The sequence below is a fragment of the Lontra canadensis genome, unplaced genomic scaffold (assembly GCF_010015895.1).
Source record: "Lontra canadensis isolate GAN:19392208 unplaced genomic scaffold, GSC_riverotter_1.0 scaffold103, whole genome shotgun sequence".
Classification (NCBI taxonomy): Eukaryota; Metazoa; Chordata; class Mammalia; order Carnivora; family Mustelidae; genus Lontra; species Lontra canadensis.
The window spans coordinates 2,300,411-2,405,526 of NW_022631097.1; the positions used below are offsets into that span (position 1 = coordinate 2,300,411).

The window sequence follows — 105,116 nt, forward strand, 5'->3', positions numbered from 1 at the left end:
TGGGATCATGACCTGAACCAAAGGCAGAAGCTTTAACCCACTGAGCCACCCAGGCGCCCCAGCTTCTCAGTTTCTTAAACATAAAAAATGCCTGTTGTGATCATGAGTTAGGATTGTATTGAATCTACAAATAGATCTGGAGGAGAACTAACATCTTGAAAATGTATTTTTTTTAACATCTTGAAAATATTGAGTCTTCCCCTCCACAAATGTGTTCTCTCTCCATTTATTTAATCTTCTTTGTCTCAGCAATGTTTTGCAGTTTTCAGTGTAGAAAACTTTCATTTCCCTTAATTTATTATAACTATTATATGCCTTTGATACTCATATATATAGGAATACAATTGATTTTTGATATTGACCTTGTATCCTGAGCCCTTGCTAATCTTATTTGTTATAGCAGGTTTTTTTTTTTTTCATTGTTACCAATTTCTTGGAATTTTTTTAAGGAATTGTTATCCCCAAATAGGGACAGTTTTGCTTATTTTATGTTGCTTATGCATTTCATTTATTCTTTTTGCCTTACCAGATGGGACAGAACCTCCAGTGTTACAGTGAATAGAAGTGATGAGAGTGGACATTTTGCCTTGTTTCCTTGTATTCCTGCTTTCCTGAGCATTTTCTATCATTAATGATGCTGAATTTTATAAAATGCTTTTCCTTAATCTACTGATTTGTTTTTTCTCTATTATTCAGGTAATATGCTAGATTATATTGGTTGATTTTGAGATCTCTAACCAATCTAGGGCTTCTGAGATAAAACTCACTTGGTTATGATATATATTATTCTTTTTATATATTGCTGGATTTTATTTGCTTTGTTTGGTTAAGGATTGTTTTGCCTATGTTTATGTAGGAACTTAATTTTTTGTAATCCCTTTGTTAGTTTTGGTATTAGGGTTACACCATATCTAAAATAAGCTGGGAGCTTCCTCCTTTATCTTCTTAAAGATTTATGTAACATTGGTATTATTACTTCTTTAGCTGTTTGATAGAGTTCACCAATGAAACAATCTGAGTTTGGTGTTTTCTTTGTGGTGAAGGGTTTTTTGTTTTTTGGGTTTTTTTTTCTATTTGCTCTTCATCTTTATTTATTCATTACAGTGAAACGTCTATTAATTCCTCCCAGAACACTTTTTTTTTTTTTCCTTGCTAACAAGTCTCTGATTTTCCACTAGGGAATTATCCCTTTTCTCAGTCTTTTGCTGCAGGTGGGGTCTTCCTCCATCTCAAGAACGGGTCCAGTGAGCACATTGTACACCTGTAGTTGTGGCTGGTTCAGGGAATGTTATGTGATCCACTGAGATACATGGGGTGCAATGATGCTTTCTCTTGGAGTACTGGGACAAAGATCCTTCATATTCCTATTGGGTACGAACCTCCAAAGATTAGTAGTTATGGCCACTGCAGCCAGTTTTTCCATCACATGTAACATGGAGCCAACTCTAAGTTGTTGCTCCTTCCATCTTTCTTTCTGATGTTGCAAGAATTCTTATTTTATCATTTCTTTTCTGTGTAGGCATTCTTTTGGGGTAGGTCTGCTGGCAATGAATTCACTTACTTTTTAAAAATTGAAGTATGGGGCGCCTGGGTGGCTCAGTCATTAAGCGCCAAGCTTTCCCAGGTGTCCTGGATCGAGCCCCACATCGGGCACCCTGCTCAGCGGGAAGCCTGCTTTTTCCTCCCCCACTCCCCCTGCTTGTGCTCCCTCTCTCACTGTGTCTTTCTCTGTCAAATAAATAAAATCCCCCAAAAATAAAAAATAAAATTGAAGTATAGTTGACACACAATATTACGTTAGTTTCAGGTACACAACATAGTGATTCAATATCTAATCTATTTGTTATGCTGCACTCACCACAAGTGTAGCTATGATCTGTCACCATGAATTCACTTAGAAAGTGAATTTTATTCCTGACCAGTATTTTCACCAGATGTATGTAGGATTCCGCATTGGTGGTTCTATCTTTCAGTGCTTGAAAAATGTGTCACTTCCTTCCTGCTTCTTATTTTCAGGTAAGGAATCCAAATCCACTGCCATTCAACTTGTTTTTCCCTCTAGGTAAAGGTGTCATTTCTCTTGCTGTTTTTAAGAATTGTTTCCTTTGTCTTTAGTTTTCAGAAGTTTGATTATTATGGGTGTTGGCTTGGATTTTTTTTTATCATTTGGGGTTCACTCAACTTCTTAAATCTGTAGATTTATGTATTTTGTCAAATTTGGGGGCATTTTCAATCATACTTCTACAAATACTTTTTCAGCCCCACACTCTTCTTCCTGTTCTTCTTGACCTCCAATAATAGGAATGTTAGATATTTTGTCATGGTCCCACAGGTCCTTGAGGTTCTGTTCTCCCCTTCTTCCCCGACCCTGAGTTGATTTTCTGTTGTTCAGATTGGGTAATTTCTATAATTCTATTTTCAACTTCACTATATTTTTCTTCTGTTTCCTCCATTCTACTGCTAAGCCCATCCATTATGTTTTCTATTTTATTTATTGTATTTTTTTATTGTATTTATTTTTTTGTTATTGTATTTATTGTATTTATTTATTTTTTGTTATTGTATTTTTCAGTTCAACTGTAACTTCCATTTGTTTCTTCTTTGTATCTTCTATTTCTTTGCTGGGACTTTCTATTTTTCATTTATTTCAAGAATATTTATAATTGTTCACTGAAACATTTTATGTTTCAGATAACTCCAACATCTCAGTGTCAGTGTCTTTATATTTTCTCTCAAGTTGAGGCTGTTCAGGTTCTTGGTATGATTGATTTTTTATTGTATCTTGGACATTTTAGGTATTACGTGACCTTGGGTCTTACTTCAATCTTTTGTAGAGGTGTTATTGCTATTAATTCCTAATTTTATTCTGTCACAGTAATAAGACATTGAAAAATATTTCAGTCTTTCAAAAAATTTTTTTAAATTTTATTTTGTTTATTTAAGAGAGAGAGACAGAGATAGCAACAGAGATAGCAAGAGAGAGCATGATTGGAGAGGGGAGGGAGATGCAGGCTCCCTGCTGAACCCGGAACCTGATGTGGGGCTTGATCCCAGGACTCTAGGATCATGACCTGAGCTGAAGTTAGGCGCTTAGCCAACTGAGCCACCCAGGTGCCCCAATCTTTCAAAATTTGGAAATTTTTTATAGTTCACCATGTGGTCTTAGTGAACATCCCATGTGTTAATGAAGATCAGTGCATTCTATGGATAATGGGTGTACTGTTCTGTAAATATCAGGTCAAGGTGGGTGATAGTGTCACTCAACTCTTTATATTCTTATATTCTGACTTTTGGTATAGACATTTAATCAATTATAAAGAAAGTGATTTAAAATACTCCAGGTTTGTCTATTTTTCCCTTTAGTTGTTTTTACTTCATGTATTTTGAAGCTTTGTAATTAGGCACATATAAATCTGTATTATGCCTTCCTGAAGTATTGATCTTTTATCATTATGAAAGCATATTTTATCTGATGACTAATGTTTGCATGACATGTATATTTATTTCATTCTTTTACTTTCAAGGTTTTTTTGTGTGTGTTTAAAATACATTTCTTAGAGACAGCATATAATCATATAATCGGGTCTTACTTTTTTTTTTTTTTAAGAGAGAGAGGGTGAGAGAGTGCGTGCATAAGTGTGGATTGAGGGGCAGAGAGAAAGGGAGAGAGAGAACCTTAAGCAGGCTGCATGCCCAGCATGGAGCCAGATGCGGGGCTGGAACTCATGACCCTGAGATCATGACCTGAATTGAAATCAAGAGTTAGATGTCCAACCGACTAAGCCACCCAGTTGCCCCTAGGGTCTTGCTTAAAAAAAAAAAAAAAAAAAAAAAATCCAGTTTTGACAATTACTATCTTTGAATTGTAGTATTTAGTATATTTACATTTAAGTTATGATTAAGGTCTGCTTTTTGCTATTTGTTTTCTACTACTCTCATTTGGTTTTTGTGTCAGTTCCTCTCTTGACTTCTTTTGGGTTAACATCTTTTATTATTCCGTTTTGGCTCCTCTGTTCACTTTTAGGCTATATTGCTCTGCAGTAATTTTTAGTGGCATCTCCAGGAATTAGGAACTACATCTTTAAGTTATCAGTCTACTTAGAGTTAATATTACACTATTTTCATTACAACTGTATAGTTTCATTTACCAACCCAATTTTTTGTGCTTTTAATGTTACAAATCTCACAATATAGCATTATAATTTTTTTTTTAGATTTTATTTATTTGACAGAGAGAGATCACAAGCAGGCAGAGAGAGAGAGAGAGAGAGAAGGAAGCAGGCTCCCTGTCAAGCAGAGAGCCTGATGCAGGACTCAATCCCAGGACCCATGACCTGAGCCGAAGGAAGAGACTTAACCCACTGAACCACCCAGGCGCCCCTATAATTTTTGTTTTAAAGAAGAACAGCTTTTAGAGAAATTAATAAAATATAATTTTACATACTTATCTATGAATTTGCCATTACTGGTGATCATTTCCAGGCTATAGATCTGATGCACAAAATTTGTACTATCTCTTCTAAGCTCCAGATTGAAACATCCCATTATTTGATGTCTTTACCTACATGTTACCTCAAAGTTAAGATGTTCAAAACCAACTCTCTCTTCCACCTCAAAGCATCTACCTTCTTACTAGCCTTCTCTATTATGGAAACTCACATTTTCTCATACCAGAAGCCAGAAACTTCAAAGCATTGATTCCTCATTTTATTTTTCTTACTTGCTGCCCTTTTTGTTTTTCTTTAAAAAGGGTGTTGTTAAAAAGGAAGACTTTCTATTCCAGCCATTTTTCTTCCTTCTTTGTACCTTAACTTGAACATGAATAATTTGCCCACATAAGCCGCATGAGCAGCACAATAAAGATCATATATATTGTTTCACATTAACTTTACTTCTAGCCACAATCCTAAATTCCTCTTATACTATGTTCAATAAATTGTCCCTAACTGAAATCAAGAGTTATTTGTGGTGTCAGCGCAGATCCTGAAAGCCTTAGGGCACACGGGTCTGATTCTAGCCAGGTAGCTTTATCTTCACAGTCAAGGTTGTTTCTGTTGACTATACTCTTTATTTATGATGACAACTAAGGTTCATTGAAATTTCTTTTTTAAAAAATTAACATATAATGTATTATTAGCCCCAGGGGTACAGGTCTGTGAATCCCCAGGTTTACACACTTCACAGCACTCAGTATAGCACATACCCTCCCCAATGTCCATAACCCAACCACCTTCTCCCTACCACCCTACCCCCCGGCAACCCTCAGTTTGTTTTGTGAGATTAAGAGTCTCTTATGGTTTGTCTCCCTCCCAATCCCATCTTGTTTCATTTACTCTTTTCCTACCCTCCAAAGCCCCCATGTTGCTTCTTGACTTCCTCATATCAGGGAGATCTTATGATAGCTGTCTTTCTCCAATTGACTTATTTCGCTAAGCATAATACCCTCAAGTTCCATCCACGTCATCGCAAATGGCAAGATTTCATTTCTTTTGATGGCTGCATGGTATTCCATTGTATACATATACCACATCTTCTTTATCCACTCATCTATTGATGGACATCTAGGTTCTTTCCATAGTTTGGCTATTGTGGACATGGCTGCTATAATCATTCGGGTGCACGTGCCCCTTCGGATCACTACGTTTGTGTCTTTAGGGTAAATACCCCGTAGTGCAATTGCTGGGTCATAGGGTAGTTCTATTTTCAACTTTTTGAGGAACCTCCATGCTGTTTTCCAGAGTGGTTGCACCAGCTTGCATTCCTACCAACAGTGTGGGAGGGTTCCCCTTTCTCTGCATCCTCGCCAGCATCTGTCGTTTCCTGACTTGTGAATTTTAGCCATTCTGACTGGTGTGAGGTGGTATCTCATTGTGTTTTTGATTTGTATTTCCCTGATGCCGAGTGATGTGGAGCACTTTTTCATGTGTCTTTTGGCCATCTGGATGTCTTCTTTGCAGAAATGTCTTTTCATGTCTTCTGCCCATTTCTTGATTGGATTCTTTATTCTTTGGATGTTGAGTTTGCTAAGCTCTTTATAGATTTTGGATATTAGCCCTTTATCTGATATGTCATTTGCAAATATCTTCTCCCATTCTGTCAGTTGTCTTTTGGTTTTGTTAACTGTTTCCTTTGCTGTGCAAAAGCTTTTGATTTTGATAAAGTCCCAAGAGTTCATTTTTGCCCTTGCTTCCCTTGCCTCTTTGAAATTTCTAAGAAGCAGATGTTACTTTGTATTTATTTTGATGCTGCGGGAATTTTACTGAGCTGATTCCCATGGTGTTTAGATTTCATTATTTAAAAAGGAAGGTGACAACTTCTTGGCCATTCATACAGCCTTAGTCCTCCTGTTTTAAAGGCACCACTCAAAACATTTCTTATTGGTTACTAAAATAAAAGTATAATATTTCCATTGAGAAAAAAGTCTAAACAGTGTGCAAACATGTGGAGGAAGCAGTGAAGTCTTCCCTCCTCTGTCAGCCCACTCCTGCTTGCCCTTCTCGTCCCCAGGGCTAAGTAGTAGGAACAATTTGCTGTCTACCCTTTAGGTGTTTTCCTATGCATATAAATTTGACATGCTAACACATGTGCATGTGTGTGTATAACATATGTTTATCTTTTTATAGATTTATTTAGTTTTGAGAGAGAGAAGGCAAGCTGGGGGGAGTAGAGGGAGAGAAGATCCTCAAGGAGACTCCCCACTGAGCGTGGAGCTTGACACAGGGCTTAAAGCCACGACCCTGAGATCATGACATGAGCTGGAGTCAAGACGACTGATCCATAACATACTTTAAAAAAGGAATCATACTATACACTTTGTTCTGCAACTTGCTTTTTCCAACTTATTATTTGGAACTAGAGATTCACAGAAAGTTGCAAAAAGTACTAAGGGGCCCTGTGTATCCTTCACTCTGTTGCCCCCAGTGGTAGTATCTTACTTAACTATAGTACAGTACCAAACCAGGAAAGTAACATTGGTACAACCTAGGGCTTACTTCAATTTCATGGTTTTACGTGCACTCACTTGTTAGTGTGTACAGTTTCCTATGAAATTTTGTCACGTGTGGAATTGTGTAACCACCACAATCAAGGTATGGAATTGTGCTATCACCACAGGGCTTCTCACACTCTCCATTTTTAACTCCAGTCTCCACTTCCCAACCTCTGTCAACCACTCATCTATTCTTCACTTCCAGAAGTTTTTTTATTTCAAGAGTGTTATATAAATGGGATTATGTTGGCTTGTTTCACTCAGCGTAATTCCTTGAGAGCCACCGGAGTTGTTGCAGCTACTGATAGTCTGAACTTGCTTGTTCTTCACTCAACAATGTATCATGGGCCTTCTCTGTCAGTCTATATAGATACTTCTTTTTACTTAAAAAAAAAAAAAAGCATAGTATTGTAGAGAATGGATATATCCATTAAGAATTTAATATCTTTCATTATGGATAATTAGTTATTTCTAATTTTTTCCCAATCTCAAATGATGCTGTCATGTGTATCTGTGTGCAGGCATACTCACATAGCTGCATTTCCCAGGCACAGGTCCCACCAAGTGGAACTCTTGTATCAATGCCTGGCACCAGTACTGGAAGATAATCTTCCAGTCAGAAGGTAGTACTGAACGTTTTTTCCTGATTACAAAAATAATGTCCTTCCAGATCTCCATGTCTGCACAGTTATTGTTTTCTTTGTAGGGAATTACACTGAGAAACTACTGAGTGACTACTATGTGACTGGCACTATTTTTAGGTACTGGGAGAATAGTGAAATAAGATAGTGTTACAAATTTTTCTCACAAATACCTTTTTTTCACTTTCTCATCTGGTTTTAATATACATACATTGAAAGATTTACATAGGGATGCCTGGGTGGCTCAGTCAGTTAAGCATCTGACTCTTGATTTTGGCTCTGGTCATCATCTGAGGATTGTGGGATCCAGTCCCGTGATGGCTTCCATGCTCAGTGGGGAGTCTGCTTGGGATCATCTCTCTCCCTCCCCCCTCCCCTGTTCTCTCTCTCTTAATTAAATAAATCTTTAAAAAAGAAAGATTCCTGTAGTATATAACATATAAAGCAAAACACAGAAGATCCCTTCACTACTGCCCTGCTGACCCCTCCCCCTTTTCCCAACTGTTTTGGTGTTTCCTTCTAGTCTCCTTCGATGTTTCTATGTATGTTTTTCTCCACAGATTTAAAAGCAATGTGTTTAGCACAGAAAACTGAAAAATAATTAAATAATAAATCCACTTATTTTTTTAAAGATTTATTTATTTTTTTAAGAGAGGAAGAGTGTGTGAGCCCAGGTGGGGAGAATCTAAAAGCAGACTCCCTGCTGAGCCTGGAGCCTGACTGGGGGTTTAATCCCACCACCCATGAGATCATGACCTGAGCTGAAACTGAGTCAGACACTTAACCGACTGAACCACCCAGGAGTCCCAAAACAAATTCACTTAAAAACCACAATATCAGAGCATGGCATCTAGGCATACACATTTTTTTTAAATAAATTTTATTTATTTATTTGACAGAGAGAGGAATCACAAGTAGGCAGAAGTAGGCAAAGAGGCAGGCAGATCGAGAGGGAGAAGCAGGCTCCCTGCTGAGCAGAGAGCCTAATGCGGGGCTCGATCCCAGGACCCTGGGATTATGATCTGAGCTGAAGGCAGAGGCTTAACCCGCTGAGCCACCCAGGTGACCCTAGGCATACACATTTTTTATATGACTGAGGATCATACACATGGTTTTGTACCTCACTTTTTCATTTGTCATGAATAATGTCCTGTATCAAAGTTTGGAAGCACTAGTTTTTTTTAATCAGTATGAGTGAACATCACCAACTCAGTTAATAAAGAAAGGTAGTCTAGTCCTCGGTAGGAGAATAAAATTTTTCATCTTAGAAGCAGGAAAGAACATCAGGCCCCTATAAATATTTCAATTAGAAGAGTGTCTTCTCTTTTAATAATCAGAATAAGACATTAAACAATAAAGCACAGAATATATAATTGAATGCTTCTAATCAATATTTGACCTATACTACTAGAGTATTAATTAGCAAGAAAGCATGTTTTCCATTTAAGTGTTTAACAATGTATCTATAGAGTATAGCTGTATCAAATGCTGATTGATACAGATCAGTCTGCAGCTATAATCTACATAGAAACACATCTGTAGAACCTCAACCTTGTACTGCCTTTTATCTCACTCACAAACCAATGAACAAGCACCGAATGTGTACTTCCCAAAGTGGTTTAACAATTCTACCTATAAAATAGTTCTCCAGTTTTACATAAAATTAAACAGAAAGATATTTATAAAATGTTATTCCACTAGCTCTATATCATGCGTCATCACCCAAGACATCTAGGTTGTTTCAAAATAAGAAACTTAATTTCTTTTATTTATTTGAGAGAGTACAAGCAGGGGGAGTGGCAGAGGGAGAGAAGCAGGCTCCCCACTGAGCAGGAGCCTGATGTGGGACTTGATCCCAGGACCCTGAAACCATGACCTGAGCTGAAGGCAGATGCTTAACAGACTGAGCCACCCAGGCACCCGAAGAAATTTAACTGTATCCACTACAAACACATATGAATCTTTTGGTTTGGGGTTCTGAGGAGTGTTCTCTTCAGTCAGCCACCTCCACCACGACCCCTAAGTTTGACCCCAGTGAGATCACACTCATGTACCTGAGGTGCTCTGGTGCCACATCTGCCCTGGCACCTACGATCAGCCCCCTGGTCTGTCTCCAGAAAAAATGGCTGGTGATGACATCACTAAGGCAACTGGTGACTGGAAGGGTTTGAGGATGACTATGAGATCTACCATTTGGAACAGGCAGGCCCAGACTGGAAGGGCTACCTTCTGCCTCTGCCCTGATTATCAAAGCCCTCAAGGAACTGCCAAGAGACAGAAAGAAGCAGGAAAACATTAAGCACAGTGGAAATATCACTTTTGATGAGATTGTCAGCAATGCCCGACACATGTGGCACCAATCTTTAGCCAGAGAACTGTCTGAAACCATTAGAGAGGTCCTGGGCACTGCCCAGTCTGTGGGCTGCAATGTTGGTGGTCGCTGCCCTCATGACATCATAGATGACATCAATAATGGTGCAGTGGAATGCCCCGCTAGTTAAGAACTACAAAGAAAAACATTTCAATAAAAGATCATTTAACAATCAAAACCAAAACAAACCCCCCAAGCCCCCCACACATATGGAATCAAGTATAATTTGGAGTGTTTTCTAAAAATGAACAGATGGCATAGGACATTTCCTTTCATACATTCTTTTGTAATTTGTCCAGGAAAGAGTTCATAAATGTGATACAGCTCAAAGAGAGGGAAACGACATCAGTTTCAGAGGACAGTCCTTTTTTTTCTTTTTTTTTTCTTTTAAAATAAACTCCATCACAGGATATTAGGTTTTGAACTTAATAACCAAAAAAAAAAAAAAAAAAAAAGTACCAAAAGCACATCATTTTACTATGTGTAACAAACATCTTCACTTCAAAGTATCTAGAAAGACTAGATGTTAAAATATGGACTTACAATGTTAACTCTATGTATAGCTGTTTGGAATAAAATGCACATGGGGAGGAATGGTTATAATCTGAAAGTGTCTCCAAAATATGACATTTTGGCAAAATCTCTCCTTATTTTTTGTCTTCCCAACCTAACTAAAGGACAAAATACAGGCATGTTGTACTCCAGAGGTAGGTTAAGAATTTCACTTCTAAAAGTACTGTTTAAAAGTCTTCTTACAAATTTAACCAAGAAAGTATACAAAATATTTATCAATCCTCTGTCATATGAAATCAGAGCACACCCTTTTCTATTGTATACACCATGTATACAGCAACATTATAGGAAATGTGTATAATTCACTTCCCAGTCTCCTCCATCTACTCAGTGAAAAGTATAGATGAATTATTTTTCAGAGTGGTTCAGTGTTTCTATTAGAAAGACAATCTAAGAAGAGCAAAATATTAACCCTTTCTATATCTACTGTTAAATAGGATGAGCACCTCTAAACATCTAAAAAAGCAACATACTTTAATTAAGGACTGAAGTTTAATCACTATATATACTACGTACAGGAGTGCTGAGTGATAGCACACATCCAGGGAAATGGCTCCAACACACCAGCTCTGGGGAAACCTTTCCCCGCCTCTCATTGTCTTCTCTCCTTCCCTCCAACCCTGGACAAAATATGTGGATGTGAATCCAAAACGTGATGTAGAGGCTGCATTTCCAAAAGTCATTTCCAGATGAAGTGTCACTTGAGTGAATTTTAACAAAAAGATCACAAAACAAGTCTTTTCTCTAATTGTCCCTTTAACTTTTGTTAATAGCTTCTCTGAATCTAGAAAGGTCACAGGTCGCCGAAAAGGGCTTCAAGTTTAAAAGTTTGTGGGAAAGGCTTACAGAAGCTTATCTACACTATACGCACAGGTTTATAGTTGGTAAATCTTCCAAACAGGTGGTCATCACTTCCAAGCAGCCAAAGGAGGCACCTCATAAGCGGCCATATTTTTTAAATTTTTTATAAACATATATTTTTATCCCCAGGGGTACAGGTCTGTGAATCACCAGGTTTACACACTTCACAGCACTCACCATAGCACATACCCTCCCCAATGTCCATAACCCCCTCCCCCTCTCTCAACCCCCCTCCCCCCATCAACCCTCTGTTTATTTTGTGAGATTAAGTCACTTATGGTTTGTCTCCCTCCCAATCCCATCTTGTTTCATTTACTCTTCTCCTACCCCCTTAACCCCCCATGTTGCATCTCCTCTCCCTCATATCAGGGAGATCATATGATAGTTGTCTTTCTCCGATTGACTTATTTCGCTAAGCATGATACCCTCTAGTTCCATCCACGTCGTCGCAAATGGCAAGATTTCATTTCTTTTGATGGCTGCATAGTATTCCATTATGTATATATACCACATCTTCTTTATGCATTCGTCTATTGATGGACATCTAGGTTCTTTCCATAGTTTGGCTATTGTAGACATTGCTGCTATAATCATTCGGGTGCACGTGCCCCTTCGGATCACTACGTTTGTATCTTTAGGGTAAATACCCAGTAGTGCAATTGCTGGGTCATAGGGTAGTTCTATTTTCAACATTTTGAGGAACCTCCATGCTGTTTTCCAGAGTGGTTGCACAAGCTTGCATTCCCACCAACAGTGTAGGAGGGTTCCCCTTTCTCTGCATCCTCGCCAGCATCTGTTGTTTCCTGACTTGTGAATTTTAGCCATTCTGACTGGTGTGAGGTGGTATCTCATTGTGTTTTTGATTTGTATTTCCCTGATGCCGAGTGATATGGAGCACTTTTTCATGTGTCTTTTGGCCATTTGGATGTCTTCTTTGCAGAAATGTCTGTTCATGTCTTCTGCCCATTTCTTGATTGGATTATTTGTTCTTTGGGTGTTGAGTTTGCTAAGTTCTTTATAGATTTTGGACACTAGCCCTTTATCTGATATGTCGTTTGCGAATATCTTCTCCCATTCTGTCAGTTGTCTTTTGGTTTTGTTAACTGTTTCCTTTGCTGTGCAAAAGCTTTTGATCTTGATAAAATCCCAATAGTTCATTTTTGCCCTTGCTTCCCTTGCCTTTGGCTATGTTCCTAGGAAGATGTTGCTGCAGCTGAGGTCGAAGAGGTTGCTGCCTGTGTTCTCCTCAAGGATTTTGATGGATTCCTTTCTCACATTGAGGTCCTTCATCCATTTAGAGTCTATTTTCGTGTGTGGTGTAAGGAAATGACCCAATTTCATTTTTCTGCATGTGGCTGTCCAATTTTCCCAACACCATTTATTGAAGAGGCTGTCTTTTTTCCATGGGACATTCTTTCCTGCTTTGTCGAAGATTAGTTGACCATAGAGTTGAGGGTTTATTTCTGGGCTCTCTATTCTGTTCCATTGATCTCTGTGTCTGTTTTTGTGCCAGTACCATGCTGTCTTGATGATGACAGCTTTTAATAGAGCTTGAAGTCTGGAATTGTGATGCCACCAACTCTGGCTTTCCTTTTCAATACTCCTTTGGCTATTCGAGGTCTTTTCTGGTTCCATATAAATTTTAGGATTATTTGTTCCATTTCTTTGAAAAAAATGGATGGTACTTTGATAAGAATTGCATTAAATGTGTAGATTATAAGCGGCCATTTTTCATCCCCTGTACCAGAATGCCCAGAGGCCTGCTGATGTCCTGGGCCCTTGCACTGCCTGCTTGGGCCCTGGCGGATTCAGGACTGGGAGCTTCCTTTACCATCTCAGTGTGGAGGTCCTGGGTGCCCATATTCCCCCAGCAGCCAGGAGGGTAGGAGCAGCTGCCCCCCACCCCAAGTCAGCCCTGGAAAGCAGGGCAGGCTGTATCTATGCGTTCTCTCTGGTCCCAGCACTCACCAAACCTCTGGAGCAGATGCTCAACAAATTGGCTGAGTTTGAGCACACAGGTACACATATGTACTTTGAAAGCTCTAGGTGGGATCATACCATGTACGTAGAGTCATGTCTTCGAGATCTTTCCCATGGAGATACTTCAGTTTTTATGTATATAGCTATCCAAAAACTTCTTCAAATGCCTTCACTGTAGTCTCTGGAAAGGAGTAACATAATTTAGCTGATTCCCTATAAATGAACATGTGCTGCTTTTCAAAAATCCTCTCAAAAACCCAGCCTTAGGTGCATATCTCTAAATAAACTCCTAAGAGTACAGTGGCCAGTACCAAGATTATGCACAGTGAAACTTGGACATATATTGCCAAATTACTTTTTTAGTGAAGTTAACTCATTTTACATTCCCATCAAAATTCTTCTTTGCCCATATCCTCAGCAAAACTGGCTACTGGCTGTCTTAGACAAAAATAATCTTATCGGTGTTTTCACTTGTATTTCCTTATTTAATGAAGCCAAGCATCTTTTCATATGCAATTATTGATCCCTATTTCTTTTGTGAATTTCTTGTTCTACCTCTATTTTTTCCTTAGTGCTAGTTTTCCTCTTAAATTTGCATGTGCTCAAATCTGTTTTTCTTCAAGAGCAGCAGTTTCATGCCCACTTAGAAATATCTTTCCAAGCCCATTATAGAATTTGTTGCCCATGCTTTTGCTGTAGCATTTGTTTTCATTTTCTAATGTTTAATTAAGTTCATGAGCCAAGTGGAATATGTTCTGATGTAAGATGTGAAGGATAGAGCAACTTCATTTTTTCCCAAATGGCTGGCACGCTGGTCCAGAATCACATCTCAAACAACTATTTCTCCCTCACTGATCTAGAATGCCTAACCCATTTTTCTTTTTTAAAAGTAACAGGTGCACATAATATAAAAATAGTATGAAAGGGCAAACTGAAATGTAACCTATTCCTGACCCTCAATTCTCTTGTGAATGTTCTGCCACCATAAATAGCAGTGGAACATGCTGTTTCCATTCTTCCCTTGGTTCAAACAGCTCTGCAACTAATATCCTTAGGTACTGTTCACAGTGAAGAAGTAAATCTACAAAATTCCCCAAAGTAGAACTGATAGGTCAGAGAATATGGGCATTTGAAAACTTGGTATTGCCAAACTGCTCTGCAATGATGTGGCACCACAAATTTATATCTCCACTAAAATGTGTCAAGGATTGTTTGACTAATCTTTTTCAAGTTTGGGATAATTTTATAGGCTATGATGCTTTTCTTTGAGAACTTGGGACATGACAGAGTAATGAACATGAAATTCCTTACAATTCTTTTCTGAACTCCAGTGTTCATTTTGTGGGTAGGTAGTATCAAAATAAAGTCCTCAAGGATTTATAATCTAGAACTGTCTTGAAAGCATGAGTGACCAATATATGGCTAAATTAGTAATGGTAGTTCAGTCCTTTGGGCAGCACAGAGCCCTAATAACTTGGTTTGGAGTCATGGGGAAGTGTGATGGAAGCACGCTACTGGATTGGAAATCCTGGATGAAAAGAATTACCTTACTGGTGAATGGGCTGAGAGGTAACATTCTTGCTTGAAGAACAACAGATGGTAGATTAAGGAGTGGAAATGGCACTTAAATCCTCTGTATCAGATGGAAGGCACTGATATGGAAGGGTTAAAGAAAATGAGGTTAACTTCACAGGAGTGTTAAAACATTCATTAAAACCTGTTACACAGAAAATTGTTAGTTCTCATTCCTCTAGATTCTGGGGTGCATGACTGTAAGATAGATAAAAGAGGCCAACATCACTCAATTTTCCAGAATGTTTCTGAAAAGATAGCTTATGAGAAGTGAGAAAAGTAGAGCTAGCATTATGTCATTAGTGCTTTGGGTGTCAAAATGGCCATTTGGCCAGTTAATGGTCTATTTTCCTTCCTACCCCAAACATATCGCTCTAAATTCCCCTCTGCTTACCACCCCCCCCCCAAAAAAAACCATAAAGTTTGCTTCATCTCTACTGGTTCCTGCGAGTGTTTTGAAATTTTGCTAGTCTAAAAACTGGGAATCCTAGCTCTCAGAGCCTTCCTGTTTTATTCAGCAGCCTCAAATATCAAAACTTTGTTGACTGGGAAGGGAATTATAACATAATGTCAAAAAGAATTCTACACAAGATAAAACCCATTATTCAGCATTTTGACAGCCACAATTCAACAATGCTTATAGGGTTTCAAAGGTACTTACAATCCTAAAGTGACTTTTGAATTGAAAATCAACTTATGTTCAGTAAAAGCAAATTTAAAACCTTTTGAATAAAGCAATCTATACCTCAGGCCTATGTAAACTAAAACACTGCTGCACTCAAATAGTCTTAGATGTGCTTCCTCCCAAATTATTAGCTAATTCTCTAAACACTACTTTATCAAATTTGCAACATGACCAAAATAATAGTTATTCTCTCATTTGTAAATACCACTTTGTAACAACAACAACAACAACAACAACAACAACAACAACAACAAACCTGTTCTTTCAGGACTTTATTTTATTAATAAAGTAAATCATTATTATGATTTTTGAAAAAAAAGTTAAAAAATGTTCAGCCTTCATGTTAATGTAGATTAGGACATCCAAAAGGCAAAGCAAAGAGTTAATATTAAGTCATGGTCCAGGATTATACTTATGAGAAACGGATACAGGACTTACAGTACTTGATAAGTAAAGACAACCAAAATAAACTGTATTTCAAATTTGTTTCTATAAAAACATATTAAAGATTACTTTAAAATAGTGTCCATCTTTTCTTTTAAATGGGCATAGCCTCATCTGCAGTCATGTACAAATATAATAAACTGGACTAATAGCTTTCTTAATCTTTTAATACAAATACGATTCCTTGCCTTTATGCAACCCAACAAAATAATATAAAGTGAAGTCATTAGAAAAATATGGACCTTTCTATATTGCATTTTTAATTTAGATTGGAAAATAGAGTTCAGATCATATCAAACACATGGATTTCAGGCTTACATATTACCTATGTCTTACAAATTATCAGATATGGTTCTTTATTTTGGCTGAAATGCAAAAATATGATTAATTTCTTAATAACAGATTAGTTATTTGAAAAATAGTTTCCATTGATAGCAGTGCTAGTCCTAGAACAAAACATAAGCAAAACATATTTGTAAGTCACTGTCTATTTGGTGCCCCAAATACACAGATCCTAACACTAAGCCCTTACTACACATTTGCTTTAAAGATTACTGAATGGACATCTCATGTGTCTGATAATCTTTGACTTGAACAATCCTGTAAACATAGTCAAAATCTTTCAAAAGGAATTAAAATTCAAGTAAACGCTGCATATTTGATTTAAACTAACCTTACAATTAAATTCACCTATGACACATTGGATCAAAACCATTCAATATGTAAAAAGGTTTTTAAAAATCATCCAAATGTAAAGATGGAATTAAACTCTGTAAACATGTTTGTGTTTAATAACTACTGTACTGCAGCTGCTCTTTGGTTTGGCAAAGTGATATTGGTCAGATGCCCCAGGTACTGAATATTCGAGTAAATCTTTACCCAGGTAAAACCAAGACTCCTGTCGACTTTGTCTTTAATGGCAATGGCAAGACCTGAAATTCAACTTTATTTTCCTTAAATATCACACCACAACTATCCAAGTGTTTGACGGATCATAGATAGCACTAATACATTTTGAAGGCTTTCATTTTGACCATTCCCCCCACAAAGAGTTGATAGAACTAATCAATATCAGTTCAAATACCAAAGAGGCAGCCTTGCCCTGACTCCCATGCAGCTTGTAGGCCCTTGCTGAACGACCAGTAATATGTATGAATAAATCAGCCAAATATTTAGAATGTGGCAAAATGTTGGCTATAAATTAAAGCAAAGATAACTAAAGCAAAAGGCTTCAAGTGATAATTTCTGAAAAGGTGTTTGCTATGCTATTAAAGATGATGGTGAAATACAACTTAAAAGAGAAGGATACACCACCGCAAAAGTGCCTGGATAGGTTAAAGGGGAAATTTATGTTTCCTCAATTGTTAATCATGAAAATGCATGAAAATCCTTTGATCTAAATGTAAAAATGCTCACAAAAAGTACCAGAAGAATAATTCTGAAAGTAGTCAAGTAGGTTTAAACATTCACAATTTCCTTATAATACACACAATGCCAAAATGAAGTGATATTTTGTTATCCCTTAACTCTCAGTTCTAGAGTCAAGATTATTGGGACGACAAAGTTGAAATAAAGATAGAAGAATCATAATAATAGTATTCCAAACTATATTTTCAAAGCTAACTCGTTCCTTTGGTTCAAAAGGAAAAAAAAAAAAACACATAACTTCCTTTTAAAATCTAGTATTAGTACGGCCAACAGAATTAGACAAATCCTCTGAACTAATACCTGGAATAGCTGAGTATAAAATATATGCTACATTAGGAAATCATAGCACTATCTCTAGCATATGTTTGGCATACAGAAGATACTCCAAAAATATTTATTGGATGAATGAAATGTAAGGTTAATTTTGCAAAATTAAGAATCAAAGAATGTGAGAGATCACCTAGTCCAACTCATGCATAACACGCTTTCCCCCCAATTCCATGTTACAGATAGGGAAATTGTAACAGTTGATATTTACAGATGCTGGTTAAGATTTATCTCTACCCGATGCTGGAAACAATCCAATCATTTTGGTTTGTGTATATTTGACCAAACAGGATACGTGAGGAGTAATATTTCTACCTGGCTTCTCCTTTATAGGATACAGTATTTGCCTTTAAAATTAATGCAACAATTCCTGTCACTTAGATTGCATTTCAAAAGAAAAAGGAGATCTAGGTCTACCAGGCAGAAAGGGGCTGGTGTTTAGAAAGTCAGATTTAAAATTTTGTGTGTAAGAGTGGAATCCACTGCTCAGACTGGAAGTCTTAAATGACTGCTTAGGTTAGAATTTCTTTCCAGAAAGCAGAATTACACTAAGCAGTTTTACCCTAGTTCAAACTTCCTTTCAGTCACTGTTTAAGCTGTTACTGGAATACTGTAAAAAGTTTCAAAGTAATTTCTAGTAATCACTTAATTGTCATTTGAAAGTCAACAGCATGTTGGGGCCAATACCTTGGGGCCATAAATAATTTTTAACAGCTTACAATACCTGCCTATTTTCCTCTTTACTTTTCTTCTATTAGTCTAATATTGGCCACTATTCTGTGTCCAATATTTCTATAGCACATGTGCCTTTGTGACTCCCTGACCATAAAAATACCCATGAAAGTTCAACAAAAAAGTAATTTAAATGTAGCGAGAACCAAAAATGTTTCCTATGCTGCCAAGTTTCCTTTAAGCCTCAGGCACAACACTACATTACATGGTTATATTAATGCTTAGAACTAAGCCATCAATGAATCATACAAATGTGCTCCATGTTTTAAATAATTATATTTAGATATCTGAATCTTTCTGAGTGTTATCTTATAGCCAACAATAAAAAACTTTATTATAAATGTTGAAAAGTATAAAACAGTAATTATAAATCAGCAACACACAATAAAAAAAAGGTTATTTTCTTTTCCTTACACAGTATAAGCAACAGTAAATAGATATTATTATTCACCTTCAGCCACTATACTGCCCTACATGTACTTAAGATAACTTTTCAGCTTGTGTTTCAGGAGTGAAACTTAATATGGATACTAAGAAACAACACTTAATTATTTAACTCAGATGTCAAAAAAATACATATACTCTGTTAACATGTGACTTGATAGCTCATAGTGTAGCATCTCATAACAGGTGGGTGTTATTTCCAGAGTAAAATTAAGTCACTTTTGTAGCAGTAAGTTGATGTAGCACAAATGGGTGTATTTAAGATTAAGGCATCTTTCTGCGCTGGGGTAGTGCTTCTGTGGATCCGGCGATCTGTACAAAGGCTTCCTTTTTAAAAAATATATCTTCTCTTATACTTCAGTTATTTCATTCCATTGATCATTTTCTTGCAAATAAAACTGAAAATATCAGTCCATAATATGTTTTTATAAACCTATAAAACCAGAAACAATTGAGTTATTGGTTAAAATTTGATTTTATATTTCTGAAAATAAAGGTATACTAAATAGTTCTGTGCACTAAGGTACAAAGCTGCTAAAATAATGAGATGGAATAAATATTTTAAAACTACTAATATTGTAGTAATAACGAAGATTTTTATGAACAGTGAGTGGTATCTCTTTCTTCCTCTGAAGCAATCAAGAGAGCATTTTAAAAGAGGTAGATTTTTACAGTTCTCCCTTAATGTTAACTTGGACATAAGCTGAGGAGATACCTTATTTACCTCTTTGTAAGACTGCTATAGGATATGAGGAATTACCCACAGCAACACTTACAGGTTGTGGAGCATCAGACATTATCCTAGAACCAGGACTACACTGCATTGAGAATCCTAGAACCAGAGCTATACCGCAGCCACAGTTCTGGCTGACATGATCACCACACGATATATCACCACTCATCTTCAGAGTCCAGCCTGACACAAGCCCCCACTGAGAGTTCTGATTCAGTCTAGGTTTTAGCCTCTGGCTGTTACTTTGGACATGGGCTCTGGGTCCTCTGTAGGGAACTAAGCAGGGAAGCAGATGTTCCTCTAATAGAGACTCCAGATGAGAACTCTTTGACAAAAATGAACTCCTGACACAGAGAAACTGAGGTAATAAATGGATGTTGTCTTAAGTTGCTAAGATTGTGGTAATTTGTTATGGAACAAAAGGTAACCAATACACACTATAAAGAAGATTTCAAAAAATCTAATAGCTGCCTAAAATGCTACTGAGTCACTGAGCTAAGCATCAGAAGAGACAGAGATTCACTACATCCCTCAAAATTCAACTTAGTTACATTACTCTCACTGCCGATACTACAGTTTATGTTTAATCTCTGTCTGGAATGTCCTCGATTGCTATTTAAATTAATTTCCTCTGCCTATTGTCTCAGGGCTACCCAGATTGAGAACAGCTCATCAGTGTGGCTGGGTCCAGTAAACTTATCTTTTGTTGAGTCTTTTCCAACTAAGTCCTATAAGTGAACCTCTTCAGTCTTTTCTGCAGCCTAATTAATCACTCTTCTTTCTTAAACTAATTAACAAGACACTGTTTACTGAAAAGATTAGTTGTCCACATATCAACCCAAATTGGCTTTTAATTTCCTCATTAATCTACCAATACATATTTACAAAGATTGCACTAGGAGTGGTTAGAAAAATGGGATTTAAGCAGCTATTACCTTCCAATCTCTTCTGAACTACCTAATTTTGCTGATATAATTAAAAGAGCAAAAAAAAAATGACTTGCGAATTGTTCTGAGATTATAAAATATGCAAATAATTGCATTTGTTCAAGGAAAATTACCTTTATACTGTCTTACCTTGCTCTTATTCAAATGGTTAGTTATGAACAAGTGGTACTCAATTTCCTATTGCCACTGTAACATGGTTATTTGTCCCTGTAAGCACATAATTATATATGACAGGACAAAAAAAAAGAAGTATTAAGTTTCTGGCTAATTGGTAAAATTGATGATTACAATAAAAGCAACTTTTATGTAAGCACTAAATAGGTTTATGGTGTCAAGCATTTATCCTCTTGGAGAACCCAGAAGTAAAGCAGTGCTAAGAGCTGAAAGTCTGGTTTTATGCTTCTATCTGTAAAAATGTCCATTGGCTTTTAAAGATGTTCAGCAGCAATAATTACAAGGCCCATGAAATGAATCTTTCCCTTGACCTACAAGGGTTCTAATGATCCTAATGAAGGTCTTAATGATACCAATTCAAGAGAATAATTTAAGTGCTGCTAAAAGCCAAAAAAGAAAAAAAAAATCAGAAATCTCACAGTAAGTTTTAAAGTTTTAAGGTATTTCCTCGAGTTGGCACCAAATGATCTGAATGTCCAAACATTTTCCCACAGTACAAGATGATGACAATGTTATTATATGTTGAAAACCACCATGCATATATTTGAGGCTATAATGCTTGTTAGGTGGCCAGGCTATGTTATAAACACGATCTGGTTTTAAAGACCACCTCTGACTTATCAACTGTTCTATAATGCATCCACAATTCATTCATGAAAAGATTGAGTCATCAAGAAAAGGTTAAAATATATTTGCTACACTCTTTTTATATTGAAGCAGCAAAGACTACAATACATTTCAAAAGTTATTTTCAAAAAAGTAAAAGTTAAGACACTAAAGAATAATCTGGTTCAAATGTTATTCAGAATAGAGAATGCCAAAAGAACTTTCTATATCTGAGGTAAAGAAGTATGCGGCTGGGTAACAAAAGAAAATACCCAACTCTGAACAGAACAAAACACAGCAAGAGCCACTATACTTCCTCACTCAAACCTCCTTCTCCATAAAAGGTACCAATAAACACTGACACCCCATTTATAAGGTATTTTTTTTTAAATATTTTTATTTATTTGACAGACAGATCACAAGTAGGCAGAGAGGCAGGCAGAGAGAGATGGAGGAAGCAGGCTCCCTGATGAGCAGAGAGCCCAATGTGAGGCTCGATCCCAGGATCCTGGGATCATGACCTGAGCCGAAGGCAGAGGCTTTAACCACTGAGCCACCCAGGCGCCCCTGTAAGGTATTTTATTAAAAAGTGTCACATATCTTAGTATTTTTAAAAAGATTTAATTTATTTATTTGACAGACAGAGATTACAAGTAGGCAGAGAGGCAGGCAGAGAGAGAGGAGGAAACAGGCTCCCCACTGAGCAGAGAGCCCGATGCGGGGCTCGATCCTAGGACCCTGGGATCATGACCTGAGCTGAAGGCAGAGGCTTTAACCCACTGAGCCACCCAGGTGCCCCATATCTTAGTATTTTAAAATATGTTGTTTTGATTTTTACATACTTGTTAAATCTGGTTGATCTTCATTTTAACCAGAAAAAGCACTGTTTTCAAATGACAAGTATTACCTGATCTGACAGTGCCTTCTTCAGATCCATTCTCTATCCATTGAGATTCACTGTCCAACAATCGGTTTTTTGATTCACTAAGTGGTTTGATAGGAAAGGGTTGATTTGAGCCAATACTAAAAAGAGGAAGAAATAATTTAGTAAACAGTTTAATGCTTAATCAAGTATACTTAATTAATAAGCAGCAAATTAGTATTCCTTCTCCTAAATATGTGAGGGCAACTCATGAGATCTCAGCACTCTAAAAAAACTCTATCTTCAAAAGAAAAATATGCCCCCAACCCCCAACTGAATGGCTCTCTAAACCCAAGAATCTATATTCCAGCAGTGCCAATGAAAACAATTAGACAAAAGAAAAAAGCTTCAGAGGCCGGTGTGAAACTTTTAAAACATGTTAATCAAGAGCTGTAAGGTAGCACAAGGTGAGGATCTATATCTGTGGCCAGGACAAAAAAATTACCTGTCATTTCCCAAGTTTTCTGCTTTCTACCTCTGCAGTTTAGATCTAAGGGGAAAAAATGATTTAGTGATTTAGCGTAGACTTACTTTTCTTGCTAAGAGATCCAGGGAGGGAAGGAATGGAGGAACAGAAGAAGGAAAAGGGATCTAGTATTTCCTGTGTACTTACTATGGGCCAGATACTTTGCTAGGTGCTTTAAACACATTATGTCAACACAATAGCCCTTGGAGGTAGGTATGGTTATCCTCATTTTATAGAGCTGGAAACCGAGTGAAACCGAGTCTCACACAGTTTAAGTGACTTGTTCAGATGCATAATAAATGTTAAGAGTTTTAAGGTCCTAAGAAGGTCTATGTTCTGATACTAATAGACTGTCTTGGAATTTATAACCCTTCCTCCCCCCCAAATTTATTTCTGTCCTAAATAAATTTTGACTATTTCACTTTTATCTTTTTGACTTCTTTAAAATTTCACATAAATGAACTATTTCTTTGAATTTTTGAATTGGTTTGCTTACCATGCAAATACTGAAAAAGTATCCTCTAAGATGAATGAATGAGAAAAAATTTTACATTAATATTTTTAAAATCCTCCCTATTATTTTTACACTGCAGTTTAAATTTGTTTATCAAGATATAATGGTGATAGTATGACTAATTTCTTTGAAAAAATATAGCTGATATAAACCAAGAATCATATCTTGAAAGAATGTCTTGGTTTCTAGAAAGATGTAGCATATTTAGGATAGCCGTGTTTCCTGGCTTGCCCAGACATTTCCAGTTACATGTGTTTGTCCTGGTTCAACTATTAAAAAGCAAGCATTCTCTTTCTTATTCTCCAAGTGTTCTGGTTTGGAAGATAATAAGTATGGTTATACTAAGCATATTAGGTACCCACACACATTAGCTCTCAGTTAAAAAAATTTTACATAGAATTTCTCTTTCCCTATCTATGTTGACTTACAAATTACTACTGTATTTACTAGATATGTATGTACAGCACATACACACAGTTTGTTTTATAATGAATAATGAAAAACTTAATGATAAGAAGCACACCTTCTAGGATATTCATTTTGATTTGTAACAGAAGCTTGTTCTGGATCCATCCCCACAAGGCGAGTTGGAAAGCTGCAACCATCACCCAAGCTGCAAAATGAAAAATATCAGTAATAAATTTAAGTCATATTAACTTAAATCAAGGTGATCAAATTCAACAACCATTCTTCTTCAAAAACATAGTATAAGGAAATTATCATAATCTGTCATTTCAGTGAATAATTCTTAAAATTCTCTAGGGTTACTAGCCTCACTGAAGAAATAAGCTGTCTTCTCTTATAATTTACATATATTTAAAAAAATATCTTTCATGACTATTAAGATTATAATACCTGGTGCACCTGAGTGGCTCAGTCAGTTAAGCAGCTGCCTTTGGCTCATGTCATGGTCCCAGGGTCCTGGGATTGAGCCCTGCATCGGGTTCCCTGCTCATCAGGGAGCCTGCTTCTCCATCTCCCTCTGCCATGGTCCCTGCCTGTGCTTTCTCATTTGATCTCTCTCTCTCTCAAATGAATAAATAAAACTCTTAAAAAAAAAGATTATGATGCCTTTTAAAATTATGATACCTCAAACACAGACATTCAAATATCTGGGAAGTTGGCTAATTAAATATTTGGGTGACTGACATTATAATGCTTATTAAGATTATGATTCCCTATTAAGATCATGATATCTCAAACACCGGTAATCAAATATTTGGGTAACTGACCTACTCATCACAATCATTTAAGACACCAAAGAAGCTCAAATTGAAATGCAAGATGTAAGTTCCAAATATTTATTCATTTGACAAATATTTTATTAAATGCCTATGATGCCCTGGGTACTATTATCAGGACTAGGGATATAGCAGTGAACAAAAGAGAAGAAAACCTTTGCCCTCAAGAAGTTTACAATCTAAAAAAAAGTACGGACATATCTTAATTTCACATTTTAAAATTATTAAAATTACGTATAACAGGGACTTTCATCTCCAGCCAAGATGGATTAACTGATAAATGTGACCTTCTGTCATGAACAACCAGAAAACCGAAGAGTATATACAGTAATGTTTTTCCAAACAAACAACACAGAACTGTGGTCTCTGAAAAAAGAGAAACCAACCGAGTCCCAGGTTTCTGCCAGGACTTGAGCACCACTAGGAGAAAAAAGTAGAGTAAGGTAGTCTCAATCAACTGAGGTGACAGAGATGGGTGTTTCAAGAAGTTGCAGTAGCTTGAATCTACTGGACAGAGCTGAGGAAGAGGGAGATATGCAAAGAAAGGGCCACAACAAGTGCACAGCATTTTACTGGAGCATTTTGATGAATGCTAAGCTACACATGTGAATCTAGGCTTAAAACAGCCTCAAAAGGACCAAGCTAAAACACAAGTAACTCCCAAAGGGAGCAAAATTTATTTATTTATTTATTTTTAAAATTTATTTATGACAGAGAGAGATAATGAGAGCGGGAATATAAGCACAGGGGAGCTGGAAAGGGAGAAGGAGGCTCCCTGCTGAGCAGGACGCCTGATATGGGGCTCGATCTAAGGACCCTGGGACCATGACCCGAGCTGAAGGCAGATGCTTAAGAACTGAGCCACCCAGATGCCAAGAGAGCAAAATGTAATACACAGAATTTAAAATGTCTACCATATAATAAAAAATTACTTGTATGGGGGCGCCTGGGTGGCTCAGTGGGTTAAAGCTGCTGCCTTTGGCTCAGGTCATGATCCTAGGGTCCTGGGATTGAGTCCCACATCGGTCTCTCTGCTCAGCAGGGAGCCTGCTTCCCTTCTTCTCTCTCTGCCTACTTGTGATCTCAGTCAAATAAATAAATAAAATCTTTTAAAAAATTACTTGTATGAAAAGTAGCAGGAAAATGTGGTTCACAACTAAGAAAAATATAGTTAATAGAAAAGAATGACTATGAAAATTTGAAGCAAATACCTTTTTTTATTTTTTATTTTTTTTAAAAGATTTTATTTATTTATTTGACAGAGATCACAAGTACGCAGAGAGGCAGGCAGAGAGAGAAAAGGGAAGCAGGCTCCCCGCTGAAGAGAGAGTCTGATGTGGGGCTCGATCCCAGGACCCCAGGATCATGACCTGAGCCAAATGCAGAGAGGCTTTAACCCACTGAGCCATCCAGGCGCCCCAGCAAATACTTTAAAATAGTGACTGTAAATATGTCTGTGAACTAATCGGAAAAAAATGGATATGAGAAGAGAAATGTAAGATATAAAAAAGAACCAAATTGAACTTCTAGAGTTAAAAAATACAATATCTGAAATAAAAATTCACTGGATGAGCTTAACAGCAGAGCAGACATCATAAAAGAAAGGGTCAGTGAACTTATAGACATAGCAACAGAAACTATCCAAACTTAGCAGACAGAGAAGAAAGATGGAGCCTGGGGAGCAAAGAACAGCAATGACCCGTGGATCACAATCAAGCAGTTAAACAAATGTATATTTAAGAGTGCCCCAAAAACCAGTGGAGGGAGAGCATGAAAATTATTCAAATGTGATGAAAACTATAAATTCACAGATCCAAGAAGCCTAATGAACTCTAGAGAGGATAAACACAAAGAAACCATACCAAAAACCATAATTATCAAATGGCTTAATATTGGTGATAAAGATAAAATCTTAAAAGTAGCCAAAGGGCAAAAAAAAAAAAAAGACATATTAATTTACAAACAGTGGAACACAGATAAGAGTGAGGCTGAGTCTTGTCAAAAACAATGCAAGCCAGAAGTTAATGGAACAACACCTTTAAAGAAAAAGGAAAAAAACCAAAACCAAACCAGTCAATATTGAAATCTTGGTTTAGAGAAAATAATTTTAAAAAATACTAGTCTGTATTCTATCTAGTCAGTGTGGAAAAACCTTGTAATACAGGAGATGATAAAGTACACAAAAGAGACTGATGCGCTTAAATGTACAACAATAGGATCTATCAAATGAAACACAGAAAAAAGACTGAACAGAAAAATGGACAGTGTATCAGGGAGCTGTGGTAGAACTTCAAGTGTACTAATATACATGTAACTGGAGTCTCTACAGTAATGGGGAAGGGGGATGGGGATGACAGAATAAGTATTTAAAGAAATAATGGTTAAAATACTTTCCAAATTTGATGAAAGTTATAAAATTGCAGTTCCAAGAAGCTCAATCAATTCCAAGCATAAGAAACATAAAGACAACTATATAGCAAGGCACATCATAATCAAACTGCATGAAACTAGTGCTAAAAAGCACATCTTAAAAGCACCGAGTGAAAATAAGACATATTACATATGGAATAAAAAAAGAATGACTGCAAACTTCTTGTGAGAAAAAATGTAACCCAGAAGACAGTGAAGCAGTATCTAGAATTATATGCTAAGCAAAAATGTCTTTCAAAAGTGAAAGCAAATGTTATTTTCAGACAAAAATATAGGAAATACAGCTAAACAAGAGGGAAAAATCTTGTAACATTTATAAATATGTCACTTGAATTTCAAATATTTTTTACTTTCCTGTAATGACTTTGGATATAGATGGCCTATGATGGCTGGGAATTTGGGAGAAAAGGAAACTGAATCATCTCAAGGATATACTTTCATTTAAATTTGAAGTTAAAAATTGCATTATGTGTTGGGTCTTCTTTTAAGACACAACAGAATACATAATGTGTGATAGAATCTTTGAAGATATAGCTAATAAGTATAAAGTCTTATGATTCTCTATTTCAAACAACTTATTTTCATCCTGAAGGAAAAAGAGTGATTGCTATTTTTAGGAATCATCTTTTTTTTCTACTTTCCATTCAAATATATGCCCAAACTCTTTTTGGGAGAGTTTAATAAAAAACATGAAAAATATTTTATATAATCAAGATGTTCTGAGTTTTCATTCTCAAGGCTCATAAGATGTCATTATATACTGTATTCTCTGAATCTTAAGCCATTTAACCAGAGAGACAGACTATCATAGATTCTGTAATTTCTGAGACCTGCATTTTGTACATTACCTTGAAAATATTGGAAGTAGCCAGTATTTCTTTTCATCACCAAAGACTTGTCTCCAGTTTTTACTGCATCCAAGAGAAAAACCATTTCCATCAGGTCCATATGAAAATGTGGCGGAGCGGAATGATTCTGTTATATGTACATATATTAAAAAAAGAGTTAATCTATTTAAAAATTATATGAGGATGGAAAGTAGCAATTTTCTTGCTTTATATCTTTTTTTAAAAAAGACTGTTTTAATTTATTTGACAGTAAGAGAGAGATCACAAGTAAGCAAAGAGGCAGGCAGAGGGCGGGGCGGGGGGGGGGGAAGCAGGGTCCCTGCTGAGCAGAGAACCTGATGCGGGCCTTGATCCCAGGACCCTGGGATCATGACCTGAGCTGAAGGCAGAGGCTTAACCCACTGAGCCACCCAGGCGCCCTTTATTTTTTTGATAACAAAATTATATAAATATAATTTAAAATAAGATAATCATAATAATTAAAAGATAAATTTCTGAAACTTATTTGGGGGAAAAATACCACCTCTGAGTATTTCATCACCTTTATAAAATGAAAATGTGAAAACAATTATCTAATATTACTAAAAATCTACTGAAGTGTGTTCACTATATCTCACCTTTTTAAAAGATATGCTAGCTCTTGCAACTCACTCATTTATTACTTAATGAAATTCTTACTATGTGCCTAATGGCACAGTACCAGGTGTTTGAGATCCAAAGATAAATGAGATGAAATTCTTACTAAAGAACCCACAATCTAACAAATTCTAATAAAATGACACTGTGATATACATGTGTGAATGGGGGTGGTAGTATGTGAGCATGATCTTGAACAAAAAATAAAAGATAAAGAAGCAGATGGTGATCAGAGACCATTATTTCAAGTTTGGCTATTAAGTGATGCTGAGTGGGGGCTAGAGAAAAATACACATTTCACAAGAAAAAGTTTTTTTTCTTTATTTAAAAATACAATTTATTTTTATCATGTTTTATAAGCTAAGGATAAAAAGCCAGGGAGAGAGGAATTGGAAAAGGTTGATGATATAGAAAAGTAAGGTAAAAATTGATGGAAGAAAATTCTAGAGGAAAGGAGACATCCTCTAGAAGAGTTCTAAAGATTAACCTTAGATACCAGAAAAGACATTTGTCCTCAGAAGTTAGAGACAGAGTGACAGTGATGGGCTTGAAAGAAGAAATGTCTGTGTAAGGTTATAAAGGGGAGAAGATAAGAAATTACTTGTGACAACTTCTTATTTTTTCAGAAACACGTGACATGACTGCCAAATAAAGGACCCAAGTGAGGTCTGACACTTTAAATGTGTAGGTGCACCAGTTGCTATGGGAGTGAGACTGCCTTCCTCAGCTTTCTATACCCCTGACCTACTTGTGGATAGAGTAGAGATTTGGAATAGCTCAGGTCATGGATCAGTAGCTGAATTATAGGAGAAAGCCAGGACATGTATAGTGTGAGAGTGCTGTCAAGAGCTGTTAAAGTCGGGGCACCTGGGTGGCTCAGTGGGTTAAGCCTCTGCCTTCGGCTCAGGTCATGATCTCAGGGTCCTGAGATAGAGCCCCGCATCGAGCCCCACGTCAGGTCTCTGCCAACCTGTTATCCCTCTCTGTCAAATAAATACGTAAAATCTTTTAAAAAGAGTTGTCATTTGTTACAGTATCTAGGATGGGAAAGGTGAGAAATGAGACCAGGAGAATGCAGGCAGTGTAAAAGATGAAATACAGTTGGAGTACAGAAAAAGAGAGCTGCAAGGATGACGAGTGGCCAGAGAATGGAAAGATCAAATTGACAATTTCAGGTGCTCTTCAGTTCCAAGAGATTAAAAGATTCAGTGTTTAATTTATGGTAAAGATTGGCCATGAGCATCAAAGGAAGCAGCTTGCCTGTTTGGGATAATAGCATTTGTTTGAATACAGAAACTCTTTAAACTGGGGAAATGGTCTCAAGGTAGGTAGGGGACAGTTACGGAGAAGGGTGGAGATGACAGAAAGTGTTCTCCAAGGACAGAATCTGAACAGAACTCTGGAAGGAGCAGCAGAGAACCAGCTTAGGTAGGGCCAAGGGTGTGGAAGGTGAGCTGTAAAGGAGGTGGTGTGCCATGGTACTTTTTTCAAAATAAGGGTTAAAACACCTTAAAAGGTGTTTTTCACATCTATTTTTGTGTGTGTGTGTGACCAGCATTTCTTTTTAATAAACTAAAACCGAAAATATTATAGTACATTGCATATGTAGAGATTAATGATGTTCTGAAAATATTTGCCTATTTTATTTATATAATTTTATAAACATGTGTATCCTCTAGGTCACAATATAAATTATGCCTTTCTTACTGTAGTCACTGGCAAAAAAGACTGAAGAATACTGCTTAGAGAGAAGAATACTGCTTAAAGAGAACACTAGGTTTCCCATAAAGTACGCCTCTCTCATAACTAAGGGGTTAGGCAGGAAATGAAGCAGGCTTGGAACTATGGCAAATTAAAGTGTTCAGGCTCCCATTTAAAGCAGTCAGCTACTACTCAGTTCCAACTGAAGAATGCCATATAGGAACATGGGGCCTACTGTTGTTTTTTATTTTTATTTTTATTATTTTTTAAAGATTTTATTTATTTATTTGAGAGACAGAGATCACAATTAGGCAGAGAGGCAGGCAGAGAGAGAGGGGGAAGCAGGCTCCCTGTTGAGCAGAGAGCCCGATGCGGGGCTTGATCCCAGGACTGTGGGATCATGACCTGAGCTGAAGGCAGAGGCTATAACCCACTGAGCCACCCAGGCGCCCCTGTTTTTTATTTTTTTAAAGATTTTATTTATTTATTTGACACAGAGATCACAAGCAGGCAGAGAGGCAGGCAGAGAGAGAGGGGGAAGCAGGCTCCCTGCCGTGCAGAGAGCGGGGCTCAATCCCAGGACCCTGAGATCATAACCTGAGCTGAAGGCAGGGGCTTAACCTACTGAGCCACCCGGGCGCCCCAGAACATGGGCCTACTGTTACCAGACTTAGCAATTTTTGAAAAGAAATCTACTTTTCTATGTGAAATCTCTTCCTTTTTAATTGGCATAGTTCATAAGGGCTAGACTTTGCATGTAAGCTGCTTTTTATCATTGATGAGTAAAGGTAAGGAGATGACAGGGTACTCTGTGAAGAGGATAACAAATTAATTACTAAATACAAGAAAGTTTATTTACATAGAAAAGGGATGAAGGCATGATGGAACTAGAGGAGAATTCCATAATGGAGAGTGAGCTGGAGAAGAAAGGGCACAGAAATCCCTACCCTGGAGCCCATCATGCTTTTATATGACTCAGTAAGACACAAAGTTAAAATAATCCAAATATAAACATATCTGAAAGCTTCCCTAAAATGTCTTCATCTTTCTGTATTATAATCTATCTGCCTCCAATTGCTCTGGTAGACATATGGCTTTAGATGTCAAGGAGTCTTTGACTTTCCTATGAAACAATGTGACAGATTCCTATTTTGTATCTGATTGGCTGATGTATATACATTAGCCAATGCTGAAATATTTCAATTATAGCACAGTGGCCACTTACAGGCTAATAGCTTAGTTTGAGTTAATGTCATACCACCTTTATTTAGGAAATGTTTGTCCAATTATTTTAATACCTTAATGAATTCTCCCCCTCTATTTCACTTTTTTAAAAATGAGCAAAATAAGGAAATAAATGCTGATATTAGTGGTATAGTTGACATAAAGATGGAAATGATTAACCATGTCAAAAATGCTACTCCTTAGCCTCAATCAGGGAACACGCCAGTCACTGTGTAATCACAGGTGAGGAAAAATTAAAGAATACGTTTTAGCTAAAAGATAAGCTGTGGCGGGGGGTGCCTCGATGGCTCAGTCCATTAAGCAACTGACTCTTGGTTTTGGTGCAGGTCATGATCCTCAGGGTCATGAGACTGAGCCCTGCTTCTCTCCTTCTCCCTCTCCCTCTGCTCCTCCCCCTGCTTGCTTATTTGTTCTCATAAATAAATCTTAAAAAAATAAAATTTATATAGTTCTTTTATATATAGTGTACTACTGAAAATACATGCAAATGCCAATCTCACATCCTCAATCTTCAAAATATTGAAACTCTACATTTATTATATACCAATTGTTCTTATCTAGTTACAGTAAACCTTAATACAGAATGATTTTCTATTTCTTTATCATCTGACTATTGTCCTCATGATTTCATAGTCATTTGTGGTCATTTTCCTAAATAATTATGATTTCTTTTAGCCTACTTACCTATTGTTGTTCTATTTTTTCCAACTAGCCAGCAGTGGTAGCTGAAAAGTGATAGAACGCTGATGAAGAACATTGTAGACACGAAGAAAAGGAAAAGTACGTGGAACTTCGCACGTGTATCAGAGAGTTCATTCTGAGGAAGGAAGAAAGAAGAGTTAACTTTAGAATAGTCAGCCCTTAAAGTATATTGTTATTTGATGCTTCCTAAAGACTGCTGAATCTACCAAAAATCTTGCCAGATATGAAGAATAAATTTAGATAATAAATCCAAAAGCAACATCTCCCAAAACAGAAAACGGGCATTATCAAAGGAGCTTGCTTGTATGAAATGTTGAAAGGGTCATTTAAAAAAATTACTCTTAAACATTAAAAAAATTTAGTAATATAGTCAATAAAAAAGATGCATTTTAACTCATTTTTTTCTTTTGTACTTTATGCATATATTCATAAGCTTTCCCTGATATCCAGGATATATGCTAAAGTATTTGCTTATTTTAATTATAAATGTTGCTAACCAGATACTAATTGTGATAAATTTGTGTATTTCTTTAATTTCTATTTTTGGAAGACCCCAGCATATATCCCCATGCCCTCAGCTGTTCAATCCCTACCTTTTTTACCCTTACTCAATCCCTACACTTTTTATTTATTTATTTATTTATTTTGGATAATTAGCAGTTTTGGTAAATACATTTACCACAAGGTATTAGTGAATGAAAACAGCTTTGCTGTTACCCCTTTTCTTATGGCTATATTCATTTTAACAGAAGCAAAATCTTAGTATCTATTAATAGGAGAAAGAGGAAGCCTTTAAGTGTTAAAATAAAACCACATGGGCAAATTACAGACTCTACTAGAACATGAGGTGGTCCTGGATTGATTTAAACATAGTTTACAGGATAAAATGAAGGTTTTTAGCATTAGATTATTCTGACATATATTTTTTACTCTTCTCTCCCAGAGTAACCACAGTGCCTTTTAAACATACCAAGCAATTCTTTTAACTTCCCATCTTGTGAAGCAAATGAATATTATACATATTTACTATAAATTGTCACAAGAATGGCATGGCAATAATGTTATTTTACCTTTGGACAACCCTCTGTAGATTTCCTGCGGCAAAGCTTGTACAAACAGAGATAATGTATTAAGAAACCAAATTTTATACAAAATTATCCTGAACACTAGTTTTATAAATCTTTTGTTTTGAAGGAACACTGAGATGTTGTTTTCTAAAGGTCATTGACAACATTTTTTCCAAAAACACAAAAGTGAAAACAGACAAGAATATTTAGCTCCTAAAACAAACAAACAAACAAAACAAAACAAAACAAAAACAAAGAATATTTAGCTCCTCAAGCACATTTGAGGTACACTTTAAATATATACTTTCCCTCTATTTTTTAAACATTTAAATCTAGGAAAGAAAATTAATTTTTTTAGCAAATAGCTTTTATTTAAAAACTTCTGATTAGCAGTTTCTAAAAACTCTGAAAACTTATCACCTTCACTCACTATGACTGCAAAAGCCTTCTAAGAGGTGCTGTCACTTGACCTGCAGTCTACTTTCAGCTCTGTAATCAGAGTGATCCATTACAATTAAGACCATGTTACTCCTCTGCTCCCGTTTCACTGAGGCACGAAAGACACAGTCCTCCAACACTCTCCAAGGCCCACTGCCTGGACTTCTCATTAATCCCATTCTTGCTCATTCTACTCCAGCCAAACTAGCTAGCCTCCTTGCTGTTAAACAAACATGGAGGGGACGCTCCTACTTTGGGGCCTTTGCTCCAAACTCCAGATGTTTCTTCAAAAATGTTCTTCTCTCAAATGTCCACTAACTCCCTTTAAGTCTCTGCTCAAATCTTACCTTTGAAAATCTACCCTGATCACACTCTTTTTAAAAAATTGAGATACAACTGAACATATAACATTTTATTAGTTTCAGGTGTAAAACATGACTCAGTATATGTACACATTGCAAAAGTCACAATATGTACAATTGCAAAAGTCACAGTAAGTCTAGTTAACACCCATACCACAATTATAAAAATTTTTTTCTAGTGATGAGATCTTTTAAGATGTACTATCTTAGCAACTTTCAAATATACCTAACTATAGTCACCAAATATGGTGCATTATATACCCAAAACTTATTCATGTTACTTTGAGCACCTTCATCCACTTTACCCATCCCCCACCCACTGCCCCAACAATCACCAATCTGTTATCTAGGAGTTCAAAAGAAATTTTTTTAGATTCCACATAAGTGACAAAAACAGTTATCTTTCTCTGACTTGTTTCACTTAGTGTAATGTCTTCCAGGCCCATCCATGTGATCACAAATGGCAGGATTTCCTAAGTTTTTATGGCCAAGTAATATTCCATTGTGTACACGTACACGTACACATACACACACACATGTACACATACACACACACACACACACACACACACACACAGTTTTCTTCACCCACTCATCCACTGATGGGACACTTAGGTTGTCTTCATGTCTTGGCTATTATAAATAAGCTGCACTGCACATAGGGCACGCACATATCTTTTCAAGTTAGTGATTTCATTTCCTTTGGATAAATATCCAGAAGTAGAATTGCTTGGATCATATGGTAGCTCTAATTTTTGGAGGAATCTTCATACTGTTTCCACAGTGGTTAAACCAATTTATATTCCCACCAACAGTACATGGGTTCCTTTTTCTCCACATCCTCGCCAATACTACTTCTTATCTTTTGATAACAGCCATTCTAAGAGGTATGAGTTGGTATCTCACTGTGGTTTTGATTTGCATTTCCCTGATTAGACACTGAGCAATTTTTCGTGTACCTGCTGGCCATCCATGTCTTTGGAAAAATCTCTGTTCAGATCCTCTGCCCAATTTTTTAATTTCCTTTTTTGGGAGGGGGGTCTACTGAGTTGTAGGAGTTCTTTATATATTTTGTCTATTAAGCTCTTCTCAGATATAGGACTTGCAATCTTCTCCCATTCAGTATGCTGCCTTTTGTTTTATTGTTTCCTTTGCTGTATAGAAACTTCTTAGACTAATGTAGTCCCACTTGTTTACTTTTGCTTTTGTTATTTTGGTTTTGCTGTTAAATCTAAAAAATCATCACCAGGACTAATGTGAAGGAGCTTACTGCTAATGTTTTTAAAATCTAGATTTATGGTTTCAGGGCTTAATGTTCAAGTGTTTAATCCATTTGTAATTGATTTTTGTTATGATGTAAGATAGAGATCCAGTTTCATTCTTTTGCATGTGGCTATCCATTTTTCCCAACATTATTTATTACAGAGACTACCCTTACCCACGGTATACTCTTGGCTCCTTTGTTGTAAATTAACTGACCAAAGATTCATTGGTTTATTTCTGGCCTGTCTCTTTTGTTCCATTGGTCTATGTGTCTGTTTTCATGCCAATACCAGGGTTCTGATTACTACAGCTTTGTAATATGGTTTGTAATCAGGAAGTGTGATACTTCCAGCTTTGTTGTTCTTTTTCAAGACTGCCTTGGCTATTTGGGGTCTTTTGTGGTTCCACACAAATTTTAGAACTGTTTGTTCTATTTCTGTAAAAAATGTCTGTGTTGAAAATGTCTAAGTTTTTCTGTGAAAAACTTCGTTAGGGATTACGCTGATTCTGTAAATGGCTTTTGGTAGTATGGACATTTTAACAATATTAATTCTTCACGTTTAACAATGTTAATTCTTCCAGTCCATGAGCACAGATTAACTTTCCATTAATTTGTGCCTTCAATTGCTTTCATCAGTCTCTCATAGTTCTCAGTGTACAGGTCTCTCACCTATCTTTCTTAATTTCTCTTCTTATAGTCTGTTACTACTGTATAGAAATGCAATTGATTTTGAACTCTGCAACTACTCTTAATTGGTTTCTTGGTTCTAATAGTTTTTGGTGGAGACTTCAGGGTATTCTAAATATAATATTATGTATTATGCAAATAGAGACAGCTTTACTTTTTTCCTACTTGAATTTTTTCTTTTTCTTGCCTAATTGCTTTGGCTAGGACTTCCAATACATATTGTGTTGAATAAATAGCAAGAGTGGGAATCCTAGTCTTTTCTTAATCTTAGGGGTAAAGCCTTAAGTCTTTCATCACTGAGTATGATGTTAGCTGTGGGATTGTCATATAAGGTCTTTACTGTGTTGAGATATATTCCCTCCATACCTACTTTGTTAAGAATTTTTACCAAAAATAGATGTTGAATTTTATCTAATGCTTTTCTGTATCTATTGAGATGATCATATTTCTTCCTTCATTTTGTTAATGTGGTATGTCATGCTGATTGTTTTAAGATGCTGAACCATATCTGCATCCCTGGAATAAATCTACATGATCACAGTGTATGATTCTTTCAATGAATTGCTGAATTCAGCTTGCTAATATTGTTTTGAATATTTTTACATCTTTGGCCAACAAGTATATAAAGCCTATAATTTTATTTTCTTATAATGCCCTTGTCCATTTTTGGTATCAGGGTAATACTGGCCTCATAAAATGAATTTGGAAGTGTTCCCTCTTCTATTTTCTTGGAAGATTTTGAGGACTAGCATTAGTTCTTTAAATGTTTGGTAGAGGGGCACCTGGCTCAGTCATTAAGCATCTGCTTTCAGTTCAGGTCATGACCCCAGGGTCCTGGGATGGAGCCCTGAATCGGGCTCCCTGCTCTGTGAGAAGCCTGCTTCTCTCTCTCCCACTCTCCCTGCTTGTGTTCCCTCTCTTGCTGTCTCTCTCTCTGTCAAGTAAATAAATAAAAATCTTTATTTATAAATAAATAAATGTATGTATGTATGTTTGGTAGAATTCACTACCAAACCATCTGGTCCTGGACTTTTGTTTATTGGGAAGTTACTGATTACTGATTTAATCTCCTTACTAGCAATTAATCTCTTCAGATTTTCTACTTCATCATGATTCAGTCTTGGTTGTATTTTCTAGGAAAGTATCCATTTCTGCTAAGTTGTCCATTTTGCTGCTGTATTATTGTTCATAGTAGTCTCTTATGATCCTTTGTATTTCTGTGGCATTAGATATGTTTTCTCTTCCATTTCTGATTTTGAGTCCTCTTTCTTTCTTGTGAGTCTAGGTAAAGGTTTGACTGTTTTATCTTTTTAAGAAAACCAGCTCTTTCACTGATCTTTTCTATTGTCTCTTTAGTGTCTACTTATTTCCATTCTGATTTTGTTTTTCTTTTTAAAAGATTTTATTTATTTATTTGAGAGAGAGAGAATAAGAGAGAAAGCATGAGGAGGAGGAGGGTCAAAGGAAGAAGCAGTCTTCCCTGCTGAGAAGGAGCCCGGGACTTGATCCTGGGACTCCAGCATCATGACCTGAGCCAAAGACTCAACCAACTGAGCCCCCTAGGCACCCACCATTCTGGTATGTTATTTCCCTTCTTGTACTAACTTTGGCTTGTATGTTCTTCTTCTAGTTCCTTGAGATGTGAAGTTAGGTTGCTTTAGATCATTCCGATTTCTGAGTTTTCTAGTTTTCTCTTTTTGTAACTGATTTCTAGTTTTATACCACTGTGTTTTCTTTTTCTTTGGATGGAGTATTCTATATGTCTAGTAAGTCCACTTGGCCTAATGTGTCATTTTAATACCAACTACCTTATTGATTTTCTGTCTGGATGATTTATCCATTGATGAAAGTGGGGTATTAAAGTCCCTACTATTACTGTATTGCTCTCAATTTCTCCCTTGAGGTCTGTTAATATTTGCTTTATTTATCTAGGTGCTCCCATGTGTCCATTAACTTCCTTCATGCCTATGCTCAAATCTGATCATCTTACTGAGGCAGGTCTATTCTTATCACTCTCTTTAGCACTTCTATCTGCCCCTGTCATACTCACCCCTACACACTTGCCACATCCCTTATCCCACTCTACTTTTACTATTTTTCAGTGTTTACTTCCTAATACACAATAGGATTTACTTATTTATTATGCATATATGCCATCCTCTTCTCAAAAGTAAGTTCTATAAAAACAGGACTCTGTTTTGTTCACTGATATATCCAAAGTGCCTTGAACACTGCCTGGCACATAGTAGGTATTAAATACATATTTGTTAACTGAAGAAAAAGATTTAAGTTTATTAGTCTTTCCTTATTATGATAAATCTGAAAAAAGTTTTAAAAATATTCTTTTTTTAGAGACAGAAAGAGCATGCACATGAGTGGGGGAAGGGCAGAAAGAATGGGAGAAAGAATCCTAGGAAGGTTCTGGAAATGCTCAGTGTGGAACCCATATCAGGGCTCAATGTGATGACCCTGAGGATCACGATCTGAGTCGAAATCGAGAGTTAGATGCTTAATCAACTGAGCTACCCAGTCACCCCCAAAATATTTATTCTTTAATTAATAAATCACTATATGCAAACACTGCTGAAGTTTCTGGTAAAGAAATGTGAAATGTTATAGTTTAGACTTTATTCATCTGGCACTGAATCCTCTTCATTTAAATAGGGCCACTGAGTAGGATTAAGTAGGTTGTAAACTGAACAAAGATACTTACAACTAGGGGAAGAGCAGAACCCAAAATTCACTGGGCTGAGACCACACAGAACTGGGTACTCTCTTCTAACATACACAAAGGCACCGTAAGTACTAGCATACCCTGGGTTTTAAATACCCAAAGTTTAAAAACTCAACAATGTGTTAGTGACAGTCCTTAAAAAGTATTAGATATTTCTCGGAAAAATAATTGTGCTTGATGACTTAAGGCTTTAATTATGTAATTCCCAAGTATGACTATGAATAGCAACTCACAGTGAAAAGTAGTTGGATGTTGAAATAGAGATATTTGTGTTCAAATTCTGGCTAGTTTCCTAACTTCTCTAACCTCAGTTTTCAACTTTGGAAATTGGGGTAGTAACAACTCTTTCTGCATTAACTATATTTTCTTATTTTTTGTATTCTTTTTTATTTTTATTTTTGACAGAGTGAGTGAGTGAGTGGGGGCAGGCAGGAAGAGGCACAGGGAAAGGGAGAGAGAGAATCTTAAGGAGATTCCATGCCCAGTGCAGAGTCCAACATCTCACAACCTTGAGATCATGACCTGAGCCAAAATCAAAACTTGGATGCTTAACTGAGCCACCCAGGTCCCCCTTATTTTCTGTATTCTTGATGCTCTGGCATCTGAGGCTGTGCTGACTGGAGAGAGACCGACTTTCCCACAGCTATCCAGTCCTTAAGTGATAGCAAGGAATAAACCTCTCATACAAAAACTAACCAATCCAGAGTTCATATTCCATATCACCTCCTCTATCTGACTATTACACTCCAGGAGGCAAAATTTCCTTGCCCTAACCACTCCAAGGATACATACAGATAACCAGGGACAACCATTATGCCCAGGGACCACAGATACTATGCAAACTGGCTAACCTAAATCTGGTTACCCTGCCGGTGTGGTCCTTCATGGCGTGGTATGACCCTTCCCTCAGAAACTGAGCAACAAACTATCTTTTCAACAGTAATCACTTCACGATCTGCTGGCTTCAGCACACCTGAACAGTTCAATTATAAAACCTACATTTTAAAACTTCTTAACAGGATCGTTAGGAAGAGTAAATACAAAGTACTTTTTGACCACAGTAATGCCTTCTTCAAAATCAAAGATTTAAATGTGAAAACAAAAACAACTAAAATGCCAAAGGAAAACCTGGGTGAATATTGTGTAAATATACAGTGAATAGACTTAAGCCAGAAATCATAAATGAAAAGTACTGCTTTTAAATTTTTAATTTTTAAAAGATTTTATTTATTAATTTGAGGGAGTGCAGAGTGAGAGAGAGAGAGCACACCAGGGCGGGAGGAGCATAGGAAGGGGGAGAGGAAGGCTCCCCACTGAGGTGGGAGCCAGATATAGGGCTTGATCCCAGGACCTTGGGATCATGAACTGAGCCAAAGGCAGACACTTAACCAACTGAGCCACCCAGGTGCCCCTTTGATTTCTGATTTTCTGATTATTTATTTAAAAGCAGTACTTTAGGGGTGCCTGGGTGGCTCAGTTGGTTGAGCATCTGCCTCTTGATTTTGGCTGGGGTCAGACCTTAGGGTCCTAGGGTCATGAGGTTGAGCCCTCTGTAGGGCTGGTGCTCAGCACAGAGTCTGCTTCTCCCTTTCCTCCCCCTCCAACCCCCACCCTGCTCGAGTGCATGCAATGCACACACTCTCTCTACAATGAATAAATAACATCTTAAAAAAAAAGAAATTATAAAAACACTGCTTTAAAAATATAAAACTTTGATTTAATAAAAATCAAAGAAAACAGGGTTATAAGATATAAATTAAAAATGTGGAAAAAAACACAACTTATGATAGAAAAAGGATTAACATCTATAGAGGCAGGAACCGGATTAGTGGTTATTTGGGCTATTTGCAATTTCACTATTATTACTGTAAAACTGCAGTAAGTCTCTTCAACTCAAGTAAAAGCAATTACTTCCTTAAAATTGATAGGTCTATTGTTAGAATATTGCTGAAAATAGTTTGACTCACTAAAAAAAGTTTACTATATCCTATTTAATATCCATTTATTTACAAATAAACATATGAAGGTAAATTGTAATCCCATTTGCTTTCTGATCCATCATAAATTCTACCTAGTAAAATTGAAATAAAGTCTATCTACTTATAATAAGGAATGAATGAATTCTTTATGAATATATCATCATAAAAAGTTTTATGTATATGTTTTAAGACAGAAAAAAGACTTACCGTCCAAAATTTTATAAAGTACTGTAAAACTGTTGTAGCCACGAAAAGGCAATATAACAAGGAATACAATAAAAACAGCAGGAAGAATTTGTAATTAGAAAATCCCACACAGTTATTCACCCTAGAAAAATAAAGAAAATCACACTGTAAAAATAAGATAAATCACAAACTATCAGAAACAAAAAACAAAATGATGTTTGCCAAGGGCTGGGGGTGGCTGTGATGGGTATAGAAATTTATTTTGCAAGACGAAAAATTTCTGAAGATTGTTACACAATATGAACATATTTAATACTACTGAACTGTACACTTAGAAATGGTTAAGACAGTAAGTTTTAATGTTATTTTAAAACTATAATAAATAAAAACAATACATATGGCAGATAAAAAATATTATTACTTAGAAATAGTTCATTTGGGAAGTAGGGAGCAGTATCTTAATTGTGAATATGTGTTTTTAATAAATTCATGAGGGAATCTGGAATTTTAATGTTAATTCTTAATATACACTTACTTGGATTAATAACATCAGAGTATATATTTAAAGGAATACATTTAATATAAACATGTACATACATAAATATGCATATAAATAGGGCCAGATCAATCTTGAGTAATCGAGTAATTAAACTGACCCTCAAAATTTGGGAATGCTGAGATAAATTACTCTCAATTCTCTCCTTCCCACCTCTCCACCCCCAATGTAATTTCCTCTTTTTTTATACATACCAAGGACAGTGATGATCCATCTTAAGAACACATCTAAAAAACAAATAAACATAAGAAAATCCTTGCACAAAAATTCCCCTAATTCTAATTTCTGATAATTTTCTCTTTCTTTGGCTTAAATTTTTACCTTTACAAATAATATCTTAGAAAAACCAACCCAGAGGTGCCTGGGTGGCTCAATGGGTTAAGCATCAGGCTCCATCCTAGGTGTGAAGCCTGCTTAAGATGGTCTCTCTCCCTCCCCTTCTCCTCTCCTCCCCCTGCCTCCTTCTCTAAAAAAAAGTAAAGAAAAACTAACCCAGTAGGTTAGAGAAAAGTTCTGGTATTTCCAGAAGGCCTTTTATAGTTAGATGATTTTTAATACTAGGAATTCAGCTGAGCATAGCCAAATGCCTTGAACCACACCAAACGACATTTTAATATGATGTAGTACACATAGCACTAGGTAAATTAGATAGGTCCAGCTTACAAATTAGCTGAGGAAGATAAAATGAAATACAGAAATCCCTATGCTATTTTAACCACATAAAACACATAAACATAAAACACATAATACTAAAAATATGTAACACATAAAACTTTAGGAGCAAATATGTTAAAATATTAATAATGATAGGCTTATAGATGGTTATTTTTTCCACATAATTTACAAAATTGCATTCCCTGGATAAGCAGTACTGTACTTCTACAATAAAAAAAAAAAAACCTCCAAATTTACCTCTTCACCAATACAAGTAATCTAGATTTGTATGAAGTTAGACCACAGAACATTTCAAATACAGCAGTTCCCCTTATCCATAGTCGCTTCCCCTGGTTTCAGCTACCCACAGTCACCCGTAGTCCAGCAGCAGATAATTCTCCTTCGGACATACTTCAGAAGGTAAACGGTGGCCTAATGCTGTGTTCCAGAGCCTACGTCATTTACCTCCCTTCATCTCATCACAATAAGGATGAGTATAGCAGAAGGCATTTTGAGAGAAAGACCACATTCACATAACTTTTATTATAATATATTGCTATAATTGTTCTATTTTATTATTAGCTATTATTGTTAATCTCTTACTGTGCCTAATTTATAAATTAAACTGTATCATAGTTATGTATGTATAGTATATGTAGGGTTTGGTATTATCCAGTTTTGGGCATCCACTGGGGGTCTTGGAATAGATCCCCAGGCAGATAAGAAGTGACTGCTGAAATATAGGAAATGAATAAACTAATATCCAGAATGTTAAATAGCCTGTCCAACTAAAGTTCAAGGACCAGTAGAGATTCCCAAACTATGAATCTTTCTTTTAACACACTACCCTCTGACAAGGGCACCAAAAAAAAAAAAAAAAAAAAAAAAAAAAAAGAGAGAGAGAGAGAGAGAATTTTCTGGGAACAATGTCACAGACAGTAACTGAAAACAGTATTTTTGCAGATAATTAGGTTTTAATATTAACAATAAAAATGAGAAAAGTGGGGTGCCTGGGTGGCTCAGTGGGTTAAGCCCCTGCCTTCAGCTCGGGTCATGATCTCAGGGTCCTGGAATCGTGCCCCGCATCGGGCTCTCTGCTCAGTGGGAAGCCTGCTTCCCCCTCTTTCTGCCTGCCTCTCTGCCTACTTGTGAGATCTCTCTGTCAAATAAATAAAATCTTTAAAAAAAAAAGAGAAAAGTGTCATGATCGTCTTTTTTTCCATGACCGTCTTTTTAACCTAAGAAATAAAGTTATCTCCCTCAGTGGGGGTTATTACTACTCAAGGGGGTTATTACTTATTTGCTTATCAATATTAAATTAAATGTAAGTGTAAGAAGTATATTCTATCAACCAGTATAGTAACTCTTAACCAAGATTACTTCAAGGTATATTCTAGCTTATATAAATATTTTTGTTAGCCCAGCAAACATAGCAAATAAAGGGAAAGGATACAATGTTCTTGCTAAGTATAAAGCATTCCATTCCCCTTCCATTCTCCTGTCATCAACTTCTGGTGCTAGGGTTAAATAGAAACAAACAAGTAATACTTACACGTCACATGCTGAGCAGTGATGTGCCCGGTCAGGTTTAATCAACTGACATCTTTCACAGTATCTGATGGCTACATTTAAAAATTAAAAGGAAATTGTTGAAGGATGTGCAAGCTTAGTTAATTTGACTGTAAAATTTGTTTTCATTTCTTTTACAAATAATTCTGTGAAATTTACAACTAATAATTTTAAAATAATACCAAAGTGTATTAAAAAGCTTCTGAAATCAAAATGTCAAGAGGTAGAAGGGAACCTCAGAAATAGAATAGTACCCAGCAGTTTTCAGATGAAAAAAGAGAATCTAGAGCAAGTAAGTGACTTCAACAAGGTCAAACACCAGTTAGGTAGCATAACTCAGAGTTACGGAGTCCCAATTCAAGTTCTTTTTCCTACTATAATACAGTGTCTATAATAAAATATAAAAAATGAAGTGTCTAAACGTTTCAAGGCACCCCATGGGATTTTGTTTTAAACATTATAAAATAGCTTTTTCAAGAAAAACAAAAACATAACCTTTTATCTCCCATCCCTATCCCAAATAGCAAAACTGAGACCACATTTTCAAACACAAACCCCAAGGGGTGCCTGGTGGCTCAGTGGGTTAAAGCCTCTGCCTTTGGCTCAGGTCATGATCCCAGTGTCCTGAGATCAAGCCCTGCATAGGGCTCTCTGCTCAGCAGGGAGCCTGCTTCCCCCTCTGTCTCTCTGCCTACTTGTGATCTCTGTCTGTCAAATAAATAAATACACTTGATCTTAGCCAAAAGGCCTAAATAAATAAATCTTTAAAAACAAAACAAAAAATAAAAAAATAAAAACAAACCCTGAACTTTTCCCCACTCAATTCTAACATATGTTATTGCTGCCCAATTTATATGTTCATTCATTCAAAACATGAGCACCTATTTTGTGCCAGATACTGTTCTAGGCTTAAATCCCTGCCTTTGTGGAACTTACATTCTTTTGGAGATCAGGAGTAATAAATAAGTTAACAAAATAAACAGAATATTAATGATAGGTGCTAATAAGAAAAATAAAGCAGGGAAGGGGAATTGGTATACTGTATACTGTAATTTCAAAGACATTTGAGAAAACTGAAATTAAAGGAAGGGGGTTAGTAAGTCACACTGGGGAAAAGAGGATTCTAGGCAGAGGACAGCCCTTGAGGTGGGAGTGTGCTTAGTTTGTTTAAAGAATAGGGAAGGGCCTGGTGTACCTGAACAGGGTGAAAAGGACTCGGGGATGACGTCAGAGATTAACAAGAAATCAGATCAAGTAAGACTTGTTTTCCCAATTCAGCTCAAGTACTCTGATAAAAAAAATTCAAGAGAAGGAGTCCACTGGAATAAGAGTTCCATCAGAGTCTGTATATTGAACAGAACCTTAAGTTTCGGTTTTTGAAATTTAAATAAGTGACAAATAGATCTTTGAGATTCATGAGGGAAATGTCCCAAAACTTCACAAATCAAAAAGTACCTTAAAAACTATTATTATAGATGAATAGAGAACAACATGTTTATAGTTAGACACTAATTGTTCTCTAAAGCAAACTGTACTGGCTTGGCAACAAGGCAAATTACTATTGGCCTTTCACAAATAGTTGAAACATTTATAGATTTAGAGCACTGAAATGGCAAATACTCTACTTGAAATGGCTTCTTTCAGGATATCTGCCTAATCTATAAGTCACTCTCTCCTTCTCTGGGAAGTGAGTGTGTGCATTCCACCCTCCCCGCTTCTAGTTGGCGCTCTCTCTCCTGTGGATTAAGCACTGGGACTGAGAATGAATTATGGCTGCATGCTGCCGTAATTGAGTAATAACATGTGATGGTGATATTTTGCCAGCTGAATTGGAAAAAAATTAAAACTTGTCTGCTGGGTGATAGTGTTAAAAATGAAACAAATATACAGAAATAAGAAGAAACAAGCTGCACAGAGTCCCAGTTTTAGCTTTCCAATTCTGGGTTCCAGTCCCTTCTTGTAATCCTGTCCTTAAGATACAGGAAAATGCACAAATTTCTGATACCGTTTCATATTTTCTGGTAGCTTTTTGGGGTGAAAGGAGTTAAAAAGCTTAAGTTGTTGCCTGTTACTTGTGATCCTAACAACAGAGTAATAGCGTAGAAAATAGGTTCAAATAAAAAATTAAATTAAGCATACCCTCTAAAAAGTACATGAATCATGTCATGTACTACAATCTATTTGGAAGGAAATTTGGCAATATCGATAAAAATTTAAGATGTATGTGTTCTCTGACCCAGGATTTCTACTTCGAGAAAATTCTATAGACATGTTCACTTCAGCACTGTTTTGAATAATATAACACTATTAATAGCTTGAATTATCTAAATGGCTAAGCATTTTGATACACCCATATAGTGGAATGCTATGTAGACATTAACAAGAATTTTTCATACAAAATACACATGTACCCTAAGTTGGAAAAATGCAAATATATCATGTAGAAAAAAGAGCAAGTTGTTGAACATCTGAATATGTAGCATGTTTCACATCTCTAAGGGGAATAAGAATACATATTTTTATCTCTTTACATATCATAATAAGATGCATCCACCTTCTAGATGTGAATTAACAATATAAGAGAAATAAAGTATTATTTTGAAGTCATGTTATAAGTTATGCAATACTCTGACAAGTATAAAAAATTCCTGCAAAGATATGCAGGGTGCCCCTGGAAAACAGTGCGGGTGTGAAGTTAAACTCACTTTTCTTTCTTTTTTTCTTGTAGGTTCCATACTCAGTGTGGAGCCCAAAGCAGGGTTTGAACTCATGACCCTGAGATCAAGACCTGAGCTGAGATCAAGAGTCAAACCCTGAGATCAAGAGTTGGATGCTTAACTGAGCCATCTAGATGCCCCTCACATTTCATTTGGTGTCCTAAAAAAATTTTTTTTTAATCATGGGCAGGTATTACTCCTATAATCTCAACAAAAATATCTTTAAGATGAAGGGAATCTATATAAATAGCCACTTAAATGAATAAGCTATAATCTACTGAGGGTGTGTTCTATAATACCTCACCTGGGTTGCATACTAAGGAGATAAAACCACACAATGTAGAAAAAGTAACTTATATAGGACCGTACAAATCTCCTAGTCGATCTCTCCAGTCTATAGATAAAAAACACCCCAATATCAAGAGAAAGTAATTTGCCCAAGGCTATATACAGCTGAATTAGTGGTAAGATGAGGATCAGGAGTATTGATTTTCTTTTTCCTCTATACTTCCACTCAAAATTATGAGATGAGAATTCTGCTCTGAGAGGAGACCAAACTGAACAGACCTTTGAGGAAGACTTCTGAAGGATTCTGATGATTGAGTAGACAGAAGAACCAAGGAAAAAGGAGTAATCAGCAAACTTCAGTTTCTAGTCTCAGGTGCTGAGATGAACAAGGCTGCTCATGGCAGAAATAAACTCAGTCTGGGAGAAGCAGGGAGAGTGGGGCTGGATGTTTTTCATTTATTCATTCTCTCATTCATTCATTCAAGAAATATTTAGAGAGTTTCTACCATGTGACAAATATCACTTGATGGTATTAAATTTTGAATTGATGAATCCAGTTTTATTTGGGTTTGTAGGTTTGGGTAATAGGACACTCAAGGACAGCTATTCTGGTGGGAGCCAGGTAAGATGATGGAGTAGGAGGACTCCAAGTTTACCTAGTCCCATGGATGTACGTAGAAAATAAACTGATATATCAGTGCAACTATCCCAGAAAATGAACTTCAGCTGGAGATGCTGAATGGGAAGACACATGGCAAGAAGAGTGATGAAGCCTTGAATAATGGCTACTGGGTGCTCTGGGGGACAGGTCTGCAGGTTCTTCCCTCTGAAACATCAGGAAGAGTGCTGCAGCCCTCCTGCAGCTAGACTGTAGGCTTCTAGGTGGACAAGTGATCCCCAGGTGCAGCTGCAACTCCACTCCTTTGTCTGACACACAAGAAAGGGTTTGGAATGCAAGTAACTGCTAGTGTGACAATGTCCTTGAATCTGTTTTAATTCAGATTCAAAAAAGTGAAACGCATTCCTAAAAACTATCAAAGAAAACAAACTGAGAAACAATAAACTAAGGATCACAATATCCTAGTGTTAGAGTTCCAGAGGTGAAAAGAAAAGCTGAAATAATAGTATGAAAAGAATGAAGGCAAGGCAACCTTGTGAGGTTAAGAAATACAAAAATTAAAAAGGGGTGCCTAGGCGGCTCAGTCATTAGGTATCTGCCTTCTGCTCAGGTCATGATCCTGGGGTCCTGGGACTGGGCCCCACATCAGGCTTCCTGCTTGGTGGGGAACCTGATTATTCCTCTCCCACACCCCCTGCTTGTTTTCTTTCTCTAGCTGTAACACTCTCTGTCAAATAAATTAAAAAGTCTTTAAAAAGGGGGTGCACGGGTGGCTCAGTCGTTAGGCATCTGCCTTCAGCTCAGGTCATGATCCCAGCGTTCTGGGATCAGGTCCCACATTGGGCTCCCTGCTTGGCAGGATGCTTGTTTTTCCCTCTCCCGCCTCCCCCCTGCTTGTGTTGCCTCTCTTGCAGTATCTCTCTCTGTCAAACAAATAAATAAAATCTTTAAAAAAAATAGTTTAAAAAAACTTGAAAAAAAAGAAAAAGAAAAATTTTAAAAAATTTAGTAGAAAGAATAATCATTCAAGGATGCAGAAATAGAACTAGAATAGTAAAGCACAACAAAGAAAGCTTTTCAAGAAGCCAGAATGACAAGAGCCACTGAACTTTGGGTAGGGAGAATAGAAGCCAGTTGCCTGGAATTTAGCTGGGAAGGAAAAAGAGGACTTGGGTGCAGAAAGCTTATAAGAGGATCTAACTCAATGGGAAGAGAAAATATAATGGTGGTTAGAACAAAGTCTGAACCAAACTGCTGTTTTTAAGAGACATATACTTTGATGTATACCTGAGAATGAAGGGAAGAAACTGGTTGTGATTTATTAAGTGGAGAAGCAAGCGTTCTAGAAGAAAACTGGGGGAGAAGAGAAGAAAAAGGTCAGTAATCTTTATGTAAATATAAGAAAGGACCAGGGGTGTCTGGGTGGTGCAGCCACCGATTTTGGCTTCAGCTAAGATCGTGACCTCAGGATTTTGGGATGGAGCCCCGTGCTGGGTCTCTCTTTCCCTCTCCCCCTGAGCCCTGCACTTTCCCTCTCAAATAAATAAATAGATCTTTTAAAAAAAAAGAAGGAAAGAAAAGAAACGAAAAAGAAAGGACGTGAACACAGATACCAAGAGGAAACTGATATGCTTTGGAAAAGCCAGTCTGTAAAGGTGCAGTGGCACAACATGGTCCTGAAATCAGCAGGGACTCTGTCACCAGTTAGGCTGGATGCTAGCTCTCCCACTTACTAGCTTGTGACCTTGGGGCAGTAACTTACTTTCCATGAGCCTCAATTTTCTCTTTGGTAAGTGCATATAATACCAAGTGTAAAGGACTATTGCGCAGATTAAATATAAAACTCCTAAAACATATCAGATTCTCAATAAAGCAGGTGTTACTAGGATAATAATAGTAACTATTATTTCTGATAAAATATAAATTCAGACTATGATGGGGAAAACCAGTAAAGGAGAGAAAACAAGGGAGACTTAAAAGTGCATAAACAGTGCTTGCTTTTACAGCACTTATACTAAAATTAGCATAATACAGATAAGATTAGCACTGCCTCTGCTTGAGAATGACACGCAAAAAGTGCATAAACAGCCATTATGGAGAAAACCCAGGAAGAGATTCATTCAACAAACACCTACTGAGGGCCTATGTCTTAAGACACTTTGTTAGAGGCCATGGGAAAAATTCCTGACTGCCAGAGTCTTAGAATAAGGTCGAGGAGGGGAGATAAACAGAAATAACTATGAGGCAGTGATTTGTGACCTACAAGGTAAGAATTAGAGAAGTTCAGAGCAGACTTTAAAAAAAAAAAATCACTTCTTGGGGCACCTGGGTGGCTCACTTAGTGACTGACTCTTGATTTTGGCTCAGGTCATGAGTTCAGGATCCTGGGATGGAGTCCCATGTTGGGCTCCCTGCTCAGTGGCACATCTGCTTGTCTTCCTGTCCCTCTGCACCTCGCCCACCCCCAACTCCACCCTGGCACACACATGAATGCTTGTTCTCTCTCCTTAAAATAAATAAATCTTAAAAAAAAAAAAATCAGCATCGCCTGGGTGGCTCAGTCATTAAGTGTCTGCCTTCAGCTCTGGTCATGATCCCAGGGTTCAGGGATTGAGCCCCACATTGGGCTCCCTGCTCAGTGGGAAGACTGCTTTCCCTCTCCCACTCCTGCTGCTTGTGTTCTTACTCTCGCTGTCTTTCTCTCTGTCAAATAAATAATAAAATCTTTTAAAAATTAAAAACAATAAAAATCACTTCTTGCTCAAGAAGCAGACACTGAATTAAAACTTTAAACTGGATTTAGAGAGGAAAAAATAATTGTCGTAGAGAAAAAGACAATTAAAAAGACGGGGAAAGATAAGAGTGCTTTAGCACAGAACTGATGCAAGGAAACAGTGTGGGACAAAGCTCGAAAGAGGTATTGGTTGGATCCACACCATGGAGGGAGAAGGTCTAGAAAGACTCATTTTGTTTCCTGAATAGATAATAATTAGTCCATATGGTTCAAAAAAGCCCAAAAAGGAACCAGGTGAAAAGCCTCCCTATCCCTGTTTCCCAGCCCCCAATTCCTCCCTGTGAAGACGGCGCCATCATTTTCATTTGTCTCTGGTCTACGAAAGGTCTACTTTCTATAATATGTATTTCTGTAAAATTTTTTTAAAAGAATGAATGGATATTATTTCTATAATAAGAAAAAAGATAAAACTCCCAAAGTTTGGAATTCTAAGCAATAGAAATGCAGTATAAAATGGTGCTCAAGAGCAGGGACTTTGCCTATCGTCAGAAGGTAAGCTATACAGGGCACCTAGGTGGCTCAGTTGGTTAAGCCTATGTCTTCGGCTTGGGTTATGATCTCAGGGTCTTGGGATCCGGCCCTGCATCAGCCTCCTTACTTAGCAGGAAGCCTGCTTCTCCCTCTCCCTCCCTCTCAATAAACAAATAAAATCTTAAAAAAACAAACAAACCCCAAAAAAGACATTCTAGGAATGCCATGTATAGCATGGTGACTATAGTTAGTAACACTGTATTTTAAATAAATAAATAAATAAATAATGAAAATTAAAAAAAAAAAAAAAGGAAGGTAAGCTATAAATCTCAGATCTTATCACTTGGGGACTTTGGAACTTAATTTGTGCCTCATTTCTTCATCTCTAAAATGAAGACAAATGTAGCACCTCCCTCAGAGTTTTTCTGAGGATTAAATAATCACCAGTAAAGTGTTTAGCATAATTCTGGTATAATACTGAATAGATGAAGGGTATTATTCAGATTAGAGGAAAGCCATTATAATTAATGAAAAATAATAAAGCCTTAAGAGTAAAGATTTTACATCAGTGGCTATTAACTCTTTGTGTGTGAGGGGCACACATACTGCTCTGAAAATCAGATTATCTTGGTATGAATTATCTTGGTATAAAAACTACATGTACCCACAACTTTGCATATTATCTCCGAATTCATAAATTCTCTGAAGTCTTGGACTTTGGGTTAAGAACATCTAACCTAAATAACTGTAAGTAGAAATAATTATTATAATTCAGACTTTACATTGTTGAATATAAAAAAGGATTATTTTATATTAGCTATCATTTACTGAAAATTTATTATTATATACCAAGATCTACACTAAATGCATATATCTCATTTAATTAAATTTTTCTACTAACCCAAAGATGCAGATATTATCTTCATTTCAAAATAAGGAAACAAAGGAGCCTCAGTCAGTTAGGCATCTGACTCTTGATTTTGGCTCAGGTCATGATCTCAGGGTTGTGAGATTAAGCCCACATTGAGTTCCATGCCAGGCATGGAGACTGCTTAAGATTCTCTCTCTTGTGGGTGCCTGGTTGGCTCAGATGGTTAAGTGTCTGCCTTTGGCTCAGGTCACGATCCTGGAGTCTTGGGATGGAGTATCACATTGGGTTCCCTGCTCATTGGGGAGACTGCTTCTCCCTCTGCCTCTCTCTCTCTCTCTCTGTCTTTCATGAATAAATAAATAAGATCTTCAAAAAATAGATTCTCTCTCTTGCTCTCCCTCTGCCCTCTACCACGTGCACGCTCTCAATAAAAGCCCCCCCCCCCAAACCCAACAAAATAAGGAAACAAGAACTTAGAAAGTTAGTGACTCTCACTACACTAGTAATGGAAAAGCTAGGGTCTGGCTTGAAATTCATGTTTTTGTTATGTACACCAATGTATTAGTCATGCAAAAAAGAATAGTATTAAGTGCATGAAAAAAATAAAAGTTAGTCAAATACCCCCCTCCTAAAATCTTGTACAAACTTAGTCACATTCCTTAGCTACAACTTGCACCTAAAGGTAAAACTCCTCTTATTTCCCCTTGAAGTTCAGCAGCATAGTGGGTTCTAGAACCAGAGCACCTAGATTTAAATCCATTTTTCCACATATGACTTCGAACAAGTTATAACCTGTGTCTCAGTTTCCTCAACTGTAAAATGAAGACAGTAGTATTTACTTCACAGGGTTGTTATGAAGTTTAAATGAGTATGTGTGGAACACCTAGGTGGCTTAGTGGGTTAAACTTCTGCCTTTTGCTCAGGTCATGATCCCGGGGTCCAGGGATCAAGTCCCACATCAGGCTCCCTGCTCAGCTTCTCCCTCTGCCTCTCCCTCTGCCTGCTTGTGCTCTCTCTCTGACAAATAAACAAATATGTGTAAAACATTCAGAACAGAATAATTTATTAGCTATTATATTATCCCATATTTGAACAAAACTCATGAGATACACAGTATATAACTTAAAACAACTTCCTATACTTAAGTCACTACAATGGCCACTCATAAATTCATTCCTATTGGAAGACTGTCACCCTAAGAAAAGGAAAGTGCTGCAGCAGTCACCTATGTCCAGGTAGGCAGTGGGAGAGTGGAAATACCAACATCTTTGGAACCAGATAAACCTGAGTTCAAATTTTGGCTCTCTGAGTACTGGTCTTAAAACTTGACAGGATTCTTCCCCCTTGAGTCTTTTACTCCTCTCCATTCTAAGTTAGCACATTCTTGTTTTTTAAAAAATGACTCTGTGATGACACACAATATTCAAATTCAGACCAGAATTTCTAAATGATGGTTTGCTAAGAATAACAAGTGACATTTTTAACGATGAGGTTCAATTGGAAAAAAAAAAAAATGCAGAGAAAATAGGCTCACAGTGAGCCTCTTAAAAAAATCTGTATCAATAAATGTACATGTGTGTGTATATCTGAAATAGCACAGAAGATACAGAACACAGATGTTATCTTATTCTTATTCTTGCAGATGTTATCTGTAGCAATCACAATATCATTTAACTGTCAAATCATGCAGATGTATCTTGGAAGGATTAACCATATTTTAAAAATTCCTTGGAAAGGAAAGTTTAAGACTAATTTTTCTTACTCCTTGAAGCTGATGTGGTATAGATAGGTAAGTCCCTTGCTGCTCTTCTCAAAATTTCTTGTTGTCTTTCTTGGCTGAATTCCTTTTCATAACGTTCCTTTTCAGAATTGGACAAGTAGAACTATAAAAGGAGAAAACTATTAATTCTTTTCAATCTCATAAACTATGTTCAGAAAAACACAGTTTCATCCTGAACAGAAAAAAAACAAAAACATTTTCTTCCATGAAGGCAAAAGTTATTTTCAAATTAAAGAAGCGAAATTGAGTATATTTTAAAACTTCATACCTTTCTTTGACAGAGTAAAAAATATTTGCCCTCTATATTAATGATGGGAAAAAATATGAACTAGAAAATTTTGCATCTTTGTATTTTACAGAAAAATTAAATACCCCCCCAAACAAAAAAGGTTTAATACATATATTTTCTATTAGTAAAAATTTTGATGTTTGAAAATTAGTGTCGAGAAATTTTTAATTTTTGGAAGGATGTCCAAGATTCACTTAGTTTGAGTAAGACGTTAAACCACAGGCACAGGGTCCAGCTATCTTCTATTCAAATATATCAATGAGCTCAACAAGTCATTCTTTTACTACTTTGTTTCAGCTTTTAAAAAGCTAACCAATAGGAGTGCTTTCTGTAAAATTATAAAGGCTTGTCAAGGCAAGCAGAGTCTCCTTTTCTCAAAGAGTAATACCTTTATGGAGTTATTTTTTATTTCCATTTCTTAAGTTTTTATTCCCATAGTGTGGCCAGCCTCCAGTTCATTTCTTAAATAGCATTTTCCTTACAAAGAACTTGTTTATAGTTGCTCCTCTTGTCGTCTTCCTAGCATCTCAAGGACCCTCAGTTTTATGTCTCTAATTTCATGTAAACAGAAGCTTTCAGTTTCTTTTAGTCTTTACTTCACAGAATTTCCTTTTAAACTAAAAATGGCTTGAGATTTTTCTTGATCATGTCCTATATTTTAACTGTACTGTTTCTCAATTTTTTTTTTCAATTAAAAGCAAGGTTTTGCTTGAAAAGGCCTAAAGAGTCATGAATGGAGTTTTTATATTCAAGTATTTCGTCCTGCCTGCTAACTCCCTACCAAAGCTTTCCATACTCTTGATGCCTCATCATCAGTATTAGTTTATCAGTGCAACCTATCCTATGCCAAACAAAGCAACAGTTTGGCATAGTAGAAAGAGCTCTGGGCTGAGGAAACTGTGATGCCAAGAGGCTCAGGGAATTTTCTAAGATTGCACAATTATTGGCAGAGCTGATATTAAAATGCAAGTGTTTTGAGTTTTACTCTAGTATGCCTCCCTCCATATTGCTAATGTAAAATAACTGTTCCGGCTTTTTACAGACTGTTACTCTAACCTGACCAAACACCACAGTTTAGGATGTAAAAGAGTCTATTTAGGTTACCTTGTCTGTTTCCCAAAATCAAATCTTGATGGCATAAGAAACCCCCAAATTACTTCTAAGGCATGAGAAGTAACACAGGCAAACAGAACAGAAAGAGGTCAGAAAAGTTTCCCATAATCTTAAGTTGAACAGAAAGAGGTCAGAAAAGTTTCCCATAATCTTAAGTTGAGATCTTGGACATCACCTACGTAACTTCCTAGGGAGGTAGGAACCTTCAGACAACGTTTCTGAGATCCACTCCCTCGTGAATACTTCGAGGACTGAAATACTTCCCTACTTAACAAAATGGCCTATTCTCTTTTAAGAGAATTGTAACTTTAACTTGTTTGAATTAAAAGTTATTCCCTGACATGATGTGTTTCTGAAGCACTCACAGTAGAGTGTAAGAATCATTTGGTATGATGATAAATACATATATGGATAGATGTTCCAATCAAATTTTACAGTTTCCTTGTAAAATCTCAACAGATTTCACATAGGGCTGTCCTATTTCTAGCCTATGGTAGTATCCCAGCCTCCGTATCATTACTTTTCCTTAAGGACTAATGTTATAAATTATGAAAAACTTAAAATGAAAATCTTAAGAGCCACCAGAATTTTAGATGAGGAATGGAACAAAATTTAAAATGGATTAGACTTAGTAAATTATTACTATACATCTAGTTTTCATTAAAAACTACAAAACAGAATTCAAACTATGAAATGCCATCATCTTAAATTCAGTGTTCAGATGGTTCAATTCAAATATATGTTAGCTACCAATTAAGAACTTGGCACTGCTCTGGATAATAGGAATCCATAGAAGAATCAATACAGCCCTGCCTTCAAAAGCACATTTCTTACAGTCCAGTAGGAACGCTGGCTATGTCAATAAAGAAATACATCTTAAAAATAAGCATAGTACAATGTGTTACCAGGTATGATAAAAGCTCCCTTAGGAGGGTAGAGGGACTATCAATGAAAGTCTCTTGGAGAAAGTGATACCTATGCTAGGTTTTGAGAGGTAAACAAGAATCTTCCAGGAAAACAAGGAGGGAAAGAGAATCTTGGTAAAGGGAGCAGCATTCAGAAAGCACAAAGATGTGAATATAATGGTATAGTCAGGGCAAAATATTACGTGACTATCGAGTTCCAGGAAGAAGCAGTGGAGATGAAGTTAGTAAGATTTTAGTTCATGAAGGGTCTTGTGAGCATGACCTTTATCTTAGAGCTGACTGGCAACCTCTGTAGGATTACCAGAGAAGTGATGGGGCCATAATTTCTTTTTGCTGGTGATACTTAGTGATGGAAGATGCCTGCCAGCTCTTCCCATACTGCTTCCTTCTCACCATTCACTCATTCACATATTTAGCAATCTGCCTCTTACATACAAGGTTGGAATCTAGGCAATGGGGATACAGCAATAAACAACAAAGATGCTTCCTTCAAAAAGCTAATACTTTAGTGAAAGAGATACTTTAAAAAGTCTTGGTTTAATAATGCCACTTCCTCAGAGATGTCTTTCACCATACTACCAAAGTAGTTTTTTTTCCCCTGCTTTTATTGTTACTTTATTGTTATTTATTGTTATTTTATTGTTACCACATCATCATGTTCTTATTCTAAAAGTACCTAAACTTATCACAATTTATAATTACTTTGTTTACTTGTCTACCATCTGTCTCTCCTTTTAAAATGTTTAGGATCATTCTTTTTTGTTCTTTTTATTCCCAGAGCCTAGCACAGTCTGACAAACAGTAGGTGCCAAGTACTTGCTGATAAAAGATGAAAAATATAACCATATTTATAACTTATCTTCCCTAAAAATGTAGAGTTTTTGCTATTCAGACTCAACCAGTTTCCCTGGGTCTGATTCCCAAGTGTTGCTCTAACCTCTCAGCTCACAGAGTCCTTTTAATACAGTTACTTTAGGAGCTACCTCACAGCTTTGTAATTACTACAAGGAGCGATCTCAGCACACTGGAAGGTTATTTAGAAAGAGAACCATAAAATACTGCTCTTTCTTGTCAGTGCAGCTTAACTTAGCGGGCCCTTGATGATTTGATAATTAATTCATTCAATAGTGAACATCCACTATGTGCTAAATAGTGGGGAGAGGGATGTAGTACAGGATACCATAAAAATGATCCCTGCCCACAAAAAACTGACAATAAGATGGTGTATACAAGTCAAGAGGCAATTAAGAAACTATATGTTAGGTTCTATGATGGGGAAGGCAAGAGCATGCCATAGCAGGGCCATTGAACATAGGCCTGGAGAATCAGCCGAACTTCTAAGAATAGGGGAGCATGAAGGATGAAGTGGATGTAAAGGCTTAAGCCCTCGGCTGAATGCTGAATGGATGCAATATGACAAACAACAACCAAAATAAATAAATAACATTTAAATGGCACTTCCTAAGTGCAATGTATTCTTCTGGGCACTTTACATATACTATTAAGTGTATATCATTATTATAAATATTACTAACCACATATATTATTATTTTTTTAACCATATATATTATTAACTTAGTCAATACTTCCAACAATCCCATAAGGTATGTACTACTATCATCCTCATTCTACAGGAGAGAGCTGAGGTACAGACATCTAAGGCAAGTCTCCAAGGCCACAAGGCTAGTAAGTAGCAGAGGCAGGAGTTGAACCTGGGCAGTCTGATGTCAGAGTCTGAGTTCTTCACCTCTATACTATACTGCTTCTCAGAAGTATTACCAATTGTTTTTATTATACTTTTTAAAAGTTTATTTATTTAAGTAATCTCTATACCCAACATGGGGCTCAAATCCATGACCCTAAGATCAAGAATTGTATTCTCCTATGACTGAGCCACCAAGGCACCCCTCTTTTTCTATTTTTTATTTCCCATAACAAGAAGTATTTACTTCCATTCATGCTATGTTTTCAATAGCCATCACTAGTAATAAGTAATTAAACAAAATTAGTTCCTTTTCAACTTGGATCTTAAGACATAGATGGCAGTTTGAGGGGCGCCTGGGTGGCTCAGTCAGTTAGGCGAACGACTCTTGGTTTCAGCTCAGGTCATGATCTCACGGTCATGAGATTGAGCCCTGTGCTGGGCGTTTGGCGAGGAGTCTGCTTCTCTCCCTCTGCCCTCTCCTGCCACCATGCATGTGCTCTTTCTCTAAACATAAATCAATCTTAAAAAAAGATAGGGAAGGCAGTTTGTAACATAACTTTAAGAGTTGACTAATTATTACCAAATGTCTGATAAATATATTTTAAGAAATGCAAAGTCTGATTGATAATTTCACTACCCCTTAAAACAAAAGCACCCAATAGAAAAAAAATGGGCAAAAGACTTTTTGGCATTTTCTACTTAATGCTGAATGTACACACAAAATATGATCCAGCATTCCAATTGGAGGCACCTACTATATACATATATATGTATATGTAGCTATATATATATGGATATATAACTATATAACTATATATATCCATATATATACACATTTATGTATGGATGTATATATTTAAGTATATACATAGGTATATGCAATAGAATGTTTATAGCAGCCCTCTTTGTAACAGCCTTACACTAGAAGCCACCCAAATGCCCCTGCCCATCTACAGCAGACCAGTTAAATAAACTAATATTTACTACAACTGAATACCAAACAATAAAGAGAATGAGTGCTCCACAAGTACATGCAACAACATGGATGAACATGCAAACAATGTTAATGAAAGAAGCCAGAGACACAAACACACAGAGTATATGATTCCATTTATGTAAAGGGCAAAACCAGGCAAAACAAACTGATGCTATTAGGAGGCAGGAAAGTGGATTTGTGTGGCTGAAAGGGAGCATGAGGAGGCTTATGAGATGCTGGTAATGTTCTGTTTCTTCAACTTGGTGGTGGTTGCTCAAGGGTGTTAGGTTTGCGAAAATCCATCAGGTGTACACTTACATATACTCTTCTGTATATATGTTTCATAAAAAGTTAAATGGAAGTTGATATTATTTTAAACATATGGTCTATAATTTTTAACAAATTTTGATGAATTTTGCATGAGTAGAAATAATTATCATCATCATCTAATATTTGATTACCAACCATGTGGCAGGTACTGTGTTAAAAGATTTATGTGAATGAATATCACTTAATCCTCACAAACATCTTACAGAAATAGGCACTATTGTTAGCTCCATTTTCCAATAAGAAAATGGAAGCTCAGAGACATTAAGTAATATGTTAGAGCAGAAAATCAAACTCAGATAATCCTAACACCAGAGGGTACATTCTTAGCCATCTAATTATACCAGATTTCATCAGTTATATGAAGGCAAGAGAAACATCCTGGTCTTAAAACTTACTCTACATAAATATTTACATTATTTTCCCAATGGAACCTCAAATTAGAAGAAACATTAGTCATATTAAAGTATAACAAACAGGGCGCCTGGGTGGCTCAGTGGGTTAAAGCCGCTGCCTTCGGCTCAGGTCATGATCCCAGGATCCTGGGATCAAGCCCCGCATCGGGCTCTTTGCTCTGCAGGAAGCCTGCTTCCCCCTCTCTCTCTGCCTGCCTCTCTGCCTACTTGTGATCTGTCAAATAAATAAATAAAATCTTTAAAAAAAAAAAAAAATAAAGTATAACAAACAATAGCCTAGACAATTTGTTTCCCACAATTAAAACTTTCTCTAGTTGCAGCATATTTCTTTAGGCCTGAGAAAATATGTTCAGGTGTTCAAATATACACTCTACTATTCTAACTCAATTCTGTCCCTTAAGATTTTTTAGTCCAGTAAAAAAAGGATGTCTTTAAGACTAAATAGCATGGCAGAAAAATACCAGTACTAAGTAAAGTATGATCGGTCTTTTAGTGTGCTAAGTCAGTGGGTTGTATCTGAGACCAGGCTGATGACTCACATTCACAATGTGGAGTCACCAAGCAAGTTCATGAACGGAAACAGAACAAATGCATTATGTAGTAAAGTTTTAACAAAGGTAACACAGGGCAAATAATTCCATAATTAGCTATAGCATTTGGTAATTTACCAACATTAAATTTACCTCTTTGGAGGGGGAAGCGGGAGATGTGAAAATTGTCATCCAATAGGACCATACAAACATAACAAAGAACAGATGGAAAGCCACAAGGTAAACAACGGCCTTTCCTGGTAAATAAAAACAAATAACATTTCATTGAATCCAGGTGAAAACAGGAAAAAGCATTACATTAAAACACAATATTTAGGGTCAGGAGGCTTAATCCAATAAATACCTTAATTAAAACCTACCAAAGACATCAAATTTATAAACTCCTTTATTTGAATGACCTACCATTACAGATATGAAGAAACATTCAGTTCCTGTATTTAAGGGTTATCAGCCTGGTTTATAAGTAAAGACTATAATCTGGATTTGATATTATTGAACTGCTGAACATTTAAGTTGAAACACCTCCTTCACTCACTAAATTTAAAGCTCTTCCTACCAGTATTTTAAATGACTTAAAAATTATTTAAGACAGTGCTCACTTCAGCAGCATATATACTAAAACTGGAACGATACAGAGAAGATTAGCATGGCCCCTGCTCAAGGATGACACGCAAATTCACGAGGCTTCCATATTTTTTCCAACACCAAAAAAAATTATTTAAGACAGATTCCATCACCATGAATGTTAAATTCAGGGAACTACAAACTGAAAGTAATAAAGGAAGTTCCCACCACTGTGAATAATGAGTAATCTAAAAAACTCAGTTCCTGGATTAACCAGAAACATTATGCCAGATTTCATTCTCCTTTCAACATAGGCTAATGAAAAATTTTTAGCCATTTAAAATTTCTGCAATAACTGTTTCACAAGTGGATTAGTGTAAACATTATAACATCTTTAACTCCAAATATTAACTCATTACTGATATAACTTAGAGCTTTTTGTTGTGTTCTATAGTTTTTCTTTTTGAAAGAAGCAGGACTGGTTTCTATAGGAAGAAAGAACTATCTACCAGGTGCTTAAATTTTTTGTTTGGAATGAGGCACCTACCTACAAATCCACTGAAGAAAACAAGGCAGACACAAGCTTCGAAGTTTGAAATTCTACTCATTTTTTAAGTTCAGATCAAATATTACTTCTTGCACATAACCCTTCTCCATTACTTTTAGAATTCATTACCTCTTTATACTATACTGCCCCTCAATATGCTCAGACTTCAAATAAAGCACTGAATTTGTTTTATTAAAGTTAGTTGCTTAATATTGATGACCTAATACATGCAAAACATTTAAAACAGTGCCTGGCACATAATTAATCCTTAATAAATACTGGCCATTTAAAAAAAGTAATCTCTACACCCAACTGGGGTTCAAACTCACAACGCTGAGATTAAGAGTCACACGCTCTATTGGCTGAGCCAGCCAGGCACCTCAATACTGGCTACTATTATTATTACTATCCAAGAACCTTTCCTCTCAAAACTATCCAAGAACCTTTCCTCTCAAAATCTGGTTCTTTTTGCATGTTCTGTATTACCATGTTTCCCAAGTTTAAGGAATCATAAAAGTTTTCACTGGTTCACAGTGAAATGAGAGACACTAAGAACAAGGTAGTGAAGTTTTTATAAATCTAAGATGTATTCAATTCAAAGTATTATCCTTCCTTTCATCTGAGGTCATTTCTCCTTTCACTTTTGGTTTTAAAAAATGTTCTTTTTAAATAAAATAATGATAAAAAAAAATCAACAACTTGTTGGACCCAGCCTTTTCTTTTACAATTACACTGGGGCACATATGGTCTAAGAGAACAGAACCACAAGTCCCACAGGAAGCCAGGGCCCAGTAACTCTTCACATCACACAGCTGATCATCACAAAGCTCCTCAAATTCTAGTTCCTCTCTCATTATTTTCACTGCCAGTGTAACAGCTCATAAACTGTTGCTTAACTCATTTGATCACTGCAAAGGCAACTGGTCTTCCTCCCTCCAGTCCATCTCAATGGCCAGTATAAATGTGTTGTTCATAGTTTCTACTCCACCTTGGCTGTGATATTCCTGGGAAATAACTCCATGTGTATGACTCATGACTGATGAATACATTATAAAACACTGGGACTTCCTGGTACCATATTTGACCACAGCTAATCAAATCACTACTTCCACCTACTGAAGGCCTATTAGAAGGTATATAATGATGTGGACCTTATTTCTAACCCTCACTGTATTCCTGTAAGATATTCTTTCAGTTTACAAACGTGAAAACTGAGGTGCAGAGAATTTAATATCCTGCCCAATGTCACTTAGTAAACGATAAAGTCAGGATTCAAACCCATATCCGCTTGATAAAAACCCAAGGTTCTTTTCATTATGTCATACCTAGAAGTATCTTTTCCTCCATTTTACTCATCATCTTAGTCGTCACATCTTATTTCAGAGCCAATATCTGATACCAAGACAAAATCCTTACCAAAACTTCCTTCTATCTTCAAATTTGCTTTCTTTTCATGTCCACTAAAGCTGATTATCATCCTCATTGAAAATTTTGGCTTCTCAAAATCTGCATGCTCTACTGTCTCCATTCTCTCCAGGGTGAATCTCATGGTCTACTTAATGGATTCAATATCATTCCTTCATTTGATCTTCCTTTGGACAAGTACACTGGAGCTCAGTCTCCTACTTTTATATGAACACTGAGGTCATTTACCGAGTTTGCAATACTATCCTCACCTAGCTCACTTCACTTTTTAAAATTTTTGCCTGGCCCTCATATTCAATCAAGTTTGTCAATCCTCATCTGTAGTCTATTGCAGAGCTTCAAGATAAATGGTAACCTTGAGGTACTTTAAACTTCTTAATCATTTAGTTATTTACAACTAAGGTCAGCATATTAAATAATATACTTAAAAAATATTTTTTAAGACATTTAAAATATTTTTAGAGTATTTCTGCTCTCCACAGGTCCAAAAACAAAATGGTTGTCTGCTTTAAAAAAATCTTAATCCTCAGTTAAAAAAAAACAACTGATAAATCTCTTAGCATCATGCCTGGAATGTAATAAGTACTTAACCAATGGAAAATATCAAATTATAATGTAAAGAATAACAGGAAATACTGCTTTTACATGAATTTGAAATGTTAATAAGAAAACTTCTGATCACATATATATGCTATAAACCACTGGTTAGAAATAATAGATAAAGGGGTGCCTGCCTGGCACAGTCAGCTGGGAGGACAACTCTTGGTTTCAGCATGGGTTGTTATCTCAGAGTCCTGGGATCAAGCCCCGTGTCAGGTTCTGTGCCGAGCACGGAATCTACTTGAGGTTCTCCCTCCCTCTCTGCCTCTCCCACTCAGGCAATTCTCTCTCTCTCTCTCTAAAATAAGTAAATAAATCTTAAAAAAAGGAAGTAATAAAGTGGATATAGCTAAAAGTGCAGCATAGATTACAAAATAAAAATACTATGATCAACAACAAAAAAAAGAAGTGATAAAAGCTTAGTTAATGAAGCAAATTAAATCAAAGCCAAAAAAACCCTGAATCTACAAATCAAAAAATCTGATTAAAAAATCACCTATGAGGCACCTGGGTGGCTCAGTGGGTTAAAGCCTCTGCTTTCAGCTCGGGTCATGATCCCAGGATCCTGGGATCCAGCCCCGCATTGGGCTCTCTGCTCAGCGGGGAACCTGCTTTCCTTCCTCTCTCTCTCTGCCTGCCTCTCTGCCTACTTGTGATCTCTGTCTGTCAAATAAATTATAAAAAAAAAAAAAATCACCTATAAATGAATTAAAAAAAAAAACAAAAAAGCAAACAACCTTGTCAAAAGACTCTTTGAAAGACATGGGGAAAACAGCTCTAAGAAATAATGAGACAAGTTAGATGTTCCTTCATAAGTACTTCAGAAATTCTCTGCTTTCTGTATATGTGTTTTCACATACAGAAAACAGTTTTGATTTAAAGGGAGAAAATCAATCCTACCAAGATGGAGTCTATATTTATTCCTCCTCAACCCTGGCTAGAATTGAGAAATCAGATTCAAAGGCAACTTGAGATTTACATGCTTAATGCCTAATTATTTCCAATAAGAATAAATATTAATAATTTCTAACTATTCAACTGTTTTAGAAATCCCCTGGATTTTCATATCTCAAGTCAAATTTCATTTTTGAAATTTGATCTCAACAGGCTTAATACTTTCTTTTAGCTTGGTGAAATTCTGAGCAATGAATTTTTCCCTCTAGGCATTATCTCATTACCTAGTCCTTACAAAAAGTAGAATTCCCTTTCAAAATGAACTAGTAATACAGTTTATAAATTTACAGTCTAGTTATTTTGTTAAATATCTGTGAGTAGTAATGTACTATTTTTAACAAATATATAAATAAGAGAACCACTGATAAAATTTAGGCATCATGAAACAAAATCTGCTCCTCAACCCCTAGCTAGAACTGGTATTAAAAACCTTTGAATCACTACTATCAAGCATTCTGAAGAATATACAAGGCATACATATGTACATAAATATATTAGAGAAGTTTGGGTGCTAGATGCCTTACAAAATAACAGCTATTTTAATTTATATAAATAACACAAATGAAAATATATTGAATAAGAATAAACACAATACTAGATCTCCTTTTAATTAACTTTAAAAACATATTTTCTTTCTGAAAACAAAAACACATATAGTCATCACTAAATAAAAAGCATGTGGGTCACAATTAGGACATCATAAGTATTCTACTTAAATTGAGACTTAAAGTGTCTTACCATTTTCTCCATTTCCAGAGAGGGTAACTAGAATAGAAGAAAAATAGTGAATAAATAATATACTTTAGAACATTTTGTACATACATTTTATTTCAGATTGACTACTCTTCTTAGTATCATTTTCACAAAAATGAAATTTAGTTATAAAATGTAAACACTAATGCAAATCCAGGATTGCAGTTAAAAAACCCTAAAAACACTAAAATGCCAAACATAAAATTTTTATCAACACTGCAATCACATTAAAATTTTTTCAGACCCTTGTTAATTTTAAGTCTATCAATACGGTTACAGTTAGGTTTCCTTTAGCTCTTTCCTTATTGCCCTACAGAATGAATAGGACTTTCATCTATGGTGCTCATGTCATCAGTCTGTGATGTACCTCACCAAACTTTGTAAAATCTTATATTCAAGACAAGTTGTGTTTTTCTATAGAAAAAAGTACAGAACCTATCCAGGTAATTTTTAGAGTGTTTTTTATTCCTAGCCCAAGACCCTGGGAATTGCTATTTATCCTTTCTCTCCAGATAGTCCGAATGGCCTCTAGGTCCTGTTAATTCTACCTATGCTCTTCAAATCTGTCATCTACTCTCAATTTGTCTCACTGCCTTATTTCAGGCTCTCCTCAAACGTAATAGCTTAAAGAGACTTTTTTTAAAAATTATTTTTATTAACATATAGTGTATTATTTATCCCAGGGGTACAGGTCTGTGAATCATCTGGCTTGCACATTTCACAGCACTCACCATAGCACACACCCTCCCCAATGTCCATAACCCAACCACCCTCTCCCTACCCCTCCACCCCCAGCAACCCTCAGTTTATTTTGTGAGATTAAGGGTCTTTAAAGAGACTTTCAACTACAAGCTTAATACACCTCATTATAGCAAATCTGATGGCTAAATACACTTCAACACCTCCCAGTCACTTACAGAATAAAGTTCAAAATCTTCAGGGTAGCAACTATAGTCCCCCTATGATCTACAATCTGTCTCTCTCTCCAATCTGTCATTTGCCTACACCTGTGGTTTAATTATCCTGAACAAATGGCAGTTTCCTTAATGCAACAAGCAGTTTCATAGGTGCTATGCCTCCCCTACTCATCCTCCAAGGCCCAGTTTAAATAGTCACCTCTGTAAAACTGTCCTGAGTCCCTCTTTAGGCAAAGTACTCATTTATATCGCCACTGTTCATTCTTCCATCTCTACCATGCCACCTCTTTTTTTTTTTTTTTTTTTTGGTGCAATTACTTGGTAATATGTCTGTCTCACCCTACTGGACTACACAAGTGTGGAATCCTCTCTTAAAATAACAACAACTCTGGGATGCCTGGGTGGCTCAGTGGGTTAAGCCTCTGCCTTCAGCTCAGGTCATGATCTCAGGGTCCTGTGATCGAGCCCCACATAGGGCTCTCTGCTCAGCGGGGAGCCAGCTTCCTCTCTCTCTATGGCTCCTTGTGATCTCTTTGTCAAATAAATAAATAAATATATTTTAAAAAATTTATTTAAAAGAATATTAACAACTCTAACAGTTATTATTAGCTCTACTTGACAGATAAGTAAGCTAAGGCTCAAAATAATTAAATGACTTGCTTAAGGTCACAGAACTAGTACATGCAGTGTAGACAGATATCTGAGCTCAAATCTACCTGGACTTGTGTTCTTTCCTATAGTGTCTCTTACCTTATTCATTGTTTTAGTTCTAAAGCCTGGCATATAGTAGCAATGCTTCAGAAATGTTTGTTAATTCGATAACCGTTTTTGACTAAAATCTGTTGATAAAACAGAGGAGTACCCAGACGCTTCCTTAATAAACTAAAATATATCTACTTCAATCCCCAAACCAGCAAAATTTAATGAGAAACACTCAGAAAGTAGTCCCACTAATGGTTAAGAAATAAAATAAGCAAGTTCATGAATTTTTTTTAAAGGATTGTTTTAGAGAGGCATAGGGCTTCTTCTCAATCTGTCTCAGATCATCTGGCAGAACACAAGTAGTTAGATCCTGGGCTGGTCCCCTCTGGCCTCACAAAGCATTTCCCATTTATGCTAATATACATTAAAAAATATAATTTTCAATATTGCCATGCTGTAAAATGATTGGGAAGCACTATACAAGGTACACAATTCTGAGAAATATATTAGTGGTATAAAAATGGAAAAGAAGGAAATGTATCACTACTTGCAGATAAGACTATATGCCTTTATAGTCAAAGAAAACCAACTGAAAAACTATTATAAATAAGAGGTGGTAGTGGTATACTGAAATCAGTAGCTTTCCAATAAACATAATCACTATAAAGAAATTATAACTGGTTTTATATATAAAGCCACCTAAAAAGATAAAATTCCAGAGACAGACTTAAGAATTGAGCAAGATCTACACAAGTGCTCTGCACAAGGCATTCACTGATACCACATGGGGAAGGATGCATTATTGCCCGGGGGGAGGGTAATGGAAGTTTACCCACTGCCTAGGTCTTCACCTTCTCTGACACTACCCCAGTAGAAAAGTGGGGAGATGCAAGAGGTGTGCCTTGTTACAGCTGAGCAAGGGGCAAGTCTAAGCTCATACTCAGTCTCTGTTGGAGAAAGTGGGGACAGAGTGCCATTTTTCCAATGTTTTTGGCTGAAGTAGGGCAGTCACTCTCTAGTTTGGTCTTGCTATAGGTTGCTTCTTTCCTGATTGACTAAAGAAAACCAGCCTTTCTTGGGGCTTTTCATCTGTGCTCTTTCGTGTTTCCAGGTTGCCAGCTTCTCAAGCACGCAGGATAGGATATATGAGGCAAAAAAGAAAACCCAGGGAATTCATCACCATTACCATTTCTCAGGTACCAAGGTCCCCAGATGATCTGCCTTTCTATTTCCATGTGTCAAAATTGTCTTATGTTTGCTTTATGCATAATATCCAAAGGTTTTAGTTGTACTTACCAGAAAAAATAGGAAGAGTATGTATTCACTTGTCCTGGAACTGGAAATTCTAATTAACAAATTGTTCTCTTACTGCTGAGTAGTATTCTACTGTACGGAGGTACCACAACGTGTTTAGCCATCCACCAACTGATAAGGCATTTGCTTTCGTTTTTTGCCTATTATAAATAGTCCTGCACAAGCCGTTGGGTGGACATATATTTTCATTATTGGGATAAATATATAGATATAACATTGTTGGATCTATGTTTAACTTAATCAGAAACAGCCACACTTTTTTCACAAGTTGTTGTATTGTTTTACATTCCCACCAAAAATGTATGAGTTACAGGTTGCTTCACATCCTTTCAATACTTGGAACTGTCGATCTTTAAATTTTTAGCTATTCTAAAAAATATACAGTGATATCTCATTGTGATTTTGTGTTTCCTTAATGACCAATGATGTTGAGTATCGTTTCACAAGCTTATTGGCCATCCCTACACCTCTTCTTTGTGAAGTTGTATGTTGAAATTGTTGGCTACTTTTTTTTTTTTTTTAAAGATTTTATTTATTTATTTGACAGACAGAGATCACAAGTAGGCAGAGAGGCAGGCAGAGAGAGAGAGAGAGAGGAGGAAGCAGGCTCCCTGCTGAGCAGAGATCCCGATGTGGGGCTCGATCCCAGGACCCTGGGATCATGACCTGAGCCGAAGGCAGAGGCTTTAACCCACTGAGCCACCCAGGCGCCCCTGTTGGCTACTTTTTAATCATTATCTCCTTATTATTGAATTGTGGGCTCTTTATATACTCTAGATATGGTCCTTTAACAAATATATTCTGCAACTATTTCCTTCTAGTCCATATTTTGTTTTTTCATTTATTTAGCACTGAGTTTTGAGGAAAAGAAAATTTAATTTTAATGAGGTCCAATTTATCAATTTTTTCTTTTATGCTTCATATTTTGTGTCCTTTTTGGGAAATCTCTGCCAACCAAAAGATACAAAGAATTGCTCAGGTTTCCTTTTAGAAGTTTTAGAGGTTTTACATTTAGGTATGTGATCTATTTTAAAAGCTGATTTTTGAAAATATGGTATAAAGGGTTGAGATTACTTTTATTGTATATAGATGGCCAATAGTTCCAATATTGTTAGCTGAAACTCCTTTCTCTACTGAATTGCCTTGGGACTTTTGACAAAAATTAATTAAAAATTAATCTAATATGTGCAAGGGTTTATTTCTGAACTCTGTTCTGTCCTATTGATGTTTACGTCTATTCTTATTATACTACAAATACTACAGGATTTGATTACATGTAGCTCTTAGTAAATCTTGAAATCAGATAGTGTGAGTCCTCCAATTTGCTCTTTTTCAAAGTGTTTTGGCTATTTTAGGTCTTTTATATTTCCATATAAATTCTAAACTTATCTTACTGATTTCCTTTAAAAAAAAAAAAAATGCCTGCTGGGATTTCATCTGGGATTGTGTTGACTCCCTAGATCAATATGGAAAGAACTGACATCTTTACAATAATCAGTTTTCTATTCCATAAACACAGTGTATATCTTCATTTCAGATTTTATCTCATCAATACACAAAACTGTGTATGTATTTTGTTAGATTTATCCCTAAAATAGTTGTTTCTGATGATTATTGTGTTTAAAAAATTTGTTTCTAATTCTTATTAGAAATATAACAGAGTTTTATTGATCTTGTATCCTGTGAACTTGCTATTAAATTCACTTATTAGTTTTTAGTAGTATTTTTGTGTATTCTCTGGAATTTTCTACATAAATGATTTATCTGTTAATTAATAGTTTTAATCCCTTTACTATCTATGTATGTGCATAACACATACTTTTTTTTAAGATAAAACACCTTATGAGTTCATACTATTATTTCAAATTTAAGTTTGCAAAGTTTTTATCATTCATCTTTTAATTGTATGGTTTTTTTGTTTTTTTGTTTGTTTTTCTTACTACTGAGAATCCTGTTCTCAAGGACAGAAAGGATGAAGAATTAGAATACCACATTCATTTTTTTCTTTTTGTTTTTACTGCTTCAATAATGGGTATGTATAATGTAATAGATTTTATTCACTTTCTTTATCCCATATTGCCCACCCAACAGCCTCGATAATGAGACCACTATGATTACTGAAAATATGATTATTTAAATAATTTTTTACATTGTTGTCTATTTTGTAACAGCTATACTATAGCTACTTTGTTAGATTATATATCCATTACCAACTATAGCCTCTCTTCCTTATTACTATTACTCATAGGTCTAAGTTCAAAGAACATACATATTTAATGTTCATATCAGAGTTAAGTTGATATCTCTGTAGTCACTCTGGTTGTCTAAAACTCATTTCCATTCTCTAGCAAACTGGTTTTGTTGTAGATACTCAAGTTGTTGAATGTTTTTATGCAGTGATTTGGGGAGACTCAAAAATAATGCACCATTACCATCTCCTTCTTAGAATCTCACAGGACAGTTCCTTTTAAAAAAGAACAGGCCAGATGTCTTGTTTCTTTTTGGTGTCCTTGACTTCATCCTCTGACCCCTACCCCAAATTCCTTTTCCTATTATTCCACTCCAAGTCTAAAGGCTTGAATGTAATTAGAGGGTGGGAGGAAGAGAATGGATAAGAATACTCAAGTATAAGCAGATATAAAGTATTCTGGGCACTGTTCAGCATATGAGGAGATACATTATTTAGGTTTGTCACTATCAGCGATGCTACATTTGGGTCACTTAAGGTGGTGACCACCAAGTCTCTCCTTTGTAAAAGTGCATTTTCCACTTTAACAATCATCAAAAAAAAAAAAAAAAAATCAAAGTTTTTTGTGGGGTAAAATGTCAGCAGTATGTGAATATCTTCTTCCCCCAAAACTTTTCACCCAATGGTTTTAGCATCCACTGATAATCCTCCTGAATTAATTATTTTGTATAATTTGAAAATCACCATGAAAAACCCTCTATTATTTATTTCTACATTTTCAAGCTGGCATTCTTCTGTAAAGAGCTCTCAACTGCTTCCTAAAAAGGCAGCACAAAAACTTAATTATTTCCCTCTAATTACCCATTTCCAGAATGGGATGCTGATGTAACATTCAACTCCACTCTTAGCAAATAAATTTAAATGTTTGTTTTTGAATATCAATAGGGAAACGTATGGATTTTTATTTATCTAATGTGCATTATCAACTACACTCATTCTTTTTAAAAAATTTTTTTAAGATTTTATTTATTTATTTGACAGAGATTACAAGTAGGCAGAGAGGCAAGCAGAGAGAGAGGAGGAAGCAGGCTCCCTGCTGAGCAGAGAGCCCAATGTGGGGCTTGATCCCAGGACTCTGAGATCATGACCTGAGCCGAAGGCAGAGGCTTTAACCCACTGAGCCACCCAGGCGCCCCTCATTTTTTTTTTTAATAAAGATTTTATTTATTTATTACAGAGAGCGAGCAAGCATGAGGTGGGGAGGATCAGAAGGAGAAGCAGACTCCCTGCTGAACAGGGAACCCAATGTAGGACTCGATCCCAGGACCCTAGGATCATGACCTGAGCCGAAGGCAGATGCTTAAATGACTGAGCCACCAGGCACCCTACACTCATTCTTTCTAATATCTCATCTTTGGTCATTGCTCTTTCAACTGACTCCTGTATCCTCCTGAATCAACTCCATTAAGTCTTGGAGCACTTCCCTGCTGTCTAGCACAAGATATCCCAGGCTCACTTTATATTTTTCCCCACCTCCATATCTGAAATTAGCCATTTCTCCAAGGGCATTGAATGTTTTTTTGTTTTTTTAAAGTAGGCTCTACTTCCAGTGTGGGGCTTGAACTCATGACTCCAATATCAAGAGTCATGTGTTCTACGGGCTGAGCCAAAGAAGGTGCCCTGCATTTCCTTCTTCTTAATGATATTTAGAAACCAACCACTGAATATCAGGGGTGCTCATAGCTACTGGAGTTTCACTGCTTTTAAGGCCTTTGGGATGACAATAATAGTATTATATACCTATTTATATTCACATTGATACTTCCAATTCAAATAGAACATTATAAAGTCTCTCTTTCTTAGGCATTATATTTGTATCTTTTTGCATTTACATACAATGAAAATCTTAGTTCCTAATTAATTTACTTATTTAGTTATCCTAAAGTATACCTAAAATAGTTTAAACACTGCATACCAGTTTAAGTTTTCTTTGCAGTTTTAAAATTTTGTTTTGTTTTGGCTTTAAACTGTATCCCACTAAGGAGTACGATATTCAAAAGTCACTTGAAATAATTCTTTCCTCTGTGTATAGTACCAACTTCACATAAAATTAAGTTCATTTGTTTCATGATTCCAAATTTTACAGTTTGCTTTTCCTCCTGTTTTATATATTTTTTGAATATGTAAAAAGTATAAATGGTTTAAAAGTCAAAACTATAAAAAGGTACTCGAAAGGCCTAGCTTTCCTTTCTTATCTTCTCACCCCAGGTAATCATTTTTATTAGTTTGCTTTATCCTATTTCTTTCTGCAAAGTAAATAAATGTATTAAATAAAATATTTCTAATTTCTTCCTTTATATACCTATTCCAAACCTTGCTTTTCTCACCACACTTTAGACATTACTGCACACTAGTTCATAGAGACAATCACTGTGTTTTAAAGCACTGCACAGTACTCCATTGTGTGGGTGTTCCGGTTATATAATCAGGCCTCTATTGATAGACATTTGGGTCATCTCCAATCTCTACTGCTATAAACAATGTAGCAATGAATAACCTTATGCATGTGTTGTTTATTTGTGGAAGTTTATTCTCAGTGTAGATTCCTAATGTGAAATTACTGGACCAAAAGTTAATCTGCCTGGTTTTCCCAAATCCCTGTTATAGAAGTTCTACCATTTTATACTCCTACAGCAATGCATCAGACTGCCTGTTTCTCCATCGTCTATCCAATAAAGTGCTTCCAAACATTTTGTTTGGAATGTAATTCCAATTCGGGGTAATTTTACTTTGCATCTTCTACAGGAGAGTAAGCATATTTTCATGTGTTTTAGGAGATATTCTTTCTTGTTGTTTTTGTGAATTGTTTATGTCACTTTTCCATTTTTTCTGTTGGGCTTTCCTCACTCCCTGGTTATAAGATCATCCACCCATGTTTCTTTGTAGTATTTGAATGACTTTATTTTTTACATGCATATGTAGTCCATTTTGAAATTGCAGATTGCAGTATGGGAAAAGTATCAGATAAGCCTGAAAAATCTGGTGGTACCAGAAAGTAAGGAAGGAATAAATGATAGGAACATGTCAAAAGGATACAGAAACCAAACTGAAGGGGCTCCTACTGGCCAAATCTGGGACAATTTGAGCAATAAATGATAGATCATAATCCATAAAAAATAGAATCCACAACAGCATGCAGATGTAAATGAATGACTGAAGAGGAGGGAAAGCTCTTCCTTACAGTGGAATTCTAACTATAAAATATAGACAAAATCATAGAATTAGAAAAATTACCATTTGACAACCCAAATAATAATGTTTCAAGCAAGAATCCTCAATAGATGCTAAAAAGAGTAAGTTCAAGTAATCAGGAACAGATTTACGGAGTCTCAAAGTATTTCCCCACAAAGACACTTGTCTCAGGTTGGGTTCTCTGGAATCAGATGCTGAGAGAGTTTGGGGTATGAGCTATGTACTAAAGGGAAATCTAACTGCAGTGCAGGCTTATCAAAATCTTGGCCAACTTGCAGAGAGCTCTAAAGCAGCCAGGCCCCTTCTCACTCAGGCACTGAATGCGGGCTGGCACAGGAAGGGTGTGACCTTGGGGGAAAGTTAGTCATGTTGAAAGAGCTAACAGCTAAAAGCTGTCCACTGACCATACTTGCCACAACTGAGCAGCAAGTCCTTCCTTGAAGGATCTGTGTGGTGCATCTGAGTCTACCAAAATACTTAATAATTACAAAGAAAAAATCATACCTTTGCAGAATGGAGAAACTTGGCGGATACCACCTGAAGTGGTGACTAAAGTTAACAGTCCTAGAAATGGTACATTCAATGATGGAGCATTACTTTTGTGGTATTTTTGCTAAAAATGTATACTTTGAATCTAATCACGAGGAAGCATCAGACAAACCTAATTTGAACGACATTTTACAGAAGAAGCCTGTACTCTTCAAAATTGTTATGGTCACAAGAGAGAAGGCAACAATGAGGAACGCTTTTGGATTAAAGGACACTAAAGAGGCATGATAACTAACTGCAGTGTGTGATCACAGGCTGGACTGTGGAGCAGAAGGGATTAGTGGGGCAACTGGTAAAGTCTGAATAAGGCTTACAGATTAGAGTAGTATTTTACCAATGCTAATTTCTTGATTATGATAATTGTACTTTGATCATATAAGAAAATGTTCTCTGTTATAGACTGAATGTTTGTGTCCTCTTCCAAAATTCATATGTTAAATCCTAATGCCCAATGTGATGGTATTGAAGATGGGGCCTTTGGGAAGTGATGAGATCCTGAAGGTGAAGCCTTCATGAATGGGATTAGTGCCCTTTTAAGAGACCTCAGAGAGATCCCCAGTCCCTTCTGCCACGTGATGTTACAGTGAAAAGATGGCCATCTAAGAACCAGGAAGCGGGCCCTCACCAGACAACAAATCTGCTGGTGCCCTAATGTGGGACTTCCCAGATTCCAGGACTGTGAGAAATAAGTTTCTGTTGTTTATAAGCTACCTGGTCTGTGGTATTCTTTTACAGAAGCTTGAACTGACAGACATTCTTGTTCTTAGGAAATACCACGGAGGTATTTATTGGTAAAGGAACATTATATCTGCAATTTAATCTCAAACTGTTTGAGAGAGAGAATGAATGACAAAGAACGTATACAAATAATGTTAGGGAATCAGGGTGAAGGATATATGAAAAGTCTTCGTACTATTTTTCAAAAGTCTGAAATTATTTTATTTCGTTTTTTAAAGATTTTATTTATTTATCTGACAGAAAGGTCACAAGTAGGCAGAAAAGCAGGCAGAACGAGAGGGAGAAGCAGGCTCCCCACAGAGAGCACAAGCAGGCAGAGCAGCAGAAGGAGAGGGAGAAGCAGACTCCCTGCTGAGCAGAGCGCCTGATGCAGGGCTCCATCCCAGGACCCTGAGATCATGACCTGAGCCGAAAGCAGAGGCTTAACCCACTGAGCCACCCAGGTGCCCCTGAAATTATTTTAAAAGTTTAAAATAAAAGAAGAAAAAATAAGATTTTATCAATTTGTAGTTTATTCTTAGAATATCATATGAGGTATGGACCTGATTTTATCTCTCACCAAATATCTATTCAGTTTTCCATCTGTTCCTCTATATTTGAGATGCTACATTTACCAAGTTTTACATTTCTATAATTACTAATTCTGGACATTCTGTTCTGTTCCATTGGCCATATGTCTGTCCACACACCATAACATACAATTGTTTTTGTAACAGACTTTATTTTTCAGAGAAGTTTTAGGTTTGGAGCAAAACTGAACAGAAAGTAGACAGTTCTCATAAGCCCCCAACAGTTTTAATTACACAGATTTTGTGGTTTAAAATGTGGTAGGGTAACGTTTGCCCCCTTTCTGACTCTTCTTTTTCAGAGGTTTCCTGATTCTTTCCTGTTTATTTTTCCCTATGACTTTTAGCATCAAATTCTAGTGCCAGAAAAAAAAGAAAACTTATTGGGAATAGAACTCATTTATACTTTATACTTGGGGAGAAGAGAAATCTTTGTAATGTTGAGTTATTCTATCCATGAACATGAAATATGCAAGGTCTTTCTATTTGTTCAAATTTACATTTGTGTTTTTCAAGAATGTTTTCCTCTTATAGATCTAGCATATTTCTTAAGTTTATTTTTAAGTATTTTTATCTTTTTGATGTTACTGGAAACAGAGACTTTTCTTCCACCATGTTTTCAAACATTTTATTATGTATATATAGAAAGTACTGGTTTTTGTTTGCTAATTTTATATCCTGGTTTTTGTCTGTTAATTTTACTCAATCCTTTTTGTTTAGGTATTCTGTTTATTACTGATCCTCTTGGCTTTCAAGATATACTATCACATAATCTATACACAGAAATGGCTTTCCTCCTCCCTTTCCTTCCTACGTTTCTAATTATTTTCTCTTGATTGAATATGGTAATTGATTTTGTTAATACAGTACAAATGTTACACAGCAATGGCCATGGTAATAAGCATCTTTTGTTTCTGGTTTTAGTGGAAACTGATCAAGTATTTTGTGTGTGCGCAATTTTGTTCAAAAGCACTTGTTCCTATTTTATTAAGACTCTTAAAAATTAGGAATAGATGTTGGGATTTTTCAAGTACCTTTTTGTCATCTATAGAAATAATGATTTTTCTTCCATCTATAGAAATAATGATGAATTAAATAACAAAAGATAAGTAGAAGAAAGCAGCTGTTACCCCTCATATCTACTGGTAACATCACTTTTTTCAGAGGCACAGTCCCTTCAGAACTGGTCTGCTCTCCATTCCTCCCCAACACCACTATTGGGAGCTTTGTTCCCAAAGATCAACAACTGTCTAAATCTAAAAGGATTTAAATAGGTATTTCATGGAAAAAAAGAATATCATGGCAAAAAAAAAGTTTAGAAAAGTACTAGGTTAAGCAGATTTAGATAGTTACAGCAGGGCTTCTTAAAACTTGTAATATGCGTTAAATACTTAGGAATACACTTAACTAAAGACTTGTACTCTGAAAACTATTAAACACTGAAGAAAGAAATGGAAGATGACACAAAGAGAAATGCAAAGACATTCCATGCTCATGGGTCAAAAGAACAAATATTGTTAAGATGTCTATATCAGGGACTCCTGGGTGGCTCAGTCATTAAGTGTCTGCCTTCAGCTCAGGTCATGATCCCAGGTCCTGGGATCGAGCCCCGCATCGGACTCCCTGCTCCCTGTCAGGCTCCCTGCTCATCAGGAAGCCTGCTTCTCCCTCTCCTATTCCCTCTGCTTGTGTTCCCTCTCTCACTGTGGCTCCCTCTGTCAAAAAATAAATAAAAAATCTAAAAAAAAAAAAGTCTATATTACTCAAAGCCATCTACGCATTTAATGCAACCCCTATCAAAATATCAAGGGCATTTTTCACAGAGCTAGAACAAACAATCCTAAAATTTGTACGGAAGGAACTACAAAAGATCCTAAATAGCCAAAATAATCTTGAAAAAGAAAAACAAAACTGGGGGCACCTGGGTGGCTCAGTGGGTTAAAGCCTCTGCCTTCGGCTCAGGTCATGATCCCAGGGTCCTGGGATTGAGCCCCGCATCAGGCTCTCTGCTCAGCGGGGAGCCTGCTTCCCTTCCTCTCTCTCTGCCTGCCTCTGCCTACTTGTGATCTCTGTCTGTCAAATAAATAAATAAAATATCTAAAAAAAAAAAACAACAAAAAAACAAAACTGGAGGTATCAGAATTCCAGACTTCAAGTTACATTACAAAGCTGTAGTGATCAAAACAATATAGTACTGGCCTAAAAACAGACACATCAATCAATGGAAAAAAATACAGATTCCAGAAATAAACTCATTATTATTTGGCCAATTAATCTTTAACAAAGCAGAGAAGAATATCCAATGGGAAATAATCCATCCAGCAAATGGTATTGGAAAAGCTGGATGGCCACACGCAAAAGAATGCACCTAGACCACTTTATTTCATCATAAACAGAAATAAACTCAAACTGAATTAAAGACATAAATGCTGAGACCTGAAACCGTAAAAATCCTAGAAGAGAGCACAGGCAGTAAACCTCTTTGACATTGGCCATAGCAACTTCTTACTAGATAGGTCTCCTGAGGCAAGGGAAACAAAAGCAAAAATAAACTATTAACTAATAGGACTTCATCAAAATAAAAAGCTTCTGCACAGCAAAGGAAACAACCAACAAAACTAAAAGACAACCTACTGAATGCGAGATGTTCGTGCATGACATATCCAATAACAAGTTAGTATCCAAAATATATAAAGAACTTCTATAACTCGACACCAAAAAATCACATAGTGCAATTAAAAATGGGAAAAAGACATGAACAGACCAACAGACACACAAAAATATGCTTAACATCATTCATCATCAGGGAAATGCAAATAAAAACCACAATGAGATATCACCTTGCACCTCAGAGTGGCTAAAACAAAAAACTCAAGAAACAACAAGTGTTGGTGAGGATGCAGAGAAAAAGGAACCTTTGTACACTGTTGGTGGGAATGCAAACTGGTGCAGCCCCCAGGGAAGACAGTATGGAGGTTCCTCAAAAAATTAAAAATAGAACCACTCTATGATCCAGGAATCACACTGCTGGGTATTCACTCAAAAAACATGAGAACACTAATTTGGAGGGATATATGCACTCTTGTTTATTGCAGCATTATTTACAATAGCCAAAGTACAGAAGCAGCCCAAGTGTCAACAGATGAACAGATAAAGAAGATGTGATATATATTTACAACAGAATATTATTCAGGCATAAAGAAGAATGAAATCTCGCCATTTACAACAAGAAGAATGGATCTACAAATTATAGTGCTAAATGAAATAAGCCAGCCAGTGAAAGAAAAATACCATATGGTTTTACTCGTATGTGGAATTTAAGAAACAAAACAAATGAACAAAGCGGGGCAGGGAGACAAACCGAAAAACTATCTCTTAACTACAGAGAACAAACTGATAGTTACCAGAGGTGAAGTGGGTGGGGGGGGGATGGGTGAAATCAACAAAGGGGATTAAGAGTACACTTATCTTGATGATGTAATACATGGAACTGTTGAATCACTATATTGTACACCTGAAACTAATATAACACTATATGTTAATTACACTGGAATTTAAAAATAAAATGTATTATGCAAATGAACACTATAATATTAAAAATAGGGACTACTATATGAAGTCTAAATGCACTTGACCATGCACATTTATACATCTTTGTATTCCTAGTGTCAAATACAGCACCCAGAACACCGTAAGCACAAAGCAGGGTAGGGAGAAAAGTGAAAGAGGAAGTACTTATTTTATTTACATGGCATAGTTGGAAAAGCCTCTCTGACAGTTGAGTATTTTAAAAGAAATCTAGGTGGAGAGAACTAGCCATGTGGAATCTGAGAGGTAACCATCCCTAGCAGAAAGAGAAGGAAGTACAGAGGTCCTTGAGTGGGACCATGCATAGCCTGATAGAGGAAAAGCAAGGTGGCCTGTTGACTGTAGCATAGTTGGCAAAGGAAGAGATGAATCAAAATTAGTGGCAGATCAGAGTATATTTAGGGCTTTAGAGACTACAGAAAGAACTATGGATTTCATTATGAGCAAAGAGGAAAGCCACTGGAGGGTGCTGTAGAGAGGTGTAATAATCTTGTCTTGGATTTTAAGATTCTTGCTGCATTTTCGGGAGGGACACAATATACTGTTAGGAAGCTACTGCATATGTGCACATGGTATTTGTCATAGCCATGACCCCCACTTCTCCTTTTTAAATACTTATAAAAAGTATATGAGTTATTCACAGAAAAATAAGAACCACACAAGAAGAAGAAGAAGAAGAAAAAAAAAAACAGTATAAATTCACACTAGTAACGTATCCAATCAACATATGCAATAACATTTTGGTGTTATTATTTCCATCAGGTGCTGATGATATCCTTTTCATGTAATTTAAACAATAATGTTTCAAAAGCTTCCCTGAAGACTTCACAGTTAATAAGCTCATATTTATTTTTACATGTTGTTCAATTAGTATGTTAATAAAAATTACTCCTCCTATGATTTCAATTGGGTGGGCCTAAGTCCACATTAATAAGTATAATGAAGCATGGGAAAGAGTGAGAAAACACAGAAAACAGAAATGTTTTAAAAACAATTTTAGGGCTGCTTGGGTGGCTCAGTTGGTTAGGCATCTGCCTTCAGTCGGGTCACAGTCTCAGGGTCCTGGGCTCAAGCCCCATATGGGGCTCCCTACACAGCGGAGAGTCTGCTTCTCCCTCCCCTTTGCCCAACCCGGCTTCCCCACGCCCCCACTCACACTCTCTCTCATTCACTCTCTCTCTCAAACAAATAAAATCTTTTAAAAAATAAAAAACAAAAATAAAAACAATTTTAAATAATCTTTAGCATCAAGGAATATGGATCTCTATTTTGAGAAATCTATTCTCCATAAAACTATAATCACCATTATTTGCGACCTACTATTTCAGTTAAGTGTAGGTGTCCATCTGCTTAAGATGATGTGCTGCATATTTCAGCAATACCTAAATCTGTGTAGCTTATATGCTTATAAGAATAGTGTCAGGTGTTAATCTTCTTAAAGTCCCACATCATGTGAAGCCCTCCCTCCCTCAAACAACATACTCTCCCACACACATAATCTGAACACAACCAGCAGCTCATGCAAAATAGGCACATGCTTTTGCAATATGATCTCCAAATACAGCCAATTAAGAATATACTTAAAAAAAAAAAAAAGACTGCATGAGAATATGCTTTCACTCACTAAAGATGGGGAGGGAAGATTTAAAAACAAACTAGGAATTAAAAATAAAGAAACAAAGAAAACTCCTACCAAATAAAGGACCAAAAAAAAAAAAAAAGGCAAGAAAAAATATGCTAGTGGCCATTTAAATCTTCTTCCCATCTCCAGTAATATTTGAAAGCCTACTCTGCTAAAAACTTTATTTTGTAAGACAGGTATTATTTCATTTTATAGCACGGGAACAAGTTCAGAGAGGTTAAATAATTTATGAAGATCATTCAACAAATATTAAAATATAGCCAAGAGACCATTGTGACAACTGTAGAAACAAAGGAAGACTGGAGAGGAAATTATGTCAGAGAAGTAATGAGGGGAGGAGGCCATGGTAAGCACTTTAGGTGTTCCACTGAAGAAGACAGGAAGCCAGCCAAGGTTTTCAGAAGAGGAATGACCAATCTGGTACTGATTTTAAAGGGAACTATTCTGGCTGCTCTATGGAAGGGGTACAGGGTGAGGATGAGGGTGGAATGGGGAAGGAGAAACAAAATATAAGACTATAGTACTACAATGATATAATGTGATAACCACCCACAGCTCAGTGACTTTAAACAACCACCAAGTATTATTTCCTGTAATTGTCTGGGTCAGCAGTTCAGGCTATGATAAGCTGGACTGTTTTTCTACTAGCTGTAGTCAAATGGCAGCACAACTGGGGCAGGAGACTCTAAGATGGCCTCATTCACATATAAGGGGCTTTGGCACTTAGCTCGTCTTAGCTGGGCGTCTCTCTCCGTATGTCTATCTGGACTCCCTTACATAGCAACCGGTTTCAAAAGAGTTAAGGCCAAAGCTCCATGCTATATCTTAAGGCCTAGGCTCCAGATCTCACCCATAACTTCCATCACATTCTATTGATCAAAGCAAGTACAAGACCAACTCAGATTCACTGGGTGGGCAAAAAGACTTCCTGTCTTGATGGGAGGAAGTACAAACTATTGTGGTTATGTTTCTCAGTCTGCGCCACAAGACAGAGATTATAGTGGCTTGAATGAATATAGTTGTCGTGGTGGTGGTGAGAAGCTGGATTTAATGCCAGGATTTCTTGATTAATTGGTAATGGGAAGATTTTTCAACCAAGAAACTAGGAGGATGAAACTAATTTACTGAGTTGGATGGAGTAGGAGGTAGTGGGGCGGGGGTGGGAAAAGAGAAAAATAATTCAGGAGTTTTTGTTTTGGACATGGTAAGTCTGAGATGCCTATTAGAAATCCAAGTAAAGATATCAAATAGAGGCTTAATCTGGAGTTTAGCATGCTATATCTTCACCACAAATTAGAAGAGGCCAGGGGAAAAGGAAACCTTTATTTGTATCACTAGGACAAAATGGTCTTCTTCCAAATAATCTGCCATGGTTTCTAACTTGTCCAGCCCCTTTTCCTGCATAAATTTTTGTCTTATAAGAAATAGTGAAGACCCAAAGAGGGTTCAGTTTATATGGAAGAAAATATAAAAGCTCTTTTTGTTCACTTGGGTTGGGTTTTTTGGATATATATTTATAGAGCTCTCTCAGACCAGTTTGCTTTCTGGTATCAAAAGAAAATAATATAAGAACAGGTTAATTCACCAGCAGTCAAAAGAAAAATATCTGTTCTTTAGGAAAAAAAAAAAAAAAAAAAAGGAAAGAAGGCTGGGATAATTATAGAATGCAATTGAAGGGTTTACAGGGCACTATAGCTTTCAAAGGCAAGTTATATAGAAAATTACTATACTCCAACATCTGAAACACAGATAGGAAATAACAAAATAAGAAGGTTTTTTAACAATATCCTAATTCACATCTTAATTTTTCCTATAATTATGTCAAACACTGGGGATGAGATATAGGGAACCAGATTTTTCTTTTCTAAATAGTATCAGTACAATTTCAAAGAATCACTGTTTCATTATCCAAAACAAAGACTCCATAACCAATAAGCAAGATCATCTAGTCTTTAACCCTGAAGACTATTGAAATACATGTCTGGTAATCATAATTTAATACTGTTATTGTGGATGTTTGTTCTAACATTTCAAACTCACAAGTGAGTTTATGACTGTATGATTCTATTCAATTCAACACCTATTAATTGAATGTTTTTAGGAATTAGACTCTCTAGTAGATGCAAAGATGAGCAAGACCCAAACATACTGAAATCTTAGAAGAAGGATTTTTCAAATACTTAAATGTGATATAACAAAATAGTACATAATTATTATTTACATTCTAATTCAGCGCATGAATGGTTTGTGGAGGCTTACTAAAAATAATAGATTTTTTAAAAAGATTTTATTTATTTATTTGACAGAGAGAGACAGCAAGAGAGGGAATACAAGTGGGAGAGGGAGAGGCAGGCCTCCTGCTGAGCAGGGAGCCCAATGCGGGTCTGGATCCCAGAACCCTGGGATCATGAACTGAGCTGAAGGCAGAAGCCTAATAACTAGCCACCCAGGAGCCCCTAGAAATAAGATTCTTAAGTAAAGCTATAAATATATTTTATGAACATAAAAATACAAAATAGATGTGAAGTAGAGAATAAGGGGAGAAATACCAATGCATGCTACAACACAGAGAAACCTCAAAAACATGTGAAAGACACCAAACATGAAAGACCATTTACTGTATGACTCCATGTACATGAGATGCCCAAGAAAGGCATACAGATACAGAACACAGATTAGACGTTGCCTGGGGCTGGGAATACGAATTAATCATTATTAGGCATGAGGGATCTGATAAAGGTGACTGAAATGTTCTAAAAATGAATGGTATTGTAACAGCACAACTTTGTAAGTTCACTGAAAACTACTGCACTGTATATCTCAAATGAGTGAATTTTATGGTATGTGAATTATACATTATAAAGTTTTTTTTTAAAGGTAATATAAAAATGTGTATAAACATACAAAAGCTGAAATAATTCATCACCAACTGACATGCCTTATAATAAATGTTAAAGAAAGCCCTCAGGCAGAGGGAAATGACATGAGAAGGAAATCTGTATCTATAAAAAAAGAAAAGTACCAGAAATGGTAACAACATAAGTAAATATATAAGATTTGTTTTCATATTATTTAAATCTTTTAAAAAGATAACAAATGGTTTAAACAAATAGCAATATAGTGAGCTTTATAATATAAAAAATGCATAATAATTAGCATATAAGACTTGGAGGGAAGAATTGGAAAAGTGCTTTTATAAGGTACTATATGTGAAGTAGTATATTACTTGAAGGTAGATTATGATAAATTAAAGATGTAATCTATAAACTCTAAAGTAAATCACTAAAATAACAGAGTTACAACTAGTAAGCCAATAAAGGTGAGAAAACAGAATCATAAAACCTAATTTTATCAATAATTACATTAAATGTAAATGGTCAAAACACCTCCATTAAAAGAGATTATGCTATAATTGATAATACAGTTGTATATTTGAAAGTTGCTGAGAGTAAATCTTCAAAGTTTTCAACACAAGGAAAAAAAACATGAAACTATGTGTGGTTAATGGATGTTAACCAGACTTATTGTGGTGATTATTTTATTTAATTATGCCAAGTATATTTATGAATTAAATTACTGTGTTGTACACTTGAAACTAATATGTTATATGTCAATTATAACTCAATAAACAAAAACAAAAAAAAAAAGGGAAAAAAAGCCATAGATTTTCAGATTGAATTTAAAAAGCAAGACCTAACTATAGGCTGCTTATGAGTTTTTTTCTATTAAATGTTTGAAAAATCTGTCTGTGAAGCAACCAGGGCCTGCTGTTATCCTGAACAACAAAAAAAAGTTTTTTGAATTACCAACTGAATTTATTTATTAAGTAGAGAGTTATTAATATTTTATAATTTTTATGTTGTTTTTTGCTTTTGTTTTTAAGTAGGCTCCATGCCCAGCTTGAGCTTAATATAGGGCTGAACTCACAACCCTGAGATCAAGACCTGAGCTGAGACCAACATTTGGATGCTTAATTGATTGAGCCACCCAGGTGCCCCAAGAAATGCATTTTAAATATAAAGATATAAACAAGTTAAAATAAAAGGACAGAGAAAGACCTTCCATGCTAACAGTAATCAAAAGGAAGATTAGTGGACATGTTAATATCTGCCAAACTAGATTTCAAAGCAAATAATATCACCAGAGATAAGAAAGTCATTTCATAATGACAAAGGGTCAATTCACCAAGAGAACACTATTATCCTAAACATTGTAAGTACTTAATTGCAGAGCTACAAAATGCATGAAGCAAAAACTGACAGAACTACAAAGAGAAAGACACAACTCCATAATTATAATCATACCTCTCTCAAAAATTGATCGATAGAACAAACAGAAAATCAGCAAGATGCCTGGGTGGCTCAAGTTAGTTAAGCATCTGCCTTTGGCTCAGGTCATGATCCCGGGGTCCTGGGACTGACCCCTGCATCAGGCTCCCTGCTTTGGGGGAGACTGCTTCTCCCTCTCTCTCTGCCCCTTCCCCCCTGCCACTTCACCCCCTGTTCATGCTCTCCCAAATAAATAAATAATAAATAAATAAATAAATAAAATCCTAAAAAAGAAAAGAAAATCATCAAGAACATAGGAAATTTGAACAACACTGTCATCCAACTTGCCTTGACATCTATGGCACATTATGACATAACAGAAACTCTACCCAACAACAAACAGCAAAATACATTGCTGAATACAACAGAATATATTTTTCTCAAATACACATGAAATGCTTCTACTACAGACCACATTTCAGGCTGTCAAACAAGTCCTTTCAAATGTACTCATTTAAAATTTAGGGGTGCCTAGGTGGCTCAGCTGTTAAGTGTCTGCCTTTGGCTCAGGTCATGATTGGGCTCCATGCTTGGCAGGCCTGCTTCTCCCTCTCCTCCTCTCCCTACTTGTGTTTCCTCTCTTGCTGTGTCTCTGTCAAATAAAATCTTTAACAAAAAACTTACTCATTTAAAGGACTCAAGTCATGCAACGTATCTGACCACATAGAATTAAATTCAAAATCAGTACCAAAATGGTATCTGGAAAATCCTCAGATAACTGCAAATTAGCATACTACTAAAATAATCCATGGGTCAAAGATGAGATAATGAATTTAGAAATATTTTAGAAATTCTAAATTCATTAGAAAAATGAATTTAGAAAATAATTTTAATTGAATGAAACTAAAAAACATGTAAATACTGATGGAATGTGAATAAAGCTGTATTTATGAGTAAATTTGTAGGACTAAACACAAGAAAGGACTAAAATCTGTGACTTCAGTTTCCACATTAAGAAACTAGAAAAAGGGGCGCCTGGGTGGCTCAGTGGGTAAAGCCTCTGCCTTTGGCTCGGGTCATGGTCTCAGGATCCTGGGATGGAGCCCCATGTCAGGCTCCCTGCTCAGCGGGGAGCCTGCTTTCCCCTCTCTCTCTCTGCCCACTGCTCTGCCTACTTGTGATCTCTCTCTCTGTCAAAGAAAAATAATCTTAAAAAAAAAAAAAAGAAACTAGAAGAAGAGTAAATTAAACCCAAAGTAAAAGAAGGAAAGGAACAATAATTATCAGACAAGAAATCAGTAAAAAGGAAAACAAAATAATAGCGAAGAATCAATGAGGGACACTTGAGTGGCTCAGTTGTTAAGCATCTGCCTTAGGCTCCAGTTATAATACCAGCCCCATATTGGGCTCCTGGCTCAGCAGAAAGCCTGCATCTCCCTCTTCCACTCCCCCTGCTTGTGTTCCTTCTCTTGCTGTCTCTCTCTGTTAAATAAATAAAATCTTGGGCGCCTCGGTGGCTCAGTGGGTTAAGCCGCTGCCTTCGGCTCAGGTCATGATCTCAGGGTCCTGGGATCGAGTCCCGTATCAGGCTCTCTGCTCGGCAGGGAGCCTGCTTCCCTCTCTCTCTCTCTCTGCCTGCCTGTCTACTTGTGATCTCTCTCTGTCAAATAAATAAATAAAATCTTTAAAATAAATAAATAAATAAATAAAATCTTAAAATCTTAAAAAAAAAATCAATGATATCAAAAGCTGGTTGTTTTGAAACCAATAAAAAACACTGGAATCAACTCTGGCAAGACACTGTGCTCAATGTTGATATTTAAGCTATTTATCCTGTCTCATTCTAAATTTGAAGAAATTATGAAGGAGACACAGGAATATTAGCTATATGGCCTCAGTGGTCATACTTCTACTCTACATATGTCTCTCTGAAGAGATGAGGCATATCCATCCATAGGCAAACCACATAACTCCTTCACACAACAGTTTTCTCAGAAGTAAAATAAATGAATTAGATCATCTCTAAAATCTTTTGGGCTCTAAGATCCTCTACATGTCAAATAAGAGGTACATATCTACTGACAACTCTAAATAACCTGAACAAGATGTCCTGATAAAAACCCGAGGGGCGCCTGGGTGGCTCAGTGGGTTAAAGCCTCTGCCTTCAGCTCAGGTCATGATCCCAGGATACTGGGATTGAGCCCTGCATCGGGCTCTCTGCTTGGCAAGGAGCCTGCTTCCTCCTCTCTCTCTGCCTGCTTCTCTGCCTTCTTGTGATCTCCGTCTGTCAAATATATAAATAAAGTCTTTTTTTTTATATATATTAAGATTTTATTTATTTATCCGACAGAGAGAGAGAGATCACAAGCAGGCAGAGAAGCAGGCAGAGAGAGAGGGGGAAGCAGGGTCCCTGCCGAGCAGAGAGCCCGATGTGGGGCTCGATCCCAGGACCCTGGGATCATAACCTGGGCAGATGGCAGAGGCTTAACCCACTGAGCCACCCAGGCGCCCCTAAATAAAGTCTTAAAACAAAAACAAAAACAAAACCCTGAATTTAGCACTTTCCTCCAAAATAACCATCTTGACCAAAGTGTAAAAGTTGATCAATCCACCCATAAATTTGTATGTTTCAATAGCAATCTCGGGAGAAAATAAAAATCTGTGTTATGAAAAGATAAACATATAAAAGTAGCTTAAAGGATACTTTTATTATGAAAGTGAAAGAGCCTTGGGGTGCCTGGGTGGCTCAGTGGGTTAAAGCCTCTGCCTTTGGCTTGGGTCATGATCCCAAGGTCCTGGGATCTGAGCCCCTGCATTCAGCTCTCTGCTCAGCGGCGAGCCTGCTTCCCCCTCTTTGCCTGCCTCTCTATTTGTGATCTCTGTCAAATAAATAAATAAAACCTTTAAAAAAAAAAAGAAAAGAAAGTGAATGAATCTTTATGCTGATTCATACAGTCCAGTAATACTGCAGACTTCCAAATTTTCCCTAGTTAACCTCAGATAACTTAGAATTATTAAGTGAAGGCCCTATATAAGACCTTTTACTACTGAATATTTTAAAATTCTGTCAAGCATTGGGCCTTAATTGGTGCAGAATGTTTTAATTTAATGAAATCCTGGGGTATGATCTCTAAAGGATGGGCCTAATGCCTAACTGAAGTCATGATCTCCAAAAAGGGGAACTACTTAACCCCACCTATTATCCACCTCCAATCATGGAACAAACAATTACAGTTTCAGTGACTCACTACAAGTTACATGTATAGTGTAAAGATGTGGATAACAGTGCAATAGCCACTCAATAACTGTGTGCTCTAACAAGGACCTATTTGCTCAGAGTCTCATTTCCTACATCTGTAGAAGATACCTATGCTCCGAGATATGAGGATTAAAGGAAAGAATGAATAAAATGTCCCCTCCATCTCCACTAGCACACAGCACTTCCGTATTCATATTCATTTCCCTTAGGTTTAACCTCACCTTTTGATTTTTTTTGACAAAAACTTTCTATAGGTTAGGCTGTGCAATTTCAACATAAACACACATTTTTAGTGTTTCTTCAGAAGCTTTATTTCAAAACCACTGTGTAATTAAGATAGGGTAGGAACAGTCTTCCAAATTAAATAAGAATTAAATAAGACTGATACAACTTTTGTAATAAATACCCACTTCAGAGTAAATAAAATCAAGTACCATCATGAACTGATGAGAATCCTATGATCACTATCATTTTTTGGAAGCAGCTTCAAGAAATACCTAAATCTAGTCAATTTTCATTGATTCAAATATTATTCAATAACATTCAACAGATTAACTCCACTATTATGTGGAAATGTATTCCACAACTAATTTATTCTGGGCCTATTTGCTGGGATAGTTTTCTTTAAAATTAAATATCCTATAGGTACAATATAATTTTCTTGAAGGTGATTATTTTCATTTGAAAACCTCTCCTCAAACCTTCTGAGCCAAAGCATTCTCTTTCATGTGCAGAACTGTTTTAACCAAGTCTTTGACAGTTGTACAAATCCAGAGCCACCCACAACTGGAGAAGTCCAGATTCTGCCACTTGCAAGTGGAGTGGGTGGTAAACTACTTTTCATTTCATACTATCAGTATCCATATACCTCTGGTGGCTCTTTTTTTTTTTTTTAAAAGTGTATATAACAAGGGTCCTTTAGAGAACAGTGACCTGGAGACTAAAACTAGATCGTTCTGGGATACCAAGGGACTGCTTTTACAAACACCACTTACCATTTGGTCCTCAACTGACAGGAAGAATTGGTATAAATATGAGCAGATCTACACAGAAGTGGAAAGCTAGAATAACCCTAAAATAGCTGCACACTCAAAGCCTATGAACAATTAACTTAAGGCAGAGCAACCAATCACTATCACAAACAAAGCAGGAGCCCTCAAACAATGTTTTGAGGACAACCAATTTCCTTCAATCTCAACGGCTATGTATTCAAATCTGTATCTTAAATCTTTGAAGTGTACTGTGGTGTTACTCCTTTCTTACTCCAGGGAAGCTGGTGAGAAACTGAATTGGCAGTCATGAAAATAAAACAAAACCTTAAAATCTGAGGATGAAAGAAATATAAACCTCCATAATACATAGCCAAGATAAAAAGAGAATCAGCCTACAGGTCATCTCGTTCTTTCGGTGTTAACATAACATTTTGTATAAGTTACTGGATTCAGACTTGAAAGAAATGAACTTGAAAATGGGTCAGTGCCACCAAACATCAGAAGCGGGCGCTCATCTGTCTTCTATGGCTAACCTGCGGTCAGCACGCGACAACGAAAAGACCACCTGCCTTCCCCCACCCACCAGCCGGCTCTTCAGGTAACACGCTTTTCTTCTCACGCTGTTAAGGCAATCTAAGAGGAACAGATTTCTTTATTTTAAAACATTAACAAAGCAAAGAATGCAACACGCGCGCGCACGTACACACGTATACACACACAACTTCTACGAGGCTCATCTCCTCCGTTCGAGGACAACCCGTCTCAAAGCATTCCACCTTAGGAGAACGAGACGCCCGCGGGGGACCGCAGACCCCAGGACGCTATCACCGCCTTGCTCTGCTCGGACCTCGGCCCGGGCAGCGCGGCTCTGCGCGGGGTGTAGCGTACGCCCGAAGGCCAGGCCGCGCCGGGCCGCGCCGCACCACCGTGACAAAGCCACGAGCGCCACGGCCTGCTTCCCCCCGGGCCTGGGCCGGACCCCCGTGGCCCGGCAAGGGCAGACGCAGGCCGGCGGGGCGCAGAGGCCCGGCCTTCCGCCCGGCCCCGGCCCCCGCCTGGTACTCACACACGCACAGCTCCACCACGTACGCATAGTAGGACCAGACGACCACGAAGGTGATGAAGAGCACCGGCACCCAGCCCACGCTGCGCTGGCAGCAGCGCCAGAATGTCCACGGCGCCATGTTCCGCTGGCGGCTACTGCACCCAGCGCCCCACTGAAGAGGGGAGCGCCAGGCGCCCGGCGGCGGCGGCGGTGGCGGTGGCGGCGGCGGCGGCGGCGGCGGCGGCAGCAACTCCAGCGCTCTGGGCCGCTCCTCGCCCAGGTGCCCCGCCTCCGAGACGGAGCCCGCGGAAGAGAAGATGGGAGTCCCCCTCATGACTCCTCCCCTCGCCGCGCCGGGCCAGGTCCCGCCCCGGCCCTGCATCCCACCGCCCCCCACCCTCTCCCACCCTCGCCCACGCCCTCCCCACCTCCGCCCGCCGCAGCCCGCGCCGCGCCTCCGGGGGCGGGGCCCGGGCGTGGGGGCGGGGCTTCCGTTGGGAACCGCTCTTGGGGCGTGGCGGAATGGGGGAGGAGAGGAGGAACCGAGTACGGAGTGGTCCACGAGACGAAAGACACTTCCTCGATGGCTGACAGAGAGGAAGGGCTTTTGCGGATCGCGTCTCACGTCGGGAGGCTGCTGAAAATGACTCCTTGTCTGATTCGTGGGCCTTGGCCTCTCCGTACAGAACTTGTTCTCCTGGGGTCTTTCGGCCTCTGACCAGTTGGGGCTCGTTTTCGAACAGGGCCAGACCGTGCCCCATCCAACGTGCGGGCAAGGAATGTATATTGTTATAAGCTCCTCCAGTGATTCCGAATGTGCATCTCAGGTTAAGAACCCATATTCTTTGCAGTAATTTGCTCCGTGTTTCAGGCGGAACTGACAGATGAAAACCCCTTTCTGAGCATTCCTCCCCAGGCGAAGGAGGCGCACCGGGGACCCCCAGGAGGCTATCATTTTTCAAAGATGGAAATGGTAGATGTCCGTGATTTAGGATGGAAGCCATGTGATGTCTTTCAGTTTGTCTATGTGCTGCCGAAGCGAGCACAGTGTCTGCCAGTTTGATTTGAAACCCAGAAGGGGAGCAACAACCCTCTCCCTGCCCCCCAAACGACTACTGAAATTTCGAGTTTATTTACAACTGGAGGATCTTGCTAAATAATGCCTGTAGTCATAACAGCCTAGAAACATCACTGTGAAGACATCATAATACAAGGTCAGAAGCATTACAAGTAATTCCAAGCTGCTTTTCCAGTCTCATGTCTCTTCCGGTTAGACTGAGATTTTAATTAGCTACTGCTCACTAACATCTTCATGAAGGGGATTCCCCCTTTTATAGTGTGATGTAAAGGTAGTGAAAGCAAATAATATTTAACCACAGCACACCAGGGTTAGAAATAATAAAGGTTGTATGAAATATTTTGTCCTTCCAGATTTTGTGTCTTCAAAGTCATGTTAGTGGCGAAACTGACAGTAGGTTAAAGGCATTAGGATGGATCAAATTCCGATTGTTTCCAGAGAGGATGCTTGGGAGGGTTAGGCTTCAGGCTAGAATTTGGATAGACGCAAAGACCCTAACTTAAAGCCTTTTCTCTTTCTGCCATCTATGTATGTAAAAATCATCCTCTTAAAGTTCAGCACAAGTGCCATGTCTTCCAACAGCCATTCTTAATCTGGAAATGATTCATTTCTGTTGTGCAATTTTGCTTATAATACATGTATAAGTTTCCTAGAGCTGCCATAACAAAGTACTGCAAACTGATGGCTTAACACAACATAAGATTATTGTCTCACAGTTTCGAAGGTTCGAAGTCCTAAGAGGATAGCAGGGCTATCTTCCTGAAAACTATAGGGGTTAATCCTTGCCCATTTCCTAGCTTCGGGTAGCAGCCTCCAGTCCTCAGCATTCCTTGGCTTGGAGCTAGATCACTCCAATCACTGCCTCTACTGTCACAGGATGTTTTCCCTTCCTGTGTCTGTATCTCTCTGTCTTTTCTCTATTGGATTAAGGGTCCACTCTACTCCAGTATTACCTCATCTTAACTAATTACATCTGTAAAGATCCTATTTGCAAATAAGGTCCCATTCTAAAGCACTGGAGGTTAAGACTTCAACATATCTTTTGGGAACACAATTCAACCTACAACAACACACACATTTTTTAAAAAGATTTCATTTATTTATTTGACAGAGAACACAAGTAAGCAGAGCAGCAGGCAGAGGGAGAGAGAGAAGCAGGCTCTCCATTGAGTGGGGAGCCCTATGCAGGGCTCAATCCCGGGACCCTGGAATCATGACCTGAGCCGAAGGCAGACACTTAACCAACTGAGCCACCCAGACACCCCAACACACATATTTTTTATGGTAATTGTAAATGTCACCTTGCCTACTACCTTGTGAGATCCTTGAAAGTAGAAGGTATTTTACATATCCTGTTTTCTCTACAGTGCCTTGCAAATCAGAAATATTCAATAACTGTATCTTGAATGGACATTTGAAGGCTTCTGCTGTGTTTGCTAAACTTCCTAACTCTTAAAGTCGCCAGATCACATTAGTTTCTGATTTCTTAATGATTGTCATGTGTTCTAAGAAGCTATTGATTCTTTATGGGATCTAGAGAATATTTCTGATCTATTTCCTTGTCCTGAGACCAATCCAGTGAGGATGCACGTTTTTAGGAAGGTAGTAACATTTTCATTCTTTTGAGAATGTTTCCATCTTTTTTTTAAAAAGTCCTTTTAAATTTTTATTTATGAGAATGATTCTGTCTTAAATGACTAGACATGAGTTAATGTTCCTTTGCCTGTAATCAATAAGAGCCAGCAACTTAAATTTCTTCTTTCCTTGTCCATATTAGGCTGGTGATTTTACACCATCTCTGCTACTGATCGTGACAGTGAAGCATCATTTAAAGACTTTAAGCAGGGTAGCGATGTGAATGGAATTACATTTTATAACAACCCCCCTGCCTTAATGGGAAGAATGGATTGGAGGAAAGAAAGACTAGAGACAGAGAAACCAGTTAGGATGCTGTTGCAAGAGATACGGTGGCCTGAACTTGGGTGTGGCAGTGAAGAAAGTGATAAGAAAGCTATTTAGAGCTTCTGATCAACTTTGACATGCCCAACTCCACTCCAAAAACATAATAAATAATAGATATAAATCTAAAAATAGAAAATCAATCAGACAAACTGAGACTCAAACCTATGCCGACTTCTATCCTCCTAGCCCTCAATAAAGGAAGCAGAAAAAAGTGCTCAACCCCTAGCTAGGATCATGGCTTTTAAAAGAGACTGGAGGCCACACTGTAGCTCCCTGACCTGGAAGTCGACCAAACAGCCAGCTGCCCTTGTGACTCAATATACCATCAGCCAGGAACCTCAAAATGCCATTCTAAGTTTTAGTTTTGAAATAAAAGCTGGAGAAGAATAAGGACAATTTGAAGCATCTATGAAACCACCCAACAGAGTTTAGGGAAACCAGTGAAAGAAAGAGTGAAGAAGAAAAAAACACAAACTCACAAATTCAGAATCAAATAACAATGCCAAAACACAGAAAGAAATCTAATGCTAAGAAAGAACAAGAACAAAAACAATCAGAACTTGAATTCACTCAAAATAAAATTAATTTTATGAAGCAGTCTTAAAAAGACTTCTCAAACAATATATGGCATGCCCAAAGAGGTAAAAGAAGGAATAACTTCTATCTAAATAAAACAAGAAATTGTGAAATACACAAAATAATAAAAATGGAAAAAGAGCAGGTGGATTTGAAAAATAACCATTTAGAAATCTTCAAAATAATAAAATATTCTTCTCAAAAACTCAATAGATAATGTAATCTGGATACCAGAGAAGGGGGTGTTTAGAAAGTTGGAAGACAGTGCCTCCTGCAAAACACAACACAGACAGTTTTAATATGGAAAAACACATATATTCACAGGCTTCAACATAAATTTCTATTAAAAGTTCCAGAAGATGGTGCGCCTGGGTGGCTCAGTGGGTTAAGGCCCCTGCCTTCGGCTCAGGTCATGATCCCAGAGTCATGGGATCAAGCCCCGCATTGGGCTCTCTGCTTGGCAGGGAGCCTGCTTCCGCCTCTCTGCCTGCTTGTGATCTCTATCTGTCAAATAAATAAATAAAATCTTTAAAAAAAAAAGTTCCAGAAGAGACTGAGAAGAATATTAAAGAAACAAGTTTTGAAAAAATTAATTTCAGAATTGAAAAAAGACCTAAGTCTTATGGCAAAGGGTCACTTGAATATCAACCAGAATAAATAATGATAAATCTTTCCCAAGACACAGAGTGGTGAAACTGTTGAACATTTAGGATAAAGAGAAAACTCTTACAGAATTCCAGGAATAAAAGTCAAAGTACCAAAGGAACACTAATTAGACAGACAGCTGACTCCTCACCAGCAATAACAGATGCCAGAAGACAAAGAAGTAATATTTTCAAAGTGCTGAGGGAAAATAATTAATATCCTTAAATTGTATGGCCAGAGAGACCATCACTTAAGAGTAAAGACAAATTGGGGCACCTGGGTGACTTAGTCAGTTAAGTGTCTGCCTTGGGCTCAGGTCAAGATCCCAAGGTCCTGGGATCGAATCCTGCATCTGGCTCCCTACTCTGTAGGTAGCCTGTTTCTCGAACCTCTCCCTGGTAGCCTGCCATTCCCCCTCCTTTTGCTTGCTCTGTGTCTGTTAAATAAATAAAATCTTTAAAAAATAATAAAAGACAAATTGAAAAAGCAATTAATGGAATAGGAGCAAATATTTGCAAATCATATATCAGATAAGAGATTGATATAAAGTATATATAAAGAACCCCTACAACTCAACAACAGCAAAACAAAACAATTCCATTAAAAAGTGGGCAAAGGATTTGAACAGGTATTTTTCCAGACAGATACATACAAACAATTGATAAGACACTCAACGAACTAATCATTAGGAAAATGCAAAACTAAACAAAAATGAGATACCACTTTATACCAATGAGGATGGCTATTATAAAACAAACAACAACAAAAGCAGAAAATAACAAATTTTGAGGTTATGAGGACATTTGGAACCCTTGTGTGTTGCTGTTGGGAATATAAAATTGTTTAGCTGCTGTGGAAAACATATGGCAATCCCCCCAAAAATTAACCACAGGATTATCATACGATCTACTTCTGGTATATGCCCACAGAAATGAAAATAGTGACTCACGCAGATATTTGTACACCCATTTTCAAAGATTTTATTTATTTATTTGACAGACCGAGATCACAAGTAGGTGGAAAGGCAGGCAGAGAGAGGGGAGGAAGCAGGCTCCTTGCTGAGCAGAAAGCCCTGTGTGGGGCTCTATCCCAAGACCCTGGGATCATGATCTGAGCCAAAGGCAGAGGCTTTAACTCACTGAGTCACCCAGGCCCCCCTGTATACCCATTTTCATAGCAGCATTATTCACAGTTGCCGAAAGGTGACAATGAAGACACTATCTAAACATTCATCTTATCATTTCTGAACTTTAGAGGTCCTATCATCTGCAGGCATGGCTGGACAAACCAAGGAACACAACAGCCCAGGCTCAAGGGATGAGAAAACTTGCCTATCATTCAAAGGAACCTGTAGGACAAGTAGTTACTAGAGATTTATCATCACCAACCGTACCTAATGAAATCTCTAACATGAAGAATAAAGTTATTTTTTAGATTCCAAGTCTCTTGAGATGGTAAAGATCTTCAGGGACCTTGATGAGGTGGCACCAGAATGCCTGCTCCCATGACGTCATGGGCCGCCAATCAACTGCACCCACCTTCCCAGGAGACTCTTGCCCCTGTCAGCTAGGATGCAGGAGGGAGTTATTTAGATCAGAGGCTGAAATCTATCAGCAGGAGGGAGCAAGGGGAAAGGACAAAAACAGGGAAGGAATGTGTTTTGTTTTGCAGTTCCCACTAAGGAGCTGCTTAGCTAGGTGTTTTGCCTGATAGCCCCTTATGTGAGTGAGTTTGAGGTGATTTGGAGCTGAAGACCTACCCAGAAGCCCCCCTGAGTTGTCCCAAAATTACCTGTAGCTCATTATAATACCAAGATCTCCTCATATGGGTTGGGTTTTCCACCGTTTTTTGAATATCCAATGTATGTTGACATGCTAGACATGTGCAAGTGAACCAAAGTGCCTAAATAATAGAATATGCATAGGTTCCTTAATGTATGGACAAGCTCCCTTCCCCCACCACCTAATACACTGAATGAAATTTCCTGTACTAACCCTATGGTGAAACAGTACCTTGAAACCTATTTCCCTGTCTTCTAACTTGTAATAAGTAATAAAAGTCCTTTGCTTTCAACACTTCCTCAGGCTGTGTTCAATTTAATGGACCCTAAGCAGTGAGCCCCTTGAGTTCGGCTACAATAGCAACCCAAGTATCCATTGTCAGAAGAATGGATAAACAAAATGTGATATATACATACCGTGGAATATCATCCAGCCATAAGAAGAAAGGAAATTCTGACACATGCTACAACATAAATGAATCTTAAGGACATTATGCTTAAGTGAAATAAACCAGTCACAAAGCGACAAATAATGTGTGATTCCACTTATGTAAGGTACCTAGAAGGGTCAAATTCATAGAGACAAAAAGAAAAATGGTGGTTACCGGGGTCTCAGGAGAGGGAAAATAGGAATTATTGTTTGATAGGTATGGAGTTTCAGCTGCAGAAGATGAAAAGTTCTGGTACTTTTCATCTTCTGATACTTAGTACCCCTGACCTGCACACTTAAAAAAGGTAAATTTTATGTTGTGTATTATATTTTGTCACAATAAAAAGAGTGGAGGCAAAGTAAAGACATTTTCAGACATGAAAACTAAGAAAACTTACCACCTACAGACTCTCACTGAAAGAGCTATTAGGTGACCTATTTGAGCACGTAGAATAGTGATCAGAAAGAAGGTATTCGAAACAAGAAACAGTGGTGAATACAGCCGTTGGTAAAGTATGTTTTTGAATTTAATTGTAACTAATGCAAAAGCTTAAAACAATCTTCTTTTATGTTTAAAAAAGAGTAAAAGGAAAGCTCTGGCCAGTGGTAACCAGATGAGGGAGCGGATGGTACATAGAGGTAATTAGATGTTAAGCTTGGTGAGAGGAAAAAAAAAATACAAAAAAACAAAACAAAACAAAACAAAACCATAAAGGCCTGAGATATAAGGAAAACCATTTTAGATTTCTTTTTAAGTCAGCATGACTGTACATAAACTTTGTATAGTCTGATTTATGGCCCATCAAGCATACATATATGGTGCACCTACTTTGTAAATAAGTAGCCTAAAGGGAAACCATCTTGTCCTTAAGATATTGATCAATGCTCCTACTCTCTGCCTTTCTTGAGGTTACACTTGTGATTACTGCCTCTATGCTAATCTATAATCTTTTGAGCTTTTATAAGATTGAAAAAAGATAAAATCCTGTAAAACTGTTCATTCTTCAGAGCATGTTCTTCCCTGTGAAGAATATGTTTTCCTGGCAGCTGCCTAACTTGGGATCAAATAAAACTCTCTGACTTTTAGAGATTCAAAAAAGTCTGTTCATTTTGTGTGGAAAAGCTTCTTTTAGTCACAAACTGGAGATGAATAGTGAATAATTTTGTTAGAAAAAAATTTAAATATGTATGCTCAAGGGTATTCACTGAAAGAATAGAAATACAATTTCTAACTTATAAACTATTAGAATAGCAGTTGAGAAAATAGAGAAAAGTTCTTCAGTCCAAAAGAAGATAGGAAAAGAGAGGGAAAAAAGAAGAGGATTAGAAACAGAAAACTTATATGAAATAAGAAAGCTAAAATCAACTAGATAAGTAACTACAATTAATATAAACAGAGTAAACACTAAATTTTTTTAACATAAAAGTGCTTGGGAAAAAACTAGAAGGAAAATGTTAGCAGCAGCAATTGCTTTGATATTTTCCACAGTTCTGCAAAAACATACTTTTATATGTGATCATTTTTAAAAAGAGGAAAATCCCTGGCATACAGGAATGGGTAGTAATTAATACTCATTAAAAACGTCAAGATAGGTGTTGGGGAGGAATAATTTTCTTCTCCCCTGAGGGTCCTTCTAGCTAGACTGCGAATCAAATTGACGCAAGACCGATTAACAGGAGAAAATCAAATTTAATAGCATACATAAGGGGAATCCACACAGACATGGAAATTCCAAAGGCAGTGAGGAAACATGAAGTTAAATAGGAGCTAAGGAGAAGGGTTGAGGTTTGAGGATACAAAGGGAAGGAAGACCTTTAAGGAGGTGAGAGGAGATGTTTGGAAAACTTTGCCCTATTAGGCAGATACGTTTCTTAGGTAAAGAGGAATATGTCAACAGCTCTCTTGTGGTACAGATGGTGGGCAGCTGAGGGGGAGGTAAATAACTTCCCCTGAATCTGCTGGGTTTCGATTGCTTTTAACCCCAAATAATCTTCATGCCAAAGTGGCCCAGGCTGCCCTTGGGGCAGGCTGCCCTGGACCCCCACTCAGGCCTTTGTCTTGGCTTTCTTATTGTAGTGAGAATGAATCTTACCACAGTCTTTTGAATATGTCAGGCCATCCAAGTGTAGGGGATAGGCTGAAACACATGAAAAAACAAAGCCTTGTTTCCCTATTTCTACTGAGAATAAAACAATATTCTTTGAGGATTTAAGAATGACTGTGTCTTGCTTTAGGAGCAAATGAGTTGGGGAAATTTACAAATCCTCATTCTTTACTGATGCATTCAGAGGAGAGAGAGGGAGCAGGGGCAAGGTTGGGGGCAGGGCAGTAAAAAGAGGGTGGTGGGCAGCTGCTTCGGGAAGCAGAGTCATCACTTAAGGCTGGGGGCCTGCTTCCCTCACTCAGTTGACTTGTCTCCCAGTAAGTCTTGTGTCTGCATTAGCTCATCCACCTCCCATCTGCTCTTCCCACACTGACCTCCTCCAATCCATTTTTACATATTCATTCATTCCTTTACTCACTCATTTAGTAAACATTTTCCGACTGCCTGCTTTGTGCCAGGTACTATTCTAAGTGGAACAGGGACAAAATCTTGGCTCACATGCAGTTTTTCTTCTATTGTTCTTTCTTGTATTCTGTTCACCTCCATGCCATGGTTGGAGTGAGCCCTTAGAAAATAAAATCTTATCAACACATTAAATGATTTGAAAGATGTCTGATGGGGGCTTCCCACATACCCCCACCTTTTCTCAGCTCTTTCTTTCCAGCTTTCTCTGGGCCTAACACCCTTACTCACTTACTCACTTCCCTCTTTCCCCCATGGCTTCTTTCCTTCCCCTTGAACCTCCAGGCTTCCTCAGGTCCTGGCAATTCTGTTCTGTCTGCATATTCCCCCCACAAATTGTCCACTCCGTCCTCCTCACCCTGGTATTTCCCATCCTTCCTTTAGACCTGGCTCAATCCTGCCTCAGGGGAGCCTTCCCTGAATCCTCCTGTGTCCTGGCCTGGTTGTTAATGGGTTAGGTCCAGTTCTTAGGGGACCAACTTCTCCTCTGCAGACCACATCTTTGTCGAATGTAAAAGTAACATTCTATTACCTATTACTTAAACAGCAGACATGCGGTATGCATTAGTAGAGATGGATTCCAGCTTCTGGTGGCTTTTTTCCCTTTTCTTCTTTAATCTTTTTATTGCAAAATAATTTTAAATTTGCAGAAAAGTTATTAAGATAGTATAGAGAGTTCCTATATAACCTTCACCCAGCTTCCCTTACTGTTAGTATGTTACATAACCGTGCCATATTTATCAAAGCTAAGAAATTCACATTGGCACAACACTTCTAACTAAACTACAGACTGGTTTTTACCGGTTTTCCTTTTACCGGTAATTTCCTGTCCCAGGATTTGCATTTAGTTATCGTGTCCTCTTCGTCTCCTTCTGTACACTCAAACTGCAGTAGGTGACTGACGTCAGCCTTCTGTGACTATCTCAAGTGACCTCAAGAAAATACCCAAAACAGGAAGAACCGGGAAACCAGTTAAGTAGAAGCATGCAGGCAATCCTTTTGAACCATCAGATATGATAGAAGCATAATGTTTAAGATGACCTAAAGGTCTTTCTTGTGTCTACATGGAAATCAGAAAACCTTAATTTTTGCAACCAGAGTATATTTTGTGAAGCACAAGTATTTGGAGAACTGCTTACTGGCACGTACACCCCTTTACTTTTTTAAATATAAACTCCTTTATAACTAACAAGCCTTGGATCAGTTCTTCGAGCAATCTGAAGGAGTGTCTCCCAGGCTACAGTCCTCAGTAACACAAGGAATCAGGTCTTCCTTACCTACTCGGAGGTCGGCTTTCAGTCAACAATTCTTTCTCCGACTTTTCTCCAACTTCCTTTGGTTTGCATGAAAAACACTTTTGAGAAGGACTCATGAGGTATTTTGGGGAATACTCCTCAATTTGGTTTTGTCTGATGCTCTACCATGACTAGACTGGGGTTATGAGATTTGGGGAAGGAAACCACAGAGATGATGTGCCTTTCTTGTCATGTCACGTCAGGGTGGGCATGATTTCACGGGTGATACTAGTGTCACTAGTGTATACTAGTGTATAATGATACTAAACATCCACTAGGGTAAGATGCTATCTCTACTGTAAAGCCACGGGTTTCCCCTTTCCCTACACTATTCACTGGAAAACAGTCATTAAATCTGGCCACACTCCAAGGACAGGGAATTAAATTCTACCTCCTGGAGAGAGGAATGTCAAAGACTGTGTGGACATCTAGTCAAACCATTACAGTGATTAGTAAGTATTTTGGGGGAGGTACTTTGAGGCTATACCAATACCCTGTTTCTCTGTGAGGTTTCTCCCATTAGTTTTAACGTCCCTCTGGGGACCTAGGCTGCAGCAAGGCCTTTTTCTTTGCGGCATAGTTGACTAATGATCTGTTTCTTGACTAATGAAATGTGGCCAAAAAGGGAGTCCAGAGATTTAGTTGTCATGGTGGGATGACAGATTCCTGCCCATGATTACTCTAAGAGTTTCTGGTTTGGTTACATTTATGTTTGCACATCTGGAAGTCTGTCCCCCAGAAAGCTTCCTTGGCCACTTGTTCATCAATCAGACCAGGTATGTGTTACTGCTCACGCGTAGGTTACAGAGAAAAGTCTGGGCTTGGCTGTTGCCGTTGGAAACATTGATTGACTCCTTATGAGAGAAGAGCAGGTTTTTAACAAATGTTACACAACTCCACAGTCTCTGCTGCAGTGATAGCTCTCTATGATTTGGATTAAGAGCTGACAAGTTCTTGGAAAACAAAAGCAGAGAAGACACACCATGCTAGACAGGAGATGGGTAGACGCCAAGGTCTTGTGTGGGTGAGTGTGTGAATGTGACTGTGTGTGTATGAGTGCGAGTGTGTGTGTGTGTGTGTGTGTGTGTGTGTAGGGGGTTCAGCATTTGGAACTGCCCTGTAGTCATGCAGTTTGTCTATGTAAAATTCCTGTATAATACGCTCAGGTACCTGTCCTATGGGTGATTATTTAATTAAAAACAGTCACTCTCCCCAGACTATAAACTTTTTGAAAGCATGAGTAAGTTCTGTTTTGCTTACCACAGAAAGCCCCGAGCATTGCCAGGGACCTAAAAGGCACAAAATCGCATTAACTGAACAAATGAATGACACGTACCCTAGAACTATGGATGTCCGTGCTTTCCCAATTTTTCTTGAACTCCCCATAACTTCAGTCACGGAGGCAATCTTGTATAGGAAGGTTATATTCTCTGGTGTTATTAGAATAGAGTTATAGTTTGTATTATGGGGTAAAAAACATTCGTGGACTAGCCTAGGGATTGACCTTTGGCAGCACTATTCAGGATAAACTGACTTTGAGCAGAGTAGAAAAAAGATACATTGTGGAGTTCGTGATATTTGCACTCAAATCCTAGCTTCATCACTTGTGATCTATGTAGTGTTGTAGAATTTATGTCAGCTCCCTGAGACTCACTTTCTTCTTTTGTATAACGGGGGGTAATAGCATCTATCTCATAGCATGTGTTGTGAAGAATAGATGAAATTTTAAGCACAATGTATGCCTGTGGGTATATATGTAACATATGTAAAACAAAGTACATATATCCTTGTATGTATATACACATATGTATATAAGCACATATATTCTAATATGTATATGTGATCCCATCTATCTTTCTATGTATCATCTATCTATATTATTATCTGTAATTCCTGCTATGTAGTCGCAATGTCAGTTCAGGTTTTTCAGTATTTCAACAGAGAAAAGGTAATGTTAAGGAATGGGTCAAACAAGTGTTAGAGAACTAAAAAAGCAAAGGGCGACACAGAGAAAGTACCTGTACCAAAAGTTACTGCTCCTAAGACCAGGGGCACAAAGGGAAGAGATTAGGGGTCTCAGAGTCTGGAAGCTTCAGGGAAAAGGCCCTGTCCTGCTCAGAGAGGGGGCACCTGCCAGTCAGTGCTCGTCCTCCAGGACACAGTGAGCTTGGTTCTGGAAGGTTCAAAACAATCACAACAAAAGCCAGAGCCTGGTACCAACCGCTGCCAGGGCAGAGGCTGTGACTGCGGGAACACAACCAGGACAGCCTTGCAGAGCCTTCCAACAAAGGGGAAACAGGCTTTGCAGTGTCTGCCCAGCATCAGAGAGCAGAGCATATGGAGGGGAGGGGTTGGAGCTGAGAGACAATAGCTTAGTGACCAGCAGAATCGTGTAACTTCATTTGATTCATTCCTCATTTTGACAGCCGCCTAGAATTCCATGGTACAACTGTAGCACAGTATATTAATTCATTTTCATGGCGCTGTATATTCAAGTTGGGGCCCAATTTTTCTCATTTGAAATGATGCTGCAATGAGCATCCCTTTAGTACTCTTTGGTTTCTAAAACTTTGTAGTTGGGGAAAGCTTTATGACATTCTGCAAACAATAATCGAGTTATTAATTAATACTTTTTTCTGCAATATTGAGGATCTAAATATTATGTAAATCTAGGTGGTATCAATGTTATAAGCAAGATATTTTCTCCCGTTTCCATCTTTTTGGAAAGAAAACTTTTCTAGAAGGAGAACTAGCACCTAGCTAAGTGCATCAAACAGAGCAGGTCTCAGTAAAGGTTTGAGTCTAAGGCTGCTGAAGAAATAACCCGCCCAATTACAAGTGTCACCTAGTGATTCCAGAGATTAATTTTCTTCCTCCTGAATGTAACCTATCACAAACAGCACATGTTAGTGGTAAATATGGTAACGCACTGTATTTATTTCTCTAAGACCTGGTAAATATTTAGTTTAGGCGTGTTGGTCCAAAGTCAGTCCAAAGTCAGTTCAAAGTCTCCTACAGTGCTTCTCCTTCAATAAGGAAGTCCTCTTTGAAATGTTCTGTAATTTTCCGTACATTTGCTTGGTTTTTCTATTAAAGATCATGCTTGGTGCTCAAGGCAGATAAAACATTTCGGAAAAGCAAGACTGCCATCTTGTGGAACATTCATATTTAGTTTTTTTTTGTTTCTTTCTTTCTTTCTTTTTTTTTTTTTTTTTTAATGATTTTAAATGAATTCTAGAGCTACTACAAATGATTTGCGGGATTGTCCTGAGCACGGTGTGAAGGCATGCACACGAATTGTGTCTTTCCACAATGTCAGCTTTATTCAATCGTAAAGCAAAGTTAAATCACAATGATAAAGCAGGTTCAGGATTCCAGACTCAATGACATTTCACCATGTGATTAAACTTGGCTTCTTACGCAGCACACAGAGGAGGACTGAAGATAAGCCACACAACGAATAAGCTAACAGAAGGGTGCAGGAAGTTAAGGAACTAAATGTGAAGTCAGTCAGGGGGCACAGAGCTGAGATAAGGCCTCCGTGTGGTCCTGGTCAACTCCTACTGCTTCTGATGTTCAAGCAGGGAAGACTCCCGGTTCTGTTCCCAGATCCATGGCGGTCGCCTTTTTTAAGTGGTCAGACATAGAGGGCTCAGGCCTGAAGAGTCTGACAGTTTGCTGCCAAAATCCTCCCCTTTTTAAAGGGATTTCATCTGTTTGAGGTCTCTGCAGACCTCTGGTTCTATTCGTATCAGTTCTGGGGTGTGATCTGATGCTGGTCCTGTCGATAACTCCTTAAGTGCTTGTGTCATTGTTTGACACAGGCTCCCACTTGACATGAGAGACTCCATTTTGCTCTCTCCAAGGATTCTTTAAAATTTTCTCACTACTTCTTCTTCTTCTTCTTCTTCTTTTTTTTTTTTTTACATTTCATCCTTTTGATATTGGGGTGGTATTGGTGTTGATTTGCACCCCAGCTTTTGAGCACAGGTAATTTGCACTAAACAAAACCTAACCCCTCCTGTCCTGTGCTGCCTTTATCTGTTTGCCTGTTTTCTTATTTGCATCAAACTCCAATTTTCTAGTTTGTCTTCCAGTTCCCAGGTAACATCTTTTAACCATTACAGTTTTGAGGTAAATATCTGCCACTTATGAGGAGAGGGGAGAGAATGTGGAGTTAACTCTCTAAAGGTGGCATTCAGCTCAGCTGTTCAACATGTGATTTGTTGATATTGGTTCTGCTTTTCGTTGGAACAACGTTGGCAGAGAGGCTGCAGCCTGGAGAAAGTTTTCACATATCATAAAGAGAAGGATTCCAGGCACTAGTGCTTCTATTGATATATGGGATACCTGAGGGCTTAGAAAGGAAGACCCAAGGACTGAAAGGGCTGGGAGCTGAAGGCCTAGCTGCCTGCTCTCTGCTTACCCAAATTTTCCTACTATTTCACCTCTTGGCCCCATATAAAAGTATAAAACATGCCCTACCAAGAGGAGGAAAAAAATCAGACATACGAATCAAATTAAAACCTTATACACAGCTCTTCATTTATTGCATGCTATTGTGAAATGTATTGGTGAAAAAGGGTTAAGTATATTGAACTTTTGGAGTAACTTGCTCAACTGTATCTTTTTTTTGGCCAATTTCTTTAAAGTTTCCCTAAAACTTATTTGTAAGTTTCACCCTGCTCCTCCAGCATGGAGTACTAGTATGCCCTGCATGCCTCTAGAGTCCAAAACTGGTTTTAGCTTATAGAATTTCAACTTGAGGAGAAAGAATGTACTGTGCATCTGTCCCATACTTTTACACTCTTCTCAAAGCAGTAACCCCTTTTAGAAAAGGCCGTCTTCCAACCACGCAGACTCCCAGAAGCTGCCATGTTCGTACAGACCCCACCTTCCTGGCTGCAGTTGATTGGTCTGGGATGGAACCGAGCCAGATGGTCAGCCAATCAGCACCTTTCCCAGGAGTTCCTGAATTTCACAGAGAGCAGCATTGGTCCTTCTCTGGTGCATGCGCAGTGGAAGAAAATGAAATGGATACACAGGCAGAGCCGAGCAAAGGATTGTGAAAGTACTAGTGGTTTTCAAGTCCTTCGGTGGAGTTTTTCTAAGTTCCATCAGCTCCTCTGACCTTCCCAAGGGTTGACTATGTGAGACACCTCTATGTGCTTTCATTAAATTCTTCTTTTGTTTGACCTATTTCAGACTAGCTTTCTACTGTTTGTGTCCGAGAGTCCTAATGAATACACATGGGAAGGACCACAGCAAGGTCATAGGATGGTCAGGAAAGACTGGTCTGATCAGAGTTGGATCCATCCTTCCCTCCTTCCTTCCTTCCTTCCTTCCTTCCTTCCTTCCTTCCTTCCTTCC

At 37.3% G+C, this 105,116-nt stretch overlaps 1 protein-coding gene and 2 non-coding genes across 5 annotated transcripts; 2 read left to right on the forward strand and 1 right to left on the reverse strand.

Moving 5' to 3' along the window:
- Positions 1-18,644: 18,644 nt before the first annotated feature.
- ZDHHC20 (zinc finger DHHC-type palmitoyltransferase 20) lies at positions 18,645-89,635 on the reverse strand. Of its 3 annotated transcripts, XM_032838237.1 has the most exons (13): positions 89,435-89,635; positions 64,379-64,405; positions 59,683-59,786; positions 53,230-53,350; positions 43,691-43,760; positions 41,679-41,711; positions 40,950-41,070; positions 32,194-32,326; positions 27,928-28,054; positions 23,932-24,021; positions 22,414-22,529; positions 20,856-20,933; positions 18,645-19,479 (listed from the first exon to the last, which is right to left on the reverse strand). In XM_032838237.1, the coding sequence occupies exons 1-12, from the start codon at positions 89,550-89,552 to the stop codon at positions 20,896-20,898; spliced, it is 1,098 nt and encodes a 365-aa protein (XP_032694128.1). In that variant the 5' UTR covers positions 89,553-89,635; the 3' UTR covers positions 18,645-19,479; positions 20,856-20,895. The 3 variants fall into 3 exon arrangements, with proteins under 3 accessions (XP_032694128.1, XP_032694129.1, XP_032694130.1); XM_032838238.1 differs by lacking the exon at positions 20,856-20,933; XM_032838239.1 differs by lacking the exons at positions 18,645-19,479; positions 20,856-20,933 and adding an exon at positions 22,874-22,918.
- On the forward strand, positions 49,322-49,428 carry LOC116855507. Its single transcript, XR_004380365.1, has one exon. It is a non-coding gene; the product is annotated as a U6 spliceosomal RNA (small nuclear RNA).
- Positions 60,142-60,248, forward strand: LOC116855515. Its single transcript, XR_004380372.1, has one exon. It is a non-coding gene; the product is annotated as a U6 spliceosomal RNA (small nuclear RNA).
- Positions 89,636-105,116: the final 15,481 nt, after the last annotated feature.

Coding starts and splice junctions, on each gene's coding strand:
- ZDHHC20 (XM_032838237.1), bottom strand. CDS start 89,552: ATGGCGCCGTGGACATTCTGGCGCTGCTGCCAGCGCAGCGTGGGCTGG. Junction 64,406..89,434: donor CGTGGTGGAGCTGTGCGTGT/GTGAGTACCAGG, acceptor CTTCTATTCTAG/TTACCCTCTCTGGAAATGGA. Junction 53,351..59,682: donor CCGCTTCCCCCTCCAAAGAG/GTAAATTTAATG, acceptor CTCCTTTTATAG/TTCTACTTGTCCAATTCTGA.